Below are 138,981 nucleotides of genomic sequence, written 5' to 3' on the forward strand. Positions count from 1 at the left end.
TATAATGTGTTATTTTTTAGACTTAATTACTTTCTATAACTTATGAAAACAAGGGATCCTTTGATTCAAATATTATAATACGATTCTTATAGATATATTGTATAATAATAAAAAATATAAGTCTTATTTCCTCTGAGATTTTTTTAAAATTATTGATTGTAATTATTTTACAAGATTATTACAACAACGTCAATTTCATATACGAGTTCGTCAATGCTATTTTGTTATTTATCTTTATCGATTCTTTTAGTGATTTAAGAAATAATAATCTCTTAAAAATGATAAAGAAATATCAATATGTATTTTCTCAATATCAAGATTACATTTTGATATTTTTACTCCCATTGATTCGTTATTTTCTAAGAATATTACATTAACATTAAATAATTAAATTTGTATGCCTTTGATTTTTTTAGATAAACAATAAAAAACCTAAAAATAGTCCTTAAATCTAAATTACTTTTATGTGAATTAAAGTCTCTCATCTGTAACCATAGATATGTAAAAATCTTAAGTTATGTTTTCTATCGGTCCATAATTTAAAATAAGTTAATATAATTAACTTATTAGAAATCATGCTCAAGATATATATAATCATCCTTAAAACCTTTATTCGGGCATAAAAGAATAATGTATGATTTTGATTTTTAACGATCTTGTTCTACTGTAGTGTTACACATTTAGTAATATATGATAAAGAGTAAAATTTTGACCAATGTAAATATAATATCGACATGAAGGTGCCGATGCAGGAGTGACGTAACCATGTGTTAGCTTTTGACAACGTGAAATATTCTCCCCACATCACAAAAAATCCACTTGGAAAAAAAAATCTTAAAAACACTGAGAATCCCATTTCTCACTTTCAAATAAAAGAAATATTCTTTTTGCTCACGAAAACTATCTCAACGTACTGTAAACGAAACGAGTTCAATATTTCTTTCCCTGCTGTATTTTTTATAATTATATTGCTATTATATATATATATATATATATATGTGTGTGTGTGTTTAATGAGTTCAAATTTGGTTACTTTACGATAAACTTTTTTCAAGAAAAAAAGATATATTAAAAATTTTACAAAGTGTGTGTGTGTGTGTGTGGTGTGTAATGAGTTCAAAATTAGTTCAAATTTGGTTAATTTACGATAAAAGTTCAAAATGAGTTCAAATTTGGTTACTTTACGATAAACTTTTTTCAAGAAAAAAATATATATTAAAAAATTAATCGAAATTTACAAAAGGAGATATACGAGAATCATTACAATCCCAGAAAAGTAAAGAATTTACAGTTCTCCCAAAATTAGCTAACGTGTGACCGATGCCATTACGAACTACATTCAAAACATGGAGATACAAGAAGAAAAAAAAGCGAAAATATTCTCTAAAATGTTTCATAAGAACCAATGAAACCTTGCCGTGTTCCATTAACAAATTTTACTATTTATAGCAAATTAATTTTAATATTAAGGTTCAGTTCTATTACCTTCTGTACAAAGAATATATTCTCCTTCTGCATGAAAAGAATCGGCAATCAATGAACCATTTGATTCGATACGGTAGTCCCAACTTACCTTTATTTTGTGAGTGTCGAATCTATCATACTTAGATGGGACTTTGTTATAATGGCGATGTATTACCATAATCATCTCGATGCATTGTCATGCCAAAAAGAAAACAACTAATTATTGCAAAATTTTTACTTCCAAAAATTCAATTTTATCCCATCAGGACTGAAATTTTGAAAAAAAAATAGATTACAATAAAAAATATGTTTTGAAAACGCTATCAAATCACACGCGTCAATGACACTGCTCGAGACAAATATTTTACGTGCAAAATAAAAGACGGTAAAAATAATTATGATAAATCGATTTCACAAATCAAACCGTTATATACTGACATAACGGGAAACCGATATCACAAGTTTAAGCCGTTATTTCGAATGCATATAATTTTGGAAATAAAATTCGAACTGGGAGATGGCATTGCATAACGGATGAGCCCCACGTGGCGTCACGGTTCCATGCACGTTTCTGATCGTGCCATGAGAAAGGGCGTGTCCGTTGCTCGCCGATGTGGCGGTTCGAGCTCCAACCGGCCAGTAGGGGATACGGTCTGCTCGGGGGTTAAGGGCAGAACGCATTGTAGTACATTTCCGTTCCCTCCCCTGATCGAGTTTCTGATTCCCTTAGAACCCTCAAGCCCGTCGCCTGGTCTTGCCGGTTCTAGGGTTTCGCTCCTCCCTACCTCTCCGATCTCGATGGCCGCTTCTTGCTCCAAGACAATGATCTCTCCCTCCGTCGGCGGGGCGCCTCCGCGCTGGAAGAGGACCCCGCCCCTCTGCCGGATCGACGTCCGCCCCAGGCGCCGGAACGGCGTCGGTCGTCGATCCCTCTCCATATCCTGTGGAAGCTCCGATCCGGACGTGGAGAACGGCTTATCCGAAGGTCATGCCTCAAGGGAAAACGAGCAGTTCGTTGGGTGGTTCCGCCAGGCCTGGCCGTACATTAGGGGCCACAGAGGAAGCACCTTCGTCGTGGTGATATCTGGAGAAATCGTGGACAGCCCCAACTTGGACAGCATCCTGCAGGTACTTTCAGGTTCTGAGTGTTGGCACACACACAAACATATATATATATATATATATATATATATATATATATATATATATATATAATGTGATAATAACATTTTGTGCTTGAATTAGACAGAATCTAGGAACTTCTTTTCACTTACCACTAAAAAGGAGGTGCCCAAGTTCTGACCTCTTTCCTCAACACAATGGTCCAGAATTCAGATTAGTGGATGAGTTAATTATTTCACACCATACTGTATGCAGGTTGGTATAGGTTCTACTAATTTTTAAAATTTAGGATTGGGACGAATTAGTGCAAGATCAGCATTCATGTACTGATACCGCACTGGCTTGGCAGTATACCATAAGAGCTATAACAATCCTGCTCAGTCACATATGATCATGTATGAAAGTACTATATTTTGTTGGAGCAAAGACATCATTCATTGAGTATCCAAAATTTGAAGTGAATTAAAAGAAGAGTTTATCATCTGATATTCATAACCAAATCTGATCTGATATTCTTTTAGGAGAGTGCAGGAAAGATTCATAATAGCCAATGTCTTGAACCATGAGATATTGTTAATTTCCATCACTAGAGGAAATTTTTGCAAAGAGTGTGTGTTTTGGATCTTGTAGTCAAATCTGTCGCAAGTACCTATGATTGTGATCAAATTGTAAAGGAGTAATTCAATCGTCAATGACTTGGTTGATTTAGTGTCCTTTTTTACTTTAACTCCCCATACAAACAGTTGGTTCTTTAAGTGGCCAGTATGCTAGTTGTAAATCTTGGCTGGCTCATCCACCACAATAGCAAGACTAGAAATTAAATTCTCTACTTGCATACGTACGACCATGTATATTAAGGCAGCCTTTTCTTCTAAAATAAATAATATCACCTAAGTATTTTTCATGGTTGCTTCTTTTTGTTCCTTTTAATATTCAGGTTTTTTCCTGCAACAGGATGCTATCAGCTATGGAACCTGAATTTTGTATGATTAAATATCTTATATTATTCTTTGGGATGCAGCAAGCTGTATTTCTTTACAGAATGTACATTATGCAATGAACTTTCTAATCTACAATTTTTGTTGAGTGAATCGGTTTGATCTTCATGGACTCTCAAAATAGAATGCTTTGCATTTTTCCTGTAAGTGTTTCTATTTGGCAATAACTTACTATGACCATTAATTATATTATATGTGCGTATGCTTGCAGGATATATCACTGCTTCATGGACTCTCAAAATAGAATGCTTTGCATTTTTTAAAAGTGTTTCTATTTGGCAATAACTTACTATGACCATTAATTATATTATATGTGCGTATGCTTGCAGGATATATCACTGCTTCATGGTCTAGGGATCAAATTTGTTCTTGTTCCTGGAACCCATGTCTTGATAGATAAGCTTTTGCATAAGAAAGGTTGGTATGATTCTTAACCTTGTTATTGTTAGCTATGAGGTTTTTTTTAGACTTTAGCTTTGAGTTTTTAATTTGATACTAATCACGACTGTGGTTGTTGAATAGTCCACCAAACCCTAGCTAGAATTCCTTATAGCCAAAATTTCATCTTACGAAATTTGATGCTTATGCCTAATTTTTCCATTTGTTGGACACATTATACTGATTGACAAATTTGTGATCAGTCTCCGAGGCCTATATATTATAATTCTTAGTTTCCTTAAGTCGTAAGGTGTTTGCCAGCATTTTGATTATTTTTTTCTTGCTTTTAATATGTACTATGATTTGACTGCATTATAGAAATGATTGAGTAAATGAATCCATGAGGCTTGGGTCAATTTGGTGACCTTCGACTTACGATTTTGGACTCGTAAGTATATTTACCATTTTGGATTTTATCCATTCATTCATAATTGTTTTTGTTGCTTAACTAAAAAACAACAAACATCATTAAACTTTAAATGTTGAAAGTAATTAATTTTCAATTATTAAAAGAACAAGGGATTTCTCATGCTAGAACTTTTATTCAGCAATAGTAATATCTTCATCAATCTCTCTTCCTGCTGGATAAAAAAAATTTAAGCATTGTGGTTCTGCAGGAAGGGGAGAATGGTGAAAACACTATTCATATTGTTGAAGCTGAAATGCACTATTTTATGCTGTCTTGGTCATTAAATGTTAGTTTCTGAAGACGTGCACATGGTAAATCAGTTTGATTATTTTTATATGCTGGTTGTAAGGATTAGCTTTATCCACCAAGTAATTTGTTTAGTGCTTCTTCTTGCTCTCGTTTGTTTGCAGTTCTTTTTCTTCTGTATGTTGGTACATTGTAACTTCTTGTTACCTGTTGATCTCCTAAGGAAGCAAGGGGAAGTATGTTGGGCAGTACCGAATTACTGATTCTGATTCACTAGAGGCAGCAATGGAAGCTGCTGGGAGAATTCGTCTTGTAATTGAAGCAAAGCTTTCGCCGGGACCCCCTATATTAAATCTTCGTCGGCATGGTGATCATAGTCGTTTTCATGATCTTGGTGTTGGCGTGGCTAGTGGCAACTTTCTTGCAGCCAAGGTTATTTCAAGACTTGAATCTTGAACTTTTATTTTGGAATTTTTTTTTTGGTTGTGTGCTCCTAAACATCCATAACAAATACCCTCATGGAAGTGTGAATTACTTATATTCCTCCATTAACATTGAGAACCCATTAAGTTGCCCCTCTTTGTGAGGCTATGTTATTTATGCAAAGACTAAAATGTCCATCAGTGTTTTTTTATGGGCAGAACATGCACATTATCCCATGTCAGTATCTAAGTTGATGGCACTGGCCAATCCAATTGAGATGGAACATAGAGAGAAATAGGTGGATTCCTTTCATAATTATAGCTGAGTAGGGGTCATTTTAGTCTTTTTTCCCCCCAAAAGACACCTTTATGGTGGAGGTTGATGGGGAGAGGGAACTTATTGGGTTTTCAATTCTACAGGGGCATGCAAGCAATTCAAACATCGGCATGTATCTGGATGTATATGTTTGTTTGGAAGGGTCCAATGACAAAGCTCCTTTTATTTTATTTTGAAAACTCATGGTGAAAGTTTAATTCACAGATATCTTGATAGCTTCTTATGACATTCTCATTGCTATTAAGCAAATGTATTTCATGAGAAAAATAAATAGATTGTTTTCCAGAGTTTCTTCTTATTATGCCCTCAATGCAAATGTTGTTATAATTTGATTTTGAACTATGTTTGATAGGATTTGTCTTCTCTTAACAAGGGTTTTCTTTCTCTGAAGGAAGTATCCTCCAGAAGAGATTTGAGGGAGAGAAGAGGATAGGGAATAAAATAACAGAGAAGTAGAGGGAAGAAAGACGAAGAGAAGACAGGATTAGGAGAAGACTGTCCTAGTAGGACTAGGAGCAAGGGTTTCCTTATCTTACTAGGATTAGGAGAATGGTCTTCTGAAAGGTTATCAGGACTAAGGAAGGAGAATTTAGTTTCGGTGGTCTTTGTCATTGCAACGTTTCATTTCATTGTGTGTGCATGAAATTCTAATCATTGTAAAATGATATCTTAGTCTTAAGATTGTGAAATGGGGTTGATACTGAACTGCTTAGTTACACTTGCAGTCTATACCTAATTACCTAATGTAATTTTTTTCATATATAATCATTCATCTGCATAACATCATGTGTACAAATCTTAATGATCATTTTACAAAGGCTTCTAGTTTTCGAGTTGATGCTAACAAAAATTTTGGTGACATAATTCTGTTTGTGTGGATCAAATTCACTTCTGCATTTGCATATTTCCTATTTTTTGCCATCTGTTTCTATATAGACTCTTGACAGTGTAGGGAACGTAGAAAAGAAGTTTCATATACAGGTCTGGCTCGATATTTTTGATATTTGAAATCATTATCATCATTATTCTGATTTAATAACGAAAGATGCAGCCTCACATTCAATTCAAGCAGTAATCATTTTTACCCTCTCCATGTGTGTAGCAAAAAACAGCTGACATTAAACGATGTAATTCCACCTAATGTGCCTGATTGATTTTGAAATATCAGGATTTCTCTTAGGCTTTTTACCATTTGTGTAAGTTTATTATGCCATACTCGAGAAATCATTTGTTATGATGCTATAGTTATACTAGCACTTGCAAATAGGAATGACACCGGGTGGGCACTCATGCATTTCACTGTACCTATTCTGTTTCCAAATTCAACTAGTTAGCCTCGTAGTTGACCTCATGTCAAACTTGAATCAGGTACCCGTTCTACTATACCTAACCATCCAAACCTGATTAATGATCTTGTTTAAGTGGGTTGGGTAAGGATAATTATTTGAAAAATATGACCTTTTTTGGGAAATGATAATTTAGTAGACTATATCCACCAATTTCACCTTGCTCATTCTCGAACTTAACCAACTACCTAGGTACTTGAACTCATTCCAGACTAAATACCCAAGTCTTCGAATCCAGTCCAAATCTGGCTTGAATACATATTTCGCTACCTGTATATATCCCATACCTGATTAACGGGTATGCTATTCTGGCTTAAACAGGTCACGTAGCTGCTTGTAAAGGATAGAGTATACCTGTTGCCATATGCTATCCCAATTAAGAATACTAGAGTCGAAGAGACCTGAGCAGAAAAAAAATCTAAAGTGTTCAGGATTTAGTAGCCTGATAGTTAACAGTACAACCTGTATCTTTGTCATCATTTTAAATGTTTTTTTACATTTGATGGGAAATGGGAATTTAGTGTAATAACTTAATGTCATAACCCTTCTGAATTTTTTAGTGAAACTCACTACTTTTAAACAGTTAAAGCTACAAAATTCTTACTGTACATCTCTCGTAGAGTGTTGAGTAATACAGCAAGCTAACTTTCTTCTTTTTCTTCCTCTTTTGGCTTGCAGAGAAGGGGAGTTGTTGAAGGTATAGACTTTGGATCAACTGGCGAAGTGAAAAGGATAGATGTATCTAGTATAAGAGAAAGGCTTGACAGAGATTGTATAGTTATAGTTAGCAACCTTGGCTATTCAAGTTCAGGAGAAGTCCTAAATTGCAAGTATGCTGATTACCTTTTCTCTTTAGATGATCATTCATAGTCCAATTGCATCTTCAGGAAATGGATCTTGATTTTCCATATATATATTTATGTGTATATATGTATATATCATCTTACTGGCTTCTATCCTGTAGCTGGAGAATTTGCAGTTAGGCTATTTTCTTGTTGAGTTCAATGAAAGCCATCTTAGATTGGTGATTGAAACTTATTTGCATTTGTTATTTATGCACAACATGAAGTTCTTGTTTTGGCGTTCTGTTTTTACTTTTTATTTTGTGCTTTTGTTGATTCTAACCAAGTAGTTTCTGAAATTTTTTCCAAGAAGCTTTGCATTTTTTTTGGGATAAATTCTTCTACTCATGCTTGTTTCTATGGCAAATGATAATCTAAACTTATTCACTCAACGCTTTAATGGGACCATTCTGAGTGAGGGAACTCCTGGCACTCCGCGGCTGGTGGGATCAGGCTGGCCAAGTGAAGTTTCCTTTACAGTTAAGGTTCAACCCTGAAACTGACTCAGCCATATTTATTGTGTATTAAATTGATCCTTTTACATTGTAACCTGGTCTAACTTGTTTACATCCACTCCTGAACTATGTATGTTGTGGATTGTTTATGGGTGAGAAAAAAAATTATCTTTCATGAATTCGTTCTGTCAAAATGGTGCCGATCCAATCTGACCATTCATACTTCTTGATTTACGTTGGTGCTGCATTTGTTTATGTATCTACTTCTTTTTTTACTTTTCTTCTGAAGGTTTTCTTCATAAATGTGTGGTCAGACTAACTTTAACTTTTGGAATGACTCAGCACCTATGAAGTTGCTACTGCCTGTGCTTTAGCCATTGAGGCAGACAAATTGATTTCCATTGTCGATGGCCAGATACTCGATGAACATGGACGATTTATACGTTTCATGACTCTCCGAGATGCTGACTTGTTAATTAGAAAGAGAGCTAAGCAGAGTGAGACAGCTGCAAACTACGTTAAATTTGTTGGTGAAGATATTAATTCTTCTGGCTATCTTCATTCAAATATAAGTGGTACAATTTCATGGAAGGAGAAAGACTTCATTCAAAGTCACAGAGCAACATTTCAGAATGGTGTTGGGTTTGATAATGGGAATGGATGGTCTGGCGAACAAGGATTTGCTATTGGTGGCGAAGAACGGCTAAGCAGATTAAATGGTTACCACTCAGAATTGGCTGCAGCAGCATTTGTTTGCAAGGTATTGCAATTATTCAATTCATGAGAACCCCAAAATTTTATAGTGTTTCTGGTTAATTTCTTTACATGCAATTTGTTGAGTTGTTTTCTGGGAAGTGTTTTAGTTTTTTGGTTTTGCAACCTTCTGAATCTCCAAAAGTGTACTCTCAAGGAACTCACTATTTCTCATAGTATGGGTAGTTGACCACAACTCAGAAAGAGAAGGCTCCATGTCAACACAATATGAGGCTCCTTATCGTGGTCTGATTTTTAAACCCAGGTGACCTTGGGCAAGAGCCATGCCTTAATAGCTAAAAAGTTAACTTGTAAGACAGAGTTACTACTTTGTCAGTTGCGTCTGATCATACAAACATTAAGCTCTAAACATATATTCTATTATATTATCTTTCATTTTTAAGGCATGAATAAGATTAATGAGTAAGTGAAATTGCATGTCTAAAATGAATGATGAAAGACATGAGGTTTTGACGAGAGAATTTGAGTTTATTCAGATTCTAGTTGGCACCATAAAAAGGCTTATTGAGAACCTCCCTTGGCACATATCTGGATTATGATGGTTCTCTGGCTGATATGAGCATATCACCAATATTTATAATTGAAAATTTTATTATACTCAGTTGTTAAGGAGTTCTTAAGGCTGTCTACTGCAGTGTAACTTTTATTAGGATTTCACAGATCCCATTTGCTTTCATGAAACCTAATTTCATTATTAATTGTTTGTATTTTTTTCTTCTTTTAGGGTGGAGTTCAGAGAGTTCATTTAATTGATGGAACTCTTGGGGGAGCCTTGCTTCTGGAATTATTTACCAGAGATGGAGTAGGGACTATGGTGGCTAGGTATGAGGAAGTTTTTGCCAAGTCTTTATTGCTCTGTTATGAATCGTTATGCATTTTATTTTAGCTTTGATTTCTGCATGTTATGACTTTTCATTGATTTGTTTTTCTTCTGATTAGTAGTTTGAAAATGTGTATTTTGTTTAAGAAACTATTCATTTTTTTTCTTTTCGAACATTTGGTTCTGTTTAAGCAAATATTTCATGGCTTATTTTTCTTGTCTTCCACTTTTCTGAGGATTTGCACTACAAAATATTTTTTGTCATTGAAATCAGCGGACACCAAGTGAACTGATCACATTCTTTTTGTTGTACAATGCACTTTTTATTGGCGTATTCTGAAAGCGAGTCACGTTCTGTTATGATATAGTAGGTCGAGATGTTTGTATTATTGTGCTTCTTACTTTAATGAAATTTGCTTGAAATGCTGATATAATATGCTTCATACTTCATTTTAGCTTTTAGTGAATCTGAACATCTTGTATTGACTTTCCCAATTCTCACTCTAGTGATGTCTATGAGGGAACACGGATGGCTACAGTGGCAGATCTTCCTGGTATAAAGAAGCTTCTCCAACCAATGGTAGAATCAGGTGCCTTGATTCGAAGGACTGATGAAGAGGTTTACATAATTCTAACGTTCTATTTGTTTTCTCAATGTCCATAAAGTATGTTCTGGTCGTTCCACATCTTGATCCCATTTTGATTGTTATAACTTGTAAAAATAAAGAAAGAACTTAGAAGCTTTTGCCTTCATAAATATTTTACTAGTTTGTACTTATAACTTGTTCCTTGTTTTCAGCTTCTTTGTTCATTGGATTCCTTTATCGTTGTTGAAAGAGATGGTTCAATTATTGCATGTGCTGCTCTTTTCCCTTTCTTCGAGGATAAGTGTGGTGAGGTTGCTGCTGTGACTGTGTCTCCGGAGTGCCGAGGTCATGGACAAGGAGATAAATTACTCGGTATGCTTCGAGTATCCATGAAAAGCTCTAACAACTTGTCTTTTACTGAAAAATGAAGTGCAATATCTAACATTGTAGGACATGCAATTCCATGTAGGCCTTCAGACTTAATGAACATTAAATTTTATATATATATTGCATTTTTCTATGCTTTTGATATATTATTTTCAAGCCTATTTTCAAGAAACTATGATATTTTTTAAGTGCTGTGGACTGTTTTTTTTTTGCAATATTCAGCGTCATACTTTAGACATAAAAAGCATAGCTGAGAATGCAACAGGAGACATTGATAGAAAAAAATCATTGAAGATGTCTTCTCGCAACACATTGAGTTGTTTACTGCCTTTTCTGGTTCCATCATAGTTTAGTATGTGACTGTTGAACTTGTCTTTTATCCTGATGGCACTCATCATTCTAGTCATTCTAACCAAAGCTTTGATGACTTTTTCTCTAACCACTGATGTATTCTAATACTTTAATCATGTATGTATGCATTTAATGGAGACTTACCATGTAATTTTCTTTTCTGGCTATATTATGCAGATTACGTAGAGAAGAAAGCAACGTCTCTTGGACTAGAGAGACTTTTCCTGCTGACAACTCGTTCTGCAGATTGGTATGCAATTCCAAGGCTGTTCACTTGTAACACTGCATGAATGTTTTAATGGATTTTTTCAAAACATATACCTAAAAAAAATTAAATACCCATCAACGCATTTGTGTAAATGATGATAATCAACATTATACTTTCTTTTTCTTGTGTTGTTCAAGTTTAGCAGGAAAGGGATTCATGAGAACTATCTGCAAATTATTATTGGTCCTAAAGTTCCTTATTCTAATACTAGGATGTAAATTACTTATATCTCACTAATCAGAGATTTCGCTTAACATATTTTCACAGGTTCGTGAGGCGTGGCTTTTCCGAGTGTTCCATCGAGTCCATTCCGGAGCAGAGAAGGAAAAGAATCAATCTTTCGCGTGGATCGAAGTATTACATAAAGAGGCTGTATCCGGTGCTAGGTGGGGTTTCAGGCAATAAGCCGGCCCACAGAATTATATAGCTGTACCTGTTTATTTTGGTCTTCCTTTCTACCATATTCATAAACCTCAGCTTGCGGCGATAGGTACATTGGACAAAATTAGATGAAGAATGTTCACGTGATAGATTGATATAGAGAGATTGTGAGACCTTCATATTAGGAGAAATTGTTGTTGATAAACTTGATTACTGCATGATGATTCATTTTTTTAAATATCATTTCATAATAGAACATTTACTCTCTTGGTTAGCTATCTTCTATATATTTGTTATTTCTGGGGGAAGGTCCCATGCATCAACAGATCTTTACCTTATTTTTACTAATATTCTTGTAATTTGTTTCAGAGGTCAGAAGGGAAGGAACACATGATTGCCATCATTTCCTAATCTCTGTTTCCCCTGTTTCAGAAGTTGCTTACTGAAGGATATACGTTGACCAAGGATCGTAACTCGACGTATTGGACCTGGAAGCGTCGTCACGGAACGCCCTCACCGCATTTAGTGGAGACGCAGCATCCAGGGCGGGTTGTACCTGGCGAGGAGGAAGTCGCCGACCACCTTGTGGCCGTCCCGCTCTGAACTCCGCCTCAGCTGCTGCACCCTCTCCGCCGCCACCTCGTCGGAGGCCACCCCGCACTTGGCCTCCTCCTCCTCCTCCTCCTTCACCACCACCAGCTCGTCCATGGGCGCCGGCGCCTCCGCCGCCCCGCGTACTTGGACGGCAGCACGAACTGCATCGTCACCGCCCCGCCGCTGCGGGTGACTGTCGATCTTCTCGGGACGGTCCTTGCTGACGACGGCTGCGGTCATGGCGATCTTCTCGGGGCTGTCCTTGGTGACGACAGGGGCTTTCATGGCGATCTTCTCCGGGCGGACGTTCTGCGGGTCGCCGAGGGCGCCGATGTAGTTGGCCAGGATTATGAAGCCGCCGTCGCGGTCGTTGCGGAACTTGGAGGGGTCGTAGTTGACTTCGGCCACCACACGAAGGAAGCACTTGCTGATCTGGTAGTCTGCGGCCGCGCGGATGACTTCATATTTGGGCGTCTCTACCGTGATCTTCCCCAACACCAAACCCATCTCTCCCTCACTTTCGCTTCGTCGATATGAACGTGGGCGCGTGTATATTTATATATATAGTCGCTTGCTTGGTAAAGAAGGTGTGGTGGTGGTGGTGGTGGTGGTGGCAATGGCAGTCGCAGGACGAGACGGGGGCCCGAGGAGGAGGGAGGCGGCACAGACGTGTCCTGGCGTCATGCCGTGGTGCGATTCATTTGCTCGCTTCGGGAAGGAGGGCGGCCTCGATGGGATTCGGAAACATTGGATCGCCGGTTGGGTAAGAAAACTTCTACTTATCAAACTGGATCGTACTTTATTTTCTTTTGCTGATATTGCTTGACACGTAACCCAATGTGAAGGCTTCGGACGTAGACTTGATGTGTTAACATTGATTGGATGGTATATTCGTTAAAAGACAAAATATTCACGACAGTCGTAAATTTTGTTATTTTCCGAAGATTTTTTAATATAAAATATTTAATCAAAATTACTAATAATACATCTATCTAATTCGTATAAATTCTAGGTGTTATAAGTTTGAGTTTTTTTTTAAAATAAAATCTCGTTAGATCTATACTTGTCATGAATACAAGTGATCGCATTCACAACCTAGTATAAACTGCATATCTTATTTTGGAATACTTGGGCACAACTATATCACAACTCATTCTAATAGGGAATTTATCAATAGTTGACACGCAAGTGTCAAGTGTCATCCAAATCATCTGTCTACGTATACAAAGATCCAAAATAGAGATATATAAACTTCATTATCGTTTATTATGATAAGAAAAATAATTCTAAACTTTCTTCTCTTCCTTTAGGACAACAAAAGCAATTCTAAACTCTCTATTCTTCCTTTATGACCAGCAAGGATATCATAAACTTTCTTTCTCTCATTCAAGATATAAAAATATATCCTAAATAGGAAAATGAGGGAGGACTCACTCCTTTTGAACTGCTCGAACTCACATTTATGAAACTCGAATTACTAACTTGAGCGTTGGAGGGATCGGGTCATGAAACCTCTCTCGACCTCGGTCTTAGTGTAGGTGGTGTCTTGGGAGCTCAACACGTTGGATCCACCTCAAAGCCACTTTTGAACCATCTTAAATCTACCTTGAATCCATCTCGAAGCCATCTCGGATCTACCTCGAATTTACCTCGGAAGCATGACATTTTCACCTCGGAGGCACCTTAGATGTTCTTACACATGGTGATAGGGAAAACAACAACACTGCCAACCGCCACCTAGGCTGAGGAAGCCACCTCAACCGCAACTAAGGGAAGGCTTGCATGCATGCATTGAAGCCAAGCGACGTGACGCAACTTCCCCAACCCTACCTTCCAAACAAACGGTGCAGGGGGGCATCCCAGGTTAAGAGCCCTAATAAAGCATATCATCATGGGCGTCCTACCTTGATGCTATCCTTTAGAGAATGCACTCATCAAGAACGTTAATGAAGCTTGATGCCCCTACTTCCGCTACGGCGGTCGACACAAAATCCACCATGGCAGACCCCTACTCCCGCTATGACGGTCGAGGTAAGATATGCAATGGCGATCGAGGCAAATCCATAATGGCGAACCCTTACTCCCGCTATGGCGGTCAAGGCAAAATTCGTGATGACGGACCCTTACTCCGCTACGATGGTCGAGGCAAGATCTACAATGGCGAACCCCTACTCCTGCTATGGCGGTCGAGGCAAAAACCACCACGGTGAATCCCTATTCCCACTATGACGGTCGAGGAAAGATTCGCCATGGCAAACTCTATACCGCTATAGCAGATAAACCTGATACTAACGGTCCAGAAAATTCTTCACGAGAAGCACAAAGCCACTACATGGCAGCACTTGTAGCTCGACACACCCTAACAAAGCAGAACCGTGTAGCCAAACAACATGTCTCGAAACCCCTATCGAAGCTTTGAAGCACGCCTTCTAGGGGGACAAATGATAGAAAATTTACCAACAGTTGACACGTAGTTGCCATGTGTCATCCAAATCATTCGCCTACATATACAAAGATTCAAAACAAAGAAACACAAGCTTCCTTCTCGTTCATTATAATAAGAAAGACAATGACAAACTTTTTTTTCATCCTTCAAGGTATAAACATATCCTAAACAGAGAAATAATTACTCGAACCTATATTTGGAGACTTCAAATTACTAACTTGAGTGCTAGAGAGATCGAGTCAAGAAATCTCTCTCGACCTCAATTTTAGTGCATGTGGTGCCTTAGAAGCTCGACACATTAAATCCACATTGGAGCCATCTCAGATCCATCTCAGATATACCTCAGATCCACCTCTGAAGCACGACATTTTCACCTCATAAGCACCTCGAATATTTCTACGCACATGATAGGGAAAATAACAACGATGCAAACTTATCCCGCCACCTGGGCTAAGGAAACCACTTCAACTACAACTAAGGAAAGGCTTGCAGGCATGCATTGAAGCTAGGAGGCATAGTGCAACTTCCCTAGCCTTACCTTCTGAACGAATAATGCAGGGGGTCATCCCTTACTCGTCCCATACAGGTCAAGAGCATTAACAAAGCATATCATCACAAGTATCGTATCCTAACGTCGTCCTTCAAAGGACACGCTCGTCAGCTACCACCATCAATGATCATTTAGAAGGGTAAGGGACACCCTACCCCATCGTTGGTTCACACCACTAATCGGTCAAGTATAAAACGCAAGCCCCTAGGCCAAACGGGAGAAAGCGAGGCTCTATCTAAACTATTTTGAGCTCTACTAAACCCTTTCCACATACACTACCGATTGAAGCATCAGAGAGGTCGGGTCGAGACATTTCCTCGATGTCTACCGCTTGTGCATGACCCAAGCACATCTAAAAAATACCTCGGAGCAATGCTGAACGCTTCCAAAAGACCAAGGTACATCTCGGGATGACCCGAGCTTCCTTTAACATATAAGCCACTCCTCGAGACGATTGTGGATCAATCGCTGAGAGCCCGGAACACCTCGGGAGTCCTCCTGTCACCTCAATTGCCTTCTCGGGCTACCTCTCCCATCCCAACGCGGGCCCTTAGGATGGATCTATGCCTTCACATCCATAGGAATACTTGGACGCAAACATGTCCAGTAAGGCTGTACATTTGAAGCTGAAACGTTAGATGATATCAGTTTACAACAAAATTCTCAACTAAAATTAAATGACACCAATGATTATGAACACAATACTCTAAACAAATCTAGTTTATTCAACTTGCACGTTCAGCTGGAACTATAAACTTGAGGAACCCGACACAGTTTATTTACATTTCGCGAATAGAAAGGAAAAGGCAAAAGGACAAGACAAAAGATCATAGGTCTGCAAAGAGATGATAAGTATTCGAATCAACAACGATGAGCCTTAGAGCTGCGATTGCAGCAGCCATAGACAAGCAACTGAAACCAACAACGTTCAGCCAATGCCACGCCTTCTGTGGTGCGGAAAGCTTGTTCTTTTTCACCTTCAAGTACATGTGATTTGCAAGAACAAATGTAAGCGGAAATGTACTGAGAGCCCCTGTGAGGCTCATAAAGTCTCCAAGAAATGGAAGCAGAGCTGCTACAAGGGTGTTTATTGTGAGGTAGCCTCCTCTCACAACAACTCTGAATGAAACGTTGTAAAAGGAAAAGGGACTCCCTTGACCTCTTCCATACTTCGTGTCCAAGTATTCATACATCGGACTTGCAAATATCTAACATAAACTCAGTTAGTATAGAAACAGAACATTAATATTATGACATTCCACTTCTACAATGTCCAATGTGAAGCCTAAGCAACATTGCCAGTTGTTAGCCTCTTTATGACTAGCAACTTGATATTGCATGATGTCAACAAAACATGACGAGAATGTTTAACGAGTAAACATAAAAACTCATAGATGATACATATGAAGTAAACAAAATCTGGATACATTGGTAAGTTATGAATTGCTCTAACATGATTCAGCAAGGACGAAAAGATTCTCTCTTGAGGATGATAATAACAAGTGATTGAGATATTGAAAAACATGAAAATAAATGCGGACGAGACTGTCAATTGCAATTAACAGTAAAGGGACAAATGATGTATGATGTGAACTGTAAACTAATCTATATGCTCAGAGAATATAGCTTTCTTTCTTCTATTATATCCACACAAAAAAAGCAGAATGTCAGTGGCAAGTATTGGATCAAGAGAAGTACATGTAAGGCGACAACTGTCTGAAAAAAGGCCGCAATGTTAGCAACTGACTTCACCCAAATTGGACCATTGACACTATTTAGTAAATAGGTTGATGTTGAAGAGCCATAAGCCCAATAACCAACGAAAGTAACAGCATACAACGGCAAGCCACCTATTACAAACTGAAACCAAAGTGCTTTCTCCATATTTCTGATGACAGGGGGTTTCACTGTTGCCTGCAATAAGATGAGAGGAAGGCTGTTAAAATGTGTGAGTACATGCTACACTATATATGTTTACTCCTGGAGCAAAAGCTGCAAAGAACAGACTTAAAATAATCCAAAATTTCCCTAGAAAAAAATAATAGAACTCCGGATTTCATCCTCACCTTTTAACTGAAACACAGCAATCAAGGCTCACAAAAGGCTACAAATCTATGATCACAACCATCCTATTACGGTTTCTAACCTAAATGAACTGAAATAATTGACATGTATATTTCATCATAAAGTTGATCGGACTGCCAAAGATCTAGCTAAAAATTAAACCCGACCCGACATTCCTTCATCGTAATTCCAAAGCTCATTCTTCAGCTTAGCAAAAGACAAAATTGGGCAAAGTACAAAGTTCATCATATTCATCTACTTAAAACATTAAGGATAGTGAACACATATGCCCGTGTTTCAGGACAAGAAGTTGGCTGCCTTTTCCAATTTGTTCTGGAGTGGGTATCTAAAATTGCACTATCATATGGAGAAAAATATTATAGCAAGAAGTGAACATCTGATAAAGGAATCGATGGAAGCAAATAAATGAATAACAACTGATCAGAAAAGTGGAATGTATAATATGAACCAAATCATCAAAAATTACAAGGCAAACATGACCTATATATATGTATATGTATATATATGTATGTATATATATGTATATATATATATATATAAACGATCCAAGCTGAAATGAATAAAGTAGCCTTTGCTCCTGGCACGCATGCCACCACCACCACCCCTCTTTTCATTCACGATCCCATGAGGTGGTGGTGGTGATAGGCCATCCCACCAGTATGCCCTCGGAAGTTTAATGTCTCCAATTTTTTTCTCTTCCTTGTTAAGACCAGAAACCAGTTGATTGGGCTCGGTGTCGATTTTTCACTTGGATTAGTTCCAGTGAAGTGAAACAAATAAACAAGGGGCTCAATTTGAACCAAAGATCATGCTCCAACCAAGCCAACCCGTGACCAGTCAAAAAGGAATCATTGAACAGCCATGCAAAGAGATAACCAGACAATACAATAAAAATTAACAAGCTTCAGAAATTTGCAGTTTTAAATGTTATCAATTTTTCTAACAAAAAAACATAAAATTTAAATCAACAGTTGATAATGATTCCAATACCTGCTCCTACTGCATGAAATTAGTGTTGTATAAGCTCACCTGAATCTCTGGCAACATCCCTGTATTGTAAGAAAAAACAAGAGTGGCAGCAGCACCAATGGTACTGAAAACTTTGCTAGCATTAGAACCTGGAATGCTATAATCTCGAGCGGGAGTACTAAGTCCTGCATCAAAATAACACCGATATAATTTATAATACCTTACAGCTATTTTTGTTGCTCACAATTTGCTTGTATGTATATCAGGAATACAACATTAGCTTAAGTTGCCTAATAAGTAGTACCATCTTTGAGAGACAGCACGAATGCTGTAATGATGTATATCAGGCTAAAAAATGTTGAGAAGCCCAGCCAAATTCTCAGGGCTGATAAATGAGGTATGCCAAAAGCAAATAGTGCACAAACAAACCCAGCAATTGCTATACAGTAGGGAAGCTTCAAGACACCATCATCCCTATAGAGGACATATGTGGCCTGCACAAAAAAAAAAGGAGGTGAGAATTACAAAGCATGCAACAAAAGCCATTTTTACATAACATAGGAGGTCATGTTTCCTAATAATCTAGAATCTGTATATCTAAATTGTTTTGTGATTTATGATTTAGTACCAAACTAAATGAAACTACAAAAGAATCACTAAACGAAGATTTAAAATATATTTTAACAACTTGAGCAACAAGATTGAGATGATAGTAGGAGTTGCATATGTTACCTTTAATGCTTGCCCAGCCAGAATGATATATCCAGTGTTAATCATGAACAGATTAACATATTGCAATGCCCATGTAAGAGAATACATTTTCCTTCCTGCAAAATGGGCCCAAACAAAGGAAATCACTTAAACTTCAGGGAAGTTGAACAAATTGCTCAGTGAAAGAGATGTGCAATCATAAATGCTATAACTTGTTCTTAAAAGGATTTATGAGAAGGTAACAGAAACGTTTTGCACAAAAATAAGAAACAATCATGTCAACCTTCAGAATCAATATAGGAGGTGCAAAAAAATTATTCAGCATTACCATAGATATGCCCAGCAAGGTCTCTGTATCTGATATGCCGTTTTCCACCAACTTCATGGAGGCGGGCTATAAGAACATTAGCATAGAGGGATATAGCAGCCGCCAAAATAAACCCAGTTGTGCCGATGACCCAACCCAATGGAACCATGGCAGATCCAGAATAGCCTAAGACATAGGCACTGTTCACCCCGGTTGTGAGCACAAAACCAACCTGGTACCAAGGATCTGGACAACCAGCAAAAAGGAAAATTTGAGATGTATATACATATATGTAACCACATATGTCCTGAGGAACACACAAAATCCTGACATGCCAACGAAATGAAACAGTTTTGTACAGTTAGAATATAAGAACACCATATTGAAAGAAAATTATGATAATATATTTCTAGTCTGATTATATGGAAAGAGGATATAAAAGGAGATACAAAGAAATGTTCCAACATTGGGTTTCGGCAAGATGTAAAAGTAAGACTCCCTACACCCTTGGGTAAGATAGCAGATGCAAACAAAATAGGTCCTTGCAAGAATTGGCTCGTGTAGCACGCATTCAAGAAACCAAATCTTTCAAAATTTTCAGTATCACTTTTTAACAAATTGTCAAATAGTTCTTCCGAAATTAGGTTTTTCTCTAGTTTTGTATGTTTCACTTTTTTCTTGCGTCGAAGAAGGGAGGTTGCACACTTTCCGTTTCCCCTATTTGCTTATTAGGGTTTTCTTTCCTTCTCATAACGTTTTGCTTCTTTTGCTGCAACACTCTCTTTTCCTCCCTCTCCACCTGCGTCTTGTAATCCAGCATCAAGAGTTCATGCTGAAATATCGATCAAGAAAACAGAGAGGTCGAGCGGTGACGACCTAATCACGATGGATGACTCGACCACAACAAGCGCCCAAGAAGGACGGCTAGCAAACATCATGACCCCGGAAAGACATCATTCCAGGAATACAACATAACAACAGAATTTGGAAGGAGGGGGGAAGAGATACCGCTGCTGATCTGGTGAGCGGTGTCCTCGGAGGCATCAATCTTAGAGTTCGAGTCGGCGTCGCCGTCATTCCCGTGCCCGACGTGCAACTTCGTCTCCGTCATTGCGTCCTCCTCCTCTCTGCCGCGATGTAATAGCAACGAGGTCTCCGAATCTCCCTCGTCCGCAGATATATCGGATGAGGCAAAGGACGAGGTGATGATGGTGGTGGCTGAAGAGGCGGGGGAGAAGGAGATGAAGAAGCTGGGACTGGGATCCACCACCCGCGTCGAGGCCTCTATTGGCGGTCCCCCTCCGCCTGTAATCTATACATGGAAAGGAGCGGCACTTCAAAAATAAAGGCATCAGAAATCCAAAAAAAGAAGGATACGGAAAGGGGAGAGAGAGAAACAGAGAGGAATCGAAGCTTACATCCATCGATCGGTCGAGACGAAAAGGAAAGCAGATTCGGGTGCGTGATTACAGAAAAGGTGCGGACCAGCAGCGAATTTGCCGCCTCCGCCGCTCTCGGTGCGCCGTCTATGAGGCGGCACGCACTTCCCCCAAACCTAATAATTGCTTTTGGCAAAGCAGAGACAGAGACAGAGACAGAAGCGCTGTGCGGACGATTTCTCCAATCTCGACGTGCGCCCGATACGATTAGTCAGTTGCCGCGTACGGTTGCTCCCGCGAGGGGCGAACGACAACCGACACGCAACAAATGATCGAACCGCGAGTGCTCGTGAACGTATCTCAAAGGGTGACCATCGACGGCTCATCGCGCTTTCCGCGCGAATCTCGAAGCGCGCACCACGTGTCCCGAAATATTGCGCCATTTTGTGTAATGGTAATGACGACGACGTGGATGTTGTCGTATGTGTTCCCACCGACCACTCACGATTCGGGTCTAAGGTGGCAGCTTTATTGCTCACTGTTCATGCATTATCCAATAAACATTTTTATTGATGAGGGATTTGAACATATAATAATGTCACATCGAAATTTTGTTTGGGCGACTCCTCGATTTTTTTTTCTTAAATAATATGTTTATTTTATATAATTTTAAAAATATCAATCTCTAAGGATAAAAAAAAAAAAGACGAAGAATATAAGAGTATCGACATGACGAGAAAGGATAAAAAAAACGAGAGCAAAGGTCTAAGGACGGAGAATGATAAGAGTGTCGACAGACGAATGAAAAAAATTAAAAAAATTCTAAAAAATCACTTAATTTATTTTCTATTATTATTTTAGTAAACATGTATCTGTTGTTAATTAATATATATATTATATTTTTATAATCACTGAAACAAGGTTAAGGTCTTAAAAAATCATAATCATCTCTATGTCTTTTGGAAACATGGAAGGGACAAAAACTATACATAATAGATAAAATCATGAAGGTAAATGACAACATATTAGATACACTCTCCAACATTTTTTTTTCCAGGGGATAATTCATGGCAGGCCTGTGGACAACAATGCACTTCATGTAAACATGGACAGCGTCTACCTTGGAAAATATGGAAGCAGGTAGCTTTGCCAATGGTATTGATGGAATTCACAGATGTACTTCATCACAATAATCCAACTTCACAAGAATAATATCATTAGTCCTTTGTCTGAAAAAGCCAAAGAGAATAACAATAGCTGCACAATGTTTCACATGCAATTCCTGATGCTACAGACTTCCCTCGGAAAAAGAAAAGGAAAAGAACTCCACTAAAATCCTCTACTGGAGAAGCAATAGAGTTAAAAAAAAAAGAAGAGCTGCACAATTTTTCACAAGTAGTTCCTGATGCAACGGACTTCACTCAAAGACGTTCTTGATATGATGGTTAAAGGGGGAATGAATGAACAAAATGCCGTATTAGAATCAAACATTGGTCAGTAATTTCTTCTTTTCCAAAAGCGACCTCCTTGCTTTGATGTAGTACTTGATAAAACATTCGGTGTATACTCTCTCATACATCTGCACTTCCATATGAGCCATCTTCACGTAGCTGTCGATGCCATTTTCGTACTTCTCATACAGTGCTGGAACTGTTAGGATGATTACCAGGCCTGGTAAGAAGAAAGAAAAGAAGGCAGGTGAATTTAACACCAATCAGCAAGCTAAATATTTTTATTTGTGAGATTTATATATTAGCCTTTTTTTGGTCACCTTGAATGATTGAAACCAAAATGCCATCACTCAGTTTATATATTGATATAATCAGTTTGAATGACATCAATAACAACTTCAGAAAACAATGGTTCTGTGACAGTATGATTCATTGGACTATTAAGGTCAACTTTTTGAGCCGGCATTGATTACTGGGGAATTACACATGTATAAACCACCTAACACACTGCCCTTCCCTTTGGCAGGTTACCCCTATGTTGTTCCTTGGGTCAATTTCACAAAAGGCAAGAAACCAAAAATTAAATTAAGTAGTTCTCTAGGACTTCCTTTCTAGATTTTAGAAGCATCAAATGCCAGGAGAAGCACTTACTTGCGTAACCCAAAGTAAGAATATCAATCAAACCACTGACCATGGAAATCATCCATAAGCATAGAGCTATCATATAGAAAAGTTTTGTGTCTTTTCTGTGTACAATATCATTGAAAACCGAGAGGAGCACATTCACATGGAAACGAACAAAAACTGCAGCTTCACGCATCATTTCTTCGGAGAGGTGCATTTCTGGAATAGGTGGACGGGGCCTGCATTCATGTCAGGAAATAGCTGGAAATTGTTGAGAGTATGCTACAATAAGAATGGACAAGGAATACAACTAGCAATTCTAAATTCAGACAAAAGCACCCAAGTTCTGAGATGGCAAGTTAAGAACATTTTATTAGCAATTGTGTTTATTTAAAAGGAAAACATACACTCAATAGGCAATTTCACTTGTTTCTTTACAAGTACTCATATCAGATGTTTTTTCTATGCCAAATATTCTGGATTAGGGTAGCTGTAAATTATGTATCAATGGTAACAAATTTTCAACTCTAGAAATTAAGAGATGACAGAATAGTAGGTGATCCAAGAATTCAGAGGGATAAATGTTGATTAACAGCAAAATGAGGACCATAATTGATCTTCGATTAGGATGACAAATAAGGGGCATCAACATTTATTTCACAGATTCCAATATTACAGTTTATGATGCCATTCATAGCCAATTGTTAGGAGTAGGACTAATGCTACAGTGTGGTGGGGTAACAAAAAAATTTCAATAAGGGTTTGAGGCCTTGGATTGATTTCTTAACATGGGAGAGTAATTGATAAATATTATTCACAGAGTACAGGTTGAATCTTTAAAGTGGAGAAGGGCATTGGATATTTTGTCTGATGACCATATATCTTCATTATTAAAATAAATTTGTTTATATGTTACTTATCATACGATCGATACTTTATGGATTTAAGTGTTGAGTGGTTAAAAAATAATCTACATAAAAAGTTTGTATTGTTGAGATAAACATGATAACGTGGATGTACTAATGTATTAAAAAGAGATATTAAAAAAAAAATTCTTATTTGTGAATAATTTAGTGTGACTTCAATAGAAGATAAAACAAAGAAGAATCATTTACTAATGTATCAACATATACCAAAGAGACCTATAAATATTGTAGTTAGAATAGATGAGGCAATATAAGTAGAACAAGGAGAGATAGAGAGAAGTTAAAAAAGAATATAAATAAAGACTTAAATACTTTTAATTTAACTAAAGAGTGCTATTTTTTTAACAATCCATATAATCAAATCCCAAACGGTTGGAACATTGCGATTTATTGTTGTTGAATTATATCTACTAACAAACTCTCCAACAAATGCTCCAAGCCTGACAATTGCCTAAAAATGACAACATGAACTACAATCCCATAGTGATTGGATAAGAACGGGTAAGAATGTTAGAAGATTTGATTATACAGCAGAATTGTTGACTGTTCTTTCTGCTTATCAACTACAATTCCATAGTCTACATAGGACCAAACAAAGATAACTGTGCAGTCCACTCAAAATTAGAATTAAAATCATGCAAAAGAAAAGACTGCTAATTTCTGCAAACCACTTTGTAAAATTAAAAGGCTACAAGAACATGCTGGAGTGAAATAGAAGAGCACCAAAACAGTCGAGGGAACACAGTTACCTGTTGAGGATTCCCGCAGCCCTCGACCACAAGAAGAGAATGGAAATCAAAAGCAGCAGAACTTTGGACAGGAGAGACAGCATAGTATAACCAGCTACTTCAAAGAGCACCCGGGCAGCCAGTGCTCCTAGCAGGATCCCTATCGTTACATTCTTTCTCCTCCAAAGTATCACATCCGCAACTGTCGATCACAGCTCCATTAGATCCCAACTGAACTAAACAGGAAAACCACAAGATCCGCGTTCGATCGGACAACCTTTGACTTGAGGACCGAGACAAAGTTCACCATAGGAAGGAAGATCGATCGGATCGTGGAAACCAGAGCGAACGACTAGAAAGGAGGGAGGGGGAGAGGAGGAGAAGAAGGGTGATGGCTACAGTAGGACTTACGGAAACCACCGCCGAGGATCTCGTGAACAGGGCGTTGCCTCTGCAAGGATCGAAGAGAGCGTATTAAGGATCGATCTTGGAACGAGATCATGATCGGCGAGACGACCGAGTCTTCCTACTTCTTCTCGTCGATCGTCTTCTTCTTCTCTGGTTTGGGGCGGCTTCGGAGGGTGGGAGGGTGGAAAAAGGACGCAGGTGGGCCATGGCGGAGGTATCCGACTCCAGCCTAAAAGCAGAGCAATAATACCGTCCGTCGCCTTCTTTGGCTTCCATTGCTTCTTTGATCTTTTCATTTCTACGCTTTGTCTAACCATCGCTCGGCCACTTGTGAAAGGCTTTTAGTATATATTGTAGAGAAGAAGAAAAGTAAGTGGAACACTAGCGACACAACTCACAAATGGGCCACTGCTGCTTCAACTTTCCCTTTCTCTCGTTTGAGCGATAAATGCAAAAGACGAGGAAAATACCTTCTGCAAATTCCCCAAAGTTCTTTTTTTTTTTTAAAGTTTACTATTTACAGTTTTCATTTTATTATTGGAAATATTTTTGCTCTTGATAATCTTTTTAAAAATAATATAATATTATTTTATTATTTATAATCTTAAAAAAAATATTTTATCTTTATCTTTATCTTTTTTTTTTCTTTCTTTTCCCTAGCCTTGCATTCCTTATGCACAAAAATTCTTGTTGGGAGTTCAAAGTTGGTTGGGTGGCCTGAGAGCGAAAGGAATGGAGATATTTTTGATGCAAGAAGATGATGCGCGGGGGAGGTCGCTATCGTCTCATAAAGTCTCATCAGATATTTTTGGACTGGTAGTTTGCCGTCGCCGACAAGCTTGCTTTTGCTTTGGATCTATATGAAGCCCGAAGCCATGGAACTGCGATTGTGAGGATAAGGAGATCGATCCGATCGGTGGGTTACAACTTACATGGTGATGAGGCCCGATCGGAGCGACGCTCATCTGGCGCCGGAGGAGGAGGTCAAGGCGGAGGCGGAGGCGCGGGAGTACTTCGACAGCATCGCCCCCAAACGCCACACCAAGCCATCCCGCAGCGAGTACTCCGCCGTCTACTCCGATTCCGTCCCGCCCTCCGACCGCGACTCCACCCCCGAGCTCGACAAGTTCCGCAATCTCGAAGCCCACGACCAGGTCTCTCTCGTTCTCTCGTCTCTCCCTCGCAGCGGCGGTTCGTCATGTGTTTGCGTTAATGCCTTTCCTTGGACCTCAGAAACTGGTGTGCGAGGGAAGCGAAGCGGCGGAAGAGTATGTGGAGACGGAGTATTACACCGACCTCAACTGCGTCGAAAAGCAACATCACACGGTATATTCTAAATATAATTGATTTATATGTTTGTACCACAAGAAAAATTAGATGAGCCTTTCTCATGATTAATGGTTGTGGGGTGTAGACTGGAACTGGCTTCATCAAGATGGACAAGGGCGATGGCAACCGGTTCGAGCTGACACCAGACTGCGCCTGTGATGCGTCTGGGTGCCACCCGCACCTGCAAGGAAACCCCGCAACCAACGAGTGGATTCCATCCGCTGATACTGTACGACCGAGCCCAGACTCGCACAAGCCTCCGAGGAGCGACCTCTGACTTGGCTCGCAGATCTCTCTCTCTCTCTTTCAACGGAATAAGCATTGGGTGTGTGTGTGTGTGTGCAAGTCATGAAACATATAATCCTGCTCTGTTGCAACCTTTGTTCTATTGCTGTGCGTCAGTCTGGACTCCAAATCAATAATTATTTGCATTCTCCTATCAGATGTGTAATCCCCACTCATTCAAAGCAGCTGACAGTCCTTTCTTAAAGCAAAGCTAGGAGGAAGAGATTGGGCCAGAAACCATCTTTAACTCGCACATCAGTTCACCACTAACAACACTCTGTGATTTGCATTTTCCATCCAAAATCTTGGTCTCCTTTCATGAGCTATGCCACATCAATCTGGATTAGTGACACATCAGCTACCTTCAACCATATTCCAGATGCAGTACAATTACTGATACAGGTTTTACACAAGAGAGGTGTTTCGGAGGAAAGAGAGAGCAATCCTTATATATATATACATATACATATACATATATGTATATGTATACATATATATATATATATATATATATATATGTATATATACACATATACATATGTATATATGTATATGTATATGTATATACATATATATGTGTATATATACATATATATATATATATACACATATATATATATACATATATATATATATGTATGTATTTATATATGTATGTATGTAACACACACACACAATAAATAAATTCTAAAAACCTAAATTAATATAAAAGGATGCAAGGCATTTATGAACTCAACAAGATGTTTCTTTATATGATTCTAATGCAGTACGGATTTGTCAGAAAGCATGTGTTGTTCCTGTCATTGCCCAGCTCAATACAGCGATATCAATTGAACTCTAAAGTCATCTTGATAGAGCAAAAGAAAACACCAGCAATCAAACAAGCATAAATACTGGTCACTGACATGCTCGCCAAGTCGAAATATATCTCCAAACAAAATTATCTCATAAACTGGAAGTAAAGATCTCTTAATCGCAGTCTTCTGGTTGAGTTAACATACCATCCACAGCGGGAACCACAGGCAAAGTGGTGATCAAAAGCAACAACCAGGCTTTAGTTAGTACCAAGGAATGTCTAACCTTGGGCAGACAATCTATAACATCAACCATGCTTACTACAAGTGGCACCACCTAACCATACATCTTCAGTGCAACTTTAGGTAAGCACCGATGATTATAGCAAGTCCGAGAAGAAATAGCAGATGCAGTGGAACCCTCAAACTTTAAATGTCACTATCAGGAAACCGTCTTAAATCTAAAGTGATAATCTTAGTTTATAGTGATTCAGAATTGTACCATCTTCACAATTGATGATTCTAAATCATCACTAGCATATGAAATCCAGAATCATAAGCCATAAAGCATCCCTCTGAATCATATTGATACAGAGTGTAAATTATATAAGAGCATGTGAATCAAGACAACATATGATTCAAAGTTAGAGAAAGGACCTTGAATTTGCAATTTGGACTGGCAAGCACCTGTCCTGATAGAGCAATAACTTTGTCAAACCATAAAACTTCAAATTACTTGAAATCAGTTGATACTGTTGACTCAGAAACAACTTTAGAAACCATTATACAAAACAAGGACAGAAGAAAAGGTGAGAGCCAAATACAAAAAAAAAAAGAACAAGTCTAATGAATCCTAAAATCTGAACAACATCACTTTCAATTCATCGTATACCATCTTGGCAATTCATCATATAATTCTTATCGACGACTCAAGTAAATTTCTCCAAAAAATTGTTGAATAAACATAGAGCAAACTCGACATATCTCCTTCACATAAAAGATACCAAGAATAACACCTAATGCTATAGCCTACTTCAAACAATGAAGTTAAGAACAAGTAAATGTTGCTTTCTTCATGCCCATACCAGAAAGAAAGTTTTTAACTCATCCCAAATCGAGAAGTCAACAAGTTCATCATAACAAAGAGAATCATAGACGCCGCTATCAGAGAAAGAAACCCAACAATTACACTTTGGAAACAAGCAACAACTTCAGAAGCAATTTACAAGATCTAGGAGCAAAAGTTATATAAAACTACGACTTCCATGACAGTATGACATGTAGACTAAAACTAAGCACAGTTTTCCTTTTCTTTTTCTTTTTTTTTTTTCCGGAGAGGCAACAACAGAATTGAATTCCCAAAACGAAGAAATCTCATTATTTGTCGATAATGCTACCATATTCTCATCGATCTTAATTTTCCTAATAGACATCTTTCTTAAGCAAGGAAATGTAACTGAGTACAGCAATATTAGACTGCCTAATCAAAGAACACAACGCCAAGTATATTATGCTAATCACAAGCTTCAAGCAGGATAATTTCTGAAGTGAATCATCTCGATCATGTAAAAACAGCGGTGACAATATCTATCCAAGAACGAAATCTAAATAATTGCAAGAAGATAACAGAAAGATGTAGATTTCAGAAGAGTAACTTGTCATCCGTCATCACCATCAGGTGGGGGAGACAAGCGCAGAGGGGCATTGATCCGACGGAAGGGAACAGGTCGATTCGCCATCAGATGGATCCATCGATGGGGGAGGATCAGAAGGCCTGGAGGACGGGCCTCTTGCCGAGGCGCTTGATCTCGCGGTCCATCTGCCCGGTGAGCATAAGGACGAACATTTTGAGGTCGCAGAGGAAGGACCAGAGGGGGTGGACGAAGGCTGCGGGGGCGTTGCCCTCGACGAAGAAGTGGCTATACCAACCGAGGCCATAGCCGAGAAGGGGGGCGGCGAGGAGGAAGGACCAGCGGCCGAGGAGGAGGGCGAGGAGGAGGCAGAGGAAGGCGGAGAGGGTGCCGGCGAAGTGCCAACGCCGGGTTGCAGGCTTCGAGTGCTGGTTCACGTAGAAGGCCCAGAACTCCTCCAGGCTCCGGCAGTTCATGCTCTCTCTCTCTCTCTCTCTCTCTCTCAGGTCGCTCTCGTCTCTCCCAGCTCGGGGGTCGAGAGAGCGGGGCAGAAACCAAACTGTGTGCCGGTGGCGTGGAATGGAGGACCAGAGATACTATTATTTTATGTTAATAAATTACGTGACAAAACAAAAGGAAGGGAGTCTGCTATTTTGTAGAAATATAATCAAAATAATAAAATATTTAAAAGGAATTTATTTATTTATTTATTTATTTATTTATTTCCAAATAAGTTTCCTTTTTGTGAACAAATGGACAAAAGAAAAAACGAAGAGAATAAATGGGTCAGATTAGAATAATCATAATTTGATCTCCATCATTGCGGCTCACTGTTTCAATGTTCGTAAACGCTTTAATCTTTTTCACGGGAGGAAAAAAATATATATTCATAAGTTTTTAGTTCACTCGATGTGTGATCTGTCGTAGAGGTGATATCATTTTCTTTGATTGTTAGCCTCTTACTTTTGTTTATAATATTATATATGTTTTATGATTTTAATATTTAAAAATATTAAATATGTAGTTTAATTGATCTATTGATTCAAGATTTGATCGGATTGACGTTTGATCTGATTTTGATAACTACTCAGAGAAACTTATACTTGACGTATCACAACATGTCTAGCAACAAAAAGAATAAAAAAGAAAAAGAAAACTTTTCAGAGTTCGCTTAAAGTACAAGAAACTAATTAAATTAAGTTGACTGTGTGTGTTTGTGGCTGCAGTAGGTTAAAATGAGCCATGGTTGCATGTCTAAACCTTCCATATTCGGCAGGGAATACAGATGGTTTTGGACATGCGGACTTTATTATCGTTACTAATTTGAATCACTCCGTGCCGCTTTGGAGTATTGATGCTGATAGTGTCACAAATTGGTTCATCGTGGAAGGTACAGGCTTATTCTGGTATCTCCTCCTCGCTGATGTGGGGTGTCGACGTGACAGGCCGACGAGGGAGGTTCGTTGGAAGGAGGGTTCGTCGGGAGTGATCTGACTTTCGAATGGATAGACCAGGTAGAGGAATGTGGGTCTCCCTTATTACGACATCATCTCCTGGCGGCAGGGTCGTCTCCTGGCTGTCGATAGTCTTGCCCAATAGGTCTACGTCGAGATATCTCGGCTCGACCCCTCCAATGCTTAAGTCAGTAAAAGATGAAGGGGGAGGAAGCCGACAATATGAGCTATGTAAACAAGAGAGCAGAGATGTTCTTGTCTACTTGGCCTTCCTCATGGCGTCAATCAGAGAGTCGACATTTATACCACTTCTTGGGGTCAGTCGTATGCAGGTTGTTAATGACCGTCGATATTCCAAACGATCGGTTTGTTTGCTTTGGACGTCACGGGTCGGCTGTTTTGATTCCGCACCGTGCGAGGACACCTTTGCACGATCCTGAGCGGCACAATTACAGTTGTGCGTCCAGTCTACTACGTTGCCTTTAGGTCGTACCACACACATGCGTCATATTATCTCTAAGATGCCACATGGATTTCAAGGTGATTGTTGCTGTTAGGGTGATATCAAAATATTCTATATCATATGTGATATTTTTATAAAACCTCTTATTAGTCTCATATTGGAAATAAATTAAATTAAGATTAATTTATAAGAATATGATGAGTACACTATTATCGACTATAGTTTTAATATATTAACTAGTGATTTATGTCAAACAAATTTGATAAGTCAATTGGCCCACTTCACGTTAGGTTTTATTTTATGAGGATTATTGATATGATAAGTGTAACGAGAAGACAATTAACTTATCTAGTTTTAATATATAATATTTTATTATTTTTTGTTCTAAAAAAGACTGACCGGTCCAAATGAGAATAATTAAAAAGGCTGGGAATATGTCAAATTCAAAATCAAACAAGTATTGAGACTGATATGGCTGGACTGAATTTATCTTTGATCCAGAAACATATAGGAACCAAATATTAGATCTTACAAACGAGAGTATTGAGATTGATCCTAATTAACAATGCTCATGCTAATCTTCCCTCGTTCTAATACATGACACGTCCCTGTTGTTCTGACAAGCATTCATCCTTAACAACTGAGAGTGATGATGGACGAATATTACAACTTCATTTGTTGAATCCACCACCTACACGAACCTCTCTAATCGTACACACACAAAAAATACTCACAAAAAATCAGAAGAAAACCTGTTCTGCAGTTGCATGTAGATTGTAGAAAACTGTGGTGCCGAAGTAGAGTGCTGCAGTGAGTGTGAGGAAGGCTTGGAATGATCCCAACCACTGCACGAAGTAGCCTGTTCCAATGGTGCTGATAATAGCTGCCAGTGTGCCAGCAGAGTTTGTAATCCCTGTTGAGAGGCAATTAGATAGTGCCTAATGTTTGTATTTCTCATCAGTCATTTAAGAGATTATTAAAGGAGTCGTGCAAAAGGGCAGACAGATAGATTGGATAAATACTCAGCATAAGCATGATTATTAGTCATGTAAGAAATCCTGTAGAGAGTGTTGGGCTAGTGATAGGTGATCTTACCATGTAGAAATCCTGCATATTTTGGAGCAATGTCCTGTGTCGTATACAAATTAGAAAAACTCCAGTCAGCCAACAACAAGATTTTTAATGTCTTGCAGGTTTGCAGCAAAGAGACCCACTTCTAGCTTTCATCCAAAGAAGAAAGAAAAAAAGCAGCAGCTTAATAATACCTGTATGTTAAGAAAGTAGCCAGCTTGACTGAAAGAGCTCAAGCTCAGAGCAATGGTCATGAGAACTGCTGCTGCTGTTGGTGTTTGTGCATACCTTAAGCACAACAATGACACCGCTGGTCCAATAAAACCGATCGACTGCAACATGACAAGAGAAAATAATTAGCACACGCATCAGTTCTTCAGTCTTCAACGACACCATGATGATTCCATTTGTCTTGGATCGTTGTTTGTCGTACGAAGATGACCATATACTTGGAAGTGTTATCTGGGGGGAGGGAATAAAGTAAGACGGACCTGCATGAGCTTTCTAACTTTTGTTATCCTGCATCCAGATTTGATCATGAAGTCCGAAGAAGTTCCTGCGATGTAACCAGACAACGCCATTACTCCCCATGGTACTGCACTGAACCACGCCGCTTGCTTCAGGTTCACGTCGTAAACCTGTGTCGATAAGAAACGAACAAGCACAACGATGAACGTAGTCAACCAGAGACGGCATATAAACAGAGAAAGAGACGGTATTCCCATACATACAGTCTTAAAATAGACGGGCATCCAGGATAGAAGTACGAAGTAGCCCTGCAGGTGCAGATAGATCATGTCAGACGCAGCTTAGATTTTTGCTGCTTGAAGCTAACCGAGATTAAGCCATGAATCAGCAAAGAACACGGTCGCCTAATTTAAGCTCACCCAATTGTTGGCCATGTTGGCAAGAATGCAAGACCAGGCGGGTAGCTTGGAGAGCAAGTAGCGAAGGGGTGGAAGTTGGCTGTTCTCCGTCTTCAAATCCATCTTCCCAGCTCGAATCAGCTGCAGCTCAGCCTGGCTAATCCGAGGGCTGTCGCGAGGATCGTTCGTGATTCCCAGCGTCCATGCCGACAGCCAGATGAAACCGAGAGCGGCGAAGAAGGCAAAGGCCCCATTGATCCCAATGCTCGACAGTATAATTGGCGATGCAAGAAAGCTTATCACGTTTCCCATATGGAAACCAGCCATGGAAATGCCGACTGCACTGGCTCGCTCGCTGCATGGGAACCATCTGCACCGAAATAAAAGCTCGTCAACAGCTACCATGCGACATGTTATGGTTTGGTCAACGGGAACAGAGTGGTGGCTCACCGGAATAAAAGCGTGCTCATGGAAGGAAAGGCGACGCCTTCGGCCAGGCCGAAGAGAGCGCGGACCGCCAAAAGCATGGCGGTGGAATGGTTGGCGGCCCACGGAGTGAGGAAGGTGGCCAGGGACCAGACCGCCACACCGCACGCCAAAACTCGTTTCCCTCCGTATCTGTCTGCAAGAGCTCCTCCGGCAACCGATGAAATGAGATATCCCCACAGAAATGACGACTGTCAAGCTTCACAAAAGTCCGATCAGTCTGCTGTAGTGGCGATGGATCAACGGTTGAGGTTGAAAACAGATCCGAAACACCTTATACTAGGTGGACTACTGGATTACGGTGACAATGACTGACATGGATTGGGATCGATCAAAGAAAAAGAAAATGAAGGACAGTAAATTGGCCGAAAACAATATTACATGTGCCCCGGACAATTTTATCCTAAAAATAAATTTTTATTTTATTTTGTAATGTTCAGTTTTTTTTTTCTGCTATACTTTTTATTTTAATTCTTGTCCTGCTTATGAATTGACTTGATATATATATATATATATATATATATATATATATATATAGGACGGCGTCCATTGGACTCGGATAAAGAAAACTTTAGTGGTAGGTGAGCGGTGGCGACCAACGCCGATAGAAATAATTTCAGGCACGTCGAGCCCACAGTCCTGCTGTGTAGGCGGACAGACTCGACCCTGGGAAATGTCAGCGTGATATAACTAAGATCTCGGGGTCAATGTCATCCCTCCGAATGACCACATCAATCCAAAAAAGTGTCAGGGGTGATTCAGCCGTCTACATAGCATTTTCTCGCACCAATAATGAGTGCCCCTGGTTTGGACTTGACAAGTGCTGGCAATAAAGTATGATTAATTAATTTTGTTGGGCAAACACCATGCCGCTCTGGTAAACCTATCTTCTCTCTGCATCTACTTCGGTTCGCTAAAATGACGTACCTCCACGCTCCACGCCTAATTCACACTCCCAAGACGTACCTCCCAAAAAGAACTTGGCTCACAGAGACGCCAAGGGTCAGGGCCCCAGAGAAAAAGGTCCACGTCTGATGAGGGAGGTGGTCCGGATGGGAAATTTTTTTGGCGGGACGCTGGGGAAGGGGGCCCACTAAACGTTGGCGCAGGAGGAAAAAGAATTTGAACACGAATGACTCACCTGTTCGTTTATCTTCTTAATATCTTGACAAAGGACTGAGGTGGATTAACAGATTCTTAATAGGATGCACAGATCAAGGACGTCTCCTCTTCTCCTTTGACACGATAAAACAATTCAGTGTGTTGGAAGCTTAGGTGGTGAAAGTTAAAACCCGCTGCTGCTGCTAGCAATAATGGATGATAGAAAAATGTGAGAAACTTGAGATGCGTGTGCCGAAATCAACGCATGAAAGTTCGTTCAGAGAGAAAAAGAAACCCTGAAACATGAGATCATGAAGGAAGGAGAAGATAATGGAGAAGGAAGGAATAGATCTGGACCTGCACGATTCCTAAGAAGGAGCTGCTCCACCCGTAGCGGGACGCAAGCGGGACCACCGCGACCGACATCACCACCCGATCCGCGTTGCAGAGGCACATGACCACCGCCAACATCAGCAACACCTTCGCCCGTTCCGGAATCGCCACCGCCGCCCTGCCAACCTGCCCTCTCTCCAACCGCCTCCCGATCCCCTCCGCGCTGCACATCATCGCCCCAGCAGCACCACCTCCACTCCCGCCCTTCTTCTTCCCCTTCCCCTGTCCATCTCTCCCTGACCATGCCTCCTGTGTCTTCCCACTAACAAGTGCCTCTCGCGATATACGATTCCTCCCCTTCGAGACGATCCGAAGCTTGGAGCCACGGCGGCCATCCGAGACGCCGATTGAACTCGATATCGACGGCGGCGAGGATGACGAAGGGGACGACGAATGCGACCAACAAACGGATCTGGATGAAGGGGAGGAGAGCACCGCCATGGCAGGAAGGACAAACACAAGGAGTGCCGACTTTGATGCCGGGGAAGGAACGAACTTTATAGAAAAAAAAGGACCATCTGATGACACGAGAAACCAAGATCAAGGGACAGGATGCACGCCCCTGACGTGTCGCGGGAGTCGCACCACCAAACTAAGCACGCTGGAAATGAAAGCCGATGACCGCACCAGCAGCAGTGCTGTGTTAAAAAAAAGAAGCTCTTCGTTGACGATTTTAGCGGATGACCGCACCATTGCCATCGCGTCGTCGTGACGGGATTAGTGCTAAACGGATGGATTGATGGATGGACGGACGGATGATAACGAGAGGGGGTTGGAAGCGGTCTCTGATGAGTTGTCAGCACATGGAAGCAGTAGTGGACTGTGTTGTAGTTGGAGAATGCGGTTAGGTACCTGATTGGAGTCGGAGGTCCTGACTGACTGATTTGTTAGCTCGCACGAGTGCTTCTTCGCTAACTTCAAATATATCAGAAAAACTCACACATAAGAATCTCGAGAGTACATATAGAGTTTACGATATAGTGATTAAAAAATCTTAAAGTCAAATAATTTTGATTTAAAATTTAATATATTAAATTTATTTAATACAAAATTTAAAATCTTATCTAATATATTTTAAATAATAGAAAATTCTCATAAGCATAACAACAAATAGAAAGCACTTGCTGAATGAAACGAGTTGAAATAGAGCATTAGGTAATCAACCTCCTGTTAAGATTTAAAATATTATTCTATAAAGATCTTAATATTTGTATCTTTTATTTTTAAATAAATAAATTAATTAGAGTTTTAGTTATAAGAGTCTCTTGATCTAAATTATTATTCTATAACTATAAATAAATGATATTATATATATTTATTTATTTATTTATTTATTTAAATCTCAAGTGTTGAGGTCTATAGGTTTAAGTCAAAGAGTAGTTAAAAAGTTTGTAAATATTTTTAAAAAAATCAATATTATTTTTTTTATTTTCTTTTCTTTTTTTTTCTTTTCACACCCATGTCTAAACTTGTTAAGAATGACCACCCACAATCTAATTTAAAAAAGGCTTAATGGATGTCGTTTTCCTGATGATATGAATATTGTGATCCTCCCGTAGAGGCGGGCTTGGTCAACAGAGGCGGCACCAAAAACAAAAGAACAGGTCAGTTAATGCAAGGTTTTCTGTAAAGAAGAACAAAAAGTTTCCGGAGTGACGAAATCTTAAATGAAGCAACCAACCATCTTTACATCTGAATGAGGGGGGATCGGAGTAGCGAACCGAAGCGATAAGTAGATCTCTTAAACGATGATCACCGAGGGGAGGTCGGCCGGAAGGGGGGTGTTTCGGCGCCTATTTTTCTCTTCCCGCGCACCACCCGAGCGAGTGCGATACCGACATTGTTGCCGAAACAGGGAAGTTGGTTCTGCGCAGGTTGATGAACAACTAGGTAGTTCATGTACTGGAACAAATCAAAACCATAATTGTAATCACCTATAGATCATCAACACGTAAAGCTAATATCATTAGAGAGAGTTCACTCTACTGCTCGTTGTCATCCCTCTCGGCCTGCTCTGGGTCATCGCCTTCTGCAGGCGAAGGTGGAGCACCCAACCACCGAGAGACCTGTCCACTCTGGTACAGCAGCTTGCAAGTCTGGGCCGCGTCCGATGCGTTTCCTGCGGACAGAAAGAAGCTTCCTGAGGCCTTTTCCTATGTTCGTAGCGATCCTTTTCGACCTCCGTAATGGTTGACTCAGCATTCCATCTGGACCATGCTTCGTTCCATGTTTCCTGATTGGTCCTTTGGAGGAACCTTGCTCGCTTTTCTGTTTCTTCTGAAACAAACACATAAACTTGATTCTTTTCTGTTTCCTTCTTTTGAGTGTAACCATAAGAAGATATGAAGATAAAGAGCAGCGATTCTTGAAGGCAACATTACCTTGGTGGTAGAAGAAGCCGGAGACCGAAGGTCTCTTCCGGTCGCGTCACCCACCCGCAACACCGCTCGGGCTCTGATCGGCTCGCTTCTAAAGTCCGGCGTCGTGTTGAGTGGCTCGACTGCGACGCCTCTGAGCCACCCGAGCAGGCCCAGAAGCTGACGCCTGATCTTGTGTTCCCCGCTGAAGGATAAACCATCTTCTCGTTTAGATCCGACGCCCCGAGGAGCTTCGATCAGCCCGGATGAGGAGGATGCGGAGCAGCTCGTGGTCGGATCGGGCGGCAGGGGAGAGAGAGGAGCGCCCGCCGCGGATGATCATGAGAGTAGGGCCGAGAGCGACCCCATCTCGACGAAGCGATGAGCCGCCCATGTGTAACTCCGACGACGACGACGATTTTATAGCGCGAGGAGGGAGAATATGAGATCTCTGGCGCCAGTGATCACCGAGGTGAGGTCGGTGGGAGAGGCGAAGGGTGAAGAGGGGTTTGGCGCCATTTTCTCCCTTTCTGCGTACATCTGACTCTGCCATCAGCCGCCCATGCCAAAAGGAGACAGGTTGTTTTGCGCAGGTACACATCAATCCTTTTAATTTAAAAATAATTAATTTTCAAAAATTTGTGTGTGTGAGAGAGAGATATTTTAATTATTTTATTTAAATCAACTATTTTATCATTAGATTTTTATTTTATCAAAATAATTTAATTATTCTTAAATTTTTTTATTATTTGATCAGTCAAATCAATAATCATATGTTTTTTCTTCTTGATCTTCAATTAAATGCATTCAATTATACCCAGGATTTTATTTGTGAACACATTTACATTTTAAATTATAATTGAAAAAAAAAAACTTGAGTGAACGCACAGTTATAAAATACTTGAAGTGTTTGATAAATAACTAATAAAAACTACATTTTATATGTGCATTTGATGTAATTAATGTTTGATAAAATTATATTTCAAAAGTTCATTAATTTTTTTATGATAAATTTACCTTCTAATATTTTTAATATTTATTCAAAATTAAATACATAGTTTTATTTAAATTAGTAAGTAAATAAATAAATGAACGTATGCAATCTTATAAAAAATTACATATAGCCCAAATATAGAATAAAAAATATAATCACGTTAATTTCTCACTAAATTATTTTGATAATCTTATTATTTTAGATAATATCACAAGATATTAACATCCCATGAATGTTGAAATACTAATTCTACCGTAAGGTAGCATCGACATTTGAGCATTTCTAAAATATTTATCAAACACCAATTCACATTTAAAACATGGATTGGGCCCTCATTGTATATTTCAAATGTGTGTTCTCAAACATACCCTGAAGCTTTTATAACTAATATTAAGTTAGAAATTAGAATTATCTGACGTGAAGGTTGATTGAGATTCAATCGTGATCTTCTTTCTGTGTTTGACAAAGCCTCTTCAATTCTTAAATTAGCCTTTTAAAAATATGGTATGAGACCATTATACTGAAGTCATAATTAAAAATCAAGAACAATTACATGTCTTTCCCACCTTAAGAACAATCATAGAGCTCCGAATGTGGAATATGTGGGCTAATGGTTGACAAAGTCATCTTTTTATTTGTGTAATATGACTCCACAAGGCCGAGTTGGCCTCTTAGTAAGCGTGACACTGCATCGAAATGAGGTCGAGGTGTCAGTCAAATAAAGGTGACCTATCGATTTGACAACAATGATGTGACGATGAATAACAATCCACATATCACAATTCATGTATTATCACCTAATCAACGTTGTCTCTCCCCATCATCAATTAAGTCTCTCTGAAACTTGTATACCGAATCAAATCCTATGTTCTTACTCAACATTGCAGTATGCAGAGGTCTCATTGGCAAGAAGCTAAATATGTTTTTGTTTCGCTCACTTTGGTTTTCTTCGAAGTGTAGCAAGAAGCTAAATGTTCTTCCATATCTACTGGAAAATGACTTGCAACTCATACAATGTGGGTTCCAGAAACATATGATACAGAGAGATATGTGACCTTTATGTGGGATTTAAGTAACGCAAGTGTATTCCGTGGTTATTCTACCAAATCCTTGCTTGCCAAGGATCCTCCCTCTACCTAGAATCAACAAAGACTTGGCAGCTAGAATTCCAGTCTCCTTATAAGCTCCTGTTTCCCTTCTCACTCCATTCGTGCAAGTCCAAGCTCACCAAGAGAGGGGGAGAGTGAGAGAAAGAGGGAGGAGGTAAGCAAGAATGGCAGCTTCTTCTTCATTGCGAGCTCTGATCCTAGTGTTTTTCCTACTTCCGTTGCTTACAGAGGGAATTACTCGTCACTACAAGTTCAATGTGAGTATCTCGGACAACGCAACATTGTACACTTTTGCAGTAGGTAATAATGCAACAGCTTCGTCGTCCATGGATAATATTTTGGGGTGTGCAGGTGGCGGAGAAGAAGTTTACGCGGCTCTGCTCCACCAAGTCCATCGCCACCGTGAACGGCCAATTCCCGGGGCCAACGCTGTACGCGAGAGAGGGCGACACCGTGCTCGTCAAGGTCGTCAACCACGTCCACTACAACGTTACCATCCACTGGTGAGTAGTCAGTCTCCACCATCCTCGTCGATCCTCGATGTTACTTCCAACTGTCACCCACTTAGTTCACCAACCAACCCACGTAGAGACCACGGAGCTTAACTGCATTGCAGCCAGCGTAAGCAACCTGCAATGGTAGACCATGAAGAGTAACATTGGCCTTCCCTTTCCCAACCTTTTTCTCCTAACACAGACCCTACAAGGTTGAACCAGAGGACCCTAACACCAATTTGGACGCAGGCATGGAGTTCGGCAGCTGCGGACCGGCTGGGCTGATGGACCAGCGTACATCACGCAGTGCCCGATTCAGCCAGGCCAGAACTATGTGTACAACTTCACCCTCACAGGGCAGCGAGGCACGCTGTGGTGGCACGCCCACATCTCATGGCTCAGAGCTACGGTTCATGGCGCCATTGTCGTCCTTCCCAAACGCAACGTCCCCTATCCCTTCCCCGTCCCTCATAAAGAAGTCGTCCTGGTCTTGGGTAGTAGCTCTGAGCTCATTCATCAAACACATGATGTGCCTGGAATACTGCAGTATCGCGATTTCTAACGATTGATCTGCTTGAACTCCATCTCAGCTGAATGGTGGAAATCCGACACTGAAGCCGTGATAAACGAAGCTCTGAACTCGGGTCTTGCCCCCAATGTATCTGATGCTCACACCATTAACGGCCACGTAGGGCCTCTCTCCGGCTGTTCTTCTTCAGCACGGGGTAGTGTCATCTGATTCATCCACTTGCTTCGCGTGGACTGACATTAATGTCGGTTTGTGATGCTAACCTTTGCATGCATGCAGATGGGTTCACGTTGCAAGTGGACAAGGGCAAGAGGTACCTGCTCCGGATCATCAACGCCGCACTCAACGAGGACCTCTTCTTCAAGGTCGCTGGCCATCAGCTCACCGTCGTCGAGGTGGACGCCGCTTACACCAAGCCCTTCACGACCGACACCCTGCTTCTCACTCCCGGCCAGACCACCAACGTGCTCCTCACCGCCCGTCAAGGCGCCGGCAGATACATCGTCACCGCTTCCCCCTTCATGGACTCGCCGCTGGTCGCGGTGGACAACAGGACCGCCACGGCCACCGTGCAGTACGCGAACAGCGTCTCCACCTCCGCCGTCACCACCACCAAGCCTCCGCCCCAGAACGCCACCCCGGTGGCGTCCAGCTTCACGGACTCCCTCCGCAGCCTGAACTCGCAGCAGTATCCTGCCAAGGTCCCGGCGACCGTGGATCACTCTCTCCTCTTCACCGTGGGCCTGGGAGTGAACCCGTGCGCGACCTGCGCCAACGGGAGCCGAGTGGTGGCGGACATCAACAACGTGAGCTTCGTGATGCCGACGACGGCGCTCCTCCAGGCGCATTACTTCAACACGAGCGGGGTGTTCACCGATGACTTCCCCGGGCAGCCGCCCATAGCTTTCAACTACACAGGCAGCGGCCCGCGGAACTTGCAGACGATGAGCGGGACGAGGCTCTACCGTGTCCCTTACAACGCATCGGTGCAATTGGTTCTCCAAGACACCGGGATCATAGGACCAGAAAACCACCCCATTCATCTCCATGGCTACAACTTCTTCGTGGTCGGAAGAGGTGTCGGCAATTATGACCCCAAATCACCCCCCTCCAACTTCAACCTCGTCGACCCCATCGAGCGAAACACCATCGGCGTTCCCTCTGGTGGATGGACTGCCATTAGATTCCGGGCGGATAATCCAGGTGCCTGTGTCCTACTCTCTCTCTCTCTCTCTCTCTCTCTCTCTCTCTCTCTCTCTCTGTGTGGCATTGTCGATTCCATGCATGATTCTAAAGCAAAAGGCTCTACTGTGATGCAGGTGTTTGGTTCCTGCATTGTCATTTTGAGGTGCACACGACGTGGGGGCTAAAGATGGCATTCCTCGTGGACGATGGCGAGGGACCAAATCAGTCGCTGTTGCCGCCTCCAAACGATCTTCCATCATGTTAAGCACCGGCCAGCCCATCTCTGCCGCACAAGCTGAGAGGCGGTAGCCCAATGACAACGTCATGTTCTTGATGGCTAGACAAAGTGTTTTCTCGGGCCTTGTTTTTTTTTGCTTTCTCCTTTTATGGTGCTGATTTGTGCTATGGATCCTTTGTTTTTGGATTGTACTTATTTGATTCATTGAACAATAAACTTCTTTGTGTAAATCAATGTGTTATCCATCTAAAGATGATGATGAAGTCTTTGATCCGTCAGCTCATTTGATAAAACACTATGTAAAGAAAGAGAGATCCCAAAATAGCATGTAATGAAAGAAAGAGAGAGATTCAATGTAAACAAAATTATTTCTTAAATAATAGTAATAAGATACTATTAGCCTAAGATCAAATCAAATAGAAAAAAAGATATCAAGATGAAAGTAAAAATGATAAGGTTATATTAAGCTTTTAGGAAAAAAAAATATATTTATAAGATCTTAAATTATTGTTTGACTTAGAGCTTTATAGACCTTAACACTTGAGATATAGATTGATCTATATATGTAAATATCATTTTATTTATTTATAGGTGTAGAATTATTATTCAAATCAAAGAGACCTTAATCTTTTAAATTATATCTAATTAACTTACTTAAAAGATAAAAGATAAGAATTTTAAAATCTTATAAACCATAATAATTTAAATCTTAACACTTTTCCCTGAGGTATACTTTTAGATATAAGTCTCAACTTATTTTGAAGATATTTAAATGATCCTTTGGAGAGATATTTTATAAAGATATCCGTAATATTATCTTTATTCTTATGTTTAGTTCTCAGATGATAAATTAAATTTATAGCTAATTTTAAAATATTTTAATTATTATGCTGTAAAATAGTTGGTTTGTTAACTTGATAGCAAATGGTCCCGATCAAACGTCTTAACCATAATATATATTCTTGAGCAATAAATGAAGAAGCTCCATAATTGCTTCATAGCATATCATAAGATATAGTTAAAAATATATAAAAAGACATACCCAAAAGTATATTTATGATTATCCGAATCTCCTTGTATTTACATAATAATGCAATTCAACATAAATACTCTTCTCATATAACAATCTAGTATTCACATATTTTAAAATTTTCTTTGACTTCTTTAGAGATCACATAAAATGACTTATAAAACTAATTAAAAATATATTATTTTATATTCATCAGACTAAGAAAAATATTAATCTCCCCCAATACTTCCATTTTGAAATATCTATTTCATGATAATTACATCAGTATCTCCATATTGATAAAGATTATGAATTTAATATCATCACAAGTGAGATGATAATTGTATCCTTAATCAACTATCCAATCGCGCTCGAAGTTGATGGATATTATGGCTTCAATTATAACAATTTCAGTTATAAAATATTTGCCACCCTAATCTTCATCGGTGAAACAATCTTTTTTATTTGTATTTTTGTTATCTTAATACGATAATTATTTTGATATAATCTAACTTGACACACTTAAACACTTGATTTTCTTTTAATTTATATCATTATTCAAAAAGACTGGCTTGTTGTTAACCTTATCATTCTTCTCTTTATATTTTTATTTATTATTATTTTAATAAAAAAAACGAATTATTATTATTTTATTATTATTAGTATTATTGTTGTTGAACTCATTCTTGAGTAGATATAACATAAGATTTTTTTTTCAAATATCATAAATAATATAATGTTTTATTCGTGAATCATTAAAAAAAAAACTCATTTAACAAAAAATTTCAATCTTTGAAAGTATTTTAAAAAAATAAGAGATCACCTTGGATAGTATTTGCTAAAACATTCTTTAAATATTAAAGCTGAGTTATATTTTTTTTATCGAGCAATACATCAAAAATGATCTAAATATCATTTTTTTATCGAGCAATACATCACAAATGATCTAAATATCTGAAATTAATTTGTATATAATAATGTGCTCAACGAGATCACAAGAGATAGATCTCTTTAACACAATTTCAACTTTTACATTTAATGTTCTTCATCTTTTCATGAAATCTTTATCGGTAGCGTATGATGTTATTGTTATATTGTCACTAACTACATCTTATAGATTTTTTCTCATGATATAGAATTTCAAACAAGTCTTTCAGATATTATTGTTAGATTAATCGAGAAGTTTAGTATCAAACCCGCTAACCCTACTATTATAATTCATACTAAAAAAAAATTATTTTTTTTATGAAAGAGATATTCAAATATAGATTATCACCCTTATGACTTTAATATCATCACATGTGAGTGAGATCCTTTCTCAAATAGTAATAACATCATATTATTAATCAAGATAAAACCAAATTAAAAAAAACACTTATAAGATATACTATATACTTGAACAATTGATGTGGACATATAAATAATAATTTAAATTAAAAAAAATCCGATTTTATCTGATTAACTAACTTGTGAAAAATATAAAAAAAAATAAAAAAAATTCGAAAAATAAAATACTGTAAAATGTAAAGACAGTTGGTACCACCAGGGTGGGACATGGATGGCCGAGCTCGAGTCACGGTGTCCATCAATGGGACAGCCATTGTCGACAGGAAGAAGCAAAGAGCAGTGTCGCGGATGGGTGCTCCTCCTCCAAAAGGCCATTTGGTGCGCACCAAAAAGTCCACCAACCTTTTCGTCGAAGCACGCACACTCTGTGCCTCGGAGCTCACCTTCAAAAGGTGCCCCTCCTCCTCCCTCGCATGCCTTCCGGAGTGGAGAGCTGATACGGACCCGATGATCCCAGAATCCGGTCCCCAACCTAATAATGGGAGTAGTAGATACTCCTCCTTCCCACCATATAAATATCAGCACTGGTGGGGTGGAATCTCTTCGCCAAGATAGCTCCAAACTCATCTCCACTCCACCACTTCTCTCACCGGGGAATCATTCTCCACCCCCGTCCGTATCAGGTGCAGCGTACTGACTCCCATCTTAAGGGAAGCACAAGACCATACTTTATACTTCACACCCCCCGTTACACGGGCATCGGCGAGCGCGGAGAGGAGACAGACGGTAATGGCGGCACCCCCCGCGGTGCTGTGTTGGTGGAGGCGTGATGACTTTACGATCATTGGCGTGGGAAGTGCGGGCATGTGCCCACAAATTTCGTGCGAACGCGAGTACCGGAGAGCATGCGAGCGGCGCGAGCTCCAGGACCGTCTCTCTGCGCTCTGGATTCCGCCGTGGCGTGCCATGATTAAGCCTTCGGTGTGTTGTTGGCTGTCGCTGCCATCACGGTGAGGCCCACGGCAACGTAGACAACGAAATAATGGATGGGGCACCAACTGTTTGTATGTATGCCTGCCTGCCTGCCGCCCTCTTCATTAAGCTGATACAGGAGGAGGGAAGAAAGAAAGAAAGGCACACATGCATGTCTCGCTATTGTCTGAAATGTTTATCCCTAATAATGACTCCATACTATACTCAGCAGTAAAAATATAATATTTGATCGATAATCATATCACATCCACATTAATTCAAAACAATAATTGATGTAATATTTCATCCCAAATATTTCATTTGTGATAAGATGATTTAATCCCATATTAATCGAGGAGTATGTGAACCAAGGATAAAACTATACGGATACGTTCATCGTTCAAAACAGATAATTCCTTACGAACCTACGAGTCGAGTCGCACCGAATCAACACATCACTGACTTGATTTCAAAATACGATCCCTCCATGATAGAAAGGCATTCACGTCTAATTTGTCATCTTTGTCTCCACCACTCGAATAAAGAGCACAGCGTCGATAAACAAAATTTTCTAATCATAATTAATCGACAAAAGGAATCCCAATTATATATAATTAGGCCTCATCGTGCTCAAAGCTTCGGCACGACTAAAAGCTCAGAATCTTTGGGACTCAACTGATCATAAATGATGACAGCTCTCATAGACTCTCGTAAGTCTTCTTTTTGGTGTCCGGAAAGTCTGTTTAATCATCGGGGGAACGACGTGAAGTCAAAAATAACATTTATGATCAGTTCGAATTCGACATGAACTCCAAATTCTTTATTGAGAATGAATGGATAGTAACTCACATTATAGTCCAATCGAACTCATCGAGTTATTATAATTAAAGTCACATAAATATCTTCTTATATTTTCATATTAATCATTCTTTTTCGTTTATGGTGCTCATGCAATTTCTATTATTGAGATGGAATGCCAAGTGGGGGACATGCATGCAAGGAAAAAGACATTTTGAAAGGAAGATTAATATTTTTATAAATTATAAAAAAAAGTCAAATTTTCTCATTCCTCTTATTTTATATTTATTATTTTAAGTCCAATTTATACAAAAAAATTGAATTTAGGTATTCTTGTGGTTAATCTCATTTATTGACTATTAATAAAAAATAATATTAGTATTCTATATGGAATTTATAAGGGATAAAACATATATTTTTTTTTATTTTTCTAAGAATAAATATGTGAGGAGGAGCGAACAACTTTTCAAGAAAAATTACAGATTTGTGATTTTTTTTCAAATCATTTTTTAAGAATTATTATTATTTTTACAAAATAATCAAGTTATCACAATATTAAAGAACTCTATAATATCTAACATTATACCATTTTGATTGAAAAACTAACATAGTTAGATTCCAATGAGAAACTAATTATATATTACAAAGGAAATTACTCTATAATTAAAATATAAAAAACTAATCATGATTTTATGCCCTTTTTTTAAATCATTCAATAAAAAAGTAATAAATTATAAAGATGCTGATTTTCTTGAAAAAAAACCGTTTTTATTTTTTTCTAAATAGTATCTTATGTTTTCGTTTTCTCAAATAATACTCTCATAATTTCTCAATCTCATAAATATCATTCTTTTCTTTTATTTTGCCTTTACATTTATTATCGTCTATACCCCTACGTCTCCATCTTTGTCTAGAAAAATAAAAGTGACGAGCACGACGAGCATGAAAGGAGCGGAGACGATGAATACAACGGATAAGGAAGACATTGCACAAAGATGATAAGACCCCATGGTAGGAGCAAAGACGAAGATAACAAACGTGAAGGAAAATAAAGAAAATGATATTTATGAGATTAAAAAAAATAAAAATACCGTCTAACAAAAAAAAAAAAAAAAAAAGGGAGACGTTATCTTGAAAAAGATAACTTTTACAGACAAATCGGCTAATTATCTTCCAAATCAAGCAAATCTAATTCGAAAGATTTTTTTATGCTTTCTGGTTCCCGAGGTTTTGTTTCCATTATAAATAACAAAGGCATGAAAGGCTTTTGGTTTGTTGGAGTGACCACAGGCTCCACCTCCTCCTTCCCCCCTTCTCTCTCTCTCTCTTTATTCCCTTTTCCTCGCCTGTAATTTATTGTTTTCTTCATCCATTCACAGCCAAAGGCGAGGAGAGAAGAAAAGGTCTCGCCTTTGCTTCTCAATCTGCTTCTTTTCTTCGAATTCAGTTCTTCCCTCCCTTCCTCTTCTCGGTTTCGATCGGTGGGCAGCGTTCGTAGGGTTCTGAGATCCTCGAATGAGTCATAGCTCCCTCTGGCTTCCAAGTCAGGATTCTCCAAGACCATTTGGTTCGGCGTCAGATTTAATGGGCCTCTTTGCTGATCCATGAATCCGATTGTTGTTGTTCTTCTCCTTCTCCCCCTGGATTTGTGTTGCAAGATACCAGTTTCGAATTGTGAGCCCATGATGACGGGATCGCGGATGGAAGCGACGGCGACGGCGACGGCGACGGCGACGAGCTACTCCAGCTCAGATTGGGTCCTCGGCCAGAAGAGGTGTGGGAACGGGAGTTGGACGCAGGAAGAGAACAAGCACTTCGAGGACGCGCTGGCCAAGTTCGACGGGGACACCCCGGACCGCTGGGAGAAGGTGGCGGCGTGCATCCCGGGCAAGACGGTGGCGGACGTGAAGAGGCATTACCGCCACCTCCTGGACGATGTGAGGGAGATCGAAGCCGGGCGGATCCCCTGCCCCGGCTACGCCTACAGCTCTTCTTCCTTCACCTTGGACTGGGAGCACAGTCATGGCCTCGACGGCTCCAGGCAACAGCCCTACTGCATCAGCGGCAAGAGGTGCGGGTTGAGGGCACCCGATCACGAGAGGAAGAAGGGAGTCCCTTGGACCGAAGAAGAGCACAGGTGTGTTTCGAATTAGATGTCATATGCCATCTTCTTCCTCTGCACATCATCCATGTCCTCTGCTCGTTGCAGGCTCTTCTTGCTCGGCCTCAGGAAGTACGGCAAGGGGGACTGGAGAAACATCTCCCGTAACTTCGTGACGACCAGAACACCCACCCAAGTGGCCAGCCATGCCCAGAAGTACTTCATCAGGCTCAACTCCGGCGGCAAAGACAAGAGGCGGTCCAGCATTCACGACATCACCACCGCCAATCTGCCGGATGTCAAACCCCTCTCCCCCTCTCAGCTATCTAATCTCTCCGCCCAGTCGAGCCCCTTCTCCGTCATCGTCGACTCCAACCCACCGACGGAAGCAGACGTGAGCCGCTTCATGCAACAACACCAGTTCGGAGTGACACCATATGGTTCGGCGCGGGGTGGCGTTCTCCATGACTCTGTTGTCTGTGACAATGCTTCCTTGTTTCAGATGCGGTCAAGCCAGCATCACCCCCGCGGATGAGGTGCTCGGAGAAGTCGAACGGAGATCGTGGTTACTTTTTTGTTGTACATTCTGTCATTTCACATCGTATAAGCGACTATGGCATGTCAATTGAATCGCATAATGCTGCAAAATTGCTATGCGCATTGCTTCTTTCGCATGTGCTACTCCAAGGAATTCGGAAGGTATTCGAGACTGTGATTTTAGCTGCCGCTTCTCTCTCTCTCTCTCTCTCTCTCTCTCTGTGTCTCTCTGTCTCTCTCTCTTGTCAGCATCATTTCGAATCCATCTGCAATTCCATTGTGTTGAGTTGGTAGTTCGCAGTGGCTAATATCAAATTGTCTTTGCTCGAGTGTAAATCCATCATTCGGTGTATCTAAATCGTCGGAACAGACTGTGACAAAAGAAAGAGGACAAAATGACCGAAATAATAAGCTCAAAGGACATGGCTGGACCAGTCCCCACTATCATGTATTTTATAAGCTGTTCATGATGGTAGCATCTCTCCAGCAGCACTAAAACTATGCAGCCTACGGTGGTGGTGAAGTAGGTCGGAAGAATCCCAAGGACCTGGAATCTTTCCTCCGAGATTTAGCTATTGGGTTTCATCGAATGCAGCATTAGGTTGAGGCTGTAGTGGGAGGTGAGCCACTGTCGTTACTGCCGTGCGGTGGGAGAGGAAGTGACTTGTGATGATACAGACCTCAGAAACAGCGAAATGCAAAATAAAAGGCAAGAGGATGCAGGGCAACAGGAGAGGCCATCCAGCTTCTCTCTCTCCCAGGAAGAAGAGAGGTGCTATTACGGGGGAGGGTGGTGCAAAGCTTTTGTTGCAAGTTGCGGAGAGGGAGAGAGAGAGAGGGAGAGGGAGAGGAGATGGCACTCACTCACTAGCTGCCACTTTATTCTAGTTTGATGTGCCACCGGGTGGATTGAGACCACAAGCGTGAGGCGGAGATGTTTTATACTTTTGAGCAACTTGTCTTTTCCACAGTATTCTGATTCCAAAGTTACTGCAGTGTAATTATTGTCATGGGTTTAGCCATGTTTAGTTTACAGGAAGACCAGCCTGCCTCCGTACTCCATTATTGCCTTTTGCATATTATTTTGCTGCTAGCAACCGCACGACGCTGCACCGGTACGACGGAGAGAGGGGCCGTCGACGAACGAACCACCAACGAAAAATTGAACTGATCAACAGTATATTATGATCATGTGTTCTGTTCGTTGTCGCGTGGATGCAGCCGTTTTGATCTCTACATCTTACTTACCACGATATCATATGATGAGAACTTTTATTATTAGTATCGGTGTCTCAACTCTCCAACACTCGACAAGTCATGCCTGCCGGTCACTGTAACCAACAGTTATGAGTCCTGCCCGTATGCCACGTTGCCGTACCAAATTCCAATCATTGTTCTTCCACTGCTTCGAGTGTTATCGTCAATCCTCGAGTGCTGCAGCAGCAAAATATCTTCTAGGGTTTTTATTTGGTCCTCGAGAAAATTACCTTCGGACGTTAAAATCCTTCACGATTTGATTATAGGACTCGAAAAACACTTTGGAGCAGTCTGTGCTCCTACAAAGTTCGTCAATGGGAAACTTGGTAGATCACATCTGAGATGAAATTAGCCACAAGAGAACACTTCACTACCTACCTACCTACATTTAAATGAAAAACCTATATACAATCACTTGCTACACTGATGCTGCTTATCTCTCTTCAAGGTAAAATTGAAGGCAAAAAGTTTCCATTCAAATACTTGCTTGCATGATTGAGATGGACAGATAGATCTTGGAAGGTAACTGAGGTCCAAAGTTAGCAAGGAACCCAAAAGGCATCTCTTCATCATCATAGTAAAATCACTCCATAGAAATTGTTCGTTCGTGATTCTTAAAGCAAAATCATCAGCTTTCGACGAGCGATGAGCAACAGATTAGGCAGAACTACTGCAGCAGATATCAGCAATTGAACAAGCAAGTAATAGAGTGAACTCAGCCTCAGCCAATCACAAGGCATCAAAGTCACAAAAGTACTTTCATTTATCGGCTTACAACGGAGAAGACAGCTTATTAGAGTACCAGCTGCTCGAAATATCAAACTGATACAGACAACACAGATAGACATGTTCATCGCCAGAACCACATCCACCACCGTAGTAGGAGATATAGTAGGACAAAAAGAAACAGCAAAGTTAAACAAAAGGCAGCACATGTAGATTTCAGGCTGGGTATAAAGGAATTACCGACTCCGAGCAGTCTGTTCGTTTTCCAGCAAGGGAGTAGTAAGCAAGAATTTGAGCCTGACTCTCTATGTTTCCTGTCCTGACTTCGGTCCCTTTCGGCGGTATAAATTCTATGTTCCAGAAATCACGGGCCATGACCAAAAGGTCTCTCCCGGTAGGAGATGCAACGTATCCCTGCACCCACAGGTATCTCAAAGAAGGTAGCTGCAAAGCTGCCATGGCTAAAGCACGCTCGCTGAAACAACAGCTCCTCAGTTCCAGCTTTTGTAGCTGTGGGCATCCTTGTGAAAACAGCATCATTCCACGGTCAGATTCCCCTACATTACCCATCAGTATCCACCGAACATTGCTACTTAACTCGCCAATGTAACCAAGACCAACATCTGAGAGACCTCCAGGTCTCAGATAAAGAGCAAATCTCCTAAGCTTGGTGCAACCTCTCAGCAGAGCACGGACACCATTGTCAAGGGGCAAGTCTGTTATCCTCTCTTCTCTGTCCAGTAAAACTAAACGAAAATCACAAAGGTTTTTGCTGAAAGTGCCAAGACATTCTAGAGCTGCGTTTGTGATGTCAGAGACATATACCGCCAGGTATTCCAATTCAAGGCATCCCTGAGCTAGAGTCGATAGACCGACTTGGGAAACCCGAGCCTGTTCATCCTCTAGACCTTGTTCGTCGTCCCCTCGCTCTATTCTGAGCCTTCGGAGTTTCTTACATGTTTGAGCAACCACCTCCAATCCTCTATCTCCAATCACGTCCCTCGCCTATCAGGGAAAAAGAGTTAGCTTAACCTCATCAGACCAAAGGCTTACGAAATGAAGTGATGGCATGAGTTATGGTGTATGCTACCTCGAGAACTTCTAGATTTGGACAACGTTGGATCAGCTGGCAATGATCCTCGGTGCTGAGCAATGTATACTGCAAGTCCAGTTTCTTAAGTGCTGCAGCAAATGGAAATAATATGCTCATTTCATTCTTCCCCATATAGATGAGACCTACGCAGCACAGCCTGGGAGGAAACTGGATCTTCTTATACGTATTGACCTCTCCGAGTTGATCATTGAATGAGCCCCCACCAAACTCTTCCAATGCCGTTGCAAAGTGGAAAAAACCAACTAAATCATAGATGTCACATTCACTGATCTTTAAGGAAACCAAGTACCTGCAGTTCTTAGCAAGTAGCTCGAGATCCTGTGGTGTAACTCTAAGTTCGGTCATATAAAAATTCAAAGTCTCGAGCACAGAATTATTAACAGCAAGTTCATGAATCCATTTGTCATTATTCTCAGTAATTGAGCTTTCTTCCAAAAGCAGTGTTCTAAGACATCTGCATATACATATTAGTAAACCAAATCAGTTGAATCGTCAGATGATGGAGGACACAGCAATAAATAATCAGTTATATCGGAACAATATGTTTTCAGAAGGTCATTAGCACTAAAGAAATAAAAATGCAAAAGTATGCAGGTACTTGCAGATCAATCTGATCAACTAAATGTTGATCATGAAAGATGCCTAAAGATCCGCTTGTGAATGATGATTTTGCAGCAAGTACTGCTTAGAAACAGAGCTAGATTATCTGGTTCAATGGTGTTGATTCAATTGGAACTTATCGTAAAATGGCTGATAAATAAACATACAGTATATATATGTGTGTGTGTGCACACACACACACACGCATACTGAATTTGCCGACACAACATACAATGGCAATGTATATATGTGAAAAAAATGTACACATGCATGCATTTATACTTTGCCCTCATTATTTCTTCCTTCATAAAGTTATCCTTGCATGGTATGTCCATTTTGGTTGGATTTTGATTAGATCATAAGGTCATTTTGGTTAACATGGTGGAAGTTAGGGTTTGTGTTGATAAGCTGAGGACTATGCGGAGGTCAGATTTGTGCCTTTTGGTAGCCAAAGAGGATAATCTTCTTTTGTCGATTCTTTCCTCAAAATGGTTCTTTCATAGGAAAAAAAATAAAATCTCCAGCCTCTCCCTTCTCTCCATGGCAACTTAGGCAAGATTCATAAGGATGGAGATGGAAATAGTTGGCGCCTGAATTTGAGAAGTGAATCAAGTCAGGGATCATTCTATCTTACAATCTCTATTGCATCATTCAATTTGGTATCTACTATTGTTGTTGACATGAAGGACTCATTAAACTAATTTCTTTTTTCATCCTTTTCATGTCGATTTTTGTTCTTCACAGGCTTTGATCTTGCAAGAACCTATGGATTTAAGATGCTTTTAAATGTCACTTAGTCATATGTAAATAACTCAGTGGGTAATGGTTTGTAAAATTGGAAGTGATGGGATAGGGATAGACGAGAGAGTAAAGTTCAGGTTCAACGATGAAATTTTTTCCTAACTCATTCCAGTAAAAATAATGAATAACACTGACTGAATATAGTCGAAAGAAAACCAGCCACAACAATCTAGAGCTTAAATTTCAAGACAAACCCTTTTACAGGACACCAAATAATTAGGTTATGGCTCATAAAATCGATCAAAGATAATCCAAATAGACTCAAACTAAACTATTCCTCTAACTATACTGAATCTCAACAACTGATCTAACCAAACTCAATTTAACATCCAATTGTTACTAAAAATATTCTTTCACGGTTGATCTAAGTAGCTTTGGGTTGCATCAACACCACAAGAAATATGATCAGTGTCCTTTGCACAAAAACTGATTCATATGGCAAACATGGTGGTATCTCTACCATAATGTCAAGAAATAAGGCAATAAATTGCTTAAAAATCGCAAGATGTTAAAAAGTGAATAAAAGCTGATGCAGTCATTTACGATATCCCAAATTGTCATTATGTGTAAGGTTAGGGGTTATTTACACAAATATTTAATTGGCTATGAAACCGTAGCATGTAGAATAAACATGTGAGACAGCTACAATATTCATAGAACCTACCTTCATTTCCTGGAACATAAACTGCACATGGCTTGTGTGCCTATCATCAATGAAGCTGCCCATTTAACCAAAAGATATTTAATGCATAGAGTTATGTACTTCAACATTTAATTAGCACTTTTGGAACTTCAGATAGAATAAGTTGGATACTGAAGATACCCTTAAAAGCTCAGTCTTGGCTAGGAAAATCAAGAAGAACATTGAACCTCAAAGCAGAACTCAACTGAATGCATCAAAGATTGTTTTATTGGGACTAACAAACACAAACTTGAGGACATAAGAAAGATGATATTTGTAATAAAGAAGTTGCAAGGGTTCTAAGTTAGAAAAGAGAACTAAAGAAATAATCCGGAGGAACAATCAAAATAAATCTGGAGGCAAATATTTTTTGTGTCATGAGACCAGGATGTACAGGAAGTAAAAGGTTTCGAGAAAAAGGGACACAAAACTGGGCCAAAAAGGAGAGATATGACTATTAAGAGGTATTTTCATGTGGAAACAAGTAATCTTTTTGTTGATATCTGGCCTAATTTGATATTTTTGGGGATCGGCTTAAAACAGTGTAATCGGCACACAGGCAGCAAGAGACAGCCAAGTGCCTATAGTAAGGTGTGACCAAGGCACCAAAGTGAATGCTACGCATGAAAATATAAAGAAATATTTGGAAGAATTATCCAGAAGCTCTAAAAAATTTTAAGGGGATATCAATTATTTCCTTGTGTTTCTGCACATTTATGGCACCTCAAGTTTGAAGAACCATCTCAAATTTCCTTGAATGGCTTTCCTTGAACATTTCCAACCTATACTTACCGATATCTTTGCAAATAATGTTTTACCAGTCCACTAAAGTGCATATAATAATGGACACTATCAAAACTATTATAAATGATAGCTATAAAGGGAAGTTAACAATCCCACCAAATCCTTCTTGATGGAATAGATATCAGCACTACAAATTATTACAAACTTTTGTTACAAGTTACAACGGGAATTAACAGAAGATAACAGCTTCTACTGGCAAAATAGATCCTATAACAATACAAAAGGTGTATTAATCTCAATTCAAGTTACATTTAATTACCATTTAATGATCCAAAATATATTATATTATTTCACTGAAGAGTTGAATCTCATCAATGACTACTACTCCTGTTTAGTGTCTGCTATTTTTCCCGCTACCCAACAAACAACCCCACCCCCACCAAGAAAAGAATGAACAAAAAACTATAACACTGACTAAACAAAAAGATCATAAGTAATAGCAGATAGCAATTTTCTCAAGATATTATGCGACAAATTGACTAAAGAATCAGGTCCATTCTTATAACTTAGTGGAAAACATGTTTGCACTTGTATTTTCATGATTTACAACAAACAGCTTGGAGCTGGAGGAGGTTTAGTGTAAAATAATAAAGAAATAAACACAAGATACAGACGTACAGCATGGTTGAGCATATCCAAGATAACACTCATCCTTAAATCTACTTGAACTTGGCCTATGAACCAGAGATTCTTGCTTGTGCTATCACACAAGACTATAAATTCTGTAACATAATTATGCAAGGATTAAAGTTTTGAAACTTTAGATGTTACAGGGAACATATAACCAAAGTGTTAATTAACTGCTGTTTGTCATAAATAATTGCTGCTCTGAGAATTATTATCCAAGAGAAGATAAATAGCAATCTTCCAATAATGGACAGAACAAATTCTTCCAAGTTTAAAGCATAAATTAGGGAATTTTATCTGCTTGAAGGTGCTTTGACACATAATCTTAGTATCTTAAAGGAAACATGGCAATCACATCATGGAATTAATGCCAAGTTCCTTACAAAAAAGATGAAGCTGCATGTGCTAGTGCAATGGATATAGAACATCAGAATCATGTCAAGGTACATGATTTGATATGTCAATTATATGTTCCAGACTAGTCACACCCACTTTTCTCCGGAAGAAAGTACATTCACATTTGACAACTACTTCAAACTCACAGCAGTTGGATCTTACTACTAAATCCAGTTTATGAATACTCTGGGGCATCATAGACTTAATAAATTTAAACCTCCGAGAATAATGCAAATTACTACCGTCAAATTTATGGGTCTACAAGTTTGGTTCTTTCTTCCATGAATCTTACCTTGCATCCAGTGTGAAGAAAAAGTCCATAAGTTCCAGAAAAGAATTTTGATGACAAACATATGTATAGGTACTCATCTAGGAATCAGCATCAGAAAAAGAAGAGGAATTGGAGAATAAGAGCATCATATTAGCATACAAAATTCATATACTAGCTCTTCAGGCTCTTGATTCTCAAGACAACCAAGATCGAGAAAAGAAACTAACTGGTTTTTTGCTAGAACATAACGCATTCCACTCAACCGCATCAAAATTTCATTCCGAATTCCAATTTTCAAGGAAATAGGCTGCTGCAAACATGACCTTCCACTCCACAGGGCCGAAGGTCACAAGTGTTGCAGGCTGTCAAGCACGACGAAAACAAGATTCACATAAAATGTGCTCAAGCGTCATGCACTTCTATCAGGGCAAACTTTTTAGGACAATAAACAGACGGAAGTAAACTAAAATTTAAGTCGACCAAAAAGATGTACCTGCAGGAACGCGCAACGAGGAGGAGGGCATCTGTGGAAAACCCAGAGCACTTGTCGAGCTTGAGCGACTCGAGCATATGACCTCTGGCCTTGACCAGCACGGTGATATCCTCGTCCTTGACGATCATCCGTCGGAAGTGCAGCGACTTGAGGCAGTTGAAAGCCTCGGCGATCTCCCTGACCCAGGGGCCCGCGTAGCCGCCCCAGTCCTCGGGTATGAGGTTGAACATGGCGGCACGGGGCTTGCCCTTGAGCTTGAGGGACTCGAGGTTGGGGAATCTCCGCCGCAGCCGGTCAGGGCTAGTGGAGTAGCAGATGGCGATGGTGACGTGCTTCCGCGAGAGGGCGTCGATCTGGTACCACTTCTTGCACACGAGCGAGACGGCCTCCCGGTCCCGGGGATCATCCACGTACCCCAGCACGAACTCCAACGCCGAGTCCGATATCCCGAAACTCATCACCCTGCTCAAGCTCCGGTGCGCCATCGCCCCCACCCAACCTACAAAACCCAACCAAGAAACCACCTCAATCACCAGATCCGCGACGAAAAGCCACAAGCTGAAGACTCCATCGATTCCAGCGGATCAAGTTCCTCTTCCTCCGATCTCAGTGCTGAAGAAACAACGAACCACGAGAGAACGCCGAAGCTCCCTCCCTCTTCTTCTTGTAAAGAAGCCGAACAAGGAACGGGCGACGCGACACCTCACCTGCGGATCAGGGGAGCCTGGGGGTACCTGGAGGCGGGGAGATCGTCGGGGCGGCCGAGCCGTCCATGTAGCGCGACGGCCGATGCGGTCTTCACCGGAAAGTGTCAGCCCTAAAATCAAGTGAGAAATGTCTGGGTCTTGTGCGTTCGTTGAGGGCTTGTAGCAGTCTCTCCGCTTAAAAGGAGGCGAGAATATTTAGATGGAGATAGAGGAGATGAGATTAACAGCAAGAAAAATATGAGTAGTAATAATCTATGGTTCGTCGAAGCAGTAATCGGTCCCCTCGGATTGTATTCTTCCGCGATCAACAGCTGCGCTTTGTCTTGCATACCGGCGGGTACCGCATGGGATTGTAGCGGCGACGCGACTGTCGTGGGACCAACCTGTGGGTCCCTGACATCTACGTATGCCACGTTACGGATCGAATCCGACATGCTCTCCCTTACCATCGGATTATCCATCGGCAAAGCGCACTGACTCCCGCCCGCTCCGCCGACCACAATAATATCGTATATTAATATTGCACGGCTTTACGAAGGATAATATAATAAATTAATGTTGCATAAAAGATGACTAGCACCGAGGATGAGCGAAACCGATGGGAATGGGTGCTGAAGCAGATTGGAAGATGACGAGAGCGGGAGCAGCGAGCGGCATCCTTAAAATCTTCGATCCGATGTGTGTGGTCCATGGAGGCCCCGGATTCCTTCCTGCTGAAGAATACATAGCTGGCGATTAGATGATGAAATGCCTGAATGAGACAACGATCCACCCTGTTCTATATTTTTTCTGTCCATCGATGTGACTGAGACTTACCGATCATGCATCACAAGCAGCGTCTTACGTTAGTACTCTAATGCTGCTTAATCTGACTCCCTGGGCTGCCGCATACCAGTTTAAGCATGCACAAATGTTCGAGCAGTCCCTCTCTCGGCGAGGCTGATGATAGAGTCCAGGTATGGCCGTTCGCCGTAGCTTTCGACAATGATGTGTGGCGCTCATGATGCGGCTGCGGCTGCGGCCATGGGAGTTGGGCGACCTTGGCATTCTATCAGTCATGAACCAGGCATGACGAACCGTAAGTCAATGCTCCCGCGGAGGGCAGTTGGCTCGACTCGAAGTAAATGTTTGGTGTTCTTCTCGAGGTAAATCTGATGGATGGGTAGAGGAAACCTTGTGCTCGGAATCGAGACGACACCAAACTGACGGTGGAAGCATAATAAACAAGGGCTGGAAAGCAGAATCTCGCTGGAAAACCACGCGACTAATCGGGCCAGATTCAAGGAACGATTCGGTGAATGCACCGGATTCAGGGCCCGATGCGGTGAATGCAGCGGCGGAGGGCCGTCGAGCCGGACGAAAAGGGCTGCGCGTGACGCGTGCGTCCAGGTTCAAGGAATCGTGGACGTGCGTGTTACCACTGTACTTGATCGAACCGGTACAATGTACGTGGCCCCGATCGAAGAAGTCGCCACCACGTCGATCCTCCATCTTTACTGCCAAAACAAATCACTACGTCGTCTTCACGGTGCGTGCGATCTGATAACGTAGTCTCTGTTTTTTTCTTGGATATCCAATCGGATATCAGCAGCTAAGACTTCAATTAATGACTGAAGAAAACCTAAATCACAACGGGACACAAGTCATATACGATTCATCGAATATGTTGACCTACGATAAAACTTCAAAAGCTGCTAACTTCTTGATTCTTCGTGTCGAGAGAGGTTACACGTCTCTTTCGTGCTGCAGTTGTAATCCGTCGCAACGATCGACATAAGCTATGATATCATGCGACTTGTTGGAGATTTTTCTTGGTCGCTTTTCATGGTCACTGTGACATGTCTACCATCGCCACCTCAGAATAATTTCGTCTCCGATCTTTGAAAAGGAGGGTTCCTTCCGGTCATGACAAAAGTCTATGATGGTCGAACCAACTTACAGAGAAGAAGATCACTATAACTCTTAGGTATATATATATATATATATATATATATATTCAACCCTATCGTAACTTTTCCTTTAGAAAAGAGGAAGGTGTTCTTCGCTAACCCAAAAGAACTCTCATCCCCCCCCTAATTGCAATGCGGATCTCTCTTTTCTTCCGAGGTCACATATGATTGCTTATTTAAGCATCGGTGCCAAGTTGTCGGTCAACACTTAGCCCCTCTTCTCTCTTTGTCTTGTAAGCTTGCTTATTAATTATGTTCATTATCCCTTTAATTGTGTTAGTTATATTTATTTTGATGGTTTAATGATATTTATTGGTTATGATTACACATAGTGTTGTTATATGACCAATATTTTGATGTGAAAAATATTTTTTTATTATTTTTTTACAGGATGTTCTTTGATTTTACTGTTTATTTTCATATTTTTGTAAAATAAAATCAATATTTGTGTTAATCCCCATACTGTAAAAAAATATTTTTACAAATCAATATTGATTTGTAAATATTCATTACAAAAGCTGTTATATTCATTGTTCTTATGGCAATCCCCATAAGAAGCTGATCTATTTTTTATTTTTTTACATTATGTTCTTTGATTTTATTATTATTTTTCCTATTTTTCTTTCTATCAAAAGAATCATTTCTTACAACAATAGCTATGCAAGTCTTTTTTTTTACTTTCGTTGTTTTCTCTCTCTCTCTCTCTCTCTCTCTCTCTCTCGTTGTTATGTGTTATGCAAAAAGCCCGTCCCTAAGAGAAAAAGGAAAGCTTAAACCAAACCACCGGTCTTTATTTTCCAAGGCATTTTCTCCGTGCAGTCTCCTCGATATACTACATTGGTATTTTTTATTACATTATTATGTTTATTCTATTATATTTTATGATATTTTATAATGATATAAGATATATATAATATAATTAATTAGATTCTGATGAAACTTATTGATAAAAAAAAAAATTATTTAAAGTATAATTACTTATGAGATAATGTTAATGGGAGGAACTCTCCTAACTATCGATCTCGTTACGTGAAAAAGATAAAAAAAAAGGATAAGAATCTAAGATTCATAGAGACGATGTCTTTGCAAATAAAATAGATTTTCAAATGAATACACATTGTTAAACTAAATCTAATTATTTGTTTTCAATTCTAACATAAAAAATTATTTTATATTTAATATAATATATTACATATTACACTATATTCTTGTTATATTTTTGTGTCAATAATTCAAGATGATGAAAAAAAAACAATGACTACATAAAATTTATTAGTCAATTTCACATATTTTATATCATGTTATACGTTAATTGAGATTAATATATTTGTAATAATTACACGTGCTTGATTCTTTGAAATTTAAACATTCAACTTATAAATGTCACTGATAATTCATGAGGTTAAGTTAATTCTTTTTCTCAACAACATTTGAAATGCGGGGGTCATATGGTGATATCATAATATACAACTTTATTCTCTGTTATGAAAATGTGGGGGCATGTTTTGCGTACACAAAATCATGAAAAATATTTTAAATACCATATGCAATATCATGAGCAAATTATTAATTTATTCACATTGAATGTTCTTATAAAGTTGAGGTTGTACATGTCTTATTTGTACATATGAATTTGTTTTTATTGTGATATAGGAAAATAAAATTATAATGTTATTAAAATACACTTTATGAAAATTTCATATGACAAAATATAATGTGATGCATAAATAAAATAATGTTATGCATATTAATAAAGTATTTGCAATATGTTACATTCTTAATATGTTAAATTTTCTTACAAATGTGGGAGCATTTCAAATTTCATAAGGGATGTACTGTTGATAATAACATGTGCATATTTATGAATTTACTTAATATAATAATTATTAATAATATATTTTTTGTGATAAATATTTTAAATATTTATATTTATATTAGCTTGCTTATTGACTGATAAATTTGTTATTTATTTGTATGCATGATTATTCTCATCATCCATACATGCATTATACAAAATTGATGAATAAATGAAAAGATTATTATCCTAATATCATAAAGTGGACAAGTAAGTTAGTCTTAGTGGGTTTTTCAGCAGTGGGAGTTCAGTTTCATAATAATAAGTCAATTGATTGACCAATGAGCAAATTGAATAAAAAAAATAATAAAATATTAATGTATAAATGGAGTTTAACTCTAATTCTTATCAATATGATAAATTGTTTTATTACTAAAGTATATGACGAGTATAAATATTAATAAGACTCGAAGTAATATTTTTTATAAGACATGACTTTACACGATATTGACTTTTTTATACGAGTGACTATATAAACAAAATTATAGAAACAAATAATGAAGGCATAGCATTATAAATGGTACCATCGCGATATAAATATTATGTGATAATTGAAGTCTAGATTAAAGGAACATAATTAAACATCTGATTTTTTCGTTTTCTTCAAATGAAAACTATAAGTTCTTAAAGACACTATGAGTACCGAACAATTTATTTTAATATTTTTGTTTATAATAAAATTTAAGATTTATGAGGATTGTTAGAGATTTTATTTTTAAAATAAAAATATCAAAATTTCTTATTTCTTGTTTATGAATTATATTAATCGTCCCTTTAATTATGTCAGCTATTTTTTCTTATTTTATTTAATAATTATATAATATTTATTGTTTATGGTCACACATAGTCACGATATCACCATTGAGTCATTATTACTCAAATGATTATTCTCTTATACGTAAAGAAAATATTTATTACTTGTTACTCAAATCATCCATTAGGACAACGTGAAACGTCGTTGATTTCTACCATATATATATATATATATAATTTAAAATTGAATTATCACAATAAAAAATATAATTTAAAATTATTTTAAGAGTTTTCTTGTTATAATTATCTGCAACTCAGCAATTGAATTCCATATTATGAGCGGACTCCATCACACTGTCACGTCTCATTTAGTGGGCCGATCGGGACACGAGCAGAAACGAATGTTTTGTACGGCGTGGGCATTCTTGTAAATTCAGTGACATATTAATCAAAATTCCAATTATTATTTTAATTATTAATGAACGTTTCAAGCATTTTCGTGCGTGTTGCGGACGCTTCTGCCTCTGCGTGGGGACACGTGTGAGGTGATCCGAGACAGACTGCGGTGGGGGGACCACTGAGAAATCCGCATGCGTGAGTCGGGCCGGGCAGGGTCGAGTCGCGGACCGGGAAATCTCACCCGCGAATCCGGCCCAATTCGTAGCCGGATTCGGGTGGGGTTTGTACGTGTTACGTCGACACCGGTTGGAGATACCAACGTATGTACCGAAGAACACCTTGCATCTCTTTCCATGGGGCCCAGGCGATCAAGCGTGTGGAGTGGGCTCTGCCGAAACAACTGGCAGCACTCAGTTGTTTCCGAGCACGGGAGGGGGACACACGTGTACTCATATGGATGGCCGGACTCGGTAGATAATGCACAAAAATACGAACGAACTCTGCTAGCTGTCTTACCACGTATGGGTCCCAAGGGCCCCATCGAGTCTGCCAATCAACACACGTGTATTCGAACGGCACGAAAACGTCGCGCTGTAACGAGGGGTTCTCATCCACATCGGGCAACCAGGCAAGTAGATTTCCTGGCTGTCAATCCCCTCTCTATTCTCATCGATTCCTCCATAAAAGAAAAAAAATTCGTAAAATTTCCAAGTCGCGATAGCATTTAGGGTTTCCATAAAAGTGTAAAGTCCCGATCTTATTTTTGATTCTCGTTTAATTCCTTTGCTCGATCGAATAAGGGATGGCTGCTGCAGCAGCAATCGAATCCTTGGCTCCGCGCGGTCTCCGCCCCAAATCCAATCCCCATCCTATCGCCAAAGGACTAGGAAACCGATCGATCCTCCTCCCATGCCGGTCGCGGGAGCGCGGCGGGGAGCCCGTTCGATTTGGCCGTAGCGTCCGTCCCCATGGCCATGCTTTCTCCTCTATCCCCCGCAGCAGCAGAGGCTGGTTGTTGGGAGAGGGATTCGACGCATTGGGTGTGCTTTTGAAGCATCGGCGACGGGCGGTGGCCACCCGCGTCCGGGCTTGCGGTTCCTGCGAGCAGGACACAGATTCGAACGCCAGCTCCAGCGACGGTGCCACCGAAGGCCCGCAAGGTAGCAGCGAAGGCGTCAAGAAGGTCCCTTCCCATCCGTCCCCTGCCTCTTCTCCTTCTTCGTCGCCGTCGTCGTCTTCATCCTCTTCGTCTTCGTCACCTCGCCGGGAGAATAAATGGAAGAGCCGCTGGTGGAAGGGCTCCAGATGGCAGTGGAAGCCGATCATCCCCGCCCAGGAGATCAGTGCCCTTCTGTTCCAGTTGGGCATCGTGATGTTTGCCATGCGGCTGCTCCGGCCAGGGATCCCGCTGCCTGGGTCGGAGCCGAGGCCCCCCACTACGTACGTCAGCGTGCCGTTCAGCGACTTCTTGAGCAAGATTAACAATGACCAGGTTCGGAAGGTGGAGGTGGACGGGGTCCATATCATGTTCAGACTGCGGCAGGATCCTGTAAGCATGGAGGTTGAGGCTGGTGGGGAGAACCGGGCGCAGGAGGCCGAGGCGCTTATGAGGAGCATGGCCCCGACGAAGAGGATCGTGTATACCACGACTCGCCCTGCAGATATAACAACCCCCTACGAGAAGATGCTCGAGAACCAGGTTGAGTTTGGCTCCCCAGACAAGCGTTCTGGTGGTTTCTTGAACTCTGCTCTGGTAAGCATTTACATCTCTGGTTCTGGCATAATGTGTGATGTGTATATAAAGCCTCAATGCATCTGCAAATAATTTTTAGTCGATACCTTCAGACTTAAGGCCATGATATGAACGATAGGGCTTCCTGCATTCCATTGCAGGAGTTCTTGTCTACCCTTTCCTGCATTGCTCCTCAAAATAAGTTTTAGTCAATACCTTCAGACTTAAGGCCATGATATCACTGAAGCTATTCATTTGTTAATTCACTGATTTATCACACTTGATGAACTATCCACCATTTGTTATAACTATCCTGCATTGCTTGAAAGCTGAATGTGTTATTTATATATTCTGACAATAAAAAGAGAAAAGAAGTGTAAGTGTTTTCAAGAGACTAAAGTAACATTAACTGTGAAGCATTTGTTTCTAGTGTTTTGGCTCAGGAGAGAGAGAAATAATTAAATAGAATCCCCATGCATAGTGTATATTACCTGATCAACAAAATATGATAGTTAAGGTAGCTGCAAATTGTGATGCTTAATCTCCTCCTTACAGTCTGTAAATTTTCTGTGTTTTCATGTGTAGATGGTTATGTCCAATTTGAACATTGTTGATATTAGGAAACTCTTACTCTTTACAGATTACTCTTTTCTATATTGCTTTGCTTGTGGGAGCCTTTAATAATTTCAGAGTGAGCTTTTCCCAGGTATGTGCTAACGCTTTCCTTCTTCCTCAGAGTGAATTGCACAAGGTTTTTTTGGCTTTTTCTGATGCTAAATATTCCTTTTCAGCATACAGCAGGCCAGTTAAGGAGCCGGAAGACTTCAACTCCTGGTAGTGCAAAAGCACCTGAACATGCAGATGTGGTCACTTTTGATGATGTAGCTGGTGTTGATGAGGCAAAAGAAGAGCTAGAAGAAATTGTGGTATGCCGAAAGTTTTTGACACATTCAATATCTGATATTGTTGTGTATCGGTTCAGACGGAGCTAAGAAAATACTTTTCCTGTCATCCTAATGCTCAGGAATTTCTTAGGAATCCAGACAGATATATACGCCTTGGTGCCCGTCCTCCTCGAGGGGTCTTATTGGTTAGTGGCATGTGGAGATAGATCCCTTGGCATTATTCTTTGAATTTTGTACTCATATAGCTTTTTATAATGATGGATTCTTTTAACAGGTGGGTCTTCCAGGCACAGGTAAGACGCTACTGGCAAAAGCTGTAGCTGGAGAAGCAGAAGTACCCTTTATAAGTTGTTCAGCAAGTGAATTTGTGGAACTATATGTCGGTATGGGAGCCTCCCGTGTGCGAGATCTCTTTGCGAGGGCAAAGAAGGAGGCACCATCGATCATTTTTATTGACGAGGTGATCAACAATCAATTAATTAATCTCTAATCTGTTCCAGTATCTATACATTGTTTGGCATTACAAGCTATACCTGTTCTTGCTCATGCAGATAGATGCAGTTGCAAAAAGCCGTGATGGTCGATATCGCATTGTTAGCAATGATGAACGAGAGCAAACACTCAATCAGCTGCTCACTGTAGGATTATAGGGGCCAGCTGTATTTGGTTATCATCATGGGCTTTTGTTGTTTTTGAGGATAAAGTACTTCCATGTTACTTTTTCAGGAAATGGATGGATTTGATAGCAATTCTGCTGTTATTGTCCTCGGGGCAACCAATAGAGCTGATGTGCTGGATCCTGCGCTTCGCCGTCCTGGCAGATTTGATCGTGTAGTTATGGTATATGAGATATCTACCAATGCCATCTTAGAATGTGTAAACATCCCACACTTTGACTATATATGTTATTTCCTGTTTTCATTCGCAGGTGGAAACTCCTGACAGGCTCGGAAGGGAGGCCATTTTAAAGGTTCATGTTGACAAAAAAGAGCTTCCTTTAGGGGATGATGTGAATCTTAGTGAAATTGCATCCATGACAACTGGTTTCACTGGGTAATAACAACATTTGGCTTCATAAGTCTGTAATGACTTAATCTGTTACCTTTTTGATGTTTGGTTGTTGAACATTGTGCAGAGCAGACCTAGCAAATTTGGTGAATGAAGCTGCTTTATTAGCTGGGAGAGCAAACAAAGTTGTTGTTGAAAAGATTGATTTTATCCTGGCTGTTGAACGCTCAATAGCTGTATGTTTTGTACCGTTAATCTTTTCAAAACCTAATATATTCTGGAGCAATTATCTTCCTGCTTCTGGTTATCTTTTTCTCCTAATGTTCCGGAACTGCTTGGCTATGCACTCTCCTTTTAAAAAAGATTGATTTCCATTCATTACATTAAATGTGACACAGTCATGTGGAGTTGAACATTACCACTAGGATGCTTCAACAAAGACTTGACTATGCACTTCAGGTTCTCCATGTTTCAGAGGATATCTAATGATACTCTCGAGTCAATTTAAGAATGTGTTCTTTATTTGAGATTGAATTCCTGTATCTGTCTACCATCAATTTTGATTGTCCACTTTTTATTGCCAGGTTCCACTACAATTTGTTTTTTATTAATTTTATTTTAGAAACTTTCTATGCTTAAATTTATTAACGAGAGTGCTCATATCTTCTTAAATTTGGTAGTGGTCTGTGAGGTTTTTTGATATAGAAAAGGTAGGATCTAACTTGTCTCAGCATGATTTCTCACTCTCGAAATTGCTATATCAGTCTAGTTTTTGCTTTTCTAACTATATCTTCTCAAAAATGCATTCATCATAATGTAGCTCATTCTGATTGTCAATTGTCATTAACATATCATTTCTCAAAAGAACTTTTCTAGAGGGGTTCAGAACCAGCTGTTTGATTTTTTATTTGAATGTGAAAGAATATGTAGACAAATGTAATCACTTGGTTTTGATTAACTTCATTATTTTTGTATGACTTGTTGCAAAGAGGAACATCATAATTATGATGCCTATGCATTCTCGATGTCATTGCCTAAGAACAATTTGGTTCTTCTCTTGTTTACAGTTTCATGGTTTACACGACAACATGCTGCTGGATTTTTGAGTTATCGGAAGGGCCTTTGCTTGTCGTATATATGCTTTTTTTTGTTGGATATCTTAACTCAGATGCTAATGATATGCAAAACCGAAAACATTGACTAGAAATCATGGACTCTACGATTTAGTTCTTATATGTCTCATGTTAAGGTTTTGTAGATTTTTGAGCATCAGATCTATATGCAACTTTATGGGAAGAGTTGTACTTTTCAGGGGATAGAGAAGAAACATGCAAAGCTGCAAGGAGGTGAAAAGGCTGTTGTTGCTCGACACGAAGCTGGTCATGCAATTGTCGGAACTGCAGTTGCAAATCTGCTTCCTGGACAACCACGTGTGGAGGTTATTTTAACTCTAAATTCTCTGTTTTGATAACTGTAATAGAGAACTCATCAGATTTCTCCATTTTCCTGTTGTTAGAAACTGAGCATATTGCCAAGGTCAGGTGGTGCATTGGGTTTCACATATACCCCTCCTACCACTGAGGACAGATATTTGCTTTTCATTGATGAATTGCGTGGCCGCTTGGTCACTCTTCTGGGTGGACGTGCAGCAGAAGAAGTGGTTTACTCAGGCCGTGTTTCTACTGGAGCACTTGATGATATCAAACGTGCAACAGACATGGCATACAAAGCTGTAGCTGAATACGGACTTAATCAGAACATTGGTCCAGTGTCATTGGCAACGTTGTCTAGCGGTGGTCTCGATGACTCTGGAGGGGCAGGTCCATGGGGAAGGGATCAGGTTGTCTCTTTTATCTTTCTTTAAATCTCTTTTTGGCCAATCAATCAGCAAGAAGTAACTGGGGCTCTCTATTTAGGGGATTCTTGTTGACCTTGTGCAAAGAGAGGTAAAATCACTCCTGCAATCAGCTCTTGAAGTAGCTCTCTCTGTTGTACGGGCCAATCCTACTGTGGTCGAGGGTCTTGGAGCGTATTTGGAAGGTTTATCTTTCTTCCTTTATCTTCATAATTATGCTTTATTACATTTGTGCTTACTGCAGTTGGCTAAGTCGAATAACATTTGTGTTTCTTTTTTGAAATAAATTTTATCCTAACAAAGTCCTAATCTGGTACGCATTTAATTATCTTCTTGTGTTGTGTATATCTTACCTATGCCTTTGTTGTACGTATCAAATTTTTGGAATGTGGATCTTGAATCTGATGAGTCTAAAGACAGTGATTCACTTCACATATGGCCTTTGTTTATATCCTATGTTAACTGCTCAGTGCTCCTATTGAAAGGTCAAATGCTGTCACAGGAAGTATCACACTAGATCAATATACAAACTGAATTGAATTTTGATTCCAGGCATGACCCATTTTGAGTTACGAAGAATTATATAACATTCTTCTGCTCTGAGGACAATGATTAGTCCTTTACTAGTTCTTAAAGGTCCTGTAATAGATAACATTTTGGTCGACATACTAGCATCTGTTTTTATGTGGCAGAGATGCCTCCAACATGTCTTTGTCATTTATCTTTGTTGACATATTCCTCTAGTGTAAGATGCTCATGATTGTCCTCAGTATTTTAGAAAATGCTTTGATGATATTGAGCAAGTCTATGCAAAGACGATTTGTCTTAGAAATCCTCTTCCTTATCTATATATGTCCCCATTTGATGCATCATACTGTGATCTCGGTTTACGCATGTCATTTTAGCATCAGCATCCCTGACGTGTCGATTTAATGTGACTACAATACATTGCAAACTTGTTTTTATTTGCTTATCTTGCACTGATTTGTTATTGATCTATCTTCTCTCTCCTATTTTTGATGCAGAAAAAGAGAAAGTGGAAGGTGAAGAGCTGCAGGAGTGGTTAAAGCTAGTTGTTGCCCCTGCAGAACTGACAAGGTTCATACAGGGGAAGAAGCATGAAGACCTTCTACGGCTTGAAGCAGGTTCCTGAAAGCAAGCAATGTTCCTCCACAGCTAAGTAACCGGGAGCAACTCAAAGTTTTGTCTGTCTTGCCGGAAAAGCTTTTGCCCCAAACACTTACAAGGATACCATCTCTTGAACAATTTTCTGAAAACCTATATTTGCCGACAACTCGAATGTTCGAAATCTCCAAAGAAGTTCCCCAACAATTATATAACCTTTATGAGTACACAGACCTATTGTCAAACAAAGTCAACTACCTGTAATCTAATATTGATTAAAAGTCTCGCTTCATCCTTTTTCATGTGAAGACCTAGACAAAGAAGATGTGTCTGTACATTCGATGGCTGATCTTGTGAGATTATGTCCTGGTTATTAAGTTTTATGGTACTGGATATCTGTAACTTTTTGTACATTAATGTTCACTTTGTTCTTCTGTTCATCGTAATTCCACATGCTTTTCAAGTGTGATTTGGCATGATGAACAGAATGCTACTTTAATGGTTTAGTATGCAGCAGCCTGTGCTTAATAATATTAATAGATGCATAAATTCGACTCATGAGCTAAAGAATCATCCTTTCACTGAAATTTGTTATTTGCATTATTTTATTTATTAGGGGTGTTCAAATTGAATTGGTAAATTTTACTGAATCAGTATCAATGGTTCAATTTTAAAGATTATGAATGTTTTTTTTTATATTGAGATTGAATTAATTTTAATTTATAAAACATCAGTTTGATCCTATTTAAATTGACTAAAATCAAATTATTTAATATATATATATATATATGTTTAAATTGTTTAAAATTATAAAAAGATTAACCACCAAACTGAACAGGATTATATCAGGAGAACAAAATGGACGGCTATGAGGGAGCTTTATCACTTCCCCGAAGAATCATCCGCGTAGATTCTGTGTTCCGGTCACAATATCATCCTTATAATAATTCTCCGTTCAAAAATATCTTCCCCTATGGGTTTCGTCCTCTTCTGTAGCTCGCCTTGCCGCGCGAGGCCAGATATTTTTCCCTCCCTTCACGGGATCGTCCTTTCCACTCCGCTACTCTCACTCCTCTCTCTACACGAATCACGCGATCGCGAGTCCGTCGGGGAGCTCTCTCCGCTCAAAAAATGACGTGGCATTAGCAAAAAGGGGCTGGTGGAAGATGGGCTTGGCGTGGTGGCAGCAATCGCAGCCCCACAAGTATGAGATAGAGCGGCGAGACGATGTGATAAATAAGGAAGCTGAGGCCGAGGCTTTCTCTGTCCTTAACCCATCTACGATCGCTCTTCATCGCTTCCTTCTGCCCTAACGTCGGTCTGGTACGACATCCGGGATGTGTTATCTTGGAACTATTTCCTTTTATCCCAGGGTTATTGATGCATCTGTAGATTAAATCCTATGCACGTTATTTGTTTGTCTTAATGCGTTGCATGACTGCGACAATCGACATGATCATGAACATCTGACCGTGCGTGTGTTTAAAGAGCTTTTTGTTTGAGTTGTTATAGGATGATGTAAGCTTGAGCTCTCAATAAGGAACTGAAGCAAAGCTATTGCATTTGTCCTGGACATCTTTTTTTTTTTCTTTTCATACAGTCAGTTTGGCTTTATTTTTTTGTTTTTTTGATCTAAGATATTTTAGCTACTTGATAAAGCATACCTATGTGGAGTTATCTTCTATTTGGAAAGCAGAACCTTTTAAATCTATGCAAAAGACATGAGTTAGCTACTTGCTAAGGCACACCCATGGAATCAGTGATGTCAAGTTTGATAAAAAGAAATATTGCAGTGTGTATCTTTTTCATAATACAATGCATTTACCAGATTTGTTTCCCTTCTCTGGATCTAACAGATGACATCTGTACAACTATCTCTTGCCTCTGTGGCAAGCGCAAGAAGCTGCCATGCCCCTTCCAATTTGCCAAAATCTGCTCTTTTACCTGGATTTGAAGTTATGGGTCATACTTCAAATATCTGGAACAAGGATACGTGCTACAAGTTCAGTTTGATGCCTAAAGCCACCTTGACCTTTGATCATTCAGTTGCTGAGTCAGCAAAACACAAACAGAAGAAGCACACAATTGATCCTGCTGCTCCTGATTTTCTTCCACTTCCTTCATTTGAAGAATGTTTCCCAAAGAGTACAAAGGAAGTCAGGCATGGAAATTTTCTTTCAGATTGAATTTTGTTTTTATGCTTCTAATGAAATGTGAACTGCATCATTCTTATGTAATACACCAAAAACTGATATTCGACTATGTAGGGAAATTGTTCATGAGCAATCTGGTCATGTCCTTAAGGTTCCTTTCCGACGAGTCCATCTATCTGGAGAGGACCAGCACTTTGATACATATGATACAAGTGGTCCACAAAATATAAACCCACAGCTGGGTGAGTGCAATAACTTGAACTATTTGGCTAATGCATTTTATTTTCATTATCATGAAGTTAAAATACTTGATAAAAAGATGCATTACAGACTCATGGCACAATGCTTTTTTCTGCGTGATAATTGTTTTATTCTGGATGACATTGGTTGATCGACAAGACCACAACAATTTTGATAGTTCATGGAAATGGGCTCTGACTTAGTCCAGAAAGAATTGGACTCAACTTAGTCAAATATGTTTTGTTGCTGTTGCTGATTTTCTCACATTAGATGCCCGTGTGATGTTAAAGAAAGTTGTTTACTAATTACACTTTATTTTTTTAACAGGACTTCCCAAGATAAGAAAAAATTGGGTCGAAAGGCGGGAGCAATTGGGTGCACCTAGATACACGCAGATGTTCTATGCCAAACAAGGGATGATAACTGAAGAGATGTTGTTTTGCGCTGCTCGTGAGAAGCTTGATCCGGAGTTTGTGAGATCAGAGGTTGCTTGTGGACGTGCTATAATTCCATCCAACAAGAATCATCTGGAGTTGGAGCCCATGATAGTTGGGAGGAACTTCCTGGTTAAAGTAAATGCAAACATTGGGAACTCTGCGGTGGTGAGCAATATCGAGGAAGAGGTGCATAAGCTTCAATGGGCAACAATGTGGGGTGCTGATACGATCATGGATCTCTCAACAGGTCGTCATATTCATGAGACTCGGGAATGGATCCTCCGTAACTCTGCTGTTCCTGTTGGGACTGTTCCTATCTATCAAGCATTAGAAAAGGTTAATGGCATTGCTGAAAACCTGAGCTGGGAAATTTTCAGAGATACTCTGATTGAACAAGCTGAACAGGGGGTGGATTACTTTACCATTCATGCTGGTGTCCTGCTTCGATATATCCCTCTTACAGCAAAAAGAATGACTGGTATTGTTTCACGTGGAGGATCAATCCATGCAAAATGGTGTTTGGCTTATCACAAAGAGAATTTTGCTTATGAACACTGGGACGAGATACTTGATATTTGCAATCAGTATGATGTAGCACTGTCCATTGGCGACGGACTAAGGCCTGGTTCAATCTATGATGCCAATGACACTGCCCAATTTGCAGAACTTCTGACGCAAGGGGAGCTGACTCGCCGAGCATGGGAAAAGGATGTGCAGGTATAATTAAAACAACTGAAAGAGTTTATGCGTCATGAAGTCATCCTTCTTAGTGTACTTCTAGAAATTTGATTATCCCTAGAATAATCAATTACATTCTTGTATTGCTTTTTCAGAAAAGGACCACACTAATGAGTAAATATTTTTTTGGGTCTATACTCTATACTTCCATTCTTACAAGAAAACGTTTATTATCTCTAGTTTTGCTCTTTGTGCATGTGAAGTTAGCTTGTAGACTGAAGTGCATGTTAGTTGCATTGATGATACTAAGGACTATATTTCAGCATTTTTCTGTGGTTGTTCCTTCTCGCTGAATAATTTTTTTTTAAATATGGAAGATACTTTCACATCCAACGCTTTAACCTCTCCAACCCTACCCTTTTGTTCATGGCACATTCTTACCAGGTCAATCAGTTACCCTTCTCTTCTTAACTCATAGCTGAGACTGTTATTTCACTGTATCTTTCAACTAATATTTTCATTTAAAAGATTTACAAATTAATAATAACTTTCGGGTTCCTGACTGATGTTGTGAGTGTCACACATTCAATAAAACATCTTGAGTCACATGGTGTTTCAATTTTGTTATGAAGTACTAAAATGTAAATAACAAATCCATATCATATGACTCTTTTCCTTTGAGTTGTTGTGTATCCACCCTGTCATCTTGTCTTCATAATCTGCATAAAGTTCAGTACGTGAAGCTTTTTACATTTTGCCAATCTACTATTTACCTAGTCAGCGAACTGCTTGAGGAGTGCCGTTTTCATTCTTTTGCAGGTCATGAATGAAGGACCTGGGCATATTCCTCTCCATAAAATTCCAGAAAATATGGTGAAGCAGCTGGAATGGTGTAATGAGGCACCTTTCTATACTCTTGGTCCATTAACAACTGATATCGCTCCGGGATATGATCATATTACCTCTGCCATTGGTGCTGCTAATATTGGAGCACTTGGTACTGCACTTCTTTGTTATGTAACTCCTAAGGAACACCTTGGATTGCCAAATCGTGATGATGTAAAGGCAGGTGTCATATCATACAAGATAGCTGCCCATGCAGCTGATTTGGCAAAGGGTCACCAGCATGCACAAGCATGGGATGATGCATTGAGCAAGGCAAGGTTTGAATTTAGATGGATGGACCAGTTTGCGCTGTCTTTAGATCCTACGACAGCTATGGCTTTTCATGATGAGACCCTCCCATCTGAGGGTGCCAAGGTGGCACATTTCTGTTCTATGTGTGGGCCAAAATTTTGTTCTATGAAGATAACAGAAGATGTAAGGAAGTACGCTGAGGAACATGGATATGGGACAGTGGAAGAAGCCATGAAACATGGAATGGATGCCATGAGTGCAGAATTTCTTGCTGCCAAAAAAACTGTTAGTGGGGAACAGCATGGTGAAGTTGGTGGGGAGATTTATGTGCCTGAGAGTTATGCTGCTCGCTCTCCAAGGTTAGTTGACGAGATTTCCGGTTGACATGTCTTAGGCCTTGCTAAAGCTAAATTTTGGAGATACTTGATGCCTTTAAATGAGCTCAATCTGCTGAATTTGTGCTAGCATGTTATAGTAAATTGACTCTTATTGATAGCAAGAATAACTTAAGGTAATTAGTAGCATAACTTATAATCTAACCATTTTTGTAACAAATTTTGTCCTGCTTAAATGTTTTGCAAGTTCTAAATTGCCTCTAGGGCTCATAATGATCTAGTTTATTAGTGAACTTTATTTATGCTTCATTTGTGATATTTCCTTTAAATTTTTACAAATCAGGGAGCTAACAGTAATAGAATTGTTAAGCCAATTTGCTAGATGTTCTGTGTGCTTGCCATTCTTTTTCTTCTACCCATGTTACCTTCTGCAGCAGCATGAGCTGTATTATTTGTTATTTTTATTTGAATCAAGTAACTTGTTTCATGGTAATCTGTTTAAATCATGGGCCAGAGCAAGAACGTAAGTAGGTCCCATGTATGTTCCTTTATTATCTCATATCACATACAAAAAGCAATTCGAAACAAAAGGAGGCCTGTTACAAATATTTGAATAGGCCTAATAACATGTTGGGATATCCATGACGCCCAAGTGGGAACCTTGCATCAAAATTTATTTGAATCCGTAAGTCTTAGTTCGTGACAGTGCCTTATTTGTATAAAGAAATGCACTCATCTGAGGCACAAATTAGATTCCTACAAGCCAAATTATTTGGTTCACTGCATGTTATATTTGCAATTACAATATATATTAGACTCTTAAAGATGATATAATATGTACTTTCTATCCAGAATCATTCTTAAGGTAATCTACATTTTGCATATTCAATAAGTGGATGCGACTACATTTTGTTGAATATCTGTGAGCTGAGCTGTAATGGCTCACAGTACTTTTTTTTTTTGTTATACAAGATGAGTTTCTCTGATGTATTTTTTCTGCAAATTTCTTGCAGTACTATCTGAAGATTCCATCTTTGGAGAATTAGAAAAGTTAGAGCAGTTCGTAATAAGATTCATGGCTATCATGGACAACTCTTCGTATCGTAAACTTTGGTAAGAACATGTTAGTTGGTTGATCCTAAAGTTGTCCTCTGTTTAAATCCTGCAGAAATAAAGAACTATTTTTCCTGATGCTTTATGCTTCATGTGCTTGTGAATTAATGGGAAATTGCACCAGGGGTGCCATTCTGCTGCACCCATCGCCGTTTTGGCAAAGGATGGCAGCAGGCTTGGCTGAGAAAGTCCCTTTGAACCTGAACAGGATAATGCCTGCGTAGGGAGCGTGCAATCTTTTCCTTTTTGTTTTTGTGCATGCTCAGGGAATTCTGCGCCAATTTGTCAGCTGGCTTATCCTGCATGAACTGATCTTTCAACTTCGAAGCAGTTTGATGTGGTGGGCAGTAACCTGAAATGCTTCTGTTCCTTTCGTGTTATCGCATTCCTATCAAGTTGGTGGGAGCTTGTATCTTATATCCCACAATGACAGGTTTGCATCTACCACTTTGGGCTCTTTGCCACTGTTGGATTAAGCTGCAACCAGTCAGCCCCTACTCCTTGGTAGGATACAAGATACCTGGGACTGGCCTTTGTGATTCTAGGGTTTAGTAGAATGATTTCCTTTTCTTTCATAGAGGCTAATTGTAATCAGCACCAGGGGTGCTTGCCCAGTCTCTCCAGCCATGGAAGACTGGTGCAGGCTGAGAAAGACCCTTTTAAACCTGACCAGGGTAATGCCTGCGTAGGGAGAGTGCTGCTTCTTTTTTCTTCCCTTGGCAGCGGGTGCAGTCGTCTGATGCAACGCTTCTGTTTGAGGGAATGTCTACAACACCCCTCATTTTCTTCGACGTAGCTGTTGCGTGATTGGGATTTTGGCATGATATCTGATCAGATCAGATCATTCTGATGGATGTATGGAATCCTAGTAAATGAAAATATAGCACGACTTTCGTCAATTAGCTATTTAATTCTCCAACAGTGCTCTTTAATGTACTCATCAGATATTTGCATGATTTATTGTCGTGCCAAATGTAGGTTGTAAAAGAGTGAACCTCAAGGAGTCCAATGCTCTCCCCCAAAACTAGTGAAATGGTAACACAAGGAAATCTCTATATTTGATTTAGAAACCAAGTATAGCACCAGAGGAGGAGCCTGGAGTTCGCCCATAGACATGCCCGTTACGGGAAGGCACGATAATGCCGCGTTAACTCCTTGTTGCATAGATGTTGGGCCTTGAGACCTAAAGAGGAACACTCTATATATCCAGCCCACTTAGTTCAAAAGCAACATTAAAAGGCGCCGTGGACGGGCACTTACCGCGGAATCATTCGTCTCCTTCCTCCTCTCGCCTACGCCCGCCCTAAAGAAACCATGGGTTCCTCAAAACCGTGGTTGGCTAGGAACTCTTCGTCGCCCTTGCGCCGATTGTGGATCCCTCGCCTCCTCTCCGGTCGGTCCTCTAACTTCTTTCTCGTCCCTGTTCAATTTTTTGCTTCTTTGCTTCCCTCTCTCGCACGAAGCGCTCCAGCGATTCACGATGTAGGAATATCTTTTGTCTATCGCTTTCGGTGAAGTTCTACACGAGCTCCTAGGGATTTCTCGTAACTTTAGGTTGTGGATTCATCTAATCTACTTCTTACTTCTTCCTTTCCCTTCCGACCCGTCTCAGATCTATCGTGTTATTGCCTTCTTTTTGTGGTTCCAATAAAATGTAGGGCAGACTTATCATGAAAAATGGTAGACATGAATAAAGACCATAATCACACACGCTGCACGCTCTTGATATTAGTCGCCTTGCAGATTTATCTGATTTTTTTGCCTTATAAGAAGGGGGGTTTCTTATCATCATGCCTTGGAAGGCAAGATGAGGTTGCTAAGTCCGTGGCAATCAAGGTTGTGGGGATTAGGAAGAAGCTTTTGGAATCAAAATCAAAATCGGGGAGGGCCCAAAGCAGCATTGGGTGATGTCTTGATCAAAGAGGAAAGCCTGTTCTGTAAATAAGTATGAAGGAGTGAAATGATTTAGGACTTTGGCTCGTTTTTAGATGGTTCAAGTTAGGGTTCTTTATGTTGAGAAGTTCAAGTCAGTCTTGCTCAGTCGAGGACAACCATCGACATGGTGCTGCATCTGCTATGTAATTGATCCAAGGATAAAGCAAGTCAAAGCTAGAGATCGAAAACTCAACTATAAAGATGGAAATGGAAGATATAACTGATGTAAAAGGTGCACATATACTTTCTGGATGATATGGGGATATTGACACAAGAATTTGCTGACCTAGCAATTTCTTTTTTCCGCTATGGTAAGCAGTGAAGATGAGATACGATTTCAAGACTTTTTTTTGGATAAATTAGCTGACATCTTAAAAAATTTATTAACTGAGGTTATGAATTTTCAACCCTTGATAAGCGTTTTATAGACCTAAAATATTGATCTGATGACGATGTAGCAGACCTATTTACCAAAAATTGAGGATTCGAGACTTTATACGACAAACTTTTTAAAGATGTCAACTTGTGTCTTTGATAAAGACCTTAACCATTGATAGGAAGGTCTTAAGGTCAAATCTTGTCTTCACAGGAATACGTAGGGTCATGCACAGAGTTACGGAGAGTCAAAATCTTGAATTGGATTTGACATGGGAACACAAGCTGATGTTTAAGTGTGGTGTCAGAGGAGCTCAATCAACTACGGTTCATGGTCTACCATGTAAAATGCAACCAACGTTAAGAGTAAAGGGAAGTCCAAGGATGAAATGAGAGACCAAAAATCAGAATATTAAGATGGACCAAAAGGATCCCCAAAATATTAACTCGTGCTATCCATCTTGAAAATTGATTAGATAACTTCGGAAATGTACTTAGATACATTAGAGACTAGGCAAAAAGGACCAATGAAGTTGCTAGAAAATGTACAGTAAAAATTTTATGGTGCAACACTAAGTAGCATTATACAAGGGCCACTAAAAAGACTTCTATGTATCGTTCCAATTTTATCGAATGTCTCCACAGACACCACTAAAAAACCTTGAATAGCAAACAATGAAATTGTAACACCCCTGATTAATCCTACATCGAAAGTGGGCAGGATTAAGAATGACTTATAAGGGTCTAATGAGTGTACTACTATCAACTTCAGCTTAAGCATTTTGGTCAGTGGTTTAGACCAAACGAAGTTGATAGGCTAGTTAGCCCATCAGGCTCGGGTCTGATATTTGGTATCAGAGCCGACTTAGCATTTGGGCACGGTGAGGGGGGCTCGAGTAGGAAAGGGCTACCCGTAGACGGAGTTAGAGGACTCGTCATGGCGTGGAGCCACCACTGGGCTATGCCTCACATGCACTATGCTAGGGTTTGATCTGGGTTATGTTGGGGTTTGACGAGGACGTCAAGCCTTTGAGTGGGGGTGATTGTAACACCCCTGATTAGTCCTACATCGAAAGTGGACAGGATTAAGAATGACTTATAAGGGTCTGATGAGTGTACTACTATCAATTTCAGCTTAAGCATTTTTGTCAGTGGTTTAGACCAAACGAAGTTGATAGGCTAATTAGCCCATAGGGCTCGGGTCATGATAGAAATAGACATGATAACTCTTTTATGATGGTGGATGAAGCATTATCGAGAAGTCTGCATGTAGCTGACCCTGTGCTTCATCCACAAGCTCTCGGATATGGTATCAGCCATTAGGGGGAATGCAATTTGTCTTAGCAAATTTGTGTGTGTTTTGATGGCCACAAAGTATGGATGAACTATGGCCCAAAGCTATAATCACCTTCAGATCCCTCTGAAGTCAAATATACTCATCCAAATGACAATTCTTGGAATACCAGCTTTTTTGTTATGTCTGTGCAGTGTGCTTGATTTCTTTGAATTGACTTGTTCGTCAATATCAGAAATCAATGCAGCATGAACTTAATTGTCTGAGTTTAGACCCGAGGCTTTCTGCCCACGTGAGCTGCCATGTTTCCATATGTTCTCCATGTCCATTTTTCTTTTGCTCTACCACCTCTCCCCAGGTATCGTTGAATACATGTTCTCTGTTGAAAACATTTGCTGGTTTGAGCTAGTGGCTAATTACCCTCCTTTCAACCTAAAGGTGTATGCCTAGTTCATGAACTGCTACAGGGTCTGTTGGGTCCGGAGACCTCTGAAAAGAGAGACATTAGTTCTCATCAGATTTGGAGTCCAGATGAGGTGGTATTTCCTATAAACATATAAAATATCAGGATATGGGAATACTGTTAGATTTAAGTAACATCTCTCTTTTCTCTCAAATTTTCTCTTGTTTTACCGTACCTAATCATTCAAAGTCTCTCTGAGTCTCAAGGACCTATCTTCTACTTATACACTGGCTTCCTGGATCACTTCACTACAGAGTATGTTGCAGCTCATGGTCATCCTGATTTCTGCTTTTGTTGAAACTACATGATAGAATGAAACGATCGCCATTACATGTAGCTGTAGGTGGAACATTTCAACTTGACATCAGCTAGACTACCATGGGGGATAAAAGTGTTTGAAGAGGCGTACTTGGACTTGACTTCAGGCAGATTACTAATTGCCAAGTGAAAGCACCAGCGTTGCTGTGCCATCGAAATGATAAGATAGGATAACAACTTCTTGTTTCTGGACTCCAGAGAGAAAGGCAACTTTGAATTTGCATATTTTACCTAAATCACACATTACAAGTAATTGGTTAGTATTATATAAGATTCCCGTGATACAGTCCCTTTTTGTTGGAGGTAAGAGTTTCTGTTATAATATTTTTTTAACCAAGTAATGAATCTATATTCATTCTTTTTAACATTTTACTTGAACTCTGAGGTATTTTAGATGTGGTTCCAAGGATTTGATGAGACCTGTATATTCTAGTTTTGGAGTTTTGGATTTTTGTATTGAAGATAGGTAGGGTATCGTTAAAAATACAGTAGCTATCAGTATAAGAAAAAGGGTAGTATAAAACCTGTTTTCATGTGTAGAAAACTAATGCATATCATGATCTGAAATATAGAGATAAATACGTTACCATGAAAAAATAGGCAGATAGATGCTACATTGGAAATCTTGCTATCTCTGTTCATTGGGGGTGACCGGAAACGTCCGCACTCGCAACTGATAGCTGTCATCAGAACATGACTCGTCACTGTTTCCGTACTTTCATCCGATGCATGATGAGAATAGCAATTATTGTGAACATTTTTGGATTCATCGGAACGGAAATGACAGGTTGGTTTGTTCTGAATCCTAGATTAACTGTTGTTTAACAGTTAATTGGACCGTGATGATCACTGTTTTCGTCTATTCCTCATCCGAAATCTTTATAGCAACCGTCCGTTGTCACCGTCTTTCCAAGCGGGATGTAGTGGGGCCGTTCCATAATGGTTCATCGCACCCCGTCGATGATGCCGAAGCACCATCGACACCAAACATACCTATCACTAATGTTCTGGTAGCTTCTCAATCATATTTCGTTCTGTTGGTTATAGATAGTTCGCATCGTGCCCGTGCACCGAGAGGTCGAGTGTCACGTGATTTCAGATCATCGTGATTAGGGAACAATTATTGTTGATTCCTAATAAACTGAACTGTGATCGATCGGACGGGGGGAACAGGAAGGACACGGACACCCTCTTGCGACTGCGACGTTGCTGCGTGCAGCGCCGCTCATGTGCTTGCGGTCCTGAGGAGGACGGAGGAGCCTCTGCGGAGCGAGCGCACGTATCGCTGGTGGGCTCCTCTGTCTCCCAGGCGTCAACGTCTCGACCCCAATAGAAACTGACGAACCCGTCGCTGTCACTGTTGCCCGGCCTCTCTCTCTCTCTCTCTCGGACTTTGCTACCGGTGCAAGAGACCGTCTCCTAGGGGTACCAAAGAACATGATTAGAGGATTAGAAGTGAGAAGGAGGAGACCAGGAGCGAGAGGGGCAAGGACGATGAGGTGTCGGGTGGGTTGGCGTTTCCTCGAGCCCATTTCATTTGCCGAGGCCACGTGAAGCAACGCCGCGAAGCGTTTCTCCTGCCCAATCCCAGCCTACGGCGGGCAGATAAGAGTGTCTCGTTGGATTTATTATTATTATTATTATTATTATTATTATTATTATTATTATTATTATTATTATTTCCCTCAGTTTTTCCTAACTTAGCAGATTAGTTATAGGAGTTACGTGAGGCTTTTAGTGCGCATATGTATGGCTGACCATATATGAGACCATATACATACATTACAGAATCTTTTAGTGTAGCCTTGCCAAGTGCCAAATTCCACCGGCTAAACCAGATCAAGAATAAGACTACAATTAGATAACTTTATGCCCCATTAATTAAGGAAATAGGTCTTCACATACCAGGTTAATGTAGAGTGTTTACATTCTTAGCATGTTAGAACCTGAACCAGAAAACAGTCAGAAAATTAGTTTTTTCTGATCATTTTAATCCACTGTGGAAGTTGATATGTTCTTATGATGGATACAAGTTTGGGAGGAGGGATCCTGCTATATTATTTCTTAACGTGGCTTGCGAATCTACAGCTCTTGTCCCCCTTGGCATGACGCTATTGGTGGCTTGTCAATTAATAAACCAATGGGCCCTTTCGAACGATGTCGATAGATATTTCATAAACGCTATCGGTGGCGTATCTGTCTCTTTCGGCAACAGCAACTTGTGCTGTACCCGGATCTCCACAGTATCGAGAAGCCTAATTCCATCCGTCAGCTGGTTTTCTGGAATCGAATTGTAAACATGTTTAATGTCGGGTTGTGGTGTGTGATGGGCGCAAGTTGAACTTTGGCGTCTTCTCCCCTCCCCACAATATCTCTAATTGGTCCATGGCGTCCTTGGCTCATCAGATTTTTTTAATCTCGTCGTTGATTTCCACAACGAGGGTTTCACTTTTGTCCAGCCAAATGTGGACGGAAATACGTAATGGAAGTGCACCAGTTGGCCATTTTCTGGAACACGAAGTCTCTGTTTGCAGCCTAATATTTTTTTGACTGCGCTTGGGTAGACTGAAGAAGCTTCACGCTTTCACAAGCATGGCAATGCTTTGTCTGAAGCAGAATTGCCACGTGAACATGCATTTGGTTTATACGCGCAACTAGTAGTACTCCAATTTTTAATATTTTTTAATATTTAATTATTTATATATTTATTTATAAAAAAGATAATGCTTTTAATATATTTATTTAGAAAAAGAGTCCTTTTTTTCAATTATTAAAAAAAAATTCTTCAACATGTTCCGTTCCGCTCAGTAATACAGTGCGGAAGGATGGGTTTGTCTCAAACAGGACCGCATGGGTGCCACGTGAAAAGAAGGTGACCCGAGCATTGATTTATATAAACAATTTATACAGTTTGTGAAAATAATAATAATAATAAATGAGATATTTATTTGTAAAAACTTAAATTATATTATTTTAATTTATAAAAATAAAATATATTTAATTCCATATTAATTAAGGAGTAGAGATCTTAAGATTTCGTGTTTTTCTGGGAAAAAAAATGGATAATTTTTTTTACAAATGATGACTTATTAATAATAAATATAATGAGCAAAAGGGTGTAGCAATTTTAGTTCCTAATCTTATTTCCGAAAGTTAGACATGATTGATTAAAAATTTAAAAAAGTTTTTAGAGATATTTCCTTTAGGATGTGTTATGGTCAATACGGCGGTGTAAAAGAATGTATATTATGTATTTTCTTCCTTAAAATAAACAATTAACAAGGAGAGGATGCGGATCACGTGACGCGCAGTAGCTTATTGAAGCTTACCTAACCCCGAGTCTCGTCCACCGCCTCCACCATTCGCACGATCCTTCATATGCTTCCATTTTGGGGGGGTTTTTTTAAGGCTGCTGATTTATTATAAATAGAAGAAGAATAATTCGGGGCGGCAGTCGATAAAAAGGCGGGTGTGACAAGGTCAGGGGGCGACACAGTGGCCGTACTCCGCTGTGACGGTGCAGGATACTCCCATTCAACTTGCATTCCCACCCTTGTCATCTCTCGTCAGTGGCGTCGGTGTCTCCTCTCTTTCCTGCCACACCCTCCTTCTCCTAGATCCCAAACACTCGGAAGACCACACCAAGTTGTTCTCTCCTTCTAAACCTTGGAGTTAGATCGAGTGCTCCCGAGGGAGAGGAGGGAGATTTGGTCCTGAGGAGGAGGGCTTGGGCGTAGATGGAAGTTCAGGTGACCGGAGCGTGCTCGCCGTTGTCACACCTGTCGCCCACCAACTCTCTGACCGCCTTCCAGGTCGCCTTCGGCTTGCCTTTCGGCTCCAGCAAGCGGAAGGGCGCGGCCGCCCGTGGCTGCGACTGCGTCCTCACTCCGCCCGTCCTGGGCGCCGCCTCGCCCAGGCTGTCGAGGGCCAGGTCGCTGGAGATTCTCTGGGGGAGAGGAAGACGAGCCCAGGAGCAAGCCCTGCGACGCGCCTTCATCGTCGATCGTTTCGCAAGTGATGGTGACGACGATGAGGTTGAGGAGGAGGAGTTTGTGCAGAGGTTTGAGGAACTGCCCCTCGAGCTCCGACAGCAGCGGCGAGATGGCAACGAGGACTCGGTGGTGGCTTGTTCCGAGTCGTGGTCGAGTCAGGAAGGCGTTGCTTTGCCTACTTCTGCGTGCTTTAGCTCTGATACGAGCCCCGTGGCTTTTCCTCTGCCCTTATCGAGGAAGCAAGAGCCGTCGACGGAGCGTCCGTGGCTGCCCTTCCGGCCGGAGCCGCCGGACTGGTCCGATCAGATCGTGCCGGCGAGCGTGGAGATGAACGCGAACAGCGTTGAGCTACCGCTGTCGTTGCGGATCATAAAGCGGAAGAAGCAGTGCGAGGACAGGTGGTTCCGGGAGGCGGGCGGGACGGCCTGCTGCTCCGTGAAGCGGGCCTTCTCGTCCATGGTGTTCATGATCCGCGAGCTCCAGAGCTACACGCTCCAGATGCGGGAGGTGCTCTTCCGCGAGGACCTCCAGGGGATCCTGGCGCGGGTGCAGCGTGAGATGAACTCCTCCTTCGTCTGGCTCTTCCAGCAGATCTTCTCGTGCACCCCGACGCTCATGCTCTCCGTAATGCTCCTCCTTGCCAACTTCACTGTCTACTCCATGGACAACCTCGACGGCGCCGCCGCCACGGCCACGCCCAAACCACCGACCCAACAGTCGCTGTTCGAGACGGTCATGGTGGAGGACCATCGTCAGAGTCATCACGAACGCTACCTCGTCGTCAAAACAATATCTTCCATCCTCGGAGGGAGCGGCGTGGGCGGCGGAGGGAAGACGAGGCCAGTGGCGGGGGCCACGGGCGACGGGCGATCGGATGACAAATCCTCCTCGGACCAGACGATCCTTCCCGACAGTGTCTCGAAGGCTCCCGGGGCGCTGAACGCGGAGGAGGGGGGAGAAAGAGGCAAGGGAGAGGGCGCGTCGGCAACGGCGCCGTCGAGGGCGGAGGAAGAGGTGTCGAGGGCTTGGAAAGGGATACTTGAGGAAGTATCGAGGATGCAAGCGAGCACGAGGGACGCAGCGCTCATGGACCCGGCGACGCTGCGGCGGTTCGTCTCGCCCGTGGCGGTCGAGCTGGAGCACGACGACTACTCGGAGTACCTGCGGACGGAGTTCATATACCAGCAGGCCCTCTCGCAGGACCCGGATAACGCGCTTCTGCTCGCCAACTTTGCTCAGTTCCTCTATCTCGTCCGCCACGATCACGACAGGTATTTACCCCACGTCTTGTTCCCCCGCAAGATGTTTGTAGAATTGCATCCAAGAGAAGCCAAGCATTCCGTCATGAATTTTTTAGTTCGTTTTACTCGAACAGTAGTGAGCAGCAGCATCGGATGATTCCATTTGTTTTCCCTATAGACAAAGCCCTCTTTTACTCTCATCTGATCTTTCTTTTACTGCACGATATTTCTACTTAGCCTGTGAGAAATTGGCTTGCTTGGCATTATTATAGCTGTTTCGGGCGTGTGACAGGGCGGAGTACTACTTCAAGAGGGCGGCGAAGTCGGTGCCGGCGGACGCGGAGGCGTTGAGTCGGTACGCGACTTTCTTGTGGCTGGCGAGGAAGGACCTTGAGGCGGCGGAGGAGACCTACCTGGAAGCCATCGACGCCGATCCTGGCAACACCTTCCACGCCGCCAACTACGCCCATTTCCTGTGGAACACGGGCGGCGAGGACACCTGCTATCCCCTAGACGACGGCAACGGCGACGACGACGCGTTCTAGAACCACAAACTCAGCAGTAACAATGGCGACCACAACAACAGCACAATGTCACGACCACAGCGAAAAGTAGAGGACCAGAAAGCAAAACACGCCAAGGAAAAGAAGTGGGTTGACGATTTCAAGGCCTTCGGGCGGGGAAGAAGAAGAAGAAGGAACTCTTCTCTCGACAGTAGCCTCTGTCTGTCATCATGATGCGAAGTGACATAATTTGGCAAGTAGCGAGTGGGGAATCGCGTGCATCCAAAACTTGCATTGCCTCTTCCAGGAAGCTGATGCGAAGAACGAAGAGCAAGTTGCACGCTGGTGCTGCAGAATACAAGAGAAGCCCATGTTCTCAATCAGGTGGCCTCCCTCCATTGTCGATCTACTACTGCACCACCATCGCTTTTCGTGACGCTCAGCTCATCTCTCGACGCAGTCGATGCGCTCTCGATGTGCTCTCATGGCCACACGTTGTTCGCTCAGACCTTATTATTGGCCAACAAATAATGCTATATATATATATATATAAATATAATAATAATAATAATAATAATAATAATAATAATAATAATAATAATAATAATAATAAAAGAAGCTAAAATATTAATATTCATATTATTATATATCTATTTTAGAAGAGTGTAGTCTAGTTTCACATTAGAAATGGATAAAGAGTTGCATCTTTATAATTGATGTATTATTGTTAATTCGAGTTTAAATATGTTTTCAGATAGTAGTTCAGATTCAATAAAATTAAACTCGAATTTTGTATAAATGTTGTTTGGATGATATTAATATTATTTAATCCGGGCCTGTGTAACTCTGTTTTCATGGGAGGCAGCAAATTTCTTCGTGCCACATTGGTATCCTCCACAAGAATTTGGAGTTTTGCGTGGTAGAGAAGACTCTTATTGATCGTATGAGGAGAAAACGGACTTCCAAGTCTCGATCATCACGAAAGGTTGGATCAGCAAAGGAGCGCTGCTTCAACGAGCAATCAACATTTGACTAACAAGACAACTCCCAAGTACGAGTGCTGATCCGTCATCGTCCACCTGCAGTTACATGAACTGTGGCTTCCTTTCATGACGAACCACAGGGAAGACTATAAATTCTACAAACGACACAGGTGATGGAAATTTGAACCATCAAAGTCACTCGAGAACAAAGAAGAAAACAGGAAAGAATTAGACCGCAAGCGAGTTCTGTCAATTCAAGCCACACATAGCAGCTACATCTAAACAGGAAAGATGCGTCACCTGTACTGCCACCATGAGCAGTAACTCCCTGCACTTTCATGAATTTTGGTTCTCAAACTTTCGGAAGCTTACTATTTACGATCGTCGTTTTACTATTGACAACCTCTTAAAATCATAATAAAATATTATTTTATTATTTATATCTCTAGTTTTACCGATTTATTATTATTATTTCTTTATTTCATTCTCGCCATCTATGATGCCACTTGTACCTCACTCATCGCTCGCACAACTCCACCCTCCGAGAGGGAGAAAAAGACTATCGTAGATTGGGCTTAAACAAAACTATCATTTTAATATATTTTTAATAGACGTTGAATTATTGATATGATCTCTATTTTATTTTTAGGTGGATATTTACATATTTAATGTTCACATAGAATTATTTATAGAGAACTAATATCATTTCTATGGAATAATATTGTTATCCTTAGATATACAAACTTAAATTGGAAAGATATCAAAAATAGTATCATCCTAACTTATTATATAATTATTCGAAGTAGATTCTTCTTTAGTATTATCTAAATCTACTGATTACGTATGTTATTATGAATATTATTTTCTTAATATTATTTAAAATTAATTTCTTAATATAATTTTATAAGTTATTGATCTAGGATAATAGTAGCTACAAGATTAATATAATAATTTAAAATATAATTTAAAATATTTTTTTATAAATAATAAAATATTTATTATAATTCATATTTTATAAGTCTTCTATCTTGGGATAGTTTGGCCGCGACTAGTAATATGAGTTACAAATAATATTTATTTTTTAAATCTAATTTATATCAAAATTATTTAATACAAATAATAATCATAATAATTATAAAACATTAATCATAATAAATCATAAATCATACATTTATATACAAAAAAATTATTTTATAATTTTAAATATATGCATATGAATAATCAAACAAATATTCAAGAATAATAATTAAAATTTTAATTATCATATATAAAATTTTATCAATATATCATATGAAAAAACTATAAATGAAAATTATACTTTATATTTTTCAAAAAAAATTATATGGAATTCTAAATTAGACCAATCAACCCTATTCAATTGAGCAGAATGAGTTACCTAAATTGGGCTCATAGAATTGAGCCAACAATTCACCCACCTGTCAATATTTAAGTAAATCAAAACTTCACTTTTTTTAAAATTAGATCATGACTTGATTGATATATATCTAAGAAAGTAATCAAAATACAATCATGATTAGGTTATATCAAAATATTTGATTAAAATAAATTACATTAGTCAATATTATAATTAATAACATAAGTCGAAAAATTTTAATTTCTGAAAAGTAAAAATATAATTTTACCTAGGATATACAATAGAAATATATATTTTCTAGAACCATCAAAAGAATATAAGTTTTAAAAAGACTTATAAGAGTAAAACTATAATTTTAATAAATAAAACCTTAATCCCTCGTAACTACCCTCATAATCGTTGTTGCTTTCGCACCCACATGTGTGGGTCATCGATGCAACTATCACCCGCGATGGTATGCTTCTTCTCACACGACTAACCGATGATCTCATTAGTCGTTGTATTTCTTACTAGTGGAACATTTCCGTGGTGCGGCACTAACCAAGCGCCGCCAACGATGTCCCACTGCACAATCGTGCACATGCAACGATCAATGACCCCCCATGATTATCGTGGTGCACGACTTTCCCCACATGTTCTCTAGGTATCATGACCTTCAACGTTACCCAGCAAAAGCTACCACAATGACTCTGTTGCAACCACCTACGATCAAGGTAAGCTGACTACCACAAGGCTGCTATACATAGACAATTGTACATATGACCATTGTCAATTGTCAGTAATCTACAACGCTTTTGATGTGCACACAGTCATAGCTTGTAGTTGGATTAGTAACCACCAAAGGTTATCGCTCTCAATAATATTGTTATCGATAGCAAGTTACCGATAATTATCTATCAATTAAACACGACGAACCTCACATCGCTCACAAGCAAGCGACAAGATGGATGAGATAAGAAAAGATATCGATAACATAAATAGATTGTTCAAGCATTATAAATCAAAATAAAAAAAATAATTTCTCAAGTAATAATAAGTAGATCTAAATATAAAATATATCTGAAATACTTTTATGATCAAAAGTATTTGATTTCAAAACATAGCTATGATACTAATTATAAGTATAAAAATTCTGATTATATTATTATTATGTAGAAAATTTTAATTCTAGAAATTGAAATTAGATAATGATAGATTAAATTTATGATAAGTATATTTTCGATGTTATTAAAAAAATTTTACCTTATTTGCAGTTGCATTGTCAATATCGATCTATAAGGAAAACTAGATTCCGTCTTCTCCTCTCTTCCTATTCTTCGTAAGACTCACTATGAGCGACGATTAAGGATAAGAGAAATAAGAAAAAAATTATAAGCTCTTAATGATTGGTTAGGTTTTTCGTCCCTAGATAGGACATGATCACATAATCTAATAGTATATATCATAATATTGATGCTGATGTATAACAATCTTTATTTTGATTTCCCAAATGAGTAAATTGGTCATGTGTGTCACAGTCCATGGAAATCATTCTGAAATATATTGGATCAATACGATCGAATCGGGATCCCAAGTCAGTTCAAATTAACCTATCGGCTCCACATTTAGTCTAATATATCTCCATCTATTCTAAGTTAGACATGGAATTGGACACAACATCCATTACCTAATCTTTACCCAAATCCAAAACACAAATGATAATATATACAAATTAGTGATGTTAAAGAGTTAATATAGTAACTTCTATAATGTGCATTAGATATGGTAAGTTTTAATAGTGGAATTTAATGTACATTAAGAAGAACGAGCAATCACCGTACGTACGCCATAGTTAGCTCTGTTTTGGCTTCCCGTGGAGTCGAAGAGGAGCTGAAGCGTTAGCAGTCTTAACGCTTCCGCAGCCGTCCGATTGGCCGTGGATCCACCGCGCCCACGTTGGGCTCATTGAACGCGCAGTACTGCTAATTAGTAATTATAGCAATCATGGCGGACGCCAATTAGCCTGCGTAACTGCAGTCCCTTGTCTTCCTCCTCCTCCTCCCATTCCCATTCCCGCACTGATGAAGCCTTCCCTGTGCTCCGTTCTTACCTAAACGCTCGTCCTCCTCTCTCATCGGCCCTCGTTTCTCCCTGTCGGTCTTCTTCTTCGTTATGGAAGCAGAAGGGGGAGCGGCAGCTGGGTGCTGCGATGGGTTTGCAGGGAAGAGACTCTGTGGTCCTCTTCCGCCACCTCCTCTTTTGACACCATTGGAAAGGTTTCTTTCGAGTTGCTGCCGAGAGGAGCCCGATCATGGAGATCCACAGGGGTTGACTGATGTCCTGCTTGGAGCAGTCGGCTTTTCTGCTAGTGGCAATCTTGTAGGTGGTAGCTGTGAGAAGGTGGTGAAGAGAGAGGAATGGGAACAACAACAGCAGCAGCAGCAACAACAACAACAACAACAACAAAAGGGGGCTTCAAACAACTCATCGTTTTCTAATGGTAATTCTGCTGCAGCCAATGTCGTGAAAGGGCAGTGGACAGCTGAGGAAGATAGGTAATGAGATTCGTGTTGGTTCCTTTTGCTCATATCTATGATAGACTTCCAAGCTCTGTCGATTTTTCTGCGGTGCAGCATGTTGGTTCGTCTGGTTAAGCAACATGGCGTTAGGAAGTGGTCTCAGATTGCCAAGAATTTGGTTGGTAGGATCGGGAAGCAGTGCAGAGAAAGATGGCACAACCATCTACGCCCTGACATCAAGGTTGGGTCCTTAATTCATCTGCCTTTCTCCACGTCATTCTTGATAGGTTACTCTCTCTTCTGTTGGCAGAAGGACATGTGGACCGAGGAAGAGGAGAAGCAACTAGTGGAAGCTCACATGAGCTTTGGGAACAGATGGGCTGAGATCGCAAAGCAAATCCCTGGCAGATCCGAGAACTCCATTAAGAACCACTGGAACGCCACCAAAAGAAAGCTGAACGCTAAGAGGAGGAGCAAGAGGAAGGCAACCAAAGGGGGAAGATGTCCTCCCTCCGTTCTGCAAAACTACATCCTGAGTAAGACTCGAGACCTCAGCAAAACATGCAGCACCACCAATACAACAACTCTGTCAAGACAATTAGACACCCCATACTGGCAACCGCACAACCCCTCATCGGGTCAGGATCCCACGAGCAGTGTGGAGGAGAGCATTCCATACATACACGAAGTGTTGGAGCAGTCATCGGTGCCTAATGGAAGCATAGAGGAAGGAGGGATTCATGGAGGGGAAGCCCACAATTCTTGCAACCATTATTCGCTCGATTTCCTGCACTTCGACGACGTCGACTTCCTGCCTATCGGTGATGTGTGCCAATGCATGCAATTGCCTTATTCTGCACCTGAAACTATCGCCATTGACCCGGCTTGTCATCGACCTAATGCATGTTCTGAACTCTATCCACCCTGTCTATTCGATGGAGCTCTTTCTTCATCAACAGGCCTACTCGAGATGGACAGTAAATCCCAGATCCTGAAAGATCAAGCTTCTTCGAGTAGCAAGAGAGACTTGGATCTATTGGAGATGATGTCCTTGCAGTTCTCTTCCTCGCAGCGCAGCAGCAGCAGCAACAGCATGTTACTGAGTTCTGATCCAAATTACTTGTGATCGTCGAGTCTTTTGCTCTTCTCTTCCAAATTGCAACAACCGGAATTACGTGCATGGGTCGTGCTTCCATCCATGCATGCATTGTAGTGCGCGTCAATAGTACAGACTTACGTTAAGCTTCAATACATTGACAGATAAGTCCCCAAAAGAAGACAAAGATAGTTAGAGTTAGTGCACTTCTTTCTTGCTTGCTGCCTTTATTCGCACAACTTTTGTCTCTACTTGATGGCTTCGTGATTTGTGTGAGCTTAAGCGTGAAATGTGAGGTGAGGCGTCAACTACCGTAGTTAGCTTTCCCTAACGCGTTCCCCATCTTTTCTGAAGTCACTGCCAAGCTCACATTTCTGCACGATTTAAGATCACGAGTTCAATCTGTCATGGTGACTGAACTTGAGTGCTTCTTAGTGCTGTGAATGTGTGTAATCCAGTAAGTATATTACATGGTAGAGTTCAACCAATTTACACAGTGAACGACAGTTCGTGGAGTCAATTGGCCCAATGGCTCATATCTTACGAATCTTCTCTCACTATGTATATGGGTAGCACAATAAGTAGCAAATTTATGGATGATCACAAGCGACTATGAAGCAACTGCATATGTCAACATCATGAAAGAGAAGGGGAAGCTTGTTCTCGGCATGCAACGTCCTCTCCGACTTCCTTAGATCTCCCTTCATAGGAGAAGGAAGATCGCAGGCGCTTAGATCAAGAGAAGAACAATTGGAGCGATGGCGAGAAGCTCGAGGCAACTCGAAGAAGAAGAAGAAGAAGGTAACAGAGGAGATGTACCTAAGCACGTGCCGGCGGTCTCGACAGCGTTGATGTTGATGCACAACCTCACTGAAGCGAGTCACCGCCGTCGACCGTCGCGATGAGCACAACCTCACTGTACTCGTCTCCTCCTCTTCGCTCGCTCTCCTTTTCGGTCCGTCACTGGCGGTGAGCGCACATATAGAGTTAGGCAACCGTGCAAGCGTGAGATGGGACGACCACGGCGTAGAATGTGGCTTCCTAAGGTAACACATGACACACTCAACACGCATCATAAAGTGAGATCACGTTTGGCTAAGAGGAAGTGATGTCATACCTCAATGGACTGGACTTGGCTTGCATGAGGGTTAATACGTTTCTGATTCGATCGAATCATATTCGCAAGTATTGGGTTGGATCAAGCTCGAGCAGCCCAGCCCAACCGATTATTCCAGATAATTTCGGGTGCCGATCTCTGCTAAGCGCTTAGTCTCGAGCATTCTATTTCTCCCTCATCCTCAAACTGGGATTATATGTATCTTTCAGGTTTGCATCTCGTGGGTGTCCCACTGCGGGATGGCAGCAACTGAGCCAGCAATGGAATCCAGCCAAAAGCAAATCATTAGATAAGAGGAATGCCGCGCATGGTGGACGTCTCCGTCGAGCAAATGCTTGGCTTTGAGATCGTCCCCTTCGCAGAGTAGGACTTTGGGAGCGCACCGCATCTTCCTCCCAGCTCAAACAAGTAGTCGAGCAGTTCCTGTTGGCATCTGCCACCGTCCTTCGATCCCACACTCTGTCGGAAGGAGGTATCTTTCACTGCGTAATCCATCTCCTTTTGAATGAGGCTCTCCAACTGCCTGCCATGATCACAGTCCACCTCCACATCATCCTGTCCTAAACCCCACCCAGAAGGAACGCCCAAGCACAAAGCAGAGGAGGAGCTGCTTCACGTGTGCATCCCTGGAAAGCACCAGTCTGATGTCGACTACACGAAGAGGAAGGCAGCCCGTAGTGTCTCACTTGGTTTCTTCCCCTCCACCCAGTGTTGAGCAAGTGCTGGAGTTAATCCCCTGGAAATTTTCCTTTGTTCTGTTCATACTTTGATGCCCTCTCTCTCTCTCTCTCTCTGTCTCTTATGCACATAGTAACCTGTGACTTGGGCTCGAGAACAGACTCATCATCACTTGGTTGATGAGGTGGTGAGAAGGGGACATGAATGACTTGGTTGATGAGCTCTAAGATTGTTTGCTCGCTGTCAGGGAGACATGCATACTCTGCACACAGCGCTTCTCTGTTTCAATACAGCTCGCTTAAGCCGATAGCTGAGACAAACATTGTCATACATAGCCCCATCCAAACAGATAATCATGGTGATGATTAGATCAATTAGTCAAACAGTCAAAGCAGGACTTGCATTCATAATAATATTTGACGACTCCTTTGACTAGAAATCTCATGTCAGTATTCTAATGCTTTCTTTCCACCACGAAGCGTTTTGTTGGGGAAGATTCTGTCGGAGGCGCTGTTGGATCTCTGTCGGCCCTCATGGAGTGTTATTTCTCGCTATGGTCGGGGACAACCTAAGGCAGAGACATCAATGGATGAACTGAGAAGAAGATGTGAGACAAGAAGATGAGCACAAATTGCTCTGAGGAAGATCTAAGAAGATTGGCTTGGTGCTTAAATTCCAATTCAATCAAAAATCTTCATCTCTATGATTCACCATGCCCTACTGCGCATGCAGGTGCATGGGTCCACTGTGCACTCAAAATCTCTCTACTTGAAATTGATAAGACAAGTATCCTCTCTCTCTCTCTCTCTCTCTCTCTCTCTCGTATGGGGGCTAAAACTTGACATGCAGCCTGTCTCTCCTAATAAATGTCAAAACATCTTGCTCTTGCCACTTGCCTGCGTTCTTTTTACCATGGGAGGAAGAAAGTGAATGACATAGGTATGACAGATGTCCAAGGAAACCAATAGAATGACTGGGATTTCTGCGGCCCACAAGCTCTCAAATGTGGGAGTCATCGAAAGGAGAGAGCAGTGTGCAGCAATACGAGCATGGCACGCAGAACAAGATGGGTGGTGGACATGTATGGTTGTCGCCCATTAAGATGACCAGGAAGAAGATGATCTCCCTCCGAGCTCTGCATTTTGGTAATGGGACAGGACACCATACCCATGTGTGACCTGACCTCCTTATCTTAGTCTCTGAGGCAGACAAGAGGGAGACAAGCAGTGAAGGTGGAGCAGATGAGACGGGATAGGGATGGCTGCAAGGTGCCCTCCCAGTGGCCTCTGCATGCTTCTCCTTGTAACTATTTTCTCCAAGCACAATCATACAGCGGTTTGACTTCCATGGAACCCTAGGAGATAGATGGCCGTCAATTCGAGGATCAGATTTATCAGTCCCTTGTTGCAATCATATTTACTCTAAGAATTCCTTTTCCTTCCAGGGGACGGCACAATGTAGGTGATGAGCATCGAGTTGCAAGTTGGAACATGAGAACTAGCCAAAGTGTAGTCGATGAGAGATCAGCATCTGTGGGGTCTGACTTCTTGGTTGGTGGCACATCAGCGTCGGCAGTGAAGCAGAGCTAATAACAAGTGATAGATGTTCCTGGCAATGAGTCGATCAAATCGATCGAGTAGAAGTAAATTTTGGGAGGTGCGTATGCACACGAATACTAATGTTTCAGAAGATATTGATCCAAGCGATGAAACGAGGGAAGGAGACGCAATTGTCCCCTTTCAATCTTTCTTCCTGTCCCAAAAGACATTCCCCATCTTCTTTCTTCTCGCCTTTCACTGTGAAGGCGGGCCTCCTCCCACCTTCGCATGCCGTGGAGAAGATTCCATTAATTATGAAGCAGGCTTTCCACATAGGAATGCCTCTCAACGCCAACAAAAGGGATCCGATCGCCTCCATAATGCTTACCCCCTCGAAGCTTTCTCCTTTAGATTATGTGATTCTGTGAAGACTCCTTAACATTAACATGTCAATGCCGACAACCACTCTTCTGGAAGCACATAATTTTTCCTTGTTATTTATATCTTGATTGCTTAAATCACGATGAGGGAAGAATGACGGACATCGACATCATCGTTTTAGCACCATGGTTCCTTCGGAGAGCTCGAGACGCCCCATGATATCTCGATGGGAACATGCGTATACCCCTTCTGGCCATATGTGACTTTATTACTGAGGTGACGATGAACTATACCAACTTCGCCTTCAACCATGGAACCATGCCACTGGTCCGCTATAATTTCGCTCGCTCCGCCATTATAGCAGCCCCGGTCTTGACCGGTACATGCTACGAGGGGGACATCTTCTGACCCTGTATGACATTCCTATAGAAGCTCACTTCCCCTGGAGAGGGAGCTCTCTCCTCTTTGTCTGGCCAGTCGTACGAAGGATTTAGCCCAAACTCATGAAGCTCAAGTTTCAGTGTGATAGATATCCTTTGACTTGAGCATTGAACGAGTAAGATAAAGAGATCTGATCAGAGTCTCTCAAACGACAAAGACCCCATCGACAGTCATATAGACGAACTCAATTTATAAACGTAGGTAGGTCAAATATAATTGGGAAGATAATTATCATTGTTGAATGATGACTTGGTGATCAGGATTGGGATGTTTGCGCAGCAGACACAGACATCGTTGATCACATGGCATTGCGTCCAAAATCCATAGTTAGTCACTTTCAGTCCACTAAGTTGGAGCTTTGCCTGTTGTCTCTCTCTATCTGGATGTGTACTAAAACGAATTGTAACACTTCACCGGTACAATACCTCAAAGATTCTGGATAAGAGTCAGGGTGTATGTATGTATGCATGGAAAATTCTACGTACAAATCATATTCACTTGAAACCTCGAGAGATTTTTCTTCCTTCCTCTTGAAGGAAAAGGAAAGAGATTAATGATGTCACCAAGTTTGAAGGCCCTTTCTCATGACAACAATAGCCACTTGTTTCTTCTTATTTTGTTGCTCCCTGTGGTCCATAACCCAAAATAATAGAGTGCTTAACAGTGCATGTTTGACCATAAAGGTGCTGCACCGAAGAAAAGCAAACCCTAACACAAGCTTTTATGTTGTTTCCGTGAGATCTTGAACTACCATGTACTTTTCCTGAGGAATAATTAGATGAGATGATGCTGCAGTCTAACTGCTGACAGTGTAACATATGATAGCTTCATGGATATGCAAATACTGGGAATACTCGCAAATTGTTGAGGTTTATGATGAGTTTTTCTTAATGCCTTGAGAAAAGCAAAGCGTCAAAGGCATCAGGTCGCGGAAAAGTTATGGCCCCATCCACCTAAGAACTGCTGCAGTGTCTGCTGCTATCAAATACCGTGTGTTCCTCCTTCCTCACAACATCGTCTTATACACTCGTCTGCTGTCCTCGTTGCATCCCGTCTCGGTTCTCGCAAAGGATTTTAATCCGGCAGCGGGAGCTGCTTTGCCATCTATCGCCCTCTGACTCCCCATCGGCCGTTGCTGTGACGAGAACACGGTGAGACAATATGCACCAGTTGGATCTCCAAGTACATTTCGGCTAAAAGGCTGCCACCACCACTCGATTTCTCCTCGCTGGTCGAGCTGTATATTTACTGCGGCTTCGGCCCTCTGTTCGGCGCGGTTGGGCGCTTCACAGTCGCAGAGAGAAAACAATAAAGGAAGGCCGACGTCGTCAGAGAGAAAGGCAAGGATTCCATCCGGCTCTCTTCCTTCTTTCCTCTGTCTCTTTCTTTTTCTGCCGCTTTCTTCGTCTTCTGTACAACCTGCGGCCGCCGTCGCGCTCGCCCCAGTGCCACTTTGCAGTGCTTTTAAGGAGAGCGAGATGAGGGCGTCTCGCTTAGCATTCACTCGCCCGCCTCTCCTGCTGTTCACATAAATATCCTTCTGAAGTAATCCAACGACCCAATGGCCACGAACATGCTCTCACCTGTGTCGCGGATACATGTATCAACCCTAAGTTGATCTCTGCTTCGGCCGACAGGGTGTAAGCTGCTTCGAGTTCATTCGGTTCTTCACCCCTTTACAGAATTTTCGACTGATGAAGATCTTAATTTGTGTTTTTAGTTATCATTGTCTTGATTCTCTCCGTCATCCAGATCTTTAATCGTGTAGGGAGACTCGTCCGGCTTCGTTAGGACTGAAGAGAAGGCTGGAACAGGGAATCTCGCGGTGAGGTTTGGAGAAAGAGGAGAAGATGCTGCCCCAGAAGCAAGCGGAGGAAGCTGCCATAGTGACGAGCGGCGTGGCTGCTCTCAACAATGAGATGGAGCAAGGTGGAGGCGGCGACGGCAAGGGGGAGGACGAAGAGGCGGCACATGGATTGAGCATGACGAGCCTCCTCTGGCACGGTGGCTCTGCCTGGGATGCCTGGTTCAGCTGCGCCTCCAACCAAGTACTTACACATCGATTGCTTAGATATGGATCAAGATTCGATCTTGTTGTACCCGAGGGAGTCTGGGCAGTGTTTTCTAGTCGGTCGCCTGCTCTGCTAATACGGGTGGCGATGTTGCAGGTGGCGCAGGTGCTGTTGACGCTACCTTACTCGTTCTCGCAGCTGGGGATGCTGTCGGGGGTGATCCTGCAGCTCTTCTATGGCCTCCTCGGCAGCTGGACAGCGTACCTCATCAGCGTACTCTACATCGAGTACCGCGCCCGGAAGGAGAAGGAAAACGTCAGCTTCAAGAATCACGTTATCCAGGTCGGGTGTTCCATTGCTGTATCCTTCCCGAAACTCTCTTGCTCTGTTCTCACACCTGATTCTTAATGACTTTTTCCACCTCTAGAAGAAATAAATTCCATCTTATCCCCACCAAAGCCCAACTCCGCAAGATTCCCTGTGAGCAAATCCCAGATTCTTCTGGCCTTCTTCTAGTGGAGCTGAAACTTGGGCTGTTCTTGATTGATATTGAAATGTCGGATAGGCCCCTCACTTTTCTCCCGCTTTATCTGTGACAGTGGTTCGAGGTGTTGGATGGGCTGCTGGGGCCGTATTGGAAAGCCGCCGGCCTCGCCTTCAACTGCACCTTCCTCCTCTTCGGCTCCGTCATTCAGCTCATCGCCTGTGCCAGGTATTCTATTTTCGTGCCTTCCTCTCTGCATCTCTCGCTTGCGATTTGATCGTAAGTTCCTTCTTCTTTGATCTGGTGGCGGAGCAGCAACATATACTACATCAACGACCGGCTGGACAAGAGGACATGGACGTACATATTTGGCGCCTGCTGCGCGACGTCAGTGTTCATACCCTCCTTCCACAACTACAGGATATGGTCGTTCCTCGGCCTCGGCATGACCACCTACACCGCCTGGTACCTCACCATCGCCGCCTTCGTCCACGGCCAGGTAAAATAGCATCATCCTCGACAACAACAGTGGTAGTAACTCTTTCCAGATGAACTGATGATCAGCTTGGAAAGACATGGTTGTCCGTCCTGTTAGTTTAACAGTATTTTGTTTTTGCTGCTGGGGAGGGAGGAGGAAGATATGACGATGGTTCGATGAATGATGCAGGTGGAAGGGGTGACGCACTCGGGCCCAACGAAGCTAGTGCTGTACTTCACCGGCGCCACCAACATACTATACACTTTCGGCGGCCACGCCGTCACCGTGTGAGTGCTCACTTTGACGTCTCTGTTTCTGTTTCCTCATTTCTCCCTGCCACGCTTTATAACTTTTCGCCCATTCTTTTTACGTTTAATGAGCACAATCGGCGTGAGACTGGGAATTAAGAAAGGAAATGGGGACCAGTCGAGCATTTGATGTAATCAATAATGTTAACGTAATTAATGTGATTTACTTGAGCTGTGCTCATGAATCAATAATAATGTTAACCTTGGGATTCGTTGTTTATCTGTTCATGTGTGCAGGGAGATCATGCACGCCATGTGGAAGCCGCAAAAGTTCAAGTACATCTACCTGATGGCCACGGTGTACGTGTTCACCCTCACGCTGCCGTCGGCCGCCGCCATGTACTGGTCCTTCGGTGACCAGCTCCTGACCCACTCCAACGCTTTCTCGCTGCTGCCCCATTCCGGGTGGCGCGACGCCGCCGTGATCCTCATGCTGATCCATCAGTTCATCACCTTCGGCTTCGCCTCCACCCCGCTCTACTTCGTGTGGGAGAAGGTGATCGGGATGCACGACACCAAGAGCATCTGCCTCCGCGCCCTCGTCCGTCTCCCCGTCGTCATCCCCATCTGGTTCCTGGCCATCGTCTTCCCCTTCTTTGGTCCCATTAATTCCGCCGTAGGGGCACTCCTCGTCAGCTTCACCGTCTACATCATCCCCGCCATGGCACACATGCTCACCTACCGGACGCCATCGGCGCGAAAGGTACCATCATCCTTGTTATGTTCAAGCGTACTCTGCTTGATGCTGTCATCACCGATGCCAAGTATATCTAACGCCTGCATCTGGATGTCCCTGCAGAACGCGGCCGAGAAGCCTCCCTTCTTCTTGCCGAGCTGGACGGCGATGTACGCCGTGAACGCCTTCGTGGTGGCGTGGGTGCTGGTGGTGGGCTTCGGGCTCGGCGGGTGGGCGAGCATGACCAACTTCGTGAAGCAGGTGGACACCTTCGGGCTGTTCGCCAAATGCTACCAATGCCCCAAGCCGCAGCAGCCACCGCCATTCTCTGCCCCCGGCCCTCAAATGCAGCACCACTGAACCGACCAATTCCTCCACCAATCTTGCTTGTGTGTTTATCTATTTACCTGTAATTAGTCTCGCCGCCGCCTTCATTTGTGTTGAATGCTGTGCTATGGGTTTCTATCCTATCCATTTTCAGGACCATGTTACAAGTATTTGCGTCTGATGGTAGTACCACAAGGATTACCAGCTAGTCCTCACAGAACAACACTGTGTCATCGATGCTCGAATCGTTCTGCCCATCCGAGGATGCCAATGCTCCGCGACGGGGTTTCCGGTTCAACTCAACTCGGTGGTTGAGTTGTTCGTGGCAACCCGGTGGGTCCCATTTAGCGTCTTTTGTCAAAATGTATTGGTAATAATTAAAAGAAAATAAAACAATGAGACCATTTACCAAATATCGGATCGAACACTCACTTTCTTTTCTCTCGAATATTATTTAATAAAATTATGGTTTGTAATTATATCCCACCAATTAAGTGCCTGAAAAACATGGCAGCGTCATTATTCCCCCTTTTTTTGGTGTTAAATGTATGGGGTGCTCGTCAGGTGTTTGATCATTTGACGAGGTGAAGGTGCGCGGAACCAACGGGCCCAAATATTCTTTTGTTCGTTGAACACGATCTCGAGACCGTGGCTTGCAAGACACCGACCAAGACGTCAGCAGGTCTAAAAGCAGGACAACATGCCATGGCATCCTTACAGGGTTGTGCCCAGCATCACCGCCCCTCCGCCCGTTCATGTCAATCTTATGAATCCCGATTCAGCGAGGCATCTTCCCTTCACCTTCGCTTAGCAGCGAGAGTTTCCTTCTGCTATAAATACCTGCCTCCGGTTGTTGCAGTTAGCAAGCAAAGAAAGCCTGAGAATAAGTAGTGACGAGAGATGGGAGGTGGAGTCTTCGCTCTCCTTGGCTTCAAGAAGCAGCAGAGGAGGGGCCATGAGTCGGCGGCACAGCCGGGGCACCGGCAGAAGGGCCATGAGGCCGCGCAGTCTCGGCCGAGGCAGCTATCTAAAAAGAGTTACGAGGAGGAAATGGAACCGTGGCAGCGGAAGGTTCGCCGGACCGACGAAGACCATGGCCGTTGGGTTTCTGGGCTCGACGTCGACAGGAAGGCCGAAGAATTCATCGACAGATTCCACAAGAAGATGAACCCTGATCACGGGCTGGAAGCTATATAGCCACTGTTGGCTGCTACTTCTCAATCATCGCATGTACTTGAGCTACTCCTTTTTGGTAAGGGGGTGATTAGAGAAAACTGTGAATGATGTACGAATCGAAGCGACGTACCACAGATGATGCATGCGAATGTTCCGAGACTTACCGAGTGGAAATCAGACTTGAAATGTGGTCAAAATCATCAAAAGAAAATTGACCTGTGTTGTAAAGGATAGACATGAGAGCGATCATATTCACCAATAACTTGTTACTCATATAAGGAATAACCATCATATTTACACATAAAGAAGATATGACAAAACATATTTATGTTTAACAGAAGATGGAAATATGTTGGGAGGGAGAGGAGTGAACATTTCCAAAAACATAAAAAAATCATAAAAATAAAATATTAAAAAATATATTAAAATTTTGATATAAGATTTAATATGATTTCATGCATATATTCATTAATAAGATTAATTTCTTTACTATATGAGATTAAGTATAAGACTCTTGAGTTATTCGCATTAATATGTATCTTTTTACATAAATCTCGAGAAATTTATATATTTTTCATTCTTTTTTATTTTTCCTATAGAGAATCCAAGATATTTCTCACATCTTTTTTTTTTTTCAAAATTTAAAGATATACGAGATATTTATAAAAAAAACTAAATCATAGTTTTTAAGATTTAGGATTTTTTTCTCTCATATAATGATTTCTTATTCCCCTAAAATAGGAATTCTAAACTGCATATCAATATAAGAAAAATAGAATATAATCTGTAGGTTGCTGCTCGAGGATTATATAATTCCAGCATAAATATTTATTGACCTTTTTAATAATGAAGTTAGAAACAATTTTTCTAATAGTTTATAATTTATTGATTTTTTTTATTTGTATGTTTTCTTTTAATTTGGTATTAGCTTTTTGGTGGGTCTCATTCAAATTTTAAAATTATTTTTTTGATTAATCTTATTATTCATTCAAATTATTATTTTTATCTAAAAAATCTTTATATGATCCAAAACCATTTACCCTCGGGTTGATTAAACTCTTGTAAATCAAAGTTTTCTTTTTTTCTTCTTCTATTGACGACGTGAGATCAAATTGAGGTGTTATAATTTTTATTTGATAATTTCATATATTCATAACCACAATGAAAACACATATTTGAAATAAAAAAATATTTTTTTTATATCTTTTTTTTAATAGTGGGATGGGATGGATTGTGGTGGTTTTTACCGTAAAACTCACGTTGGTGACTTGCCAGAGAAACGTGGTGAAATTTTTTGGGCGAATGAGACTCCATCGTTACCCATAAGTGTGAATGAATGTACCATATCAGTGGCATAGTCAATAAAGTCAATTTGAGTCGTTGCTCAGTCAACGCCAACGATGACCGTAGATTTCGCTTTGAACCCACCCCCACCGAAAAGAAGGCAAATTTGGACGCGCACCCACCTTCTCGAGGAGCAGATCCAGCGTGCCTCGATCGGGGACGCGACAGCATTCCCCTCACAAGCAACATTCCAAGTCAGGTGCCGTTGGCCCACGAAATCTGTGTGAGAAGCGCCCGCCCCGTCTTCCCTGTCTCGCACTCTTTACCCCCCGTCGTAAGCCATCGTCGGCTGCCCAAGTCCAAGTCTTCCACTGACACCACCCAAAGTCAAGCTTCACTCGACCCGGATCAACCGAACCCACCGAGTTGAGCTGCAGTCGCACGGTGCACAACCGATATATTTTCGCCGGTTCTCGTCTTCGAACTTCATCATCGCGCAGCGGGTGGCCGCCTCGGAGTTGCTCCTTCTTCGAATAGCAATGCAGCTCCCACGAGCGCTCACCTCCCACGTCTGTTTCCACCACATCCTTCTCCTCCTGTTGCTTCAGCCTCTTCTCCTGCGTCGCACAGCTTCAGCAACCGAACCCGATCGGGTCGCCCTGCTTGCCTTCAGGGCGGCCATCACCAAAGACCCCAGCGGCATCTTGCACTCGTGGAACAACAGCCGCCACTTCTGCCGATGGTCGGGCGTCGCATGCGACGATCCCGACCACCGTGAGAGGGTCACCACCTTGGCCTTGGAATCCATGAGCCTCCGAGGGGTCATCTCCCCTTCCATCGGCAACCTTACCTACCTTGGCTACCTGCTACTCTCAAACAATAGCTTTTATGGTGAGATACCCCCGGAGATCAGTCGTTTGGCCCAGCTCAAGGACCTCAATCTGAGCTACAACGCCTTGAACGGCACCATTCCGGTTAGTCTTGGCCTCTGCACCAACCTCCTAGGCATCGACTTCACTGGCAATCTCATCTCTGGAAACATTCCCGCACAGCTCGGTTATCTTCTTAAGCTTCTTGTGTTGAACCTCGGGGTTAACAAGCTCGTCGGCGACATCACGCCTTTCCTGGGAAATCTTTCGTCCCTCTTACAACTTGATCTGTCGAGCAACAAGCTCACTGCAGAGATACCATCTTCCCTGGGAAAACTTTCCAATCTCACCTATCTTGATCTCTCAGCCAACATGCTAGTTGGTGGCATACCTCCGTCACTCGGGAAACTCTCTTCCATCCGCATGCTCAATCTCGCAGGCAATGCCCTCAGTGGAGCCATCCCACCGGATATGGCAAACCTCTTGACCCTTGGGTTTCTGGATCTATCAAACAACAGCCTTTCTGGAGAGATTCCTCCATTGTTAGGTAGAATCGTTCCACTCCAGTACCTCTTTCTCAACAAGAACGATCTCACAGGAAGCTTGCCGAATTCCTTGGGGAACCTCGCATCTCTAAGTTACCTCGATCTCTCCAAAAATAGTCTCAGTGGGTCGATTCCTCCCTCCATCACAAACCTGTCATCTCTTCAAGTTCTGGATTTGTCATTCAACAGTCTCGTAGGGAGACTTCCGGAGGAAATAGGCTTTCTCACGAGCCTTCAGTTCTTCCAGGTGTCTGAGAATGGACTCTCTGGGCCTGTTCCTTTATCGCTCTATAGCATATCTTCTCTGCAAACGCTGAGCATGGCGTATAACCAGCTGTCAGGGACACTCCCACTAGATATAGGCGACACTCTACCCAAACTTAGCTTTCTCGGCATGGCCAGCAACCGGCTCGAGGGACAAATTCCATGGTCATTGGCAAACGCTACGTCGCTTCGACAAATCGACCTCAGCCGCAACAATTTCAGCGGTCGAATTCCTGCCAATCTCGGGAACCTACCATATCTCAAGCAGGTTTCTCTAGGGAACAACAGCCTCGAAGCCAGTGACGCCGAAGACTGGGAGTTCATCTCTTCCTTGACAAACTGCAGCCAACTGGAGGAACTAAGCCTGATCGAAAATGATCTCGGAGGTGTGCTTCCCGCCTCCATTGCTAATCTCTCGATCCAGCTCAAGAGCCTAACGATCGGCCGCAACCATATCTCTGGATCTTTTCCTCCCGGCATCAGGAATTTTGTCAACCTGGTTACGCTGAGTTTGAATGAGAACCACTTCACTGGGAGTATTCCTGACTTCCTCGGAGAACTCGTCAACCTGGAAGCTCTGATCTTGTATGGCAACAAGTTCTCGGGTAACATCCCATCCTCACTCGGCAAATTGACTCGATTGAATGAGCTTGTATTGTTCGACAACGACTTGGGAGGCAGCATCCCGGTGAGTCTTGGGAATTGCCAGAATCTGAATTTTTTAGATCTCTCTGGCAATCGCCTGAGCGGATCCATCCCAATAGAAGTGCTTAGCATCGGATCCTTGTCGAGCTATCTCGACTTGTCCAACAATCAATTGAACGGAACTCTACCACCGGAGGTCGGCAGGTTGCGCAACACGCCCTTTTTATCTGTCGCCATCAACAGGCTTTCGGGAGGCATTCCAACGACGTTAGGTGATTGTCAAGTGCTGGAGTCCCTCAATTTGAGTAGAAATTTCTTCCAAGGAAGCATTCCTACATCGCTGAGCAACCTGAAAGGCATCAAAAGGTTGGATCTTTCATCCAATAACTTGTCTGGTTCCTTCCCAGATTTTCTAGCGGGCTTGCCTGACCTGAAACTTCTGAATCTATCTTTCAATGATCTGGATGGTGAAGTGCCAGTAGATAAAATTTTCAGCAATTCTAGCGAGTTTTCTGTCATCGGAAACCACAAACTCTGTGGGGGTATCTCAGGTTTGCATTTGCCCTCTTGCTCAACTCAGACATCCAAGAAGAACAGGTCACTTGTTCTTGAAATAACCTTGCCGATCGTAGTTTCACTCTTACTATTTGCTCTGTTTACGACCTGCTGTTACGCGAGAAAGCACAAGAAACTTGGTTTACCTGCAAAAGTTATAGAAAATGTTCCAACAAGATTGTCTTATCTCGAGTTGATGAAGGCAACCGATGACTTCTCCGACGAGAATTTGATTGGCGTTGGAAGCTACGGTTCGGTGTACAGAGGGGTTTTGGGTGACGGCAAAACTCTCGTAGCGATCAAGGTACTGAACCTGGTTCAGCGAGGCGCTTTCAAGGCTTTCGTCGCAGAGTGTGAAGCTTTAAGAAGCATTCGACACCGAAACCTGGTCAAGATCTTGACAACTTGCTCGAGTGTGGATCTTAGAGGTAATGAATTCAGAGCTATCGTGTTTGATTTCATGCCTAATGGGAGTTTGGAGAGTTGGTTGCATCCAGACACAGACAAGAAGATGTACTTCAAACGATTAGGTCTGCTTCGGAGACTTGACATAGCAATCGATGTTGCTGCTGCGGTGAGCTATCTTCATGATCACTGCGAGACGCCAATCATCCACTGTGATCTGAAGCCAAGCAATGTTCTTCTTGATGGCGACATGACTGGCCGTGTGGGAGATTTTGGCCTAGCGAGATTCCTCTCCAATGGCACCGACCGATATCTATCTTCTTCTGTAGCTATGAAAGGTTCCATTGGCTATATGGCTCCCGGTAAACCTTTGAATTATAAGCTTTTCTCCAAAGTGTGCAGTCTTCTCATTCATCTGCTCGGGACATATAAGAGGATATGGTTTTAACGTTGTGAATTAAATGCAGAATACGGGATGGGCGGGCAGGTTTCGACTCATGCTGATGTCTACAGCTACGGAGTGCTGCTGCTGGAGCTGTTCACCGGGAGGAGGCCTACCGACGACATGTTTAAGGACGGTCTCACCCTCCAAAATCACGTCGAGGGAGCCTTTACGAAGGGAGCTCAGGTCACCGGCATTGCCGATCCATCACTATTCTCTGACGAAGAAGAAGGTGAAGACACTTCAGTTCTCAGGACCGGAAGTCAAGCGAGTGAAAGGATAACAAGATGCTTAGAATCGGTGCTCATGGTTGGTCTCTGCTGTGCCAAGGAGTCGCCGAGAGAGCGCATCACAATCAAGGATGCTGTGACCAGAGTAGAGACGATCAAGAGTCTGCTGCACACCACCAAAATGTAGTCTTGGATTGGTATTTACTGTCGTAGTTATTAAGTTCAGATCATACGACACTTCATGTTTAATTCTCTTATTTTGAGAAGGAGGGCAGTGTGTTTCTTCTGCTTCCTCTGTTCTGTCAGTTTATGTTGTTATTTCTGTACTCTAAGAAATAAAAGAATGTTAGTACGAATCATTCGTAATATTGGTTCCAGTGAAGGTCGAGACAAAAGTGGTGTAGATTAAAACATTATTACCAATTCACAGTTCACCAATTAAGATTTGATTTACCGCTAAAAAAAACTTTAGTTTTACGTACCATTTCTTTGGATAAATTAAAAAAAAAACCCTCAAGTTTTCAATTTTTCCTATAGATGATATTTTTTTATTCTCGCAAAACATCTATTATTTTTTAAAAATTATATCATATTTAATCCCATCATAGTCCACCCTGAAGTGGCTGAATCAGTCCTACCATCTCTGTCACTTAAGATTATCCTCTTTGTCATGTCCTTGAATGTTACTAAGGTCCATAAAATGTCCTCTCCTGTCAAACCCACCATGCTAGCCTCTCTCTCATGTTAGTCATAGTGCTACCTTATTATAATGGGGTAAAGCAACATAGACCTGCATAAAGTCATCCACAAAGGTATCTTTACGATCGATTTAGGGTTTAGGATTTAGGTTCAAGGTTCAGGATTTAGGGTTCACGATTTAGAGTCTAGGTTTAATGTATAAGATTCAATGTTCAAGGTTTATGATTTAGGGTTCATGGTTCAGGGTTTAAGGTTTCAGATTTCGTTTTAGGGTTTAGGGTTTAGTGTTATGGGATTAGGGTTTAGGGTTCAGGGTTTAGAGTTTAGGTTTTAAGGTTCAGGAATTTTGGTTTAGGATTTAGGGTTTGAGGTTTAAATATTTTGGATTATTTCCAATTTTACATCAAAAATTTATAAAAAATTGATAGATATATATTAATATTAATTTAGACTTAAATATGTTAGATTAGTGGTGATAAAGGTATGATGACATGATTGACACCTTGGCATTATGTGATAGACATTCTTGCATTAGATAGCCAACACCTTGGTGTCGAGTGATCGAATCCCGAGACTAAGTGGTGTTAGGACCATTTCGGCACTAAGAGGAGGAGGAGGAGGAGGAGAGGGGGGGGGGGTTTGAATTAGTACTTTCATAAAAACGTCAGTTTGAAAACTTTCGTTCAATGAAACCATATTAGAAATATATTTAACTTAAAAGTGTTCGAAAACGTAATGAGCAAGTAAGAGTAGTAGATAATTAAATCACCAAGTAATAATAATGAAAAGTGGAAAGTAAATGCAAATCGATTTTATAGTGGTTCAATTGTCGTGACCTATGTCCACTCCTGATTTCTTTTCCGTTGAGCTATCGATTTTCACTACCAATCTTCTTTTAACGAGCGAAGATCAACTACTCTCTTATAACTATTTTTTCTTTTCATAGACTCAAGAGAGAACCTTTACACCTCTTTTTTAGATCTCACTCATCATTTAGAAAACTTCTAACTTTAGGAGGAATACCTCTTTTTTAGATCTCACTCGTCATTTAGAAAACTTCTAACTTTAAGAGGAAAGAGACTCACTAACTAATGAGAAATTATATATAATTTTTTCTTAAGAATTTTTCTCCTTTTCTACTCTATTTCTTGCTTATCCAAGCATGAATTAGTGGGATATTTATAGACCCCAAATTACTTCAAAAAATAGAGTCAAAATTTAAATCCTCGAGATTTCGATATACTAGCGATACCAACACCTACAGCACTGACATTGGGCGGTACCATCGTGTTAGGATCGGAGCGACACTAAGAGGGAGGGGGGGGGGGGGGGGGGGGGTGGGGTGAATTAGTGCAGCGGATTAAAACTTGTAAGTTCGAAAATGATTCCGTAAAATACAAGGAGAATTTGCTTTGATAGTAACTTGAGTAAAGTAAAAATCGGAAACTTGCTACTGTGTAGATAACGATTGCAGAAAGATAAATACTCATAAATTCAATGAACACGCTAATTTAAAGTGGTTCGGTCAAATGACCATCATCCACTTGTGAAGCCTTCTTCGATGAGGCTCCCAACTTCCACTAGCAAATCTCTTTGAAGAGGAAGGACAAATACCCCTCTTACAACCTTTTACAAGTGGTTCACACTCTTACAAATTTTTGAATAGAAAGGAGGTGAACACTCAAAGCAATCGAAGACAAGACTTGCTAAATACTTTGCTAAGGCTTTATCTCAATATCTTGCTTCTCAAAGATTGTAATCTCAGCTGAGAATTGATGGGTATTTATAAGCCTCAAAAGGATTTAAATTTGGGCTCCAAATTTTGAATTCTCTTGGGTTTCTGAGGCTGGCGGTGCCACCGCCCAACCTCTCGGGTGCTGGGCGGTGCCACCGCTCAGTCCAGCGATGCCACTGCTTAGTTCTCGGGTTCTGGGCGGTGCCACCGCCTACACTACTTCAACTCACTAGTTGGGCTCCAAACTTGGCCCAAACCAGTCCGAACTCGGGCCCAATTGGCCCCTACTTGGGTTATAGGATTAACACCTAATCCTAACCTTAATTAACATACTAACTATGAATTTAAAGACATTTCCTAAGCTATTATAAAGTCCGTAAGTCAAGATTTCTTCCGACGAGCTTCCAGCGAACTTCCGGCGGTCTTCCGATAAACTCTCGGAAACCATTCTGCGGACTCCCGGCAAGTTCCTAAACTTCACGATTTGATCTTGGCAAGTTCCAACGAGCTTCTTCGGCAAGCTCCGATCTTTCTTGGTGAGCTCCGCGAACTTCCCACGAACCTTCCGACGAGCTTCCAAAAAACCCTTCGACAAGCTCCCTACTCATTCTCGGCTAGTTCCGGCAGCATTCCCGACGAACCTTCGGACTTCCGTCGAACTCTCGAACTCCCAACGAATCCTTCGCGCTTGACTCCGACACTTTGTTTCGCTTTATATCTTTGTCGTTTTCGTAGTTATTCCTGCACACACAAACTAAAACTCTACTCCGATCTAGATAATTATTACATCGCAAATTGACATTCTGTTGCCCGGCATGTCATTGGTTGGCGCTTCGTCCGATTCTTCAACGCATCATCCTCTCTTGTGGCTTGTTTCCCAATCGACGGTTGACCTCCGCAACCCCTGACATTGGACGGTACCATCGCTTGACACTAGCAGTACTATCGTCGGGTTTTTTGGAAGAAGTGTATTTCATACTTTTCTAGCTCATAGGTGGTTCTACCACATGACCCAACTTTAGGTCACTGAATTGGCATCCCAATAAGCCTAACTCGACCTCAATTCAGGCCCAATAGACCCTTAATTGAGTTGATATGGTTATACTCAAAATCAACTCAAATATAACTAAACTACTTCGATATAAACACACACGGTTACAAGACAAGAATTCTATGTTGTACAACATATCATTGGTTCATTCGACACATTGTCCTCTCCTTTGGTGTATTGTCCAATCAGCATGTTGACCTTCCGTAACATCCGATCTCCTTAGTGCAATGTCTGGTCCTTCAGTTCGATGCCTGAACTCATGGCATGAAATTATTTTAGCACATCGACCAATCCTCTGGCCCCACATCCAATCTTCTGACATATTCCACTCCGCCCCAATGTATAATTCTTCTTGCTTCAATCAAATTGTCTTTCTATAATCGAAGTTAGTCTAGTATCACTCAAACGCACATTCGATCATAATTTCATCATCAAAATTTGAGATTCAACAAGTGATTGACACATGATCAACATCTTTCCCTTCATAGTTAGCATCGTGTCGTAGAACAAGTCGAACATTATGTACCCAAGATTTGATTTACCACTAAAAAAAATAATTTTATATATTATTTCTTAGGATAAATTTTAAAAAAATCTCAAGATTTTAATTTTTTTCCCATAGATGTTATTTTATTATTCTAAAAAAATATCTATTATTTTTAAAAATAATATTATATTTAGTCCAATTATAGCCCCGCTTATTACTCATTGATTCCACCCCGAATATGCCTTGCCACCTCTACCACTTATTATTATCCCCTCTGTTATATCCTTGTGAAGACTATTAAGACCCACAAAATATCCTCGCCCTCGTTGTTAAACCCACCATGCTAGCCTCCTCTGTCTCGTTGCTGCTTCACTAGTAGCCTATGTTAGGATCAAGAGCACTAAGAGGGGGAGGGGGGTGAATTAGTGCAGCGGAAAACTTTCTGCAATTAAAATCGAAAGCTGTGACAAAAACGATTTCGATGTAAAATCAGATTCTAAGACTACTTTAGCTTAAGATTAAGCGAGATGACGTTAAAGTAAATCTACAAAGACAGTTTGCAGTTTATGATAAAAATCAGAATGCAAGCGTAAACTGAAATGTGACGTTCGTACGATAAAACCGGTTTACGTCTAAACGTCAACTTTGAAGATACTGAACTTTGAGATATGTTTTGTAAATCCGCAGAAGGCAGTTTGCAGTAATAATTGGAGTCAAAACGTAAACGTAAACTGCAATGTAATGATCGGATGAAAACGTCGATTTACGTCTAAACGCAGATTCGGAAAGATCTGAACTTAGAAACTTGTTCGTAAAAGCGCAGAAGGCAATAGCTATTTAGGAGGTTTGCAGTAATGATAAAATGCTCAAAGTAAATGCAAACCGAGATTTAGAGTGGTTCGGTCAGTCTTGACCTACTCCACTTTTGGTTTCCTCCACCGACGAGGTCACCGACGTCAACTAGAGGCCTTCCTTCAATAGGCGAAGGCCAACTACCCTTTTACAGTTTCACTCCTTTTGACGAGCTCAGGAGACAACCCTTACAGAACTTTTCTCTCCTCTCTTTACAACTCAAAACTTGAAGAACATAAGGAGGAGAACTTTTAGGCTTTACAACAATTTTGAGCTCACAGAAAAGACCAAGATTTCGGTGTAGGTCTGTATCTTTTCAGTGCTGAATGGGTGGGGTATTTATAGGCCCCAACCCAATTCAAATTTGGAGCTCAAAACGATCAAATCCCGGAATTCCAGGATCAGGCGGTTGCACCTCCTGACTGGAGCGATTGCACCGCCTGGCAGAGCTCGAAGACTGAGCCTAGGCGGTTGCACCTCTCTGTCAGGGGCGGTTGCACCGCCTCAGTCTGGCTCGAAGACTGAGCCCAGGCGGTGCCACCTCCTGACTGAGGCAGTTGCACCGCCTGCCAGAGCTCGAAGACCGAGCTCAGGCGGTGCTACCTCTCTGTCAGGGGAGGTTGCACCGCCCAGTCTTGCTCGAAGACTGAGCCCAGGCGGTGCCACCTCCTGGCTGGGGTGGTTGCACCGCCCAGTCTCCTTGGGAGACTTAGCCCAGGCGATGCTACCTCCTGGCGGGCGGTTGCACCTCTTGGCGCAATCAGGGTCCGAATGGGTAGCTCCATTCGGCTTTCGGCTTTCGGTTTTTCAAGGGTCCAATTGCCCCAAGATTAAGCTAATGGGATTACCTCCCATTTCCAACTTAACCAATGTTCTAACTACGATTAATCCTAAGACAATTTCTGTAGCTTTGCTTCGGTGCGTCAATTGCTTCTTCCGACGAGTTTCCTGCGAACTTCCGTCGATCATCCGATGAACCCTCGGTGATGCTCCTGCGGACTTCCGGCAAACTCTTGGACTTGCGACGATCCACTTGGCGAGTTCCGACGAGCTTTGCTTGGCAAGCTTCTGGACTTCTCGGATTTATTCCCGCAGAACCTCCGACGACCGTCCGAACTTCCGTCGAACTCTCGAACTCCCAACGTGATCATTGGCTTGACTCCGGCGCAACTCCTGTTGCTTGTCTAACTTTCATCGTAGTTAATCCTGCACACTTATCTCAACACATAGATTAGATAACAAATGACAATTGACTTCATCATCAAAATCCGAGATTCAACAGCCTATCCCCCATCACTTATACTTATTTCATTCGGGTTAGTCATTGTGCTACCCTATTATAAAGGATGTTATAAGTAGTATATACTAGCAGAAAGTCATCCATGAATGATCGATTTAGGGTTTATGGTTTATGGTTTAGGTTTGGGGTTTAAGGTTCAAGGTTTAGGGTTTAGTGTTCAAGTTTTAGGGTTCAAAGTTTAGAGTTTAGAGTTTAGGGCCTAGATTTAAGGTATATTGTCACGCCCCCTGAATTTAATTCTCATTCAAGAGGTGTGAACCTAACTAAAAATTGATAATATTAGAATTCAACAAACAATCCAGTATCTAAACACACATTTGAGGATACTAAGAAAATATTCAAGTCATTCACATCCATAATTTCACAATTCATAAAACCTGCGCATTTTAAAATCATGTACCACATCACTCGATAAATCATAAAATTTGAAGCCAACTCACCAAGACAATAATCATATCATAAATCCACAAATGTGGTATTCTATACGATCACAAAACCAATATTTACCATATATTCATATCATTATACAAATTAAACTTAACACTTCAAAATCAGAGGTCCTTTAAACTTTTACAAAACTCATAAATTCATATTTACCATAAACATTTCATTAGATACCAAGTCTACTTATACAACAAAAACATATCGTCCAATAAAGGTTTGTCTAAAGTCTTCTAGCTTTCCACTGTCTTAGCCCAATTTAAATATTTTAGTAAACAACAAGCTATCTTGAAAAAAAAATATTAGCAATGAAGTGAGCATATAGAGCTCAGCAAGCGACTAATATATCCATGACGAAAGAGGACAGTTTCAAACAAATATAGTTTCAAAATAAAAGGAAGTGATACAAGAGTTCATAGATAGCTACTCAATGAATGCAGAATTACAATGTCATTTCATTGATGCATGTTTTATTCATAGCAAAGGAGTAAGATTAGTTGGAGCATATCATTGACGTAAGTAGCATTTTGGTTATCAATGGCATATGAAACGTTTTGGATCATATCAATAACAAATAAAATATTTCGAAACATATCAAAGAACAAATAAGAAACAGAAGCTCAACGTCACATTTGACATTGCATAATTTTCATTATTATCCAAGGCACACATAAAAGAATATAACCAAAACTATGGATATTATATCAAACAGATAGAAGGCGAAGTGGGATTCCAAATATAATCTCCCACGTTTGGAAACGTCATCCATCCATGTTTAGATGAAGCCAGAGAGGGCCGACAAAGCATCGCGGGCTCTAAGCGTATACCATTTACCATTTCTGGCAAAGGTCCAGATAATTTTTTTTATCATTTTTTATAAAGGTCCAAATAATCCCACAAACACTAAAATATAAAAGGGGTATTGTGAATAATAAAATTGGAATATATCGGAAACATATGCAGAATAATGGAATGCATGTGCCTATACGAAACATTATGATATAAACATGAACTTTACATAATAAAATCATGTATATAAATAATTAAAGGATAAGAGTATGTAAAAATTTTAGGCAATTATGTAAAGCTCAACTAAAGTAATAGTTTTTATTTTCGCTAAAATCAATTTTCAAAGAGAAGAAGCAATAAGAGGCAAAATTGACCAAAGCTCGATTCTGACATAATTTGAGAGGCAAATTTTATAAATTATTTGTATAACCAATTATGCTCTAATTTATATAAAATAGGTGTTATTCGAAAGATGTTTAATCTAGTTTTAGGTAAATAAGTTTTGTATGAATTGGAGTTTACAACATGGAGTTACAAATAATTTTGTAGCTAAATATATGAAAACATTAGCTCTATTTTACTAAATCAGGAGGGTCAATGAAAATATATGTTTCAGTTTATAATTGTATTTCAAATAGATTAAGCTATAACTAAATAGAGTTTAGTACTAAAAGTTAGGTCGGAAACAATACATAGAGGTCAGATTATCAAAAAATTATATATTCATGACTTTGTATCAAAATGAAAAAAAAATGTTCTGATGCTAAGTTGAAATCTTTCGAATTATATATAATTAAAATGAAAACAGATATTAAGATTATAATGGGATAGGGTTAAAATATTTGTCTTAGAAAAGTTTGATTCCTAAATACGGGGAAATTGATGCAAAACTTCAAGCAAGACAAAGTTTCTTCTTCTTCTTCTTCTTCTTCTTCTTCTTCTTCTTCTTTAATTCCTCTTCCCTTCTCTTCTTGAACTCACAATGGTCAATGAAAATAGATGTTTCAGTTTATAATTGTATTCCAAAAATTTCAAATCAAGTAAACACATAATGAATTTTGAGTCTAGTTTTCAATAAATTATACTTTTCATGAATTTGAGTTCCCAGCAAAAAATTATAAGTAATGAAGCAAGAAAAAGTCAAAAATTACAGTCCTTGTTTTACAAAATCTGTAGGGTTAATTGAAACAGAAGACTGAGTAAGCATTTAAACTTCAAATTATTCAATCTAGGTATCAAAATAAAGATCTTTGAGTCTACTTTCAAATAGATTAGACTATAACTAAATAGAGTTTAGTACTAAAAGTTAGGTATGAAACAATACATAGAGGTCAGATTATCGAAAAATTACATATTCATGACTTTGTATCAAAATGAAAAAAAAATGTTCTGATGCTAAGTTGAAATCTTTCGAATTATATATAATTAAAATGAAAACAGATATTAAGATTATAATGGGATAGGGTTAAAATACTTGTCTTAGAAAAGTTTGATTCCTAAATACGGGGAAATTGATGCAAAACTTCAAGCAAGACAAAGTTTCTTCTTCTTCTTCTTCTTCTTCTTCTTCTTCTTCTTTAATTCCTCTTCCCTTCTCTTCTTGAACTCACAATGGTCAATGAAAATAGATGTTTCAGTTTATAATTGTATTCCAAAAATTTCAAATCAAGTAAACACATAATGAATTTTGAGTCTAGTTTTCAATAAATTATACTTTTCATGAATTTGAGTTCCCAGCAAAAAATTATAAGTAATGAAGCAAGAAAAAGTCAAAAATTACAGTCCTTGTTTTACAAAATCTGTAGGGTTAATTGAAACAGAAGACTGAGTAAGCATTTAAACTTCAAATTATTCAATCTAGGTATCAAAATAAAGATCTTTGAGTCTACTTTCAAATAGATTAGACTATAACTAAATAGAGTTTAGTACTAAAAGTTAGGTATGAAACAATACATAGAGGTCAGATTATCGAAAAATTACATATTCATGACTTTGTATCAAAATGAAAAAAAAATGTTCTGATGCTAAGTTGAAATCTTTCGAATTATATATAATTAAAATAAAAATAGATATTAAGATTACAATGGGATGGGATTAAAATACTTGTCTTAGAAAAGTTTGATTCCTAAATACGGGGAAATAGATGCAAAACTTACAAAGTTTCTTCTTCTTCTTCTTTAATTCCTCTTCCCTTCTTTTCTCAAACTTACAATGGTTGCAACAACTATCTCTCTTTTGTTAAGTTTTTTCTTTAACCTCTCATCTAATGACTTGGGTTTGACTAATATAAGGGTTGCAAGGTGGCAAACATGCATGAAAGAGTTTATGTGTCATCCAAAGAATAAACATAGGTAGTACCATACTTATGTTCTTTATTTTAGCTAGTCACACATGTTCTTTATTTTATTTTTTTACTTAATTTGAATCTTTCACAAATCATATTAAATTTTTAATATTTACACTTAGGTCCCTACATTACAAATAAGCCCTTACAAAAAAAAAAAAAAATGAGGGATGTTATATATATAGTTCAAGGTTTAGGCTTCGAGGTTTAGGTTTAAGGTTTATGGTTCATGGTTTAAGATTTTGTTTTATGATTTATGGTTTATGGTTTAAAGTTCTAGGTTTAGGGCTTATGTTTGACGTTTCATAGTTTAGAGTTTAGGGTTTAGAGTTCAGGATTTAGGGTTTAAGGTTTAGTATTGTGAGATTAAGGTTCAAGGTTTTGAGTTTATGATTTAGGGCTTAAGGTTTAGAGTTTGTGATTCAAGGTTCAGGGTTCAAGATTTAGTGTTCCGGGTTTAGGGTTTAGAGTTTATGATTTAGGGCTTAGGATTTAGGGTTCATAATTCAAGGTTCATGGTTCAGAGTTTAGTGTTAAGGATTTAGGGTTTAGGATTTTGAGTTTAGGGTTTGAGGATTAAATATTTTAGATTATTATTAATTTTTCACATAAAAAAATTATAAAAAAATAAAATTAATTTATAAAAAATAATAGATATATATTAATATTAATTTAGATTTAAATAATTCAGTTTAGTAGTGATAAAGGTATGATGATATGATCAACATTCTAGATCAACACCTCAACAGTGATCGACTTTCCAGCATTATGGTTAGTATCGTGTGGTAGAATAAATTGAACGTTATATACCTAGGATTCCACACCCCCATAGCTGAAGTTAAGTTCGAAGAACGTGCACCTCAATTTTGATAGTCAATACATACTACTAAGGTAACAACATCCGGATCTCACTACAAAAAGAACCTTCTAAATATGTTCACAAAACATAATCCTCCATTCAAAAAATGCTAGTTGAATCATTCAAACAATCTCGTTGGCTCCAAATCAATTCCTCGGACAATTAGTATATGAGTTAATTCAATTTAGTTGTATAAAAGATGTGAAAATACTTTAGTATCATAAACACTAATACATCGTTCTTTTTTTTTTTTTCCCTTCACATGAACCTTAAGGCATTAGCCCTCGGTCACCTACTAATCTTGGATAATGTTGTTATTTTTTTGTAGTTCATTCGAGAGAAATTGCAAGCACTCGTCCCTTTTACTATATATATATATATAACGTGCATTTATTATGAAGAGAAGCATCACCAAAAAAATATTTAAGGGATTTAGATAATGATTTCGGTCTGCTGTGGAACCAATTTTTTTTTTTTTTTTTAACGATGGAATTACAGTAATTCTCGACCAATTTACAATTTAGCTTTTCTGCTAAATTTTCCGTGGATATATTTCCGGAAGAAAGTGTTTTTATTTTATCGATTAAATATAGACATCGATCAATTGACTACATGTTTTCAAAGTCAATGTTGTCATTAGTCCATGAATACTTCCATCCATGAATTGATGTGCAATGGTCTTCCACGGAGTCCACCATCGACACTTGCATCCATAAATTCCTGTGCCGAAGTCTAGATTGACAAGGATTCGAAAAGAAACCTGGCCAGTCTTCCACGAAGACCATCTCCATAAATTGATGTGCCTTAATCTTGACTGAGACGGAATTGATGTGCCTTAATCGTGAATACTTCCATCCACAAGTCAATCCGTTCAAACCACGACATTAACCTTTCCACAACACCTAAATGCGTGATAGGAGCCGCCACCTCACCCTGCGCCCCCACATCTTAGAGTCGGTTGACGTGGACGACCAGTCCCAAGTCGCCTCGCTGCCGTCGTCTCTATCGCGCGCAGCGACCCATGCCACCGGCAACTGCCTCTATATTTTGCTGGTACTCGACCTCGTACCTCATCACTTCGAGGGTGGCGCAATGGAGCTCCCACGAGTACTGCTCACTTCCCAGTACGCCCGCATCCTTCTCCTCCTTTTGCTACACTCCCTTCTTTTCCTGTGTCACTCTGCTACCGTGGACCAACCTTCGGGAAGCGAAACCGATCGGGCCGCCCTGCTCGCCGTCAGGGCAGCCATCACCGAAGACCCTCGCGGCATCATGAACTCGTGGAACGATACCGTCCACTTCTGCCATTGGCCGGGCGTCGCATGCGACGATCGCGACCACCGTGAGAGGGTCACCACCTTGGCCTTGGAATCCAAGAGCCTCCGGGGGGTCATCTCCCCTTCCATCGGCAACCTTACCTACCTTGGCTACCTGCTACTCTCAAACAATAGCTTTTATGGTGAGATACCCCCGGAGATCAGTCGTTTGGCCCAGCTCAAGGACCTCAATCTGAGCTACAACGCCTTGAACGGCACCGTTCCTGTTAGTCTTGGCCTCTGCACCAACCTCCTAGGCATCGACTTCACTGGTAATCTCATCTCTGGCAACATTCCCGCACAACTCGGTTCTCTTCTTAAGCTTCTTGTGTTGAACCTCGGGGTTAACAAGCTCGTCGGCGACATCACGCCTTTCCTGGGAAATCTTTCGTCCCTCCAACAACTTGATCTGTCGAGCAACGAGCTCACTGGAGAGATACCATCTTCCCTGGGGAATCTTTTCAATCTCTCCCATCTTGATCTCTCAGTCAACCGGCTCGTTGGTGCCATTCCTTCTTCACTTGGGAGCCTCTCTTCCATCCGCTTGCTCAATCTCACAGGCAATGTCCTCACCGGAGCCATTCCACCGAAGATGGCAAGCCTCTTGACCCTTCGGTATCTGGATCTATCATACAACAGAATTTCTGGAGAAATTCCTCCATTGTTGGGTAGAATCGTTCGTCTCCAGTACCTTGTTCTCAACAACAACAATCTCACAGGAAGCTTGCCGAATTCCTTGGGGAACCTAGCATCTCTAATTTACCTCGATCTCTCGTCAAATAGTCTCAGTGGGACGATCCCTCCCTCCATCACAAACCTGTCATCTCTTCAAGTTCTGGCTTTGTCATCCAACAAACTCGGAGGGAGACTGCCGGAGGAAATAGGCCGTCTCACGCGCCTTGTGTTCTTCCAGGTGTCTGAGAATGGATTCTCTGGGCCTGTTCCTTTATCACTCTACAGCATATCTTCTCTGCAAACGCTGAGCATGGCGTATAACCAGCTGTCAGGGACACTCCCACTAGATATCGGCGACACTCTACCCAATCTTAGCTTTCTCGGCATGGCCAGCAATCGGCTCGAGGGACAAATTCCATGGTCATTGGCTAATGCTACGTTGCTTCAACAAATTGAACTCAGCGGCAACAACTTGAGCGGTGTAATACCAGCCAACCTCGGCAACCTTCCATATCTCACGGAGTTTTCTGTAGAGCGCAACAGCCTCGAAGCCTTAGACGCCGAGGACTGGGAATTCATCTCTTCCTTGACAAACTGCAGTTTACTGGAGGATCTAATGCTGACTGAGAATGATCTTAGAGGTGCCCTTCCTGCCTCCATAAATAATCTTTCGACCCAGCTCAAGAGTCTGTCGCTCAGTGGAAACCAAATCTCTGGATCATTTCCTCCCGGAATCAAGAACTTCGTTAGCTTGATTACTCTGATGTTGGATGATAATCTATTCACCGGCAATATTCCTGACTTTCTGGGAGAACTTGCCGACCTGGAATCTTTGGGCTTGAATGGCAACAAGTTTTCAGGCAACATCCCATCCTCACTCGGCAACTTGACTCGACTGAACGAGCTTATATTGTTCGACAACTACTTGGAAGGCAGCATCCCGGTGAGTCTTGGGAAATGCCAGAATCTGAATGCTTTAGATCTCGCTGGCAATCACTTGAGTGGATCCATCCCAATGGAAGTTTTTAGCATCGAATCCTTGTCGAATTATCTTGACTTGTCCAGCAATTACTTGAATGGAACACTACCGATGGAGGTCGGCAGGTTGCGCAACACTCCCTTTTTATCTGTTTCCAACAACAGGCTTTCAGGAGAAATTCCAACAAGCTTAGGTGATTGTCAAGTGCTGCGGTACCTCTATTTGAGTAACAATTTCTTTCAAGGAAGCGTTCCTAAATCTCTGAGCAACCTGAAGGGACTCGAGAAGTTGGACCTTTCATCCAATGACTTGTCTGGTTCCTTCCCAGATTTTCTAGCAGGCTTGCCTTTCCTGAAACTTCTGAATCTATCTTTCAATGATCTGGATGGTGAAGTGCCAGTAGATAAAATTTTCAGCAATTCTAGCGAGTTTTCCGTCGTCGGAAACCACAAACTCTGTGGGGGTATCTCAAGTTTGCATTTGCCTTCCTGCTCAACTCAGACATCCAAGAAGAACAGGTCGCTTATTCTTAAAGTAACGTTGCCGATTGTAGTTCTAATCTTACTGTTTGCTCTGTTTATGACCTGCCGTTACGCGAGAAAGCACAAGAAACTTGGTTTACCTGCAAAAGTTTTAGAAAATGTTCCAACAAGATTGTCTTATCTCGAGTTGATGAAGGCAACCGATGACTTCTCCTCCGAGAATTTGATTGGCGTTGGAAGCTTCGGTTCGGTGTACAGAGGGGTTTTGGGTGATGGCAAAACTCTCGTTGCGATCAAGGTACTCAACCTGGTTCAGCGAGGCGCTTTCAAGGCTTTCGTCGCAGAGTGTGAAGCTTTAAGAAGCATTCGACACCGAAACCTGGTCAAGATCTTGACAACCTGCTCGAGTGTTGATCTTAGAGGTAATGAATTCAGAGCTATCGTGTTTGATTTCATGCCTAACGGGAGTTTGGAGAGTTGGTTGCATCCAGACACAGACCGGAATCTGTACTCGAAGCGATTAGGTCTGCTTCGGAGACTTGACATAGCAATCGATGTTGCTGCTGCGGTGAGCTATCTTCATGATCACTGCGAGACGCCAATCATCCACTGTGATCTGAAGCCAAGCAATGTTCTTCTTGATGGCAACATGACTGCTCGTGTGGGAGATTTTGGCCTAGCAAGATTCCTCTCCAATGGCACCGATCGATATCTATCTTCTTCTGTAGCTATGAAAGGTTCCATTGGCTATATGGCTCCTGGTAAACCTTTGAATTAGAAGCTTATCTATCTTCTTCTCCAAAGTGGTACATATAAGAGGAAATGGTTTTAACGTGTGAATTAAATGCAGAATACGGGATGGGCGGGCAGGTTTCGACTCATGCTGATGTCTACAGCTACGGAGTGCTGCTGCTGGAGCTGTTCACCGGGAGGAGGCCTACAGACGACATGTTTAAGGACGATCTCACCCTCCAAAAGCACGTCGAGGGAGCCTTTACGAAGGGAGCTCAAGTCACCGGCATTGCCGATCCATCGCTATTCTCAAACGAAGAAGAAGGTAAAGACATTTCAGTTCTCAGGACCGGAAGTCAAGCGAGTGAAAGGATAACAAGATGCTTAGAATCGGTGCTCATGGTTGGTCTGTGCTGTGCCAAGGAGTCGCCGAGAGAGCGCGTCACAATCAAGGATGCTGTTACCAGAATAGAAACGATCAAGAGTCTGCTGCTCACCGCTAAAATGTAGTCTTGGATTGGTATTTACTGTCGTAGTTGTTAAGTTCAGATCACACGACACTCCCATGTTTAATTCGCTTAGTGTGTTTCTTCTGCTTCCTCTGTTCTCCAAGTTTAAGTTGTTATTTCTGTCCTCCAAAAAATAAAAGAATGTTAGTACGAATCATTCGTAATTTTGCTTCCGTTGAAGGTCGAGACAAAAATGGTGTAGAATAAAACAATATTACCAATTCACAGTTCACCGATTAAGATTTGATATACCGCTAAAAAAATCTTTTTTTACGTACTATTTCTTAGGATAATAAAAAAAAACTCTCAAGTTTTCAATTTTTCCCATGAATATTATTTTTTTATTTTCATAAAACATCTATTAAAAAAATAATATTATATTTAGTCTCGTTGTAGCCCCATCATTTCGTTGCTCTTTGCTTCCACCCTGAAGTGGTCGAATCTGTCCTACCACCTATGCTATTTATGATTATCCCCTCTTTCACATTGCCCACAGAATATCCTTATCCTAGTTGCTAAACCCACCATGCCAACTTTCTCTACCTTGTTGTTATTTCACCGATTGCCTCTCTCCCATCACTGATTTCATTCAAGTTAGTTGTAGTGCTATCCTATTATAAAGGGGTTATAAGTGACATAGACTCGTATGAAGTCATCCACGGACCCTTGTGATCAATTTAGGGTTTAGATTTAGGGCTAAGGGTTCAAGGTTCAGGATTTATAGCCTAGGTTTAAGGTATATGCTTCAGGGTTTAGTGTTCAAGGTTTAGGGTTTAGGGTTCATAGTTCGAGATTCAGGGTTTAGGATTTAGTGTTCAGGATTCCAGGTTTATGATTTTGTTTCAGGGTTTAGGGTTTATGGTATAGGGCTAAGGATTCAAGATTTAGGGTGTAGGATTTAGTGTTATGAGATTAGGGTAAAGGATTCAGGGCTTATGGTTTAGTGTTTAGTGTTTAGGGTTCATGGTTCAGTGTTTAGTGTTCAGGGTTCATGGTTGAGGATGTAGGGTTTAGGTTTTGAGGTTTAGAGTTTAGGGTTTGGGGTTTAGATATTTTAGATTATTTAATTTTACATCAAAAATTTATAAAAACTTAAATTAATTTATAAAAAATGATAGATATATATTAGTATTATTTTATACTTAAATATTTTAGATCAATTATGATAAAAGTATGATGACATGATCGACACCTTGACATTAGGTGATTGACATCTTAGCATCAGAAGACCAACACCTTGGTGCTAGGTGACCTATTCCCGACACTAAGTGGTCATCAATTGATCAACATCTCACCCTTCATAGTTAGCTTTGTGTGAAAGAATAAGTCCAATGTTATTTAACCAGGATTCGACACCCCATGGCTGAAGTTAAGTCGAAACAACGTGCCCCATAATTTTGATGGCCAATATATATTAGGAAGGCAATAACATATGAAGACCACTATAAAAGAGGCCTCCTATGTTCACAAAACATAATCCGCTCTAAAAATGCTAGTTGAATTATTCGAATTACTTACTAACTTAAGCGTCGGATGAACTACGTAATTTTATATAGATCAACACCGGTGTTGGTAAGATTTAACTCAGGATCAATTTAGAAAAAGAATTTTGTTTGGCTCCAAATCAATTTCTGGACAATTAAAATATGAGTTCAATCAATTTAGTTGTATAAAAGATGAGAAAATACTCTAGTATCATAAACACTAATACAGCTTTCTTTTCTATCTTTTTTTTCCCCTTCAAACGCTGTGTGGTTAAGGCATTATCTCTCGGTCACCTACTAATCTTGCATAATGTTATTTTTTTTGTATTTCATTCGAGAGAAATTGCAGGCACTCATCCATTTTACTATATATATATATATATATATATATATATATATATATATATATATATATATAACGTACATTTATTATGAAGAGAAGCATCACCAAAAAAATATTTAAGGGATTCAGATAATGATTTCGGTCTGCTATGAAACCAATCTTAATTTATTTTTTTAACGATGGATTTACAGTAATTCTCTACCAATTTACCATTTATCTTGAAACACATATTTCATGTTACCACCGTCCTCTGTTTTACATTTTTGCGTTATGTTGTAGCTTTTCTGCTAAAATTTCCGAGGATATATTTCCGGGAGAAAGTGTTTTTATTTTATCGATTAAATATAGACCTCGATCAAATGACAACATGTTTTCAGAGTCAATGTTGTCATTAGTCCATGAATACTTCCATCCATGAATTGATGTGCAATGGTCTTGACTGAGAAGGATTTGGAGAAAAAACCTGGCCCATCTTCCACGGAGACCACCATGAACACTTCCATCCATAAATTGATGTTCCTTAGTCTTGATTGACAAGGATTCGGAAAGAAACCTGGTCCGTCTTCCACGAAGACCATCGTGAATACTTCCATCCATAAATTGATGTGCCTTAATCTTGACTGAGACGGAATTGGAAGAAACCTGGCCGGTGTTCAATCCACGGAGACTACCAAGTCGTCACCAGCTTCGTATCATATAAATCTTCTAATATATAATTCATCGAGTGTATGGGAAACCAAAAACTAATGCAATCTTTAAATGAGTGAGATCCCTCATTGTGGTTAACACAGGAGAAGAAACCATGTCTACTAATGGCCGACAGGGGATCGCCAACTGCAAAGCCAGTGTGAATCTGTACATGCGTTGGTAGTCCCCCGCGCACCGGTCTTGCTTGCACAAGCCAATCCGTTCAAACCACGACACTAACCTTTCCACAACACCTAAATGCGTGATAGGAGCCGCCACCTCACCCTGCGCCACATCGTAGAGTCGGTTGACATGGAAGACCAGTCCCAAGTCGCCACGCTGCCGTCGTCTCTACCATGCGCAGCGACCCATGCCACCGGCAACTGCCTCTATATTTTGCCGGTACTCGACCTCGTACCTCATCACTTTGAGGGTGGCGCAATGGAGCTCCCACGAGTACTGCTCACTTCCCAGTACGTCCGCATCCTTCTCCTAATTTTGCTACACTCCCTTCTTTTCCTGTGTCACTCTGCTACCGTAGACCAACCGTCGGGAAGCGAAACCGATCGGTCCGCCCTGCTCGCCGTCAGGGCAGCCATCACCGAAGACCCTCGCGGCATCATGAACTCGTGGAACAATACTGTCCACTTCTGCCAGTGGCCGGGCGTCGCATGCGACGATCGCGACCACCGTGAGAGGGTCACCACCTTGGCCTTGGAATCCAAGAGCCTCCGGGGGGTCATCTCCCCTTCCATCGGCAACCTTACCTACCTTGGCTACCTGCTACTCTCAAGCAATAGCTTTTATGGTGAGATACCCCCGGAGATCAGTCGTTTGGCCCAGCTCAAGGACCTCAATCTGAGCTACAACGCCTTGAACGGCACCATTCCTGTTAGTCTTGGCCTCTGCACCAACCTCCTAGGCATCGACTTCACTGGCAATCTCATCCCTGGAAACATTCCCACACAGCTCGGTTCTCTTCTTAAGCTTCTTGTGTTGAACCTCGGGCTTAACAAGCTCGTCGGCGACATCACGCCTTTCCTGGGAAATCTTTCGTCCCTCCAACAACTTGATCTGTCGAGCAACAAGCTCACTGGAGAGATACCATCTTCCTTGGGAAAACTTTCCAATCTCACCTATCTTGATCTCTCAGCCAACAAGCTGGTCGGTGGCGTACCTCCTTCACTTGGGAAACTCTCTTCCCTCCGCATGCTCAGTCTCGCAAGCAATGCCCTCAGTGGAGCCATCCCACCGGATTTGGCAGACCTCTTGACCCTTGAGTTTCTGGATCTATCAAACAACAGCCTTTCTGGAGAGATTCCTCCATTGTTGGGTAGAGTCGTTCCTCTCCAGTACCTCCTTCTCTACAACAACACTCTCACAGGAAGCTTGCCGAATTCCTTGGGGAACCTAGCATCTCTAATTTACCTCTATCTCTCGTCAAATAGTCTCAGTGGGACGATCCCTCCCTCCATCACAAACCTGTCATCTCTTCAAGTTCTGGCTTTGTCATCCAACAAACTCGGAGGGAGGCTGCCGGAGGAAATAGGCCGTCTCACGCGCCTTGAGTTCTTCCTGGTGTCTGAGAATGGATTCTCTGGGAGCGTTCCTTTATCACTCTACAACATATCTTCTTTGCAAACGCTGAGCATGGCGTATAACCAGCTGTCAGGGACACTCCCACTAGATATAGGCGATACTCTACCCGATCTTAGCTTTCTCGGCATGGCCAGCAACCGGCTCGAGGGACAAATTCCATGGTCATTGGCTAACGCTACGTCGCTTCGACAAATCGACCTCGGCCGCAACAATTTCAGCGGTCGAATTCCTGCCAATCTCGGGAACCTACAATATCTCAAGCAGGTTTCTCTAGGGAACAACAGCCTCGAAGCCAGAGACGCCGAAGACTGGGAGTTCATCTCTTCCTTGACAAACTGCAGCCACCTGGAGGAACTAAGCCTGATCGAAAATGATCTCGGAGGTGTGCTTCCCGCCTCCATTGCTAATCTCTCGATCCAGCTCAAGAGCCTAACGCTCGGCCGCAACCATATCTCTGGATCTTTTCCTCCCGGCATCAGGAATTTTGTCAACCTGAGTACGCTGAGTCTGAATGAGAACCATTTCACTGGGAGTATTCCTGACTTCCTCGGAGAACTCGTCAACCTGGAAGCTCTGATCTTGTATGGCAACAAGTTCTCGGGTAACATCCCATCCTCACTCGGCAAATTGACTCGATTGAATGAGCTTGTATTGTTCGACAACGACTTGGGAGGCAGCATCCCGGTGAGTCTTGGGAATTGCCAGAATCTGAATTTTTTAGATATCTCTGGCAATCGCCTGAGCGGATCCATCCCAATAGAAGTGCTTAGCATCGGATCCTTGTCGAGCTATCTCGACTTGTCCAACAATCAATTGAACGGAACTCTACCACCGGAGGTCGGCAGGTTGCGCAACACGCCCTTTTTATCTGTCGCCATCAACAGGCTTTCGGGAGGCATTCCAACGACTTTAGGTGATTGTCAATTGCTGGAGTCCCTCAATTTGAGTAGAAATTTCTTCCAAGGAAGCGTTCCTAAATCTCTGAGCAACCTGAAGGGACTCGAGAAGCTGGATCTTTCATCCAATAACTTGTCTGGTTCCTTCCCAGATTTTCTAGCGGGCTTGCCTGACCTGAAACTTCTGAATCTATCTTTCAATGATCTGGATGGTGAAGTGCCAGTAGATAAAATTTTCAGAAATTCTAGCGAGTTTTCTGTCATCGGAAACCACAAACTCTGTGGGGGTATCTCAAGTTTGCATTTGCCTTCTTGCTCAACTCAGACATCCAAGAAGAACAGGTCACTTATTCTTGAAATAACCTTGCCGATTGTAGTTCTACTCGTACTATTTGCTCTGTTTATGACCTGCTGTTACGCGAGAAAGCACAAGAAACTTGGTTTACCTGCAAAAGTTTTAGAAAATGTTCCAACAAGATTGTCTTATCTCGAGTTGATGAAGGCAACCGATGACTTCTCCTCCGAGAATTTGATTGGCGTTGGAAGCTACGGTTCGGTGTACAGAGGGGTTTTGGGTGATGGCAAAACTCTCGTAGCGATCAAGGTACTGAACCTGGTTCAGCGAGGCGCTTTCAAGGCTTTCGTCGCAGAGTGTGAAGCTTTAAGAAGCATTCGACACCGAAACCTGGTCAAGATCTTGACAACCTGCTCGAGTGTTGATCTTAGAGGTAATGAATTCAGAGCTATCGTGTTTGATTTCATGCCTAACGGGAGTTTGGAGAGTTGGTTGCATCCAGACACAGACCGGAATCTGTACTCGAAGCGATTAGGTCTGCTTCGGAGACTTGACATAGCAATCGATGTTGCTGCTGCGGTGAGCTATCTTCATGATCACTGCGAGACGCCAATCATCCACTGTGATCTGAAGCCAAGCAATGTTCTTCTTGATGGCAACATGACTGCTCGTGTGGGAGATTTTGGCCTAGCAAGATTCCTCTCCAATGGCACCGACCGATATCTATCTTCTTCTGTAGCTATGAAAGGTTCCATTGGCTATATGGCTCCTGGTAAACCTTTGAATTAGAAGCTTATCTATCTTCTTCTCCAAAGTGGTACATATAAGAGGATATGGTTTTAACGTGTGAATTAAATGCAGAATACGGGATGGGCGGGCAGGTTTCGACTCATGCTGATGTCTACAGCTACGGACTGCTGCTGCTGGAGCTGTTCACCGGGAGGAGGCCTACCGACGACATGTTTAAGGACGGTCTCACCCTCCAAAAGCACGTCGAGGGAGCCTTTACGAAGGGAGCTCAAGTCACCGGCATTGCCGATCCATCGCTATTCTCAGACGAAGAAGAAGGTAAAGACACTTCAGTTCTCAGGACCGGAAGTCAAGCGAGTGAAAGGATAACAAGATGCTTAGAATCGGTGCTCATGGTTGGTCTGTGCTGTGCCAAGGAGTCGCCGAGAGAGCGCGTCACAATCAAGGATGCTGTGACCAGAATAGAAACGATCAAGAGTCTGCTGCTCACCACCAAAATGTAGTCTTGGATTGGTATTTACTGTCGTAGTTGTTAAGTTCAGATCATACGACACTTCGTTTTAATTCGCTTATTTTGAGAAGGAGGGCAGTGTGTTTCTTCTGCCAGTTTATGTTGTTATTTCTGTACTCTAAGAAATAAAAGAATGTTAGTACGAATCATTCGTAATGTTGGTTCCAGTGAAGGTCGAGACAAAAGTGGTGTAGATTAAAACATTATTACCAATTCACAGTTCATCAATTAAGATTTGATTTACCGCTAAAAAAAACTTTAGTTTTACGTACCATTTCTTTGGATAAATTAAAAAAAAACCCTCAAGTTTTCAATTTTTCCTATAGATGTTATTTTTTTATTCTCACAAAACATCTATTATTTTTGAAAAATTATATCATATTTAATCCCATCATAGTCCACCCTGTAGTGGCTGAATCTGTCCTGCCACCTTTGACACTTATGATTATCCCATCTGTCACGTCCTTGTGAATGTCACTAAGACCCACGAAATATTCTCTCCCTCGTTGTCAAACCCATCATGCTAGCCTCTCTCCCATCACTGACATTGATTCCACTGTGCTAGCCTCTCTCCCATCAATACCCATCAATAACATTGATTTCATCCATGTTAGTCATAGTGCTACCCTATTATAATGGGGTTATAAGTGACATAGACCTGCATAAAGTCATCCACAGAGGTACCCTTACGATCGATTTAGGGTTTAGGATTTAAGTTCAGGGTTTTAAGGTTCAAGGTTTAGGATTTAGGGTTCACGATTTAGAGTCTAGATTTAAGGTATAAGATTCAGTGTTCAAGGTTTATGATTTAGGGTTCATGGTTCAGGTTTCAGATTTTGTTTTAGGGTTTAGGGTTTCTGATTTAGGGTTTAATGTTATGGGATTAGGGTTTAGGGTTTAGGTTTTAAGGCTCAGGATTTTTGGTTTAGGATTTAGGGCTTGAGGTTTAAATATTTTGGATTATTTCTAATTTTACATCAAAAAATTATAAAAAATTGATAGATATATATTAATATTAATTTAGACTTAAATATGTTAGATTAGTGGTGATAAAGGTATGATGATATGATTGACACCTTGGCATTAGGTGATTGACATTATTGCATTAGATAGCCGACACCTTGGTGCCAAGTGATCGATTCCCGAGACTAAGTAGTGTTAGGATCGTTTCGGCACTAGGAGGAGGAGAGTGGTTTTGAATTAGTACTTTCATAAAAACGTCAGTTTGAAAATTTTCATTCAATAAAATCATATTAGAAATATATTTAACTTAAAGAGCAAGTAAGAGTAGTAGATAATTAAATCATTAAGTAATAATAATGAAAAGCGAAAAGTAAATGCAAACCGATTTTATAGTGGTTCGGTCATCGTGATCTATGTCCACTCCTGATTCCTCTTCCGTCAAAACTATCGGTTTTCACTACCAATCTTCTTTTAACGAGCGAAAATCAACTACTCTCTTGTAACTATTTTTTCTTTTCACATACTCAAGAGAGGACCTTTACACCTTTTTTTTAGATCTGACTCATCATTTATAAAACTTCTAACTTTAGGAGGAAAAGACTCACTAACTAAAGAGAAATTATATAATTTTTTTCTTAAGGGTTTTTCTCTCTTTCTACTCTATTTCTTGCTCATCCAAGCATAAATTAGTGGGGTATTTATAGACCCCAAATTGTTTCAAAAAATAGAGTTAAAATTTAAATCCTCGAGATTTCGATGTACTAGCGATACCAACACCTGCAGCACTGACATTGGGCAGTACCATCGCTTGACAATAGCGGTACTATCGTCGGGTTTTTGGAAAAAGTGTATTTTATACTTTTCTAGCTCATATGTGGTTCTATCATATGACCCAACTTTAGGTCACTGAATTGGCATCCCAATAAGCCTAACTCAATCTCAATTCAGGCCCAATGGACCCTTAATTAAGTTGACATGGTTATACTCAAAATCAACTCAAATATAACTAAACTACTTCGATCTAAACACACACGGTTACAAGACAATAATACTATGTTGTACAACATATCATTGGTTCATTCGATGCTTTGTCCTTTCCTTCGGTGTATTGTCCAATCAGCATGTTGACCTTCCGTAACATCCGATCTCCTTAGTGCAATGTCTGGTCCTTCAATCCGATGCTCGAACTCATGGCACGAAATCCTTTTAGTACGTCGACCAATCCTTTGGCCCCACATCCAATCTTCTGACATGTTCCACTCCGCCCCGACGTATGATTCTTCTTGCTTCAATCAAATTATTTTTCTATGATCGAAGTTAGTCCAGTATCACTCAAACGCATATTCGATCATAATTTCATCATCAAAATTTGAGATTCAACAAGTGGTTGACACATGATCAACATCTTTCCCTTCATAGTTAGCATCGTGTGGCAGAACAATTCGAACGTTATGTACCCAGGATTTGATTTACCACTAAAAAAAATAGTTTTACATATTATTTCTTGGGATAAATTTAAAAAATCTTAAGATTTTAGTTTTTCCCATAGATGTTATTTTTTTATTCTAAAAAATATATATTATTTTAAAAAAATAATATTATATTTAGTCCAATCATAGCCCCACTTGTTACTCGTTGCTTCCACCCCGAATATGCCTTGCCACCTCTACCACTTATGATTATCCCCTCTATTATATCCTTATGAAGACTATTAAGACCCACAAAATATCCTTGCCCTCGTTGTTAAACCCACCATGCTAGCCTCCTCTGTCTCGCTGCTGCTTCACTAGTAGCCTCTCCCCCATCACTTATACTTATTTCATTCGGGTTAGTCATTGTGCTACCCTATTGTAAAGGATGTTATAAGCAGTATATACCAGCAGAAAGTCATCCACGAAAGCACTCTTGTGATCAATTAGGGTTTATGGTTTAGGTTCGGGGTTTAAGGTTCAAGGTTTAGGGTTTAGTGTTCAAGTTTTAGGGTTCAAAGTTTAGAGTTTAGAGTTTAGGGCCTAGGTATAAGGTATATTGCCACGCCCCTTGAATTTAATTCTCATTTAAGAGGTGTGAACCTAACTCAAAATTGATAATATTAGAATTCAACAAACAATCCAGGATCTAAACATACATTTGAGGATACTAAGAAAACATTCAAGTCATTCACATTCATAATTTTACAATTCATAAAACCTGCGCAGTTTAAAATCATGTACCACATCATTCGATGAATCATAAAATCTAAAGTCAACTCACCAAGACAATAACTATATCATAAATCCACAAATGTGGTATTCTATATAATCACAAAACCAATATTTACCACATGTTCATATCATTATACAAATTAAACTTAACACTCCAAAATCAAAGGTCCTTTAAACTTTTACAAAACTCATAAATTCATATTTATCATAAACATTCCATTAGATACAAAGTATACTTATACAACAAAAACATATCATCCAATAAAGGTTTGCCTAAAGTCTTCTAGTTTTCCACTGCCTTAGCCCAATTTAAATATTTTAGCAAGCGACAAGCTATCCTGAAAAAAAATTATTAGCAACGGAGTGAGCACATAGAGCTCAGCAAGCGACTAATATATCCATGACGAAAGAGAACAATTTCAAATAAATATAATTTCAAAATACAAGGAAGAGATACAAGAGTTCATAAATAGCTACTCAATGAATGCAGAATTACAATATCATTTCAATGAAGCATGTTTTATTCATAGCAAAGGAGTAAGATTAGTTGGAGCATCTCATTGACGTAAGGAGCATTTTGGTTATCAATAGCATATGAAATGTTTCGGATCATATCAATAACAAATGAAATATTTCAAAACATATAAAAGAACAAATACGAAACAGAAGCTCAATGTCGCATTTGACATTGCATAATTTTCATTATTATCCAAAGCATACATAAAAGAATATAACCAAAGCTTTTGATATCGTATCAAACAGATAGAAGGTGAAGTGAGATCCCAAATATAAACTCCCATGTTTGGAGCATCATCCATCCATGTTTGTATGAAGCCAGAGGGGGCCGACAAAACATCGCGGGCTCTGAGCGTATACCCTTTACCATTTCTGGCAAAGGTCTAGATAATTTTTTTTTATCATTTTTGGTAAAAGTCCAAATAATCCCATAATCACTCGAATATAAAAAGGACATTGTGAATAATAAAATTAGGACATATCAGAAATACATGCGGAACAATAGAATACATGTGCCTATACGAAACATTGTGATATAAACATGAACTTTACATAATAAAATCATGTATATAAATAATTAAAGGATAAGAGTATATAAAAATTTTAGGCAATTATGTAAAGCCCAACTAAAGTAATAGTTTTTTTTTTTTGCTAAAATCAATTTTCAAAGAGAAGAAACAATAAGAGGCAAAATCGACCAAAGCTCGATTCTGACAGAATTTGAGAGATAAATTTTATGAATTATTTGTATGACCAATTATACTCTAATTTATATAAAATAGGTGTCATTCAAAAGATGTTTAATCTAGTTTTAGGTAAATAAGTTTTGCATGAATTGGAGTTTACAATAGGGAGTTACAAATAATTTTGTAGCAAAATGGTCTGAAAACATTAGTTCTGTTTTATTAAATCCATAGGGTCAATGAAAATAGATGTTTTAGTTTGTAATTGTATTCCAAAAATTTCAATTCAAGTAAGCACAGAAAGAATTTTGAGTCTAGTTTTCAATAAATTATACATTTCATGAATTTGAGTTCTCAGCAAAAAATTATAAGTAATGAAGCAAGTAATGAAGCAACAAAAGGTCAGAAATTACAGTCCCTATTTTGTAGAATCTGTAGGGTTAATTAAAACAGAAGATTGAGTAGGCATTTAAACTCTAAATTATTCATCTAGATATCAAAAAAAAGATCTTTGAGTCTACTTTCAAATGGATTAGGCTTTGACTAAATTAGAGTTTAGTACTAAAAATTAGGCATGAAATAATATATAGAAGTCAGATTATTAAAACGAAAAATGTGCTTTCGTCTAATCATGGCTTTGTATCAAAACGAAAAAAATGTCTAATGTTAAGTTAAAATCTTTCGAATTATATAGAATTAAAATGAAAATAGATATTAAAATTACTGTGAGATGAGGTTAGAATACTTATCTTAGAAAAGTTTGATTCCCAAATATGAGGAAATAGATGCAAAACTTCAAGCAAGACAAAGTTTCTTGTTATTCTAATTTCTTGGGTTTGGCTAATATAAGGGTTAGTAAGGTGGTAAGCATGAAAAGGCTTATGTGTTATCTAAATAATAAACATAAGTGGTACCATACTTATGTTAGCTAGTGACATATGTCATTCATTTGTTTTTTACTTAATCTGAATCTTTCATAAATCATATTAAATTTTTAATATTTACACTTAGGTTCCTACATTATAAATAAGTCCTTACAAAATTTTCAAAAATGAGAAATGTTATATATATAATTCAAGGTTTAGGCTTCGGCGTTAAGGTTCAAGGTTTAGGGTTTAGGATTTCGTTTTATGGTTTAGGGTTATGGTTTAAAGATCTTTTTCTTTTTCTTTTTCTTTTTCCCTTCACATGAACCCTATGTGGTTAAGGCATTAGCTCTAGGTCACCTACTAATCTTAGGATAATGTTGTTATTTTTTTTGAAGTTCATTCGAGAGAAATTGCAGGCACTCGTCCCTTTTACTATATATATATATATATATATATATATATAACGTGCATTTATTATGGAGAGAAGCATCACCAAAAAAATATTTAAGGGATTTAGATAATGATTTCAGTCTGCTGTGGAACCAATTTTTATTTATTTTTTTAACCATGGAATTACAGTAATTCTCTACCAATTTACCATTTATCTTGAAACACCTATTTCATGTTACCACTGCCCTCTGTTTTACATTTTTGCGTTATGTTCTACCTTTTCTGCTAAAATTTCCGTGGATATATTTCCGGAAGAAAGTTTTTTTATTTTATCGATTAAATATAGACCTCGATCAAATGACTACATGTTATCAAAGTCCAATGTTATCATTAGTCCATGAATACTTACATCCATAAATTGATGTGCAATGGTCTTGACTGAGAAGGTTTTGGAGAAAAAACTTGGCCGTCTTCCACGGAGTCCACCATCCACACTTCCATCCATAAATTGAAGTGCCTTAGTCTTGATTGACAAGGATTCGAAAAGAAACCTGGCCAGTCTTCCACGAAGAGCATCGTGAATACTTCCATCCATAAATCGATGTGCCTTAATCTTGACTGACACGGAATTGATGTGCCTTAATCGTGAATACTTCCATCCACAAGTCAATCCGTTCAAACCATGACATTAACCTTTCCACAACACCTAACTGCGTGATAGGAGCCGCCACCTCACCCCGCGCCCCCACATCTTAGCGTCGGTTGACATGGAAGACCAGTCCAAAGTCGCCTCGCTGCCGTCGTCTCTACCGCGCGCAGCGACCCATGCCACCGGCAACTGCCTCTATATTTTGCCGGTACTCGACCTCGTACCTCATCACTTTGAGGGTGGCGCAATGGAGCTCCCACGAGTATTGCTCACTTCCCAGTACGTCCGCATCCTTCTCCTCCTTTTTGCTACACTCCCTTCTTTTCCTGTGTCACTCTGCTACCGTAGACCAACCTTCGGGAAGCGAAACCGATCGGGCCGCCCTGCTCGCCGTCAGGGCAGCCATCACCGAAGACCCTCGCGGCATCATGAATTCGTGGAACAATACTGTCCACTTCTGCCAATGGCCGGGCGTCGCATGCGACGATCCCGACCACCGTGAGAGGGTCACCGCCTTGGCCTTGGAATCCATGAGCCTCCGAGGGGTCATCTCCCCTTTCATCGGCAACTTCACCTACCTTGGCTACCTGCGACTCTCAAACAATAGCTTTTCTGGTGAGATACCCCCGGAGATCAGTCGTTTGGCCCAGCTCAAGTACCTCAATCTGAGCTACAACGCCTTGAGCGGCACCATTCCGGTTAGTCTTGGCCTCTGCACCAGCCTCCTAGGCATCAACTTCACTGGTAATCTCATCTCTGGCAACATTCCCGCACAACTCGGTTCTCTTCTTAAGCTTCTTGTGTTGAACCTCGGGGTTAACAAGCTCGTCGGCGACATCACGCCTTTCCTGGGAAATCTTTCGTCCCTCCAACAACTTGATCTGTCGAGCAACAAGCTCACTGGAGAGATACCATCTTCCCTGGGGAAACTTTTCAATCTCTCCCATCTTGATCTCTCAGTCAACGGGCTCGTTGGTGCCATGCCTTCTTCACTTGGGAGCCTCTCTTCCATCCGCTTGATCAATCTCACAGGCAATGGCCTCACCGGAGCCATTCCACCGAAGATGGCAAACCTCTTGACCCTTCGGCATCTGGATCTATCATACAACAGAATTTCTGGAGAAATTCCTCCATTGTTGGGTGGAGTCGTTCGTCTCCAGTACCTTGTTCTCAACAACAACAATCTCACAGGAAGCATGCCGAATTCCTTGGGGAACCTAGCATCTCTAATTTACCTCGATCTCTCGTCAAATAGTCTCAGTGGGACGATCCCTCCCTCCATCACAAACCTGTCATCTCTTCAAGTTCTGGCTTTGTCATCCAACAAACTCGGAGGGAGACTGCCGGAGGAAATAGGCCGTCTCACGCGCCTTGTGTTCTTCCAGGTGTCTGAGAATGGATTCTCTGGGCCTGTTCCTTTATCACTCTACAGCATATCTTCTCTGCAAACGCTGAGCATGGCGTATAACCAGCTGTCAGGGACACTCCCACTAGATATCGGCGACACTCTACCCAATCTTAGCTTTCTCGGCATGGCTAGCAATCGGCTCGAGGGACAAATTCCATGGTCATTGGCTAATGCTACGTTGCTTCAACAAATTGAACTCAGCGGCAACAACTTGAGCGGTGTAATACCAGCCAACCTCGGCAACCTTCCATATCTCACGGAGTTTTCTGTAGAGCGCAACAGCCTCGAAGCCTTAGACGCCGAGGACTGGGAATTCATCTCTTCCTTGACAAACTGCAGTTTACTGGAGGATCTAATGCTGACTGAGAATGATCTTAGAGGTGCCCTTCCTGCCTCCATAAATAATCTTTCGAACCAGCTCAAGAGTCTGTCGCTCAGTGGAAACCAAATCTCTGGATCATTTCCTCCCGGAATCAAGAACTTCGTTAGCTTGGTTACTCTGATGTTGGGTGATAATCTATTCACCGGCAATATTCCTGACTTTCTGGGAGAACTTGCCGACCTGGAATCTTTGGGCTTGAGTGGCAACAAGTTTTCAGGCAACATCCCATCCTCACTCGGCAACTTGACTCGACTGAACGAGCTTATATTGTTCGACAACTACTTGGAAGGCAGCATCCCGGTGAGTCTTGGGAAATGCCAGAATCTGAATGCTTTAGATCTCGCTGGCAATCACTTGAGTGGATCCATCCCAATGGAAGTTTTTAGCATCGAATCCTTGTCGAATTATCTTGACTTGTCCAGCAATTACTTGAATGGAACACTACCGATGGAGGTCGGCAGGTTGCGCAACACTCCCTTTTTATCTGTTTCCAACAACAGGCTTTCAGGAGAAATTCCAACAAGCTTAGGTGATTGTCAAGTGCTGCGGTACCTCTATTTGAGTAACAATTTCTTTCAAGGAAGCGTTCCTAAATCTCTGAGCAACCTGAAGGGACTCGAGACGCTGGATCTTTCATCCAATAACTTGTCTGGTTCATTCCCAGGTTTTCTAGCAGGCTTGCCTGACCTGCAACTTCTGAATCTATCTTTCAATGATCTGGATGGTGAAGTGCCAGTAGATAAAATTTTCAGCAATTCTAGCGAGTTTTATGTCGTCGGAAACCACAAACTCTGTGGGGGTATCTCAAGTTTGCATTTGCCTTCTTGCTCAACTCAGACATCCAAGAAGAACCGGTCACTTATTCTTGAAATAACCTTGCCGATTGTAGTTTCACTCTTACTATTTGCTCTGTTTATGACCTGCTGTTACGCGAGAAAGCACAAGAAACTTGGTTTACCTGCAAAAGTTTTAGAAAATGTTCCAACAAGATTGTCTTATCTCGAGTTGATGAAGGCAACCGATGACTTCTCCTCCGAGAATTTGATTGGCGTTGGAAGCTACGGTTCGGTGTACAGAGGGGTTTTGGGTGATGGCAAAACTCTCGTAGCGATCAAGGTACTGAACCTGGTTCAGCGAGGCGCTTTCAAGGCTTTCGTCGCAGAGTGTGAAGCTTTAAGAAGCATTCGACACCGAAACCTGGTCAAGATCTTGACAACCTGCTCGAGTGTTGATCTTAGAGGTAATGAATTCAGAGCTATCGTGTTTGATTTCATGCCTAACGGGAGTTTGGAGAGTTGGTTGCATCCAGACACAGACCGGAATCTGTACTCGAAGCGATTAGGTCTGCTTCGGAGACTTGACATAGCAATCGATGTTGCTGCTGCGGTGAGCTATCTTCATGATCACTGCGAGACGCCAATCATCCACTGTGATCTGAAGCCAAGCAATGTTCTTCTTGATGGCAACATGACTGCTCGTGTGGGAGATTTTGGCCTAGCAAGATTCCTCTCCAATGGCACCGACCGATATCTATCTTCTTCTGTAGCTATGAAAGGTTCCATTGGCTATATGGCTCCTGGTAAACCTTTGAATTAGAAGCTTATCTATCTTCTTCTCCAAAGTGGTACATATAAGAGGATATGGTTTTAACGTGTGAATTAAATGCAGAATACGGGATGGGCGGGCAGGTTTCGACTCATGCTGATGTCTACAGCTACGGACTGCTGCTGCTGGAGCTGTTCACCGGGAGGAGGCCTACAGACGACATGTTTAAGGACGGTCTCACCCTCCAAAAGCACGTCGAGGGAGCCTTTACGAAGGGAGCTCGAGTCACCGGCATTGCCGATCCATCACTATTCTCAGACGAAGAAGAAGGTGAAGACACTTCAGTTCTCAGGACCGGAAGTCAAGCGAGTGAAAGGATAACAAGATGCTTAGAATCGGTGCTCATGGTAGGTCTCTGCTGTGCCAAGGAGTCGCCGAGAGAGCGCATCACAATCAAGGATGCTGTGACCAGAATAGAGACGATCAAGAGTCTGCTGCTCACCGCTAAAATGTAGTCTTGGATTGGTATTTACTGTCATAGTTGTTAAGTTCAGATCATACGACACTCCACGTTTAATTCGCTTAGTGTGTTTCTTCTGCTTCCTCTGTTCTCCAAGTTTATGTTGTTATTTCTGTCCTCCAAAAAATAAAAGAATGTTAGTACGAATCATTCGTAATGTTGCTTCCGTTGAAGGTCGAGACAAAAATGGTGTAGATTAAAACATCATTACCAATTCACAGTTCACCAATTAAAATTTGATTTACCGCTAAAAAATCTTTAGTTTTACGTATTATTTCTTAGGATAAATTTAAAAAAAAAACTCTCAAAGTTCTTTTATTTTTACCGTGGATGTTATTTTTTTATTATCACAAAACGTCCATTATTTTTTAAAAATAATATTATATTTAGTCCCATCATTTTGCTCATTTCTTCCACTTCAAAGTGGTCGAATTTGCCCCTCCACTTATGATTATCCCTTCTGGTATGTTGTTGTGAATGTCACTTCTGTCACTTATGATTGGTTGTTAATGCCTATAAAATATTTTTATTGTTGTTGCCAAACTCATCATGCAAGCCTCCTTTGCCTCGTTGTTGTTTTACTAGAAACCTTTTCCTCATCACTAACACTAATTTTATTCGGGTTAGTCGTAAAGTTACTCTATTATAAAGGGATTATAACCAGCATGAAAGTCATCAACAGAGGCACCCTTTGTGATCGATGGCGACCACATCCGAATGGCACTCAAGTGCCGAGCAATGATACATGGTCTTAATCTTCTGGTCGATAGGGGAAGCAACACATGAGCGTTAGAAAAGCATGATAGCGGCAATGTTGACAATGTGGGGGATGCTATTAGTGAAACACGACAAATGAGATCAATGTGATGACAGTGATGAATGAGACCGAGGACATGTTCAAGGTCTCTAGCATCATCCACTGGGATGCAACGAATGGAACAGACAAACTGAAAAGCGACCATGGCAAAATGGGAATATGATAAGGGTAAAAATGGCGACGTGACGCGCTACGACGTCAGCCACGCCAGGTGGATGCACTGCCCGAGGAAGCAAGCATTAATGGCGACTTGATGTGCGCCAACGTCACCAGCTCTCAGCCAACAACCTCAGCATTTGACTCCGTGTGCTCGACCGAGGCAAAGGAGCACGTCGATCGAGGCGTGCCCATACCCTACGGCAGCCTGGTTCTCCACGCAACCCCAGTGACAATGTCAGATGCCACAAGAGGTACTGTCCTGCTCCTGCAAGCAGCCGCATCAGGTAACATCAAACTCATCTATAAATACCCCAGAGTTCTAAATGAACAGGGAGGAGGGGAAACGAACAGGGAGGAGGGGAGACGAACTCACTCAGGCACAAAACACTCATAGGCTCTTCTTCTGTCTCATCCACAATCCCCTCCACATCGCTGACTTGATCGTCGGACGGGTCGGGCCGAGCTCCCGACCCGACCTGTGTACAGGTGCGAAGGACGGGATCGCCCCTTCCCGACGGTGCGACGGAGCTTCCTCCCGACCCGACCTACCGACCCGACCTCTCGACCCGACCTCCCGACCCGAACCACCGTGCTCGGCCGCCGGGAGACCCCGAGGGACGCCGCCCGAGATCCCCCACATTCGGACTCTCGAACCGAGCCGCGTCGGCCCCGA

General features: G+C 40.9%; 17 protein-coding genes and 1 pseudogene across 30 annotated transcripts; 12 read left to right on the forward strand and 6 right to left on the reverse strand.

Moving 5' to 3' along the window:
• The first annotated feature begins 2,112 nt into the window (after positions 1–2,112).
• LOC103990218 (probable amino-acid acetyltransferase NAGS2, chloroplastic) lies at positions 2,113–12,217 on the forward strand. 2 transcript variants are annotated; one of them, XM_065189342.1, is made up of 11 exons: positions 2,113–2,592; positions 3,914–4,001; positions 4,901–5,109; positions 7,461–7,612; positions 8,422–8,839; positions 9,578–9,675; positions 10,181–10,292; positions 10,473–10,632; positions 11,176–11,248; positions 11,534–11,652; positions 12,080–12,217. In XM_065189342.1, the coding sequence occupies exons 1-11, from the start codon at positions 2,263–2,265 to the stop codon at positions 12,091–12,093; spliced, it is 1,773 nt and encodes a 590-aa protein (XP_065045414.1). In that variant the 5' UTR covers positions 2,113–2,262; the 3' UTR covers positions 12,094–12,217. The 2 variants fall into 2 exon arrangements, with proteins under 2 accessions (XP_065045414.1, XP_009407568.2); XM_009409293.3 differs by lacking the exon at positions 12,080–12,217 and having other exon boundaries at positions 11,534–11,925.
• On the reverse strand, positions 11,963–12,748 carry LOC135677245 (uncharacterized; annotated as a pseudogene).
• A 3,196-nt stretch (positions 12,749–15,944) lies between these two features.
• Positions 15,945–20,935, reverse strand: LOC135581564 (probable proline transporter 2). 2 transcript variants are annotated; one of them, XM_065189343.1, is made up of 8 exons: positions 20,728–20,935; positions 20,318–20,621; positions 19,331–19,555; positions 19,024–19,118; positions 18,596–18,785; positions 18,352–18,476; positions 16,936–17,151; positions 15,945–16,445 (listed from the first exon to the last, which is right to left on the reverse strand). In XM_065189343.1, the coding sequence occupies exons 1-8, from the start codon at positions 20,731–20,733 to the stop codon at positions 16,065–16,067; spliced, it is 1,542 nt and encodes a 513-aa protein (XP_065045415.1). In that variant the 5' UTR covers positions 20,734–20,935; the 3' UTR covers positions 15,945–16,064. The 2 variants fall into 2 exon arrangements, with proteins under 2 accessions (XP_065045415.1, XP_065045416.1); XM_065189344.1 differs by having other exon boundaries at positions 20,318–20,643; positions 20,728–20,934.
• A 943-nt stretch (positions 20,936–21,878) lies between these two features.
• Positions 21,879–25,153, reverse strand: LOC103990215 (reticulon-like protein B12). The gene is made up of 4 exons (XM_009409291.3): positions 24,829–25,153; positions 24,439–24,619; positions 22,791–23,002; positions 21,879–22,359 (listed from the first exon to the last, which is right to left on the reverse strand). The coding sequence occupies exons 1-4, from the start codon at positions 24,917–24,919 to the stop codon at positions 22,172–22,174; spliced, it is 672 nt and encodes a 223-aa protein (XP_009407566.2). The 5' UTR covers positions 24,920–25,153; the 3' UTR covers positions 21,879–22,171.
• A 489-nt stretch (positions 25,154–25,642) lies between these two features.
• Positions 25,643–26,593, forward strand: LOC103990214 (uncharacterized). The gene is made up of 3 exons (XM_009409290.3): positions 25,643–25,979; positions 26,059–26,151; positions 26,240–26,593. The coding sequence occupies exons 1-3, from the start codon at positions 25,758–25,760 to the stop codon at positions 26,429–26,431; spliced, it is 507 nt and encodes a 168-aa protein (XP_009407565.2). The 5' UTR covers positions 25,643–25,757; the 3' UTR covers positions 26,432–26,593.
• Positions 26,594–28,762: 2,169 nt separating this feature from the next.
• Positions 28,763–29,428, reverse strand: LOC103990213 (uncharacterized). The gene has a single exon (XM_009409289.3). It carries the CDS (start codon positions 29,338–29,340, stop codon positions 28,999–29,001), a length of 342 nt encoding a protein of 113 aa, XP_009407564.2. The 5' UTR covers positions 29,341–29,428; the 3' UTR covers positions 28,763–28,998.
• A 1,813-nt stretch (positions 29,429–31,241) lies between these two features.
• Positions 31,242–35,287, reverse strand: LOC135677247 (probable anion transporter 2, chloroplastic). Its single transcript, XM_065189345.1, has 8 exons — positions 34,663–35,287; positions 33,169–33,395; positions 32,740–33,088; positions 32,584–32,628; positions 32,344–32,490; positions 32,047–32,184; positions 31,877–31,910; positions 31,242–31,694 (listed from the first exon to the last, which is right to left on the reverse strand). The coding sequence occupies exons 1-8, from the start codon at positions 35,137–35,139 to the stop codon at positions 31,522–31,524; spliced, it is 1,590 nt and encodes a 529-aa protein (XP_065045417.1). The 5' UTR covers positions 35,140–35,287; the 3' UTR covers positions 31,242–31,521.
• Positions 35,288–39,249: 3,962 nt separating this feature from the next.
• LOC135677248 (laccase-22-like) lies at positions 39,250–41,877 on the forward strand. Its single transcript, XM_065189346.1, has 6 exons — positions 39,250–39,415; positions 39,510–39,661; positions 39,902–40,146; positions 40,243–40,377; positions 40,461–41,384; positions 41,501–41,877. The coding sequence occupies exons 1-6, from the start codon at positions 39,323–39,325 to the stop codon at positions 41,629–41,631; spliced, it is 1,680 nt and encodes a 559-aa protein (XP_065045418.1). The 5' UTR covers positions 39,250–39,322; the 3' UTR covers positions 41,632–41,877.
• A 5,059-nt stretch (positions 41,878–46,936) lies between these two features.
• On the forward strand, positions 46,937–48,497 carry LOC135677250 (transcription factor DIVARICATA-like). Its single transcript, XM_065189351.1, has 2 exons — positions 46,937–47,807; positions 47,880–48,497. The coding sequence occupies exons 1-2, from the start codon at positions 47,275–47,277 to the stop codon at positions 48,304–48,306; spliced, it is 960 nt and encodes a 319-aa protein (XP_065045423.1). The 5' UTR covers positions 46,937–47,274; the 3' UTR covers positions 48,307–48,497.
• Positions 48,498–50,310: 1,813 nt separating this feature from the next.
• On the reverse strand, positions 50,311–57,278 carry LOC135677249 (coronatine-insensitive protein homolog 1b-like). 3 transcript variants are annotated; one of them, XM_065189350.1, is made up of 4 exons: positions 56,709–57,278; positions 56,080–56,578; positions 51,382–51,859; positions 50,311–51,296 (listed from the first exon to the last, which is right to left on the reverse strand). In XM_065189350.1, the coding sequence occupies exons 2-4, from the start codon at positions 56,562–56,564 to the stop codon at positions 50,508–50,510; spliced, it is 1,752 nt and encodes a 583-aa protein (XP_065045422.1). In that variant the 5' UTR covers positions 56,565–56,578; positions 56,709–57,278; the 3' UTR covers positions 50,311–50,507. The 3 variants fall into 3 exon arrangements, with proteins under 3 accessions (XP_065045422.1, XP_065045421.1, XP_065045420.1); XM_065189349.1 differs by having other exon boundaries at positions 56,787–57,277; XM_065189348.1 differs by having other exon boundaries at positions 56,814–57,273.
• A 5,116-nt stretch (positions 57,279–62,394) lies between these two features.
• Positions 62,395–75,359, forward strand: LOC135581570 (phosphomethylpyrimidine synthase, chloroplastic-like). 9 transcript variants are annotated; one of them, XM_065189361.1, is made up of 15 exons: positions 62,395–63,495; positions 64,115–64,180; positions 64,266–64,400; positions 64,499–64,564; positions 64,654–64,839; positions 64,931–65,017; positions 65,106–65,219; positions 65,308–65,432; positions 65,515–65,623; positions 70,224–70,528; positions 70,635–70,762; positions 71,088–71,914; positions 72,695–73,371; positions 74,361–74,460; positions 74,585–75,359. In XM_065189361.1, the coding sequence occupies exons 1-14, from the start codon at positions 62,545–62,547 to the stop codon at positions 74,368–74,370; spliced, it is 3,786 nt and encodes a 1,261-aa protein (XP_065045433.1). In that variant the 5' UTR covers positions 62,395–62,544; the 3' UTR covers positions 74,371–74,460; positions 74,585–75,359. The 9 variants fall into 9 exon arrangements, with proteins under 9 accessions (XP_065045433.1, XP_065045424.1, XP_065045430.1 ...); XM_065189352.1 differs by lacking the exons at positions 70,224–70,528; positions 70,635–70,762; positions 71,088–71,914; ... (1 more) ...; positions 74,361–74,460; positions 74,585–75,359 and adding exons at positions 66,700–66,825; positions 66,904–67,227; positions 67,304–67,427; positions 68,268–68,807; XM_065189358.1 differs by lacking the exons at positions 62,395–63,495; positions 64,115–64,180; positions 64,266–64,400; ... (4 more) ...; positions 65,308–65,432; positions 65,515–65,623 and adding an exon at positions 69,416–69,690 and having other exon boundaries at positions 74,585–74,800; positions 74,894–74,964; positions 75,062–75,359.
• Positions 75,360–82,288: 6,929 nt separating this feature from the next.
• On the forward strand, positions 82,289–84,869 carry LOC135677251 (uncharacterized). The gene is made up of 2 exons (XM_065189362.1): positions 82,289–84,108; positions 84,371–84,869. The coding sequence occupies exons 1-2, from the start codon at positions 82,583–82,585 to the stop codon at positions 84,621–84,623; spliced, it is 1,779 nt and encodes a 592-aa protein (XP_065045434.1). The 5' UTR covers positions 82,289–82,582; the 3' UTR covers positions 84,624–84,869.
• A 4,221-nt stretch (positions 84,870–89,090) lies between these two features.
• On the forward strand, positions 89,091–90,563 carry LOC135677577 (transcription factor MYB64-like). Its single transcript, XM_065189938.1, has 2 exons — positions 89,091–89,473; positions 89,552–90,563. The coding sequence occupies exons 1-2, from the start codon at positions 89,091–89,093 to the stop codon at positions 90,561–90,563; spliced, it is 1,395 nt and encodes a 464-aa protein (XP_065046010.1).
• A 5,096-nt stretch (positions 90,564–95,659) lies between these two features.
• Positions 95,660–99,140, forward strand: LOC135677252 (auxin transporter-like protein 2). Of its 2 annotated transcripts, none has more exons than XM_065189363.1 (8): positions 95,660–96,028; positions 96,457–96,736; positions 96,857–97,042; positions 97,300–97,412; positions 97,500–97,683; positions 97,852–97,949; positions 98,208–98,673; positions 98,770–99,140. In XM_065189363.1, the coding sequence occupies exons 2-8, from the start codon at positions 96,539–96,541 to the stop codon at positions 99,004–99,006; spliced, it is 1,482 nt and encodes a 493-aa protein (XP_065045435.1). In that variant the 5' UTR covers positions 95,660–96,028; positions 96,457–96,538; the 3' UTR covers positions 99,007–99,140. The 2 variants fall into 2 exon arrangements, with proteins under 2 accessions (XP_065045435.1, XP_065045436.1); XM_065189364.1 differs by lacking the exon at positions 95,660–96,028 and adding an exon at positions 96,050–96,328.
• A 2,735-nt stretch (positions 99,141–101,875) lies between these two features.
• On the forward strand, positions 101,876–105,740 carry LOC108953040 (probable LRR receptor-like serine/threonine-protein kinase At3g47570). Its single transcript, XM_018827011.2, has 2 exons — positions 101,876–105,078; positions 105,184–105,740. The coding sequence occupies exons 1-2, from the start codon at positions 101,973–101,975 to the stop codon at positions 105,573–105,575; spliced, it is 3,498 nt and encodes a 1,165-aa protein (XP_018682556.2). The 5' UTR covers positions 101,876–101,972; the 3' UTR covers positions 105,576–105,740.
• An 11,252-nt stretch (positions 105,741–116,992) lies between these two features.
• On the forward strand, positions 116,993–120,802 carry LOC135677253 (probable LRR receptor-like serine/threonine-protein kinase At3g47570). The gene is made up of 2 exons (XM_065189365.1): positions 116,993–120,158; positions 120,248–120,802. The coding sequence occupies exons 1-2, from the start codon at positions 117,038–117,040 to the stop codon at positions 120,637–120,639; spliced, it is 3,513 nt and encodes a 1,170-aa protein (XP_065045437.1). The 5' UTR covers positions 116,993–117,037; the 3' UTR covers positions 120,640–120,802.
• Positions 120,803–123,304: 2,502 nt separating this feature from the next.
• On the forward strand, positions 123,305–127,352 carry LOC135677254 (probable LRR receptor-like serine/threonine-protein kinase At3g47570). The gene is made up of 2 exons (XM_065189366.1): positions 123,305–126,714; positions 126,804–127,352. The coding sequence occupies exons 1-2, from the start codon at positions 123,411–123,413 to the stop codon at positions 127,193–127,195; spliced, it is 3,696 nt and encodes a 1,231-aa protein (XP_065045438.1). The 5' UTR covers positions 123,305–123,410; the 3' UTR covers positions 127,196–127,352.
• A 6,231-nt stretch (positions 127,353–133,583) lies between these two features.
• Positions 133,584–137,482, forward strand: LOC103974662 (probable LRR receptor-like serine/threonine-protein kinase At3g47570). The gene is made up of 2 exons (XM_009389532.3): positions 133,584–136,846; positions 136,936–137,482. The coding sequence occupies exons 1-2, from the start codon at positions 133,654–133,656 to the stop codon at positions 137,325–137,327; spliced, it is 3,585 nt and encodes a 1,194-aa protein (XP_009387807.2). The 5' UTR covers positions 133,584–133,653; the 3' UTR covers positions 137,328–137,482.
• The last annotated feature ends 1,499 nt before the right edge of the window (positions 137,483–138,981 follow it).

Source organism: Musa acuminata, chromosome BXJ1-6, assembly GCF_036884655.1.
Source record: "Musa acuminata AAA Group cultivar baxijiao chromosome BXJ1-6, Cavendish_Baxijiao_AAA, whole genome shotgun sequence".
Lineage (NCBI taxonomy): Eukaryota > Viridiplantae > Streptophyta > Magnoliopsida > Zingiberales > Musaceae > Musa > Musa acuminata.

Coding starts and splice junctions, on each gene's coding strand:
- LOC135677254 (XM_065189366.1), top strand. CDS start 123,411: ATGCGTGATAGGAGCCGCCACCTCACCCTGCGCCACATCGTAGAGTCG. Junction 126,715..126,803: donor CATTGGCTATATGGCTCCTG/GTAAACCTTTGA, acceptor AATTAAATGCAG/AATACGGGATGGGCGGGCAG.
- LOC135581564 (XM_065189343.1), bottom strand. Junction 19,556..20,317: donor CGCTCACCAGATCAGCAGCG/GTATCTCTTCCC, acceptor CTGGTTGTCCAG/ATCCTTGGTACCAGGTTGGT. Junction 16,446..16,935: donor AGACAGTTGTCGCCTTACAT/GTACTTCTCTTG, acceptor AGTTTATGTTAG/ATATTTGCAAGTCCGATGTA.
- LOC108953040 (XM_018827011.2), top strand. CDS start 101,973: ATGCAGCTCCCACGAGCGCTCACCTCCCACGTCTGTTTCCACCACATC. Junction 105,079..105,183: donor CATTGGCTATATGGCTCCCG/GTAAACCTTTGA, acceptor AATTAAATGCAG/AATACGGGATGGGCGGGCAG.
- LOC135677577 (XM_065189938.1), top strand. CDS start 89,091: ATGGAAGCAGAAGGGGGAGCGGCAGCTGGGTGCTGCGATGGGTTTGCA. Junction 89,474..89,551: donor TGGACAGCTGAGGAAGATAG/GTAATGAGATTC, acceptor TCTGCGGTGCAG/CATGTTGGTTCGTCTGGTTA.
- LOC135677247 (XM_065189345.1), bottom strand. CDS start 35,139: ATGGCGGTGCTCTCCTCCCCTTCATCCAGATCCGTTTGTTGGTCGCAT. Junction 33,396..34,662: donor CCTTCTTAGGAATCGTGCAG/GTCCAGATCTAT, acceptor GAAGCTTGACAG/TCGTCATTTCTGTGGGGATA. Junction 33,089..33,168: donor ATGAGCACGCTTTTATTCCG/GTGAGCCACCAC, acceptor ATTTCGGTGCAG/ATGGTTCCCATGCAGCGAGC.
- LOC135677251 (XM_065189362.1), top strand. CDS start 82,583: ATGGAAGTTCAGGTGACCGGAGCGTGCTCGCCGTTGTCACACCTGTCG. Junction 84,109..84,370: donor GTCCGCCACGATCACGACAG/GTATTTACCCCA, acceptor GGCGTGTGACAG/GGCGGAGTACTACTTCAAGA.
- LOC103974662 (XM_009389532.3), top strand. CDS start 133,654: ATGCCACCGGCAACTGCCTCTATATTTTGCCGGTACTCGACCTCGTAC. Junction 136,847..136,935: donor CATTGGCTATATGGCTCCTG/GTAAACCTTTGA, acceptor AATTAAATGCAG/AATACGGGATGGGCGGGCAG.
- LOC135677249 (XM_065189348.1), bottom strand. CDS start 56,853: ATGGACGGCTCGGCCGCCCCGACGATCTCCCCGCCTCCAG. Junction 51,860..56,079: donor CTCGTTGCGCGTTCCTGCAG/GTACATCTTTTT, acceptor ATGTATATGCAG/ATGTCTTAGAACACTGCTTT. Junction 51,297..51,381: donor CAAATCTAGAAGTTCTCGAG/GTAGCATACACC, acceptor TTTCCCTGATAG/GCGAGGGACGTGATTGGAGA.
- LOC103990215 (XM_009409291.3), bottom strand. CDS start 24,919: ATGATCTCGTTCCAAGATCGATCCTTAATACGCTCTCTTCGATCCTTG. Junction 24,620..24,828: donor GATCCTCGGCGGTGGTTTCC/GTAAGTCCTACT, acceptor TGTGATCGACAG/TTGCGGATGTGATACTTTGG. Junction 23,003..24,438: donor GCTGCGGGAATCCTCAACAG/GTAACTGTGTTC, acceptor ACATGAATGCAG/GCCCCGTCCACCTATTCCAG.
- LOC135677248 (XM_065189346.1), top strand. CDS start 39,323: ATGGCAGCTTCTTCTTCATTGCGAGCTCTGATCCTAGTGTTTTTCCTA. Junction 39,662..39,901: donor TACAACGTTACCATCCACTG/GTGAGTAGTCAG, acceptor ATTTGGACGCAG/GCATGGAGTTCGGCAGCTGC. Junction 40,378..40,460: donor CTGTTCTTCTTCAGCACGGG/GTAGTGTCATCT, acceptor GCATGCATGCAG/ATGGGTTCACGTTGCAAGTG.
- LOC135677250 (XM_065189351.1), top strand. CDS start 47,275: ATGAATCCGATTGTTGTTGTTCTTCTCCTTCTCCCCCTGGATTTGTGT. Junction 47,808..47,879: donor TGGACCGAAGAAGAGCACAG/GTGTGTTTCGAA, acceptor TGCTCGTTGCAG/GCTCTTCTTGCTCGGCCTCA.
- LOC135677253 (XM_065189365.1), top strand. CDS start 117,038: ATGGAGCTCCCACGAGTACTGCTCACTTCCCAGTACGCCCGCATCCTT. Junction 120,159..120,247: donor CATTGGCTATATGGCTCCTG/GTAAACCTTTGA, acceptor AATTAAATGCAG/AATACGGGATGGGCGGGCAG.
- LOC103990214 (XM_009409290.3), top strand. CDS start 25,758: ATGGTGATGAGGCCCGATCGGAGCGACGCTCATCTGGCGCCGGAGGAG. Junction 25,980..26,058: donor ATCTCGAAGCCCACGACCAG/GTCTCTCTCGTT, acceptor CTTGGACCTCAG/AAACTGGTGTGCGAGGGAAG. Junction 26,152..26,239: donor TCGAAAAGCAACATCACACG/GTATATTCTAAA, acceptor TGTGGGGTGTAG/ACTGGAACTGGCTTCATCAA.
- LOC103990218 (XM_009409293.3), top strand. CDS start 2,263: ATGGCCGCTTCTTGCTCCAAGACAATGATCTCTCCCTCCGTCGGCGGG. Junction 2,593..3,913: donor ACTTGGACAGCATCCTGCAG/GTACTTTCAGGT, acceptor GTATGCTTGCAG/GATATATCACTGCTTCATGG. Junction 10,633..11,175: donor ACAAGGAGATAAATTACTCG/GTATGCTTCGAG, acceptor TATATTATGCAG/ATTACGTAGAGAAGAAAGCA.
- LOC103990213 (XM_009409289.3), bottom strand. CDS start 29,340: ATGAACTGCCGGAGCCTGGAGGAGTTCTGGGCCTTCTACGTGAACCAG.
- LOC135581570 (XM_065189361.1), top strand. CDS start 62,545: ATGGCTGCTGCAGCAGCAATCGAATCCTTGGCTCCGCGCGGTCTCCGC. Junction 64,181..64,265: donor TCAGAGTGAGCTTTTCCCAG/GTATGTGCTAAC, acceptor ATTCCTTTTCAG/CATACAGCAGGCCAGTTAAG. Junction 70,763..71,087: donor AAATATAAACCCACAGCTGG/GTGAGTGCAATA, acceptor TTTTTTTAACAG/GACTTCCCAAGATAAGAAAA.
- LOC135677252 (XM_065189363.1), top strand. CDS start 96,539: ATGCTGCCCCAGAAGCAAGCGGAGGAAGCTGCCATAGTGACGAGCGGC. Junction 97,043..97,299: donor TCAAGAATCACGTTATCCAG/GTCGGGTGTTCC, acceptor TATCTGTGACAG/TGGTTCGAGGTGTTGGATGG. Junction 98,674..98,769: donor GGACGCCATCGGCGCGAAAG/GTACCATCATCC, acceptor ATGTCCCTGCAG/AACGCGGCCGAGAAGCCTCC.